At 41.7% G+C, this 144179-nt stretch overlaps 3 protein-coding genes and 2 pseudogenes across 6 annotated transcripts; 3 read left to right on the top strand and 2 right to left on the bottom strand.

Annotated features, from left to right (window-relative positions):
* Positions 1-11632: 11632 nt before the first annotated feature.
* On the bottom strand, positions 11633-12184 carry TMEM217B (transmembrane protein 217B). Its single transcript, XM_057493868.1, has one exon. It carries the CDS (start codon positions 12182-12184, stop codon positions 11633-11635), a length of 552 nt encoding a protein of 183 aa, XP_057349851.1.
* A 4677-nt stretch (positions 12185-16861) lies between these two features.
* TMEM217 (transmembrane protein 217) lies at positions 16862-17446 on the bottom strand. Its single transcript, XM_036916149.2, has one exon. It carries the CDS (start codon positions 17444-17446, stop codon positions 16862-16864), a length of 585 nt encoding a protein of 194 aa, XP_036772044.1.
* Positions 17447-44864: 27418 nt separating this feature from the next.
* On the top strand, positions 44865-46498 carry LOC118927627 (tectonic-2-like; annotated as a pseudogene).
* Positions 46499-52746: 6248 nt separating this feature from the next.
* Positions 52747-137260, top strand: TBC1D22B (TBC1 domain family member 22B). 4 transcript variants are annotated; one of them, XM_036916152.2, is made up of 13 exons: positions 52747-52947; positions 66083-66139; positions 75149-75456; positions 77756-77935; positions 78456-78526; positions 79799-79927; positions 81160-81225; positions 86337-86451; positions 109088-109194; positions 109670-109745; positions 111990-112168; positions 112405-112500; positions 137038-137260. In XM_036916152.2, the coding sequence occupies exons 1-13, from the start codon at positions 52892-52894 to the stop codon at positions 137233-137235; spliced, it is 1638 nt and encodes a 545-aa protein (XP_036772047.2). In that variant the 5' UTR covers positions 52747-52891; the 3' UTR covers positions 137236-137260. The 4 variants fall into 4 exon arrangements, with proteins under 4 accessions (XP_036772047.2, XP_036772048.2, XP_036772050.1 ...); XM_036916153.2 differs by having other exon boundaries at positions 112041-112168; positions 137038-137258; XM_036916155.2 differs by lacking the exon at positions 137038-137260 and adding an exon at positions 129547-131554 and having other exon boundaries at positions 112041-112168.
* On the top strand, positions 113476-121432 carry LOC118927799 (cytosolic iron-sulfur assembly component 2B-like; annotated as a pseudogene).
* Positions 137261-144179: the final 6919 nt, after the last annotated feature.

Below are 144179 nucleotides of genomic sequence, written 5' to 3'. Positions count from 1 at the left end.
AACAGACTGGGGACTCACAGACAACTTGAGCTGTTGTCTAGACCTCCCTCCTAGCTGGTCCAGGGATCTGCTCCATCACGTCCCTGTTTGCAGGCATTCTGCCTTAGCCAAGTCTGGCCCCCTTGCAAGACAGAAAATTTTTCCTTGTTTGAAGTTGAAGTGTGCCTTCTTCTTTCCCTTCCTAGGAGCTAGTTCCACTCTCTGATTCTACATGAATCCGATCACTCTCCCATGTGACAAGTCTTTGGGTATTCATTTTACTCTTTCTTCAACTTTTCTGTCTATTTGAAATTTTTCGTAATAAAAACTTGGAGGAAATTTTTGGGGAAAAAATCAAGCCTGCCACTTTGGTAAATATTTTCTCTCTGAACTTGGCAAGAACTGAACATAGTAAATTGTTGGCTTACTTGAGAAAAATGTGACCACAAAGTACCCAAGTAATCAGACACCTGTCAGGGTGAGAAAGGGGCAGAAAAACCAGCCAACTTCAACATTTAGATGGCCGGCAGAAGTCTAAGACAAAAACCTTTTTTCTAGGCTCTTGTAAGGAATATTTGAGACTATGTCAGAGTATAGAGAGAACCAGGCTCACAGAGAGTGCTACTAAAAACTGCTGATTCTCATTATTCCCAGTAGCTGAGTTCTGTAAAGTCCCTCTGAACACTGAATTAGTGAGCACTGAACCACTACTCCTAGGGGAAATACAGGGTTAGGTTCCTGAGAGCCTCTGGTCACAAACATTTTATGTTTCTGTTTACAGACACCTTATTTAACATATATTATTAACTCATTCACATTGAACTCACAGCCAAAAGCACAAGAACACCCGAGGAAACACCTGTATTTTCTCTGTAAGGCATGTCACAGCCTTCTTGCACTTAGGAATGCTAGATGGCACTTCAGCACTGTACTTGGGGCAGTTTTAAACAGCAAAGTCACTAACAAAAAGCACAAAAATGTGGAAACCATGGCACTCAGTATATTACAAAAAGAACACTTATTTCTAGCACGAGAGCTGAAACAAGAAGGAGGAACATCACCTCAGCTGGCAATATTGGGCATGTCACGTACATTGGGTGACTCAAAGCTTTGATGCTGTGTACATGTTGGCAATGGCCATGAAAGCACTGTGAATATTGATTTTGGGGTCACAGATACATTTCAGCTAGTAGGTAAATTCACATATACAAACAGAATCCATGAATAATGAATGTTAATTATATTATAATATGAATGTTGGAGCACTTGATGATTAAGAAACTCTTTTTTTTCTTTGCATTTAACCTTTCCTTTGTATACTTTATTTCTTTGGAGAAACATGAGATAGGCAAGTAAATGGTCTTATGTCCATTTTGTAGATGTACAGGGTGACAATACTGTTGAGGGACAGAGATAAAACTAGGACCGGGACCATAACCTTCTGTTTCAGGACTTGTCCACTACAAGTGGGTTTTAGTTCTGGTTACCACAAAGTGTATTTATTCCGGCCTTCCCAGCTGCTACTGAATTTTGAAATCTTCATATTTCCGGTCACCTAGATATTCAGTTAAGGAAGCCATTTGTTTATGCAATTATTTATTTATACCAGTATGGACTCATAGATATTTATTTTATTCTATGGATTATAAAATCCAATACTATTGTTACTTATTTTGTTGCTCAAACTGTTCCAGCATTGGCCATTGGGAGTGCTTCCAGGGTGGTTCTTGTGTCCTTTCCATGGGCTCCATCCTTTCCTGTTCCTTTACTCTTGTTCCTTTACTCTTCAGCCCTGGAATCAACCAGTTCTCCAAGGAACCTTGGTTCTTTTTACTGAAGAAAGGTATTTAAAAACCAAATCTGGGCTCTAGATGAACTCATCTGCTACTGGGGTATCATTGCTTCTATGCTTTCTCAGGATCTGAGCTAGGAAATATACACATATATATACTAATCCATGAATGAACATAGATCTATATTTACTTCTGTATCTATTTATGATACAAATTAAGGAACTTTTTGTGAAGGTCATTCCTAGGTCTTACAACCTAGCATAAGTTAGGTAGGTTTACAATAAATATTTGCTGATTTGAATTGAATTAATTCAAAAATTAGGGGAATAATGTGATGCAGACAAGTGCTTGAGGATTGAAAGAGACAGCAAGTTGAATGATATTTGCAACTGGTGACACTGAAGGGACCAGTCTTGGATTCAGAAATGAGGGTTCAAGCAGCTCTTGCCATTTAGTCGCAGGACACTGAATCAGTTACTTAACCTCTGTGGCCCTAAATTTCCCCATGTATAAGAAGAGGGAATAACTGAGCTAAGTGATCCTTAAGATTCCTTTTAGCTTGGGAACACAAGTCTTATCACATTGCTCACTTACTTAAAATATCTTTTAAGGGCAGGAAGTTTCTCTATGTTTTTTTTTAAACCACAATCCATAGTAATAAATATAATTTACGCCCGTATGGTCTGGGCTATGCATGTAAACACATATATTTATGAGCACATACACATGCATATACATAAATGTGTATATATTAGGGGTTAGTCTGAGATAATGTAACAGAAATGTAAGTGTGCTTTAAACAAGATAGAAGTTAAATTCTCTTTCACATAACTTTACTTCTCTTTTATAGTTTGGGGTTGCTTTTCAGGGCTCTAACAACCTCAATATATAGCTTCAACTCTGGGCCCAAAGTTACTGCTCCAGTTCCTACCATCACATCTGTATCCCAATCAGTGGGAAAGGAAATATACAAATAAATGTATGCCATTCCTTGTAGAAGCTTGACCCTGAAGTGACACATATCACCACTGCTCACACTACATTGGCCAGAACTCAGTCACATGGCCATACCTGACTACAAAAGAGGCTGGAAATGATAGTGTCTAGCTAGGCAGCCATGTGCCAACACTTGGGGATCTGATTATTAAGATGAAGAAGAGGAGAATGGATTGATGGAAAACTTGGCAGTATCTGCCACAAAATGGTACTTAACTCTTAACATAAAAGGTATTGTATTTCTCTATTCTACTCTATTCCATTCCATTTCCTTTTCATTTTTAAAAATACAGGTCTTGACTTACTACATTGACTTCATGGTACTCCAATGGGTTACAACCCTCATTTTGAAAACATTTCCTGAGAGCAGAGTGCAAACTCCTCAGCACAGCACAGTGGTCTCTTCCATACATGCCTGCTGCTCACTCTGCAGCCTCCTTTCTGGCTGCTGCCCACTAGCCCAGCAGCTGCCCAGCTGAGCCCCCACTTCCTCAGGCACACCAGCATGTTCCCCATTTTCTTGGCTGCTCCCTCCACCTGGGATCCCCCTGCCCTTTCCTCAGTCCTCACCTACCCAACCCCACCCAAACTATTGGCTGGCAAACCATCTTGGGGTTCAAAGCCCAGATTGTGTGTCTCCTCATCTAAAAGGCCTTTTCTTGCCTGCAAGTCACTCTCAGAGTTGATCCACCCTTTGGTGTTATCTCCAAGCCCGTTATCACCTGATGTAACAATGATGGTTCCTAGCTGTCACCTTCTCCTCCTAACTTGTGAGCCCTTCAAGGGCAGGTAGCCAGGTCTCATTCATCTTTGTATCATCCGTATCTTTCTCAAGGCCCAGTACAAAGTCCAGGTCCAGTGCAAATCTGTTGAATTGACCAGAAGATGAGAATTTCCTTCAGAGGAGGTGACGCCTGCCTGATTCGCTTAGGCTGAGTCACTTTTGCCTTTGTTCTGCCCTCTTTGCTCCTCACATGCTGCCTGGTTGTGATTAACTGCAGGAGTTCTGGGGCCAGGATGCCTATGTTCAAATCCCAGCAGTGCCATTCTACGGGTGATTCAAAAAAGTGACTTTATCTTCCTGGTCCTCAGTTTCCTCATCTGTAAAGTGAGGGAAAAAATACCATCTACTTCATAAATAGCATTGTTGTGAGAATTAAATTATTTCATTCATTTAGGACAGTATCTAGTAAACACTCAATCAGCATCAGTTATTGTGGTCTATCTATATATTTCTCTCTACTAAACTGTCAGCCCCTGGAGGGAAGTGTCACATCTCCCTTGGTGCTCTTTGTTAACTTTAATTGGTGAGTCACCTGGAAATCAAGACCAATATAATTTCTGAATCTCATTAGCCTACAAGAATTATAATAAAAGGCAGGTCAGGGAGTATCTAGCTAAGTGTAACCTACTCAGGGAAAGATAGCCAGAGGAAACCAAGCTGGCCACATCTACTCAAATTTTTTGAGCAATTCAAAAAGCATGGCAGACAAAGGGAAACTTGAGAACTGTTTATTCAGATTGCAAACAATTCTTTGATCAAGTTTTTATTACCCTGAGGTAGTGAGGGGAAATTTTTTTAATGAATGTGAAGTTGGCTTTGCCCTAAGAAATAGAAGTTAGGTGGGTACTTCTCTGTTGAACTGTGAAGTCTTCCAAGGGTGAGAGCTGGGTCTCCCAGACCCCTGTATCATTTCAGGACCAACCGCAGGAAACCTGAGACCACTCCATGTATTTGAAGCAGAAAGGTATTGAATATAAGGAATTGGTTCCTTAAAAATCTTTGGAAGGGTGCAAAGGCTTTTTGCTGGGCCTCTAGGATGTCTGCTGGAATAACACTGCTGAACTCGCCTGCCAGGAGACCTGCTGCTGGAAAGTGGGGATCAGGAAACCACCTTTGGAATGGTTGACTTCCAAAAAACACCATCACCCCAGCAACCCAGAAATCAGGAAGCTACCACTGCCCACAAACCTAATGAACAAACACTTGAAAGTTGCTGTAGGGAACAGGGTGACTCCATAACCTGATTTGCCAGCAGCAAAGTCAAAGCCAGCAGGAACATAACCTCAGCCTCACTTCTCAAGTTCATACTCCATGTCTGGCCTCCAGGCCCATAGCTGCAAGGGAGTCTGGAACACTTGGTTTTAACTTTCCTTGCTGAGATACAGGAGGGTACACTAGAGGGTTAGAAGGAATGCTGGGCCAGTTGAGCTTCCATATCCTCCAGATCCTCACTCACTGTGCTCCAGCCACTGGCTATCTGACTATTCTTGGAATGTACTGAACTACCTGCTTGGAACTTTGCGTTTGCTATTCCTCCACTTGGAATGCCCTGCCCACAGATCTTCCCAATCCTTTTAAGCATCACCTCCCCAGAGAGACATTCCTTATACAAAGGCTTCTTACATGTTCCTTCCCACTGGGTCTTGGGCCTTCCTGTTGCTGAAACAATCAATCATAAGAGGATGGAATTACTAGGACTGGAGAAGTCTTATTATCTGGAATAAAACTCTACTACATCACCATCTTTAATTTTCTTCCTAGCACCTATTGCTAGCTGAAGTTATTATAAAATTCACTATATATGTATATTTCACTAGCTTATCTCCTATTATTTATCTTCCCTCCTGAGAATATGTTTCATGAAAGCAGGAGTTTTATCTATTTTCTTCTCCCCTGTAGCTCCAAAATCTAGAACAGGGCCTGAGGTATAGCATGTGGTCAGCAAACATTGGTTGAATGAACCAGTGAGAAATAGAGATAATACAGCATTTTGGACTTAACAGATTTATCATACAACATTGTAACTACTCCTTCACATGCTTCCTTCTTGATTCAGAGCCAAGGCTGCATCTTCTTTTTTATTTTTGCTTCACTTCTTAGCATTGCCTGCCATAATGCCAAACCATGCATTTTGATGAATTCATAAATGAAAGAAAGAAAGAAGGCACTAAGGCACATGTTTAGGAAGCTTGGGTGTGTTCCAGGATGTCAGAAGGTGGGGAAGGAGGGTGATTATTGTACAAAGGTGACCAAATGCTAAGTAAAATAATCCAGTCAGGCCAAAAAATGCAACAGATCCTCAAATCAGATGGGTGAGGCCGGTGGGGCCAGTCTGGGGTCAGGGTAGCTGGCAGAAGGCACAGTGTGCACAGAGGAGGACGTAGGGAGCTAGGAGTCCTTGAAAAAGAGCTACTAAGTGCCTATGTGCAGAACTGAAAGGGTCTCTCATTGCTTGGATGTTTTTTGCAACTACTTCCTCCCAGTTCCTCTGAAAGGGATCCTGTTATCGTCCTAAAACTGAGAAGCAAGAAGGCTTCAAGTTCCAGGCACCACATTATTTATAGAATATACCTTGTCCGTGTCACAGTGTTGGGGAGCAAGACAAACCAAACATCCCCTTTTAAGTAAGATGCATTCTAGGGTTTCCCCTCATGGAATGTATTTCTGAAGGGAAAAGGCAGCCCTGATAGAAGGCAGAAGGAGATCTTAGAAAATACAAAGCCTGAAAAAAATTTTGACATTTTAATATTTTTAATATGTAAGTTATTTCTGACAATCACCAAATAATTGTTTAACTCAGCCTTTACATATACACAAACACACAGACTATACATATATTATAGATACATTTAAATAAATATACATAAATGTACACATACTCAGAAACACACATGCACATAAACAAACACAACATAAACACATCTACATCCACAAACACACAGATACACAAACACACACAATCACATGCACACACACACACAAACCCTTTGTTTAGGAGCAAAATTAGTATGGTCAGAAGGCATTTGTAAAACCTGTTCCCCAAGGAAGAAAATAATAATCAATATACAAGCAAATTTAAGATTTTAAACAGGTTCCTATTTTACTAACAACTGGTTGGGGGACAAAATGGAAGGGAAAGGAATCTGAGGAGGACTTCGCTGAGCAGCTGGCCCACGTGAAAAGCTGTCCCCAGAGCCAGGAGCTCAGCCTCGGTTGCCACGGCGGCCTCACCCAGGGCCAGCTCTCAGGGGCCTTCCTTAACCACTTGTTGGCTGGGCAGATTGACTGGGAAGAGAAAGCAGTGTCAGGCCATATGCAGAGACTGATAGTCAGAAGAGACTGAAGACAGGAAAAAAGAGGGCTTCAAAGGCCAAGAGCCATAGCAAAGACCATGTGGAGGTCTGGGGGAAAGGGAGCCGGGGAGATGGAGGCCCAGGGCCTTGAGAAAGAAAGAAGTAGAACAGGTGGAAGCATTTGCATGTCCTGAAACTGGACAGGAGAAGTCAACACAGAATGAAGTCTGTCCTCCGTGGGACGTGGCTGCTAGAAGAAACTTGGAGTGACAGGCGACAGCAGTTTGAGGAGGGAAAGGTGCTCAGAAACAGCGGTTGTATACCTAAGAGCAAGCACCTTCCTGGCGCAGCCAGTGGAGGCCGTGGGAAGAGGGGAGACCTTCTTCTCTCTGGGGAAGTTTGTGCCTGCTTGCTTCCTCCTGACACCATTGTCCCCTGCACAGGGGCCCTTCCTTCACCCTGCGGTGGAAATGACATGTAAGAGCTTACAGCTACTATCCCAGGGGTATCTGCACCTTCTCAGGCTCCCACCTTTCCATTTCTTCCCTTCCCTTCTCAAGACTAAATTATACTCTCTTCAAGGACTCAACTTAAAGGTCTCCTCCAGGAAGACTTCCCTGACTCTCCACCCTGCAAGACTTGGGACTTATCTTGTGCTTCCCTTAGCACCTATCATACTAGGTCCAAATGGCCCCGAGTGACTTAGCCCCCACTAAGCTGGGAGTCCCTTGGAATGTGGGCTGTGTCTTAACTTTCCAGGATATTCCCTTGTTTCTAGCTCAGGACCTGCTATGTAGGAGAGACTCAGAAAATGTAGTGAAGAAGGAGAGTGATGGAGGGCCAGAGATCTTCATAGGAGCGGGTGACAACGCTCAGAGATTTGTCCTTCCCAGGGACAACTGTACTGTTCAAAAGGCTTGTTTTAGGCTTGGTGAGATGAGAGCTGAGGAGGTATTTCTAGTGTTTTCCAGCTGGTGCGAGGGAAAAGGATTAGGGATGGAGGAAAGGGACAAAGAAGCCGAAATCAAATCCTTTGTGTGTATTTTCCCACCTGTAACTATCTAGTCTTCACTAGAGACACCTAAAGTGAGTAGGCAAAGAAAGGAGTAGGAAGAGGAGCTGAAAGAGCAATAGGAATTTGCCACTCTCCAGCCCATCTATTGGAAAACACCCTCATTTGGAAAACAAGGAATGACAGGCCATTCTATTCTGCTGGAGGTCTGTGTCCATTCATCCCACAAATATTTATTGAGCACCTGCTATGTGCTGGGTGTTGTCCTAGGGGCTGGAAATATAGCAATGAGGAAAATACTGTGCTCATATTTTTTGGGGTGGGGCAGGTAACTATATATAGTAAGTCAGGTGATAATGTATTATAAGAAAAACACAGCAGGGTAAGTAGATTAGAGAAGGGTGGGGTTGGGAGGGGCTGTTTCACATAGGTTGGTAGGGAAAGCCTTTCTGATGACTTTTGAGTAGACATCTGAAAGAAATAGGAGAGGAAGCCAGAGGATACCCAGAATAAGAACATTCCAGACTGAAGGAACAGCAAGTGCAAAGGCCCTGAGGCAAGAGTGTGCTGGTGTGCAAGAGGAACTGCAAGGAGGCCAGTGGGGCTAGGGAGGAGGGAGGGAAGGCAGGGAACTGGATCGCTAGCACCTAGCATGACATGGTAAGGACTTGGTGGCTGGGAGCCCTGGCAGGGTGTGAGCAGTGGAGTAGAGGAAAGACATAACCCAAATTAGGTCTCAGCAGGATCCCCTCTGGCTGCTGAGTGGAGAAGTGGCTGTAGATGGTTCAAGGGTGGTGTCGGGAGACCAGATGCTGCTACTGCAATAGCCTGGGCAAAATATGGTGACAGCTGGGGCCATGGCCTTAGCAGTAGAGATGAGAAGGGGTGGGGTCTGGACCTATATTGAAGATGGGGCTGCTGGGACATGTTGAGGGGTTGGATAAAGGCTGAGAGAAAGACCCCAACCTTGGCTCCTGGAATGAGGAACTGGAAGGGGGAGGTTGGAAAGACTGGAAGTCAGGGCAGCTTTCTGGAAAATAACGTGGGTGGGACACATTTTGAGATGGCTACTGGGCACCAATGTAGAGGTGTTATATGTGCTGGTTATCAATTGCTGTATGGCAAATTACCCCAAAATTTAGCAGCTTAGGAGAATGCACATTTATTATGCCATAAATGGTTTCTATGACATAGTCCGGACCTGAGTGCAGCTTGCATGGGCCCTCTGCCTCGGGGTCTGCCACCTGCAGGCAAGGTGTTTGGCTGTGGCCACCTCAAGACTTGACTGGGGAGCATATGCTTCCAAGCTCACTTATGTGGCTGTTGGTAGGATGCAGGTAGCTAGAGATGTCACTTCCTAGACACGCAGGGCCCTCCGTTAGGATGCTCCCAGCCCAGCAACTGGCTTCCCTTGGAAGGAATGAGTAACACTGAAGTCATCATCTTCTTGTAACCTAGTCTTGGAGGTGACAGTCCATTAATTTTTCTGTGTTTTATTTGGTAGAAGAGGGTCACCAGGTCCAGACCGCGTTCATGCGGAGGTGATGAGTGTGACTGTCAGTTGGCAGAGATTGTTGGGAACCACATCAGAGGTGCCTGCAGCAGCAGGGGAGCAACTGGGTAAATGAGTACAGATTTCAGGGGAGAAGTCCACACTGGAGATGTCTGTACTGAGGTCACCTGCAATGGGCCTGCGCGAGGAGAGCTAGGAGTGACCGAGACAGAGAAGAGAAGGGGACTGAGGACTGCGCCTGGAGCTCTCCAGTGTTCAGAGGTCTTGGGAGATGAGGAGGGCCAGAGAGGCAGGTGGTGAATGGACAGTGGCAGTCCTGGTGTCCCAAAGAAACAAACCCATTTGCAGGACGGGGGGGGATTAGCTGGTCAAAAGCCCTGGAGAGGTCTGGCAAGAGAAGCCTGAGTGAGGTTTGGATTGGGCAGTGTGGAGACCACCTTACCGGGAGCAGTGTCAAGGGAGGGGAGAGGGTCTGGAAAGTACGGAGGGCCAGGAAGTAGAGGCATGCAGAAATAACGCTTTTGAGGAGTCTTGGCGTAGAGGGACACACAGCCCTGTATCCGAGTGTCTTAAGCTTTCCCACATCAGGGGTGACTCTCAGTCCAGCTGATTCCTGGAACTCTCCTCCCGCTTCCATCTCTTCTGCACGTGACTCTCCAGTCTCCCATCCTCCCCACAGCCCCTCCACGCCCAGCTGGGATGGGGGATTGGAACCCTGATGTCTGCCCATGTTTTATTTTTTGTTTCTGGTACCAGTGAGTCACAACCAGTCAAGGCCAGGGCGGGGCCACACTCCTAGTCCTCAGTCATCAGCGGGAGGCTCCCTAAATCCTAAATTAGGCGGCCAACAGCGCTAAGCAAACACTTATTGCTGACTGCCATCTGGTGGTCATTTTGGGAACTGTCCTGGATCCAAATCTCCCAGATAATTTTTCCCCTCCTAGGCAAGAATTGAGTGAATGTAAGTGACCCTTTTAAGTGTTCAGTAAAAGTGGGCTACCGTCATTATGCTCATGTTTGGAGGAGTATGGTCGAAACAAACAGTGCCCCTTGACTTCACCGCCAACATGTTTTGAAGGATAAGGAAATATCCTAAAAGGAGGTTTCTCTTTTTTATCTTGGTAAAAGTAAGGGTGCTTCAGGGAGCCACGCAGGACATTAGTGTGTAAAGTCAGATGGGCTAGACTGAAATCCTGCTTTTGCTGCAAGGTGACCTTGATCACATCGCTTAAGTGCCATGAGTCTCAGTTTTATCAAAACCTTAAAACGGGAACACTACTATTAAAACTACACAGGTGATGAATGTAAAGAGCTCTCAGTAAAAGATGCTCTCTATTAGTAATAGTTGTGGCATACCGACTCTCAGGGCTGGGGGGTGGGTATTGATTTAAAGTGCAATCTACCCCCAGGGAACATTTGGCAGTGCCTGGAGATATTTTTGGTTGTCGACAGGCTGGAGGGGTGGGGGGGTGCTACTCGCATCTAGTGGGTACAGGCCGTGGATGCTGCTGTACAACCTATGGTGCACAGAACAGCCCTCTACAAGGTAGAACTGTCTAGTCCATAGTTCAATAGTGATTAAATTGAGAAATTCTATAGTTTTAAATGAGGATTCTTCTTGCCATGCTATGAACCAATATGAGAACCTGCTTTCTGAAAACATGAGGGAAGCAGTGTGATGCATAAATCTGGAGAGGTGTTCTTTCTATGATTATATGCAGGAGTAAAATAAGCTTCAGATTACTCTGCTCACCAGTATGGTAGCCACAAACCAGCTGCATGCAGCGATTGAAATTGAAATTAGTTACAATGGGAAAAAATTTTAATATGATGCCTGGATTGTAATAGCCTTGTTCTAAGTGCTCATAGTCGCATGTACATAGTGGACAGCACAGAAAGTTCTATTGGACAGCACTGTTCCAAAGGGACTCAGCAGAACCAGGCATCAGTGGGGGATCCAAAAGAGTAAAATTAGAAACTATGTATTTTCAGAGAGGAGGGGACCATGAAAGACAACAGCATACACAAATGAGATGGTTAAGTAAGCACAAAAGCAGTATATAATTAAAACACTAAGTCACAAACAAGCCCATGTACAATAATTGATCTATGCATCCCTTCCTCCCCCAAGAATAGCTCTTAAGTGCATAAAATTTGAGAGTCCCCAAAAGGCAAGCATTTCAACACAAGGCAGGCAGGGAAAGGAGGAGCCACTGCTGGGGAGCACTGTTATTCTCTCTCTTCTTTCTGGCACAGTTCAGTTTAACTTGGGCGGTACAAGGCTCTCGGCCCAACAGGTGGCCTTGAGTCACCTGTATTGACAGAGGAGCGTCTGCAATGGCCTTGCTTGCTTAAAATATTGGGACCCTTGTAAAGGGTGTATGTATGCTTGATGAGGAAGGGCAGACAGAAGAACTGCAGGAGCATGCGGGAGATTTGGAAGATCAAGTTCAGGTAGCGCAGCTCCTTGAACTGTTCTCTGATGACCCCATTAATGAGCAGGACCATGGAGAAGCTAATAAGCTCATAGGTAATGATCCACATGGCATAGCACAGCAGCCCCATGTAGTAGTTCATGCGGATGCAATAGAGGAGCAAGACACTGACCATGATGGTGATGATGGATAGGCAGATGTTGATGATCTTCTTGCGGGTCGTCACCCAAAAGACTATTTCAGAGTTTGTGTCCATGTAGATGCTGAAGTTTTCCTCGTAGTCAATGTATATAACTTGGTTCAAGTCAATGAGGAGGAACTGGATGGTGTTGAAGATGGAGAAGATGCCCACCACAGAGGAGAACATCTTGTTGTTCATTTTGTTTTGTTTCATCAGAGCATCTGAAGCAAAAAAAAATTGTGGAGATAACATGACAAGACGGCTTAGCAAACCCTAGACAAATTCCTTGAACCACTAGATATAAACGGGGGAGCGAAGAGAAAAACTTGGGATATGGACAGGCAATGGGCTGTACGTGAAGGGGCATGGGGTCTGATCTCTGCTCTGACATAACTAGCTGTAGATGACCTTGTCTCTGGGAAAGGAGGGCCTCACTGGCCCGGGATACTCCTTAGGTGGCTTCTAGCTCTGCTGCTGCCATGGCAGCTATGTTTTAAGGCAGCAAAATGGGTGTTCCTGTTGGTGGCAGGCTTGTGGGAATTAGGAAATTCTTATATCTGGAATAATAATGGAGTCAATTCTGGGCTCCTATTTAGGATATTTGTTTCTCTGAAGTCAGAAAATTTTAGCCTGTCTCCTCAAGGGTCTGGAATCATCTCTGCCCCTCCCTTGGACTCCCCTTCCTTTCCTTCCAAGCCCTTAGAAATGGAGCTTCTCTGCTTTGCTCCCAGACTTGTCCCATCACAGAGTTTAGCCAGCAGTGAATGGAATGGGGGAAGATATATGGATCCAAGGCTTACTGCCTTCTCTTCCCAGAGCGAAGATACCTTAATGATAATTCACTGTCACACAGGCAGTCCTGGCAGGCAGGCCTCCAGCTGCAACCTAGGGTAGACTTGAACTCTAGAGGCTGGCTCCAGCTAGGGTGGAGAAACCGAGAGCCAAAGCAGCCCCTGCTGAGGTTGCGTTGATTATCGGTGGCCCAAGACTAGGCAAACAGCCCTCCCAGCCCAAATTGCCTTCTGACCAGCTCCCAATTCAGAAAACTCCAGAACAAAGCTCCCTCCTCTTCATTCACCGCACTGGCACATCACCACTGTGAGGGGAGAGGGGAGAGGAACTGTCACACGTGAGGGGAACACGTGCAGTCCTCTGGCTGAAGTGTTTCCAGTGGGGGACAACCTGGCGTGGCCTCCTTCTGAGATGACTGGAACAGTGCTCCTGTTCAGTCCTGTCAAGTACATGCAGGCTGCCATCAGCCTCCCTCCGCCATCTCTTCACTCACTCCACCAACCCCAAATGTTCTTCTTTTTTCTTTTGTCAGTAGCCATTTATTTTTCTTGGTAAAATATTAGATAACATAAATGTTACCATTTTAACCCTTTTTGAGTGTACAATTTAATGGCACAGATGCAAAATTTCTAAACAAAATTAAACAAATCTACCCCAACAATATATAAAAAGGATTATACATCATGACCAAGTAGTTTATGCTGGGAATATCATGGTTGGTTTAATGTTTGAAAACCTATCAATGTAATTTACTGTATTAATAGTTAAAAAAATAAAGACTATATGACTATCTCAATCCATGGAGAAAAATATTTGACGATATACAACATTTATTCCTAATTTTAAAAACCTTCTGCTAACTAGGAATAGAAGGGAACTTCCTCAACTTTGATATAGGACATCTATGAAAAAGCCTATAGTTAACATACTTAATGAAGAAAGACTGCTTTCCCTCTAAGGGAAATCTAAGGGAACAAGACAAAAATATCCCTTTTCACTACTTCTGCTCAACATTGTACTGGAGATGCTAGCCACTGTAATAAGGCAAAAAGAGGAAGAAGTTGAACTGTATTTGTAGACAAATATGATTGAATATGCAGAAAATCTGATTGAATCTACAAAAACATTACTTGACTTAATATATGAGTTAGGCAGTATTGCAGGATACAAGATCAATATACAAAAAAATAATTGTATTTCTATATGCTAACAAAAAAATAACTGGAACTGAAATTTCAGAAATAATACAGTTTATAATAACATCAAACATTTAAAATACTTAGAGATAAACCTGACAAAATATGTGAAAGATTGTACACTGAAAACAAGAAAACATTGCTGAGAGAAATTTAAGAAGAATTAAGTAAATGGAGAGAGATAATGTTCTCATGGATTAGAAGACTCAATATTGTTAAGATGTTAGTTCTCCCCAAACTGATCCACAGAGTCAAAACAGTATCAATCAAAATCCCACCAGCTTTCTTCTTGAAGAGAAATGTTAAGCTGATTCTAAATTCATATGGAAATGCAAAGGATCTAGAATAGCCAAAACAATTTTGAAAAAGAACACAGATGGAGGAATATGACTTAAGGATTTATTATAAAGCTGCCATAATCAAAATAGGGTGGCACTGGCATAAAAATAGACAAATAGATCAATGGAATAAAATGAAGTCCAGGAACAGTTATGGGCGTGTGTGTGTGTGTGTGTGTGTGTGTGTGTATATATATATATAAAATAAACTCAGTAGAGAAAAGATAAACTTTTTAACAATTGATGTTGGAACAATGGGATTTCTGGGAGCACAAGGGGAGCTTTGATTTTTATCACTAGCTATATAAAAAAAATAACTCAAAAGGGATCATATAAGTATAAAACCTAAAACTATGACTTCTAGAAGAAAACAGAAAACTTTCATGATGTTGGGCTAGGCAATGATTTCCTAAATATAATAACCAAAAGTATAAGCCATAAAATAACAAATTGATAAATTGGATTTCACTGAAATGAAAAATCTCTGTTCTTCAAAAGTTGCTGTTAAGTGAATGAAAAGATAAGGTCCAAATTGCAAAAAAAATTTACAAATCATATATCTGATCAAGAAAATATAATTCCAATAATTCAATGTAAAAAAAGGCCCCTAATTTTTAAAAGCGGGCAAAAAGTTTGAACTGATACCTTGCCAAAAAAAATGTAAGGATACTAAGTAAGTACACGAAAAGATGCTCATTGTCATTTATCATTAGAGAAATGCAAGTTAAAACCGCAATGATATACCACTATATACCTATTATAATGGCTAAAAGGAAAAATTTATTGTCTGGAATAACTGTTGGCAAGGATATAAAGGAACTGGAATTCACATACACTGCCAGAGGGAATATAAAATGGATACAGCCACTCTGTAAAAAGGTTTGCCAGTTTCTTAAAAAGCTGAAATGGTATTTGTGCAAGATGAGTGAAATTGTAAGTCCACATACAGTCTTGTACACAAACGTTTATAGCGTTTTTGTTCCTAATTGCCCCAATATGTAAACCACAAGATATCCTTCAGTGGGCAAATGGATAATCAAACTGGTACATTCATGCCATGGCTACTACTCAACAACAAAGTATGAAATATCAATATACATAACAACATAGATGAATCTTTTTTTTTCAGTGAATGTTCTTTATTTTTATTTTATTTTATTTTATTTTACACAGATTTATTTTTAAAATTTTTATTAAGGTATGATTGATATACACTCTTATGAAGGTTTCACATGAAAAAACAATGTGGTTACTACATTTACCCATATTATCAAGTCCCCACCCATACCCCAAGGCAGTCATTGTCCATCAGTGCAGCAAGATGCCACAGATCCACTATGAGCCTTCTCTGTGCTACACTGTTCTCCCGTGATCCCCCACACCAACATGGATGAATCTTAAAGGCATTAGGCTGATGAAAGAAGCCAGACAAAACCCAAGTACATACTGAATGATTCTATTTATGTAAAATTCTAGAAAATGAAAAATAATATGTACTGACAGCAAATCAGTGCCTTGTGATGGTGTGGGGTGGTGCACGCAGCGGTAGGAGGCAGGGAGTAGGAGGAAACTTCTAAGGGGGATACATATGTTCATGAATTCACTGGTGGTGATGGCTCAGTGGGATATACCTATGTCAAAACCTACCAAATTATATACTTTAAACATGTGCAGTTTACTATATGTCAATTACATCTCAAGAAAGCTATTAAATAAAACACTATAATGTCTAATGTTTGAAGTAGAAGTTTGCTTAGTTTGTCTCCCCTGGTTTAAACTGCTTCTGACAGGCTTGGAAACTGAACTCGGAGGGAAGTTTGTTGATCTGTGATGTGTAATCTTGCAATGTCTTATATGGTCAGCTAATTGGCTCATAGACCATGATTTAGTTTCTCCCACTAAGCTGTAAAATCCTCAAGGTGAGTGAGATCTCACAGCTCCTACTTGTTTATATCCTCCTACATTAGCAGCATGTGACAGATGCAGAAAAGTTTAACGGGTACCTTCTGATTAACCAAGTGCCTCTTGTGCTCTTTGACAAATCTGGGGCAGGAAGGACTCAAGACAGAAAATGAAGAATGATTTTTCTTTATTTTTATTCTTTGACTTATCTGGAATATAGCATAAAAGACACGGGGGAAACGCACAGCATAAAGCTACCCCTGAGACACCAACAGTATCCTTTGTGCTGCAGCAATCTGAGGTATAAATACAGACTTGCCTGCCTCAGGGTTAGAGAGCCGCGGGTTGGGAGTTGATTGCATTTCCTTACCCTCTTCATTTTGACCAATAAGGTCAAACTAGGTACCAACTAGGACAGGAAGGAGAAACTCAGGGTGCTTGACAAATAACACTATCCTTTAACTAAGCACTCTCGATGAGCAGGGTGTTCCCATTGTGATTATAATCATATTTTTCTTCGCATTCCCCTGAAAGGGTGGCAACAGGGTCTCTACTTGTTGAACAGATCAGCAAAGACCAAAGAGATGGAAACGGAACTTCCACAAGAACCTGGGAGATACGGCTCTCGGGAGAGGAAAGAGCCAACATTATTCATGATAGTGGCGGGTAAACCTGGTTATCTTTTGTTTCCGCAGTAGGAACTCTTCCTTGCCTGTAGAAATACGTCTATTGTAGGAAATTCTTTTGCCCTGGCTTTGGCTTTTGTAGATTATGTAGGCATAGGTGGTGACAAAGAATATCCAGAAACAGTGCATGAGTATGCGGGACACTAAGCCAAACCAGCGCGTGATTCTGACCTCTCTGATATTAGAATTACCGTTGGTAAGGATCTGTAGCACAATGTTCATAGCTTCATAGAAAAGGATCCAGAAGACGTAGATCACCAAGCCCTGGTACACCTGGGCATATACTGAGTATAGGAGGAAGCAGCTGATGATGATGGTGATGGTGATGGACGATAGGAAGAGGACGATATTCCAACTCCAGCAGATGAATAACTGATTGATCGGGGCACTTCCACCCTGGTCCGTAGCGTTAATCACAGAGCAATTGCCACTCCTTATGTACTTCTGTTCGAAGATGAGGTACATGTCAGTGGCCATAATGGTAAAGACCCCTGATAACACGGTGCCCGTTCTGGGGGTCATCCCGCACCAGTGCTGCTGCTTCATGTGGAGACCTCCTGTGAAGGCAAACAACATGAGAGAGAATCCTGGGTCCCGCCAGTGTAGGGTGTCTGCCTCATTCCCGAGTCACCCTGGAGAAATGCTAGAGAGAGATCTGGAAACCAGGGAGTAAAAGCTTTGGGAAGACGGAAGCCTGTTTAAAATGGATGGGGAGTGTGAGTAGGGAGGAGGGATGAAGCAGTCCGGGGCTGGGGGCCGTGAGCAGACGACACAGAGAGGTGGGCCTCAGCCCTGGCTTCACATTAGAATCACTGGAAGTACCCATGCCCATGCCCCGCTCCACACCAATTAGAACATTTTCTGGGTGGGCCCCAGACCTCAGTCTTTTTCGAAATTTCCCAATGATTTTCATTTGTAGCCAGTATTGGAAAACACTGACTAGAAAAGGATAGTTTAAATTATGCTCTTGAGAGGGGCGGAAGATGGCGGCATGAGTAGAGCAGCGGAAATCTCCTCCCAAAACCACATATATCTATGAAAATATAACAAAGACAACCCTTCCTAGAATAAAGACCAGAGGACACAGGACAATATCCAGACCACATCCGCACCTGAGAGAACCCAGCGCCTCGCGAAGGAGGTAAGATACAATCCCTGGCCCGGCGGGAGCCTAGCGCCCATCCCCCCAGATCCCGGCGGGAGAGGAGCAGGCAGAGCGGGAGGGAGACGGAGCCCAGGACTGCCGAGCACCCAGCCCCAGCCATCCGGGCCAGAGTGCAGGGCGCTCGATACTAGGAAAACAGGGCAGCAAGAACAGTGAGCAGGCACCGGAGGCTGGGCGACTGAGGGCATAAGAAAAGCGCGCGACCATTTTTTTTTTTTTGCTTTTTTGCTGTTTTGTTTTGGCGAGCGCTTTTTGGAAGTCTTAAAGGGATAGGGACTCCAATACCAGGGAAACAGGGCAGAAAGACCGGTGAGCAGAGGCCTGAGGCTGGCACCGGAGAATAAAGAAAAACGAGCGACCACCTTTTTTTTTTTTATTAAAAACTTTTTTTTTTTTTAATTAAAAATTTTTTTTTTTTTTTTTTTTTGGTGGTCGTTGTTTTGTTTTGGCGGGTGCTTTTTGGAAGTCTTAAAGGGGCAGGGCGGGTCACTTAATCCAGAGGTAGGGAATCCGGGGATCTCTGGGCACCCTAACCCCTGGGCTGCAGGGAGCAGGGAGGCCCCTTACGGAGATAAATTGCCTCCCAGCCGCTCCTGCTCCAACGCGACTCCACCACTTTGGAGCAGCTGCCCGAGCCAGGCCACGCCCACAGCAACAGCGGAGATTAACTCCATAGCAGCCAGGCAGGAAGCAGAAACCCTGTCTGCGCGCAGTTGCGCAGCAGAAGCCACTAGAGGTCGCTGTTCTCCCAGGAGAGGAGGGCCACAAACCAACAAGAAAGGAAGTCCTTCCAGCCGTCACTCGTCCCAGCTCTGCAGACTATTCCTATCACCATGAAAAGGCAAAGCTACAGGCAGACAAAGATCACAGAGACAACACCAGAGAAGGAGACAGACCTAACCAGTCTTCCTGAAAAAGAATTCAAAATAAGAATCATAAACATGCTGACAGAGATGCAGAGAAATACGCAAGAGAAATGGGATGAAGTCCGGAAGGAGATCACAGATGCCAGAAAGGAGATCGCAGAAATGAAACAAACTCTGGAAGGGTTTATAAGCAGAATGGATAGAATGCAAGAGGCCATTGATGGAATTGAAATCAGAGAACAGGAACGCATAGAAGCTGACATAGAGAGAGACAAAAGGATCTCCAGGAATGAAACAATATTAAGAGAACTGTGTGACCAATCCAAAAGGAACAATATCCGTATTATAGGGGTCCCAGAAGAAGAAGAGAGAGGAAAAGAGATGGAAAGTATCTTAGAAGAAATAATTGCTGAAAACTTCCCCACACTGGGGGAGGAAATAATCGAACAGACCACGGAAATACACAGAACCCCCAACAGAAAGGATCCAAGAAGGGCAACACCAAGACACATAATAATTAAAATGGCCAAGATCAAGGACAAGGAAAGAGTGTTAAAGGCAGCTAGAGAGAAAAAGGTCACCTATAAAGGGAAACCCATCAGGCTAACGTCAGATTTCTCAACAGAAACCCTACAGGCCAGAAGAGAATGGCATGATATATTTAATACAATGAAACAGAAGGGCCTTGAACCAAGGATACTGTATCCAGCACGACTATCATTCAAATATGACGGTGGGATTAAACAATTCCCAGACAAACAAAAGCTGAGGGAATTTGCTTCCCACAAACCACCTCTACAGAACTTCTTACAGGGACTGCTCTAGATGGGAGCACTCCTAGAAAGAGCACAGCACAAAACACCCAACATATGAAGAATCGAGGAGGAGGAACAAGAAGGGAGAGAAGAAAAGAATCTCCAGACAGTGTATATAACAGCTCAATAAGCGAGCTAAGTTAGGCAGTAAGATACTAAAGAGGCTAACCTTGAACCTTTGGTAACCACGAATTTAAAGCCTGCAATGGCAATAAGTACATATCTTTCAATAGTCACCCTAAATGTTAATGGGTTGAATGCACCAATCAAAAGACACAGAGTAACAGAATGGATAAAAAAGCAAGACCCATCTATATGCTGCTTACAAGAAACTCACCTCAAACCCAAAGACATGTACAGACTAAAAGTCAAGGGATGGAAAAACATATTTCAAGCAAACAACAGCGAGAAGAAAGCAGGGTTTGCAGTACTAATATCAGACAAAATAGACTTCAAAACAAAGAAAGTAACAAGAGATAAAGAAGGACACTACATAATGATAAAGGGCTCAGTCAAACAAGAGGATATAACCATTCTAAATATATATGCACCCAACACAGGAGCACCAGCATATGTGAAACAAATACTAACAGAACTAAAGGGGGATATAGACTGCAGTGCATTCATTCTAGGAGACTTAAACACACCACTCACCCCAAAGCATAGATCCACTGGGCAGAAAATAAGTAAGGACACGGAAGCACTGAACAACACAGTAGAGCAGATGAACCTAATAGACATCTATAGAACTCTACATCCAAAAGCAGCAGGATATACATACTTCTCAAGTGCACATGGAACATTCTCCAGAATAGACCACATACTAGGCCACAAAAAGAGCCTCAGAAAATTCCAAAAGATTGAAATCCTACCAACCAACTTTTCAGACCACAAAGGCATAAAACTAGAAATAAACTGTACAAAGAAAGCAAAGAGGCTCACAAACACATCGAGGCTTAACAACACGCTCCTAAATAATCAATGGATCAATGACCAAATCAAAATGGAGATCCAGCAATATATGGAAACAAATGACAACAACAACACTAAGCCCCAACTTCTGTGGGACACAGCAAAAGCAGTCTTAAGAGGAAAGTATATAGCAATCCAAGCATATTTAAAAAAGGGAGAACAATCCCAAATGAATGGTCTAATGTCACAATTATCGAAATTGGAAAAAGAAGAACAGATGAGGCCTAAGGTCAGCAGAAGGAGGGACATAATAAAGATCAGAGAAGAAATAAATAAAAATTGAGAAGAATAAAACAATAGCAAAAATCAATGAAACCAAGAGCTGGTTCTTCGAGAAAATAAACAAAATAGATAAGCCTCTAGCCAGACTTATTAAGAAGAAAAGAGAGTCAACACAAATCAACAGTATCAGAAACGAGAAAGGAAAAATCACGACGGACCCCATGGAAATGCAAAGAATTATGGAGAATACTATGAAAACCTATATGCTAACAAGCTGGGAAACCTAGGAGAAATGGACAACTTCCTAGAAAAATACAACCTTCCAAGATTGACTCACGAAGAAACAGAAAATCTAAACAGACCAATTACCAGCAACGAAATTGAAGCGGCAATCAAAAAACTACCAAAGAACAAAACCCCCGGGCCAGATGGATTTACCTCGGAATTTTATCAGACATACAGGGAAGACATAATACCCATTCTCCTTAAATTTTTCAAAAAATAGAGGAGGAGGGGATACTCCCAAACTCATTCTATGAAGCTAACATCACCCTAATACCAAAACCAGGCAAAGACCCCACCAAAAAAGAAAACTACAGACCAATATCCCTGATGAACGTAGATGCAAAAATACTCAAAAAAAATATTAGCAAACCGAATTCAAAAATACATCAAAAGGATCATACACCATGACCAAGTGGGATTCATCCCAGGGATGCAAGGATGGTACAACATTCGAAAGTCCATCAACATCATCCACCACATCAACAAAAAGAAAGACAAAAACCACATGATCATCTCCATAGATGCTAAAAAAGCATTTGACAAAGTTCAACATCCATTCATGTTAAAAACTCTCAGCAAAATGGGAATAGAGGGCAAGTACCTCAACATAATAAAGGCCATCTATGATAAACTGACAGCCAACATTATATTGAACAGCGAGAAGCTGAAAGCATTTCCTCTGAGATCGGGAACTAGACAGGGATGCCCACTCTCCCCACTGTTATTTAACATAGTACTGGAGGTCCTAGCCACGGCAATCAGACAAAATAAAGAAATACAAGGAATCCAGATTGGTAAAGAAGAAGTTAAACTGTCACTATTTGCAGATGACATGATACTGTACATAAAAAACCCTAAAGACTCCACCCCAAAACTACTAGAACTGATATCAGAATACAGCAAAGTTGCAGGATACAAAATCAACACACAGAAATCTGTGGCTTTCCTATATACTAACAATGAACCAACAGAAAGAGAAATCAGGAAAACAACTCCATTCACAATTGCATCAAAAAAAAAATACCTAGGAATAAACCTAACCAAAGAAGTGAAAGACTTATACTCTGAAAACTACAAGTCACTCTTAAGAGAAATTAAAGGGGACACTAACAGATGGAAACTCATCCCATGCTCGTGGCTAGGAAGAATTAATATCGTCAAAATGGCCATCCTGCCCAAAGCAATATACAGATTTGATGCAATCCCTATGAAACTACCAGCAACATTCTTCAATGAACTGGAACAAATAATTCAAAAATTCATATGGAAACACCAAAGACCCCGAATAGCCAAAGCAATCCTGAGAAAGAAGAATAAAGTAGGGGGGATCTCACTCCCCAACTTCAAGCTCTACTATAAAGCCATAGTAATCAAGACAATTTGGTACTGGCACAAGAGCAGAGCCACAGACCAATGGAACAGACTAGAGAATCCAGACATTAACTCAGACATATATGGTCAATTAATATTTGATAAAGGAGCCATGGACATACAATGGCGAAATGACAGTCTCTTCAACAGATGGTGCTGGCAAAACTGGACAGCTACATGTAGGAGAATGAAACTGGACCATCGTCTAACCCCATATACAAAAGTAAACTCAAAATGGATCAAAGACCTGAATGTAAGCCATGAAACCATTAAACTCTTGGAAGAAAACATAGGCAAAAACCTCTTAGACATAAACATGAGTGACCTCTTCTTGAACATATCTCCCCGGGCAAGGAAAACAACAGCAAAAATGAACAAGTGGGACTATATTAAGCTGAAAAGCTTCTGTACAGCAAAGGACACCATCAATAGAACAAAAAGGAACCCTACAGTATGGGAGAATATCTTTGAAAATGACACATCCGATAAAGGCTTGACATCCAGAATATATAAAGAGCTCACACGCCTCAACAAACAAAAAACAAATAACCCAATTAAAAAATGGGCAAAGGAACTGAACAGACGGTTCTCCAAAAAAGAAATACAGATGGCCAACAGACACATGAAAAGATGCTCCACATCGCTAATTATCAGAGAAATGCAAATTAAAACTACAATGAGGTATCACCTCACACCAGTAAGGATGGCTGCCATCCAAAAGACAAACAACAACAAATGTTGGCGAGGCTGTGGAGAAAGGGGAACCCTCCTACACTGCTGGTGGGAATGTAAACTTGTTCAACCATTGTGGAAAGCAGTATGGAGGTACATCAAAATGCTCAAAACAGACTTACCATTTGACCCAGGAATTGCACTCCTAGGAATTTACCCTAAGAATGCAGCAATCAAGTATGAGAAAGATCAGTGCACCCCTATGTTTATCGCAGCACTATTTACAATAGCCAAGAATTGGAAGCAACCTAAATGTCCATCGATAGATGAATGGATAAAGAAGATGTAGTACATATACACAATGGAATACTACTCAGCCATAAGAAAAGGGCAAATCCAACCATTTGCAGCAACATGGATGGAGCTGGAGGGTATTTTGCTCAGTGAAACAAGCCAAGCAGAGAAAGAGAAATACCAAATGATTTCACTCATCTGTGGAATATAAGAACAAAGGAAAAACTGAAGGAACAAAACAGCAGCAGAATCACAGAACTCAAGAATGGACTAACAGGTACCAAAGGGAAAGGGACTGGGGAGGATGGGTGGGTAGGGAGGGATAAGGGGGGGAGAAGTAGGGGGGTATTAAGATTAGCATCCATAGCGGGGTGGGAGAAAGGGGAGGGCTGTACAACACAGAGAAGGCAAGTAGTGATTCTACAACAGGTTGCTACGCTGATGGACAGTGACTGTAAAGGAGTATATAGGGGGGACCTGGTATAGGGGAGAGCCTAGTAAACAAAGTATTCGTCATGTAAGTGTAGATTAATGATTAAAAAAAAAATGCAGTTCCTATGTGGTGACCTCTAATGAGTTCTACACAATGATATAAAGGACATATAAAAGTGTAGGCAAAGGGTCTGTTTGTGTTTATACAGAGGATCAAAGCCTAATTTGGCTACCCCGAAAATGAACTAAGAAACGATATGAAAGAGAACTTCCAACATCACCACTCTCGGGAAGACTCATGCCAGAAGATGATCATCAAAAAACCCCAACAAAGATCCACGCACTACTACAGCTGTAGATGCACTCATCCCACCAGCTCCTGGACTTGCCATGGGAATGAGGAAGGAGATATCTAAGCTGGCCTGTGCATACAGTAAAACAACAAATTTGACTGGATCTATACTGTTGGAACTCAACCAAGAATTAGGAGAAGTGCAAATTGTAGCGCTCCAAAATCTTACAACTACAGACTATTTACTGTTAAAAGAACATATGGGATGTGAACAGTGCCCAGGAATGGGTTGTTTTAATTTGTCTGATTTTTCTCAAACTACTCAAATTCAGTTAGATAATAACCATCATATCATTGATAAGTTTTCACAAATGCCTAGGGTGCCTAACTGGTTTTCTTGGTTTCACTGGAGATGGCTGGTAATTACAGGTATGCTTTGGTTATGTAACTATACTCCTATTATGTTAATGTGTATGCGCAATTTAAGTAGTAGCTTAAAATCTATACATGCTGAAGTTACTCTACAAGAAGATATGTCAAAGAAATAATCAATCTTCCCATGTTTTCTCCCGCCTGCTACTTCTATAGCTTTTCTTCTTTCTTCCTAATTACAACGAATTCTTAAATAGAATTCGTGCCTCATATCAAATTTACCGAGTATCATAACTCCTCCAAGTGATAAAGATACCTCAAGACAAATGCTGGGCATAGAAGCCACAGGGCATAAATATGCAAAGAAATAAAAAGCTAACCATTTCAAACAATAAGGCTTCTCTCTCACTTACCAACTTAACATTTCCCTGTATGGCCCCGGAAGATGACTGGTTAGCCAGAGACGGGTAAGATTCCTCAAGGGAGGAACAACCTAAGACAGGCACAGTCGCAGGGGGGTCATCAAGTGAGAAATCGGGGATCAACAGAGGTGAGGCTTAGAACCTCACCCCCCCTGTTCTGAGAGAAATCTTCTGCATATGTGGATGTTTTATTGCCCTTGTCTAGCTTGGATTAACACATAGTCTACAGGCACACACCTGATCATCTACATTTGCTCTCTTACAACACTAAACTATGTTTTCTACCTTTATGTTGTATCTACCTACCACTTCAGCATCTTATTAAAAATAATAAAGAGAGAAATGTGGTATCCACATATAAATCAAGTATAAAAATCAAATGTGTATTCATATTTGAACTGACTGTTTATAGTTCATAATGCATGAGCAAAACCAAAAGTTTCTGTGATGACTGCCCTTGTACTGTTCACCAAGTAACTTATTCACTATGTAAGAATTTGTTCTCCATGTAAGAACTTGTTCGTTATGCTTCAGAAGATTGGAGACTGACGAAAATTAGGCTTGGGGTGGATTAATGATTGTGCATTGAGCATTGACTCCCCTATACAGAATTTTATTGTGGTTAACAACCATTTGATCAATAAATATGAGAGATGCCCTAACAACAACAACCAAGAAAAAGTACACACTTCCAATTGTAAAATAAATAAGCAACCGGGATGTAATGTATAGCATAAGGAATATAGTCAAAATATTGTAACAACTTGGTATGGTGATAGCTGGTACTTAGAATTATCATGTATATAAATGTTGAATCACTGTGTTGTACACCTGAAACTAATGTAATGTAATACTGTGTGTCAACTACCCTTCAATAAAAAATAATTATCTAAAAAAAAAAAAAAAAAAAAAGAAAGTCCATCAACATCATCCACCACATCAACAAAAAGAAAGACAAAAACCACATGATCATCTCCATAGATGCTAAAAAAGCATTTGACAAAGTTCAACATCCATTCATGTTAAAAACTCTCAGCCAAATGGGAATAGAGGGCAAGTACCTCAACATAATAAAGGCCATCTATGATAAACTGACAGCCAACATTATATTGAACAGCGAGAAGCTGAAAGCATTTCCTCTGAGATCGGGAACTAGACAGGGATGCCCACTCTCCCCACTGTTATTTAACATAGTACTGGAGGTCCTAGCCACGGCAATCAGACAAAATAAAGAAATACAAGGAATCCAGATTGGTAAAGAAGAAGTTAAACTGTCACTATTTGCAGATGACATGATACTGTACATAAAAAACCCTAAAGACTCCACCCCAAAACTACTAGAACTGATATCAGAATACAGCAAAGTTGCAGGATACAAAATCAACACACAGAAATCTGTGGCTTTCCTATATACTAACAATGAACCAACAGAAAGAGAAATCAGGAAAACAACTCCATTCACAATTGCATCAAAAAAAAAAAATACCTAGGAATAAACCTAACCAAAGAAGTGAAAGACTTATACTCTGAAAACTACAAGTCACTCTTAAGAGAAATTAAAGGGGACACTAACAGATGGAAACTCATCCCATGCTCGTGGCTAGGAAGAATTAATATCGTCAAAATGGCCATCCTGCCCAAAGCAATATACAGATTTGATGCAATCCCTATGAAACTACCAGCAACATTCTTCAATGAACTGGAACAAATAATTCAAAAATTCATATGGAAACACCAAAGACCCCGAATAGCCAAAGCAATCCTGAGAAAGAAGAATAAAGTAGGGGGGATCTCACTCCCCAACTTCAAGCTCTACTATAAAGCCATAGTAATCAAGACAATTTGGTACTGGCACAAGAGCAGAGCCACAGACCAATGGAACAGACTAGAGAATCCAGACATTAACCCAGACATATATGGTCAATTAATATTTGATAAAGGAGCCATGGACATACAATGGCGAAATGACAGTCTCTTCAACAGATGGTGCTGGCAAAACTGGACAGCTACATGTAGGAGAATGAAACTGGACCATTGTCTAACCCCATATACAAAAGTAAACTCAAAATGGATCAAAGACCTGAATGTAAGCCATGAAACCATTAAACTCTTGGAAGAAAACATAGGCAAAAACCTCTTAGACATAAACATGAGTGACCTCTTCTTGAACATATCTCCCCGGGCAAGGAAAACAACAACAAAAATTAGTAAGTGGGACTATATTAAGCTGAAAAGCTTCTGTACAGCAAAAGACACCATCAATAGAACAAAAAGGAACCCTACAGTATGGGAGAATATATTTGAAAATGACACATCCGATAAAGGCTTGACATCCAGAATATATAAAGAGCTCACACGCCTCAACAAACAAAAAACAAATAACCCAATTAAAAAATGGGCAGAGGAACTGAACAGACAGTTCTCCAAAAAAAAAGAAATAAATTATGCTCTTACCTCTCCTAGTATTGCCTTGGTCAACCATTGCTGCATCCTGATGAGGACGATTGGCTGCACTTTTCCAGACCTTGAGTGCAGGAGTCTCAGGAGAAAAACCAGGGCAGCACAATAGCCCTGCTGGAGTGAGGAGTTGATGAAAACAAGTGGGCACCCACTGGCTTTGAGCAATCAGTACTCCACTACATTTCACAACAATACTCTGAAAGGTATACGTCAAGGGATATTTAGAGCCTTAGGATAGAATAATCTGATAATAGCAAAGAAAAAAGCAATAGTGAGCTAAGTGTTCAACTCAAGAAGTTAGTGGGGAAAACCAACAATATGAACAACAAAAAGGAAGAAGAAAACAGCAGAAATCAATGAAAAGGAAATGAAGGTAAAGTAGAGGGACTTCTGGTTGGTTAGGCTATTGGGGACAATTTGCTGCTAAAAACAACTAAAAATGCAGGATAAAATCATTAAAAAATATTCTTAGAGGCATAGAGATGCTGACAAGGTAGGAGGTTAGAGGTAAATTATATGGGAGATGAGGACTGGGATAGGTAAGCAACCATGGAAGTCAGTTTTGCTCTGAGGGTATTTGCCAATCTGGGCAAATTTGAAGTTCATCATGACAGCTCTGTAGGGCAAGGAGGAAAAAAAACAAAGCTCAGGGTCCACCAAGGTGAGGACTCTTATTAGAAGGTCTTCCCTCCACTAGTTGTCGCCCCACAAAAGGCTATGATTAAAGGTAAATCAAAGAATCCCACATCTTTCTCCTAAGAGATGACAAGGAAAGTTAACTTCTGAACATATGGGGAGAAAACTCTCCTTGAGATACTGTAACCATTATTGACTTTTTTTGTGGATTCGTAGCCCAAAATACATGAGGAATTAAAAAAAAAACTTTTAAGTGTAAGTTCTAAGACAGTCCTGAACTCGAAGTGTCTCTAAGTGCCTGGCAGAAGCAAACTCAAATCCTCTCTGGAGGAATCCATCTTTGTGCTGGTCCTCAAATAATCTCTATCAGTCATTTTTCAGGGACAATGACTACTAAACAGTTAAAAAGAAAAAGCACACAAGAAACAGGGCACTGTGAGTGAGAACCAGCAAAAATGACAGACAGAAGAAACAGAACTGCAAAAATACCAAAATATGAAACGATTATGATTACTATATATTTTGCACTATTTAAAAGCTTTATTTTTGATTGCAGTAAAATGCACATAAAATTTACCATCTGAATAATTTTTTTCAGGTATCAGTGATATACAACCTTATGCTTAGATTTCACTTGAACAACATTGCGGTTACTGCATTCCCCCTATTATCAAGTCCCCACTACATACCCCATTACAGTCACTGTCCATCAGCATAGTTGCTGTACTTCCTTCCCCATGCCCCTCCCACATTGTGTGTGCTAATCATAATGCCCCTTAATCCTCTTATCACTCCCTTCCCACCCAAGGTTGCTTCCATTTCTTGGCTATTATAAATAGTGCTGCAATAAACATAGGGGTGCATACGTCTTTTTTTAGAATTTTTAAATTTTGGTATCATTAATGTACAACTACATGAGCAACATTATGGTTACTAGACTCCCCCCATTATCAAGTCCCCACCACATAACCCATTACAGTCACTGTCCATCAGTGTAGTAAGATGCTATTCAATCACTACTTGTCTTCTCTGTGTTATACAGCCCTCCCTGTACTCCCCCCCTTACATTTATGTGTGTTAATGTAATGGCCCTTTTTCTCCCTTATCCCTCCCTTCCCACCCACCCTCCCCAGTCCCTTTCCCTTTGGTAACTGTTAGTCCATTCTTGGGTTCTGTGAATTTTCTGTGGTCTTGTTCCTTCAGTTTTTGCTTTGTTCTTATACTCCACAGATGAGTGAAATCATTTGGTACTTGTCTTTCTCCATCTGGCTTATTTCACTGAGCATAATACCCTCTAGCTTCATCCAGGTTGTTACAAATGGTAGGATTTGTTTTCTTCTTATGGCTGAATAATATTCCATTGTGTACATGTAACCACATCTTCTTTATCCATTCATCTACTGATGGACACTTACGTTGCTTCCATCTCTTGGCTATTGTAAATAGTGCTGCGATAAACATAGGGGTGCATATGTCTTTTTCAAACTGGGCTCTGCATTCTTAGGGTAAATTCCTAGGAGTGGAATTCCTGGATCAAATGGTATTCCTATTTTTAGTTTTTTGAGGAACCTCCATACTGCTTTCCACAATGGTTGAACTAATTTACATTCCCACCAGCAGTGTAGGAGGGTTCCCCTTTCTCCACATCCTTGCCAACATTTGTTGTTGTTTGCCTTTGGATGTTGGCCATCCTAATTGGTGTGAGGTGATATCTCATTGTGGTTTTAATTTGCATTTCTCTGATGATTAGCGATGTGGAGCATCTTTTCATGTGCTTGTTGGCCATCTGAATTTCTTCTTTGGAGAAGTGTCTGTTCAGATACTCTGTCCATTTTTTAATTGGGTTATTTGCTTTTTGTTTGTTGAGGTGCATGAGCTCTTTATATAATTTGGATGTCAACCCCTTATCAGGTATGTCATTTATGAATATATTCTCCCATATTGTAGGATGTTTTTCTGTTCTACTGATGGTATCCTTTGCAGTACAGAGCTTTTTAGTTTGATATAGTCCCACTTGTTCATTTTTGCTTTTGTTTCCCTTGTCTGGGGAGATATGTTCATGAAGAAGTTGCTCATGTTTATGGAGCTCATGTCCAAGAGATTTTTGCCTATATTTTTTTCTAAGAGTTTTATGGTTTCATAACTTACATTCAGGTCTTTGATCCATTTTGAGTTTACTTTTGTGTATGGAGGTAGACAATAATCCAGTTTCATTCTCTTACATGTAGCTGTCCAGTTTTGCCAACACCAACTGTTGAAGAGGCTGTCATTTCCCCCTTGTGTATCCATGGCTCCTTTATCATATATCAATTGATCATATATGCTTGGGTTAATATCTGGGCTCTCTATTCTGTTCCACTGGTCTATGGGTCTGTTCTTGTGCCAGTACCAAATTGTCTTGATTACTGTGGCTTTGTAGTAGAGCTTGAAGTCAGGGAGTGTAATTATCCCTGCTTTATTCTTCCTTCTCAGGATTGCTTTGGCTATTCAGGGTCTTTTGTCATTCCATATGAATTTTAGAACTATTTGCTCTAGTTCATTGAAGAATGCTGTAGGTATTTTGATAGGGATTGCATTGAATCTGTGGATTGCTTTAGGCAGGATGGCCATTTTGACAACATTAATTCTTCTTAGCCAAGAGCATGGGATGAATTTCCATTTATTAGTGTCCTCTTTAATTCTTGTAAGAGTATCTTGTAGTTTTCAGGGTATAGGTCTTTCACTTCCTTGATTAGGTTTATTCCTAGGTATTTTATTCTTTTTGATGCAATTGTGAATGGAATTGTTTTCCTGATTTCTCTCTCTGCTAGTTCATCGTTAGTGTATAGGAATGCAACAGATTCCTGTGTATTAAGTTTGTATCCTGCAACTTTGCTGAATTCAGATATTAGATCTAGTAATTTTAGAGTAGATTCTTTAGGTTTTTTTATGTACAATATCATGTCATCTGCAAACAGGTACAGTTTGATTTCTTCCTTGCCAATCTGGATGCCTTTTATTTCTTTGTGTTGTCTGATTGCTGTGGCTAGGACCTTCAGTACTATGTTGAATAAAAGTGGGGAGAGTGGGCATCCTTGTCTTGTTACTGATCTTAAAGGAAAAGCTTTCAGCTTCTCACTGTTAAGTATAATGTTGGCTGTGGATTTGTCATATATGGCCTTTATTATGTTGAGGTACTTGCCCTCTATACCCATTTTGTCGAGAGTTTTTATCATGAATGGATGTTGAATTTTGTCGAATGCTTTTTCAGCATCTATGGAGATGATCACGTGGTTTTTGTCTTTCTTTTTGTTGATGTGGTGGATGATGTTGATGGATTTTTGAATGTTGTACCATCCTTGCATCCCTGAGATGAATCCCACTTGATCATGATGGATGATCTTTTTGATGTATTTTTGAATTCGGTTTGCTAATATTTTGTTGAGTATTTTTGTTCATCAGGGATATTGGTCTGTAATTTTCTTTTTTTGTGGTGTCTTTGCCTGGTTTTGGTATTAGAGTGTGATCAGGACTTTGAAGCCAAGTTCTGATTTATCTCCCAAGTAATCTTCAATTTTATAGAAACTTTGACTCATTTTATGATTTGGCTCATTCTAAATTAATGGCACCTGTAGATTTAATTTCTAGCAGTTTCCCTTAAGTTGTGACTAATTGGTGTTTCCTATTGCTACTGTAACAAATTACCACAAACTTAATGACTTAAAACAACACAAATTGGTATCACAGTTCTGTAGTTAAGTGCTGGTTGCTTGAAGACTCAATTGGTTTCTCTGCTTCAGGTTTCACACAGAAGAAATCAAGGTGTCATTGGCTGGTTGGATTCTTATTGGAAGGCTCTGGGGAAGAATGTAATTCCAAATTCTTTTAGACTGTGGCCATATTCAGCTCCTTGCAGTTGTAGGACTGAGGTCCCCATTTCCTTGTGGGATATCAGCTGAGGGCCACCCTCTTCTCCTAGAGGTCTCCCTCTGGGTTACTCTGATTAATGTTACTTGTGATGCTGTAGTCTTGATGCAGCCATGGATGATGATACAGCCACATCGGGAGTTTGGGAAGAAAGGCAGTGGGTAAATGTGTAGGGGATAAGAAGCCCTCATCTAGCAGGATGGGAAATCAATAGATAATGTCTGAAAATGATTAATCAAGAAATATCAGTAAAAAAATATATAATTTAGAGATAAAAAGGTAAGCAGGAGGGGAAATAGAAGAATTGAAGTGGTTGTCTGTTGAAGTATGACTAGGGGTGATGGTGTGGAGGATTGCTATTTTTATTACTTACTGTCTATAAGTATTATTACTACACATACACAATTTTAATAAAAATAAATTTATGAATATATAATTATTTCATGAGTTCCTGATAAGTGCAGATAATTAAATAAATCCCATTAGTTCCCTTTATGCTGGTGTAGCTTTCTTTAATATGGTATCTTCCTAGCCCCAGAAAGGGTTAAGCTGGCATCATGAAAGCAGCTGGATAACTCTATTGTAGTCTAACCCAAGAGCTAAAAATGTTACTGTGAAAAGTAGTTAGTGACAGTTCCAAGTCTTTTCTTTTTACTTGTCAAATTTTCTGAAAAGGACACATTATTTCAACTACTACACAACTAGAGGTGATTCTGATCCCATCTTTGATGATTTATAGATTTTTAAATGGTTTTCAATTAAAGGTATCTCTACATGGATTTTAAAATATACTAGAAAAACAAAAAAATTATATATAAAAAATAGCAAAATATTGTAAAAGAGTTGGTTTTTATCCTTCCACTTCACGTTAACGTCAAATTTTTTGAACTCGATAGAAGTGTGTAATGTTTATTTCAAAATATTCTTTGTGTTTTAGGCCCTGAACTAAGCTTTCATCATAGTTGGGCAGGTCTTATCTAGATGAGTCTAGTCCTTTCTGAGTTGGGCACTGGCAGGTATTTTTTGAAAGCACTGCCCTCCCAGATTAAGTCCCAGGATTGGGGGAATGAGTTGAATAGTCATGTCCTGAGCCATCAAGGGTATCCTGAAAATGTGAAGGAAGAAGTAGATGGTAGACAATTGTAAGGGAGGCATCAGGGTTCAGGACAGCAAATTTTCAAGTCAGATGGCCAGGGTTCAAATCTTGGTTTCTCTATTTTCTGTGTACTATTCTTTCCAGGCCTCAGCTTCCACATCATTGAATTGGGTGGGCCAGTTCCTTTTTTTTTTTCTTTTTACTAATTTTACTAGCTTGCATTACAAATTACCCTAAAATTTAGTAGCATAAGACAACCTTTTATTTTGAACATGGCTTCTTTGGGTGAGGACTTTGGACACAACACAGGGGGTAGCTTTAACACTGTGCAGGAATTTGGATGAGGCATATCCAGGATGATTTGTCACCACTCAAGAACTTGGGGCCTCTCCCTGAAGACTTGTTCACTCACATGTCTGGCAGTTGTGGCTGGCTGTTAGTTGGGGGGTGTCAGTTCCTCTCTGTAGGGGGCTTGCCATGTGGTCTGTCTGCGTGGGCTCATTTGGGCCTGCTGACTAGCTTCCCCAGAGTGAGCATCCCAGAGCCAGTGAGCCAGTGGCTGCTGTTACTGCTCTTTCTTAATTTAGCCACATAAGTCTCATGGCATCGCATATAATGCACTCCATTCTTTAGGAGTGGTCATATTCAAGGGGAGAGGAATTAGAGTCAACCTTTTCTAGAAGGAGTGTTAAAGAATTTGCCAAAGCACAGGGGATTCTGGTTATCCCAGTGGTCATGACACAAGTTCCTGCATTTGCCAGGTTGCCCAGGAAAGACAACAAGAATATTAGCACCAATGAACTGACATTCCTCACCCCTTCCCAAACCTTGAACATTTCCTCTTGGCTGAAACTAAGGGCTCTCTGTGTGCACTAAGCCCATCAAATCAGTCTGTATGGGTCAGCTTCTCTCTGTTAGCTCAGTGTAAATAGCTGACAACACAAGACAAATCAATTGCCAAGCATGATTGCCAGTCTTGCAGAAGAGGCAGCCCTTAAAAATAATATAGAAAAACTGTTCAAATTACTTAATGCTATTAGCAAACTTGGATGTGACAGAGTTAGACCAGTTAATAGCCAGAAAAAAAATATCAGTAAGAATGTAATAAGTGCTTCAATAAAGAATGGCTTGAGTGATATGAATACACTGCTACATATTAATGGGATGTTAAACGCTGGTCAGAATGGACTGTTGCAACACGCAATATGAATTAATCCCAACAATGAAATAGTAAGTGAAAAAGGACCAATGAAGACACAGTTTAAGACAACTGCAGATAGAAACCAATACATCATATGTCAAATACACTTCAATTAAAAAAAAAACATTAAAAATTCCACCTTCCAAAAAGAAAAAAAAACCAACTACAGATATATATTATACAAACACACAGATACACACACACTTTTTAGGACTATATAGATACAATGACACTGTAAAACTATATAAGGAAACTATAAGAAAAGGAAGGAAGAACTGAGGATTCTAGATGATGATCATCTCAGGCCAGGGGTGGAAGTGAAATGGGTTGGACAGATGTACAGTCAGATCCAAATTACTGACAAGATCCTAACATTACTTAAGGTGGAGGACTTGAGGGTACCTATTACATTATTAAAAATAACTAATATTTAAAAAGTAAATACAAGAGGCATGCATGGACAATGAGGAATATGTTATGTACCTTGGCAAATGATTATAAGTCCAATGAGGTATAATAAAAACACCAAATAAAACAAGAATAACTACATTTACGTCTTAAAGTTTCAGTGAAGATTAAATGAGATAATATATTTAAAACAATCAGAACAGTGCCTGGAATATAGTAAGCACTGTACTATAGTAAGTATTTTTTAGTACATATTTTTGCTATTTGTAAGTCTGGGGAGAGGAAATCCCGGGGCAAAATACCTCGAAAACTGAAATCAGTCAGAGGGAGAAATAAAGATTAAAATTCATTTATTGCTTACAAACTGCAGTCTGGGGCAGCCATTTCTCTCTCCTGCTCCAGCAGAAGCAAAACCAGCACCCCCCTCACCTTTCAGGTACAGATAAGCCCTTCATTGCCCAGGTAATTACCCATTGATGGAGATTAACTTTTCTCCACCTCTGAGGAACGCCTATTGATATACTACTGCACTAAAGCCATACTTCTATCCACCCCTGAGGACTAAAGCCAGGCGAGATATTCTGGAAATATTACAATTTTACCCACACTATTATTGTTTTTTCTTTATGCCAAGGGATGATGCTATGTATTATGCAAGTGTGGGTAAAATTGTAACATTTCCAGAATATTTTGCCTGGCTTTAGTACATCTGCATATCAGTAGGCGTTCAGAGGTGGAAAGAAGTATGGCTTTAGTGCATTTGCATCATTCCTCAGGGGTGGAGAGAAGTTCATCTCCATATCAATTGGTAATTACCTGGCCAACGGAGGGCTTATCTATACTGGAGAGGGGAGAGGAGGGCCGATTTTGCTTCTGCTGGAGCAGGAAAGAGAGAAGGGCCCCGATTGCAGTTTGTGGGCAATAAATGGATTTTAAACTTTTTTTCTCCCTTTGATTGATTTTGGTTTTTAGAGGTATTTTGCCCCAGGATTTCCTCTTTCTGGACTTACAGCAAGTAAAACTACTATTTATTAAGCTGTGTTGCAGTGGTCACCGTTAGCTTCCTTCCTGATACTCATTATTTCCTTCTTTGCTAATAGCAGTCTGCTTTTGTTCAGATGGCAATTAACCTATACAGAAGAAAAATATTTGCTTTTCTAGATATTTGCCTGTTTCAACGGTGTTCATGGGACACAGTTCTAGCAAATGAGACACAAGCAGAAATCTTCTGGGGGCTCTAGGGAGACTTTTACTTTTCCTGGTAAAAAAGGATGATGTGTCTGGTACCATCCCTACATCTTTCTTCTTACCTTGAATATGGTGTAATGCCTAGAGCCTCAGCAGCTATTTTGTTACTATCAGGCAATAAGAATGAAGACAGGCAACAATTCTATGGATGTCAACACTGAAAGAGAGGAAATGTCTTTTTGCATTTTATTGATTACTCCTGACACTGAGTATCCTTACAAGTATTGACATGCAACTTAAAAATCTGTCTAAATAAGTCTAAAACAACATTTTGATAAGTAGAAAATAATGCAAACTGATGAGAAAGCACTGAGGCATAATTTAATCGTATTTTTCTTTTGGTTGTATCTGAAATATCAGTGCATTGTGCAGTTGATGGCACCTTAGATTCACTTAACTTAAGTAGGAACTTAGTATTTTCAGTTCCTCTCACAATTCGACTTATGGTCCCAGCAGAAGATGTTGCTGCTAGTTCCTTTTAGCTGGATCTCTTGCATTATTGGGTCACGGGGAGGAAAATAACAATGACAATGACAATGAGTGCATTTGGCTTCAGGCAACAGAAACTCAAATAGTAGCTTAAACAAATAGAGATTTATTATTTTTTTTATAAGGAAACATCCAGCAGTGGCAGTTCAGCCTTTGGGCATCAGTCCCTGGGTGGCTAATTAGTGGTGGGATAGGAAACTTTTTAAAAAATTAATTAATTAATTAGTTATGTTGTCATTAATCTACAATACATAAAGAATATTATGTTTACTAGGGTACCCCCTTCACCAAATCCCCCCCACAAATCCCATTACAGTACTGTCCATCAGCGTAGTAAGATGCTGTAGAATCACTACTTGTCTTCTCTGTGTTGCACATCCCTCCCCATGTCCCTCCCCACATTATACATGCTAACAGTAATGTCCCCTTTCTTTTTCCCCACCCTATCCCCCCTTCCCTCCCTTTCTCCCCAGTCCCTTTCCCTTTGGTAACTGTTAGTTCATTCTTAGGTTCTATGATTCTGCTGCTGTTTTGTTCCTTCAGTATTTCTTTGTTCCTATAGTCTTTGGGTTTGAGGTGAGTCTCTTGTAAGCAGCATAGAGATGGGTCTTGCTTTTTTATCCATTCTATTATTCTGTGTCTTTTGATTGGTGCATTCAGTCCATTTACATTTAGGATGATTATTGAAAGATATGTACTTATTGCCATTGCAGGCTTTAGATTCATGGTTGCCAAAGGTTCAAGGTTAGCTTCTTTAGTATCTTACTGTCTAACTTAACTCACTTATTGAGCTATTTTAAACACTGTCTGGTGATTCTTTATTTTTCTCCCTTCTTATTCCTCCTCCTCCATTCTTTATATGTTTGTTGTTTTATTCTGTGCTCTTTTGTGCTTCCTTTAACTGCTTTTATGGGTAGTAGATTGTATTTTTTGCCTTTACTTAGTATTTGGTTGGTTTGCTTGGTTTGCTGTGATTTTATTTTCTCTGGTGACATCTATTTAGTCTTAGAAGTGCTCCCATCTAGAGCAGTCCCTCTAAAATACCCTGTAGAGGTGGTTTGTGGGAGGGAAATTCCCTCAACTTTTGCTTGTCTGGGAATTGTTTAATCCCTCCTTCATATTTAAATGATAGTCGTGCTGGATACAGTATTCTTGGTTCAAGGCCCTTCTGTTTCATTGCATTAAGTATATCATGCCATTCTCTTCTGGCCTGTAAGGTTTCTGTTGAGAAGTCTGATGATAGCCTGATGGGTTTTCCTTTGTAGGTGACCTTTTTCCTCTCTCTAGCTGCCTTTAAAACTCTGTCCTTGTCCTTGATCTTTGCCATTTTAATTATTATGTGTCTTGGTGTTGTCCTCCTTGGGTCCTTTCTGTTGGAGTTCTGTACACTTCCATGGTCTGATCGATTATTTCCTCCTCCAGTTTTCAGCAATTATTTCTTCAAATACTCTTTCTATCCCTTTTTCTCTCTCTTCTTCTTCTGGTACCCCTATAATGCAGATATTGTTCCTTTTGGATTGGTCACACAGTTCTCTTAATATTGTTTCATTCCTGGAGATCTTTTTATCTCTCTCTGCGTTCCTGTTCTCTGGTTTCTATTCCATTAATGGCCTCTTGCATCTTATCCATTCTGTTTACAAATCCTTCCAGAGATTGTTTTATTTCCGTAATCTCCCTCCGGATGTCTGTAATCTCCCTCCGGACTTCATCCCTTAGCTCTTGCATATTTCTCTGCAGATCCATCAGCATGGTTATGAGCTTTATTTTTAATTCTTTTTCAGGAAGACTGGTTAGGTCTATCTCCTTCTCAGGGTTTGCCTCTGTGATCTTGGTCTGTATCAATTTCTTCTGCCTTTTCATGGCGATAGATATATTTGTGGGGAGCTGGCGTGTGTGTTGGGTAAGAGAAAGTCCTTTCTTGCCAGTTTATGGCCTTCCTCTCCTAGGAGAACAGCGACCTCTAGCGGCTTGTGCTGGGCAGCTGCATGCAGATGGGGCTTCTGATCTCGCCCGGCCTCTATGGAGTTTATTTAGCTCTGCAGTTACTGTGGGCGTGGCCTGCCTCAGGCTGCTACTCCAATATGGCGTAGTCGCATTGGAGGGGGAACAGGCGGGAAGCTGTTTATTGCAGTGAGGGGTCTCCGAGCTGCGCTGCAGGGGTTCAGGTGCCCAGAGTTCCCTGGGGATTCACAGCTGCTGGGCCAAGTGTCCCAGGGTGCTCCTGTCCAGCTGTGGAGTCCCTGTCCCTTTAAGACTTTCAAAAAGCACTCACTTTTCTTTGTCCCAGGGGCGCCGGTTGCGGGGACCCACTCACAGGTCTTAACTATCCTGTTTCCCTAGTTTCCAGAACCCCACGCACACCCTGTGTCTGCGCTCCGGTGCGGATGGCTAGGGCTGGGTGATTAGCAGTCCTGGGCTCCCTCTCCCTCCCCGCTCCAACTCCTCTCCTCCCGCTGGGAGCTGGGGTGAGGGGCGCTCGGGTCCCGCTGGGGCGTGGCTTGTATCTTACCCCCTTTGCGAGGCGCTGGGTTCTCGCTGGTGTGGATGTGGTCTGGCTGTTGTCCTGTGTCTTCTGGTCTCTCTTTTAGGATTAGTTGTATTTGTTGTATTTTCAAAAATATATATGGTTTTGGGAGGAGATTTCTGCTGCTCTACTCATGCCGCCATCTTGGTTCTCTCTAGAAGACTTTTTTTTAAACCTTTTTAAGTATATATTATTAGTGTCCCCCCACAGCTAGTATATTAGCTATCTACTGCCTTCGTAATTCCTGTGAGTTGGGAATCTGGGAGTGGCTCAGCTGGATGGCTCTGGCTCAGGGTGTCTCATGTGGTTGCAGGCCAGTTATTGGCTGGGGCTGTGGTCATTTGAAGGCACTACTCAGGGGAGAAGACCCTTGTCCAAGCTCAACCACATAGCTGTGGCAGGGAGCCTTCGTTTCTTGCTGGCTGTTGGCCCAAGACCTCAGGTCCTCACCCTGTGGGCCTTTCTAAGGCTTCTTGAGTGCCCTTATAACATGGCAGCGGGCTTCCAACAGAACAAGTGATGAGAGACCAAAATGGAAGCTGCAGTACCACCTCTAACCTAATCTTGGGAGTGACATTTATTATTTTAGCTGCATTCAAATTGTTATATGCACCAACTCTGGGGGGATCCCAGGGAGGGGGCTACACAAGATGTAAATACCAGGAGGCAAGGTTTATGGAGGCCAACTTGGAGTGTTTACCACAAATATGTGTGTGCATGTGTATTTGAAAAGCAGAAAGTTAATTTAAAACAATAAAATAAAAAATTTCAAAAATATTCAATACGAACAAAACACCAAGTGGGTATTACTAATTCATTCTTCTATCAAAAATACATGTGCATACCTATTTTATGACATATTTGCCATCATTTGGTATTATTTTAAAATTCTGTTTTGATTTATTCTTTCCATTTAACCTATGTAGTAGGTGAAAAATATTACAATTTCTGAATCTTATTGATTCCTCCTAAGGGTGAATATACGAAAAGTATTTGTTAACCAGTTTTATTGCTCTTGTTACAAGTTACTTATGTTCTTTACCTAGTACATTTATGTATTAGGATGTTGGGGAATTTTTCCATTTTTATGAATTTCTTATATAATAAAGGTATTACTTTGTCAAAAAAGAAAAAATAGAGGTGGCTGTCTAGGAGGTGGGGAGTGTTGAGACCCTGAAATCCTCACTGGCAGAGCCACAGGGAGGGAGCAGGACCTCCAAAGGGATGTCTGTGCTTTGTACCTAAGGAGAGACTAGACCCCAAGTAGTAGGAACTCTTTCTTATCCAAACTCGACCGAGTCAGGCTCCTGAGTCTTTTTTTTTTGACTAGGCCCTGACCTTGGGCTCTGTCTTTGGCCTGCTTGGTCCAATATTAGCAAGAATCTTGCCAAGTGAGTTGACTGAAAATCCCCTACCCTTGGTATCTGATCACCCTGGTCTGCCTCCAGCAGGAATCCCCCTGAGACAGGGACCATGGGTGTAGTCAGAGTAGTGAGGGCCTCCGGGAAAAGCAGAGCGGAATATTTAGTCAGAGCAATGTAACAATGGGCAAAGAAGTCCCCATTGAAACTCTGTTAGGCATTATGCAAAGTCAAGGTCACACCCACTCTCTAGGGTAGATATAGACATCTTCAGTGAGATCAGTTAAAGGTCAAAAGGCCAGGAGCAACTTGGCCTGGAATGTTTGAGTGTTCTGCAAGGGTATCAGCATAACCCGTGACTCTGTGGTCAGTCCTAGCAATCAGACTTTGACCCAGCCTACCTTGAGGACAGAGCAGGTGATGCAAGTCCGCACCCCTAAGTTTTTTCATGTTCTTGAAAAATCCTCAACTGCCTATAAAACCCCCTTGACAACGCACCACTATGGGCTCTCTTGTCCCCTCCTGGTGTGAGCCAGGAGCTCTATTCTCTCACTTTATTTCTAAATAAAAGCCTGTACCTTGTTCTCCTACCTTGAGTGTTTGTGAAGCTCATTCCTCGACTTCATGAACAAGAACCCTGGCATCAACCCTATCCTAGATGTTTCCTCTTGGTAAGTTTTCATCCATTACCCCCCAACCTGCTACAAGCTGTGATCTCCAGTTCTGCTTGTATCTGAAATTGGGCCCGAACTCTCTCCCCTAGTATGGAACCCCCACTGCACTATAAATTTGTCTTTCTTGAATAAATTTGTCCTTTCACAAGTGTCATGAATAATTTTTTCTTTAACACCTCAGTAAAGATGCCTACGTCTCTTTGGGGCTAGAAGCAGCAACTGGGGGGCTCTGGGTTCTACTCTGTGGGCTTGATGAGGTGGCTGTCAGCACCCCACAAGATGGACACAGGTGAGGGGCTGGCCCCGTTTGTGGCACCAAAATCATTTGGCTTCTGAGGCCCTCCTGAGAGCCAGAGGAGCCCCAGTGATAACAGAGATTGGATTTCCTTCTAGACTGGTGGTATCAGTCCCATTTAATTAGATTGTTAAAAAAGAAAATTGGGTACTTTGTGTTTATATGAGCTTGAGTTCTTAGAGACACATCTATATTCGCTTGTAAAAAAAAAATCCATCAACTTAAAAAAACGCTACGGAGATCATTTCTGACCTCTACTCATTTCCTTTCCCTTGGCCTTGTTTACCACAGAATGAATTTGCACCACAATTGAACACCAGTGCTAGAAGTAGCTTTATTATTTTTTTTTTCATTTTTTTAAAAATTTTGGTATCATTAATCTACAATTACATGAGGAACATTATGTTTACTAGGTTCCCCCCTTCACCAAGTCCCCCCCACAACCCCCATTAAAGTCACTGTCCCATCAGCGTTAGTAGCTTTATTACTTTATCTTTACTTAAAACAAATTTTTTTTAATGTGACTCAGACCTCTTCCTCAAGGAGTTTGGGAGAAACTCTATCTCAATCCGTTTTGTTTTTTTACTTCCCCTTCCCGGTCATTATTGGTCATTTAGAACTCCCAAATTCACCCAGTCCAGGAATCTCAGGGGCGGGCTCTGGACTTCAGGCCACTGTGGTGTCTGTGAGAGGCTTGATGTCCAAGCCTCATTGGTCCCACTCCTCCTCTGCCCCAAAGGCTGTGGTTTAGAGCTCGGTCACCAGCCCGGTGTCCATGCAACCAACCCCTCAGACATCTTGTAAATCCATAGTCTTGGAGGGAGTCAAACACAGGGCAGAACCAGGCACCACTCCACTCCCCCGAGGTTAGGGAAAACCGGCTTGCTGTAGGTGTCAGGGATCATTCTCTTCCCTCCCAGCTTTACAAATCAACACCTCCTACCCACCCACATCATCTAGATCTCTGCCTTGAAAAGCCTAGATTTTCCAAAATAGAAGTCTTAATTCTCCAGTGGGGGATGAAATGTGCAGTCTTCTTAGACCGACAAAGGGAAAATGCCTGTCATGCTTTGGTGGTAAACCAGATGACAAGCAAGGAAACCCACCCCGACTCTGAATGAGGTAATTCTGAAAATAAATCACAGAGCTGCACACAAAATCCTTACTACCTGATTTTGATCCAACTTTCCAGGGATGTCTCTAAGCATTCCTTCTCATATATGTAATGCTCTCACTTCCCCAAATATCTTTTCTCCCCTTCTCCACCTGGCTCACCCCTACTCATTCCTCAAGGTCATTGGAATCCTCCAGGCTCTAGGTTGGCATCTGCAATTCTCTTGGCCTTTCTTTTGTGGTCATAAGCTGACTGCCACAGCACCTCATACCTGTATCCAAGCAGAAGCATGCCAGTAGCTCTCTTCCATGTTTGTCTCTTCACAGGAAGGAAACCATTTCCCAGAACCCCTCCAGCAGTCTTCCCCTCCTGGCTTGGCTCCCTGCTCAGAACTGGGTCATATGGCCATGCATGCTGCATCCTCCCCAGAGGAGGCTGGGAAGCCAGTTCCTGGCAAAGTTGAGTGGGACTGCCATAATTGGCTTAGGCGTATCATGATTTATACCCAGACTGGGAACACAGTTGCCCTACCCCTCCAAAAAATAAGTCCCCTTAATAAAAAGATGGGAAGAAATGGCTAATAAAGTCTACCATAGAGATCTTGCTCCATTAATTATCCCTTCTTCTCCATTGACATGGCAGGAACTACTACTATCTGTTTTCCCCTTCTTCCATAGAAGCAGACATTTTAGACATACACATTTTAGATATACACATAGTTGACCAAAATAAGGTTTGCCTTTCCCAGCATCCCTTGCAGCTGGGTATAGCCATGTGACCACTTTCTGAGAATGGACTGAAAGAGGAATACATGAATATAAATACCTGGTATTAAGGAGAAAGTCATGTCCTCTCTTTCCCACTTCCCAGTGGCTGTACTGTGGACATGGTGAGCAGTCATCTTGGACCCACTGGATGAGGACATGATGGAGCATAGAAAGAAGGAGCCCAGGTATTTTTTTTACAGATTTTATAGAGCAGAGCTGCCACACTAACTTAGGCTTTTATATGAGAGAAAAACTGTAAACATCTATTATGTTAAAAGCAGTTATTTTGCAGTCACACTTATATCTTAATAAATACAGTTGCCTCCTATCGTTTGCCTATATACACGCTAAAATCTCTCCTACCTCAATCTGTCCCTTGGCCCTGAGTCACCTCAAACAATCTGTCCCTTGGCTCCATGTTTCTAATTGGCATCCAGTCTTTCTATGTGTTAGAGCAAGCAGATACTGACTCTTGACTGATGTAAGCAGAAAAGGCAGTTTGAAGACTGGTGGGGAGGGCTAGAGAACTGTCAGTTACCTATTGCCACAATAATGCCACGTTAACAAGCACAAGACCTCAGTGGCATATAACAGTGAACAGTACTTAGGTCATGGTCTGTGGGCTTCAGTTTATCTGGGCTGGTCTGGTCTCAGCTGGACCCACTTGGGGGACTGAACTCAACTGTTAGTTGACCAGCACTTCTGTTGATTTGAGCTGGACTCATTCATACGTCAGAGGCACAACTGGCTACTGGCTAATCTAGAATGGCCTCAACTGGAGTTACTCAGGGAGACTTGGCCTAGTGCCACATGTCTCTCCGCATTCATCAGGTTAGCCTAAGCATACTCTAATGGCAATGACAGAGAGCAACAGTGAGAGTGTTATAGACTGAATGTTTATGTTCTCCCCAAATTCGTATGTTGAAAACCTAATCAAGTCTATTAGAAGGTAGGACCTTTGGAATGTGATTAAGTCATGAGGGTGGAGCCCTCGTGAATGAAACTAGTGCCCTTATAAAAGAGGTCCCAGAGAGATCCCTTGCTCCTTCCATCATATGAGGACATAGGAAGAAGTTGGCAGTCTGCAGTCCAGAAGAGGGCCTTTCCAGCCCTGATTTTGGGCTTCCAGCCTCCAGAACCACGAGAAATAAATTTCTGTTGTTTATAAGCCCCCCAGTCTGTGATATTTTGTTGGAGCAACACAAATAGACTAAGACAGAGAGCAAGCACAATCACACAAGTGTGTTTCAAGCCTTTGCTTGTGTAAGGTTCGCTAACATTCATTGACCAAAGCAAGTCGTAAGGGTGAGTCCGGAGTCAGAATGGGAAGGTCCAACAAGATGGCCTGGATGTGGGCCATTGCTGTATTCAGTCTCCCACACCACATTCAGAGATTCTGCTTTTAGGGAAGAAGCCGACATCCCACCACAGAGCTTGGCCACTGAAAACACTGCTACTGAGTGGTCTGAGTGGGGTCCAGGTGGCAGGACTGGGGCATCCTGCCTAACCCAGGGCCCCATGGTGAGGCCCTGTGGCCAGGCCTCAAAAGGATCCCAAGGCCCGGGCTGCCCCAGCTGACTGTTTGGGCACCCACAGCACTGAGCCATGGCCGCCCAGGCAGCCATGGGGGCTCTGCTCTGGAGCAACACCATGTGCCTGGCTCAGCTCTTCCTGCAGGCCGGCCTGGCCTACCAGGGCCACAGCACGCTAGGTGAGAAGTGCCTGGTGCAATTCTGAGACTGATGACCTGAGGTGGTAAAATGCCTGCATGATGGGATGAAGTGAGGGGAGTGATGCAGGCGCTGGGAGGGTGTTAGGCCACTACTGACCTGGCAGTGTCAGAAGGAGGGCTATCTGCTTTCTGACTGTGGTTGCCTGCAGCTCAACCAGAATGTAAGGTCTTTCCAAATAAAATTTGCTGGTGAGGGGAAGAGGCGTGAAGTACTCGAGCAGATAATGGGTGAGGGTGAAAGCATGTGTACACCCTGGAGCTGCCAGTTGAGGACCATGACATTTTTTACTGTGAGAGCCACTTGCACTGGACATGGGTCCCCATGGGAAAGATCATGGGTAGAAATCCTGATGTGAACCCGGAAGCCCTGGAAGAATGTAAGAAATTCCTGTGGCACAAGGAACTGCCACAGGAGAACATCTTCATGTCCGTCCAGACAGAAATCATGGCTCTTATTCCTGACCAGGTATAACAGCCCCTTGGTCCCTAACCTTGCAATGTAATAGCTGGGGTCTGTGATGTTGGCTGCTGCTATGACCAGGAATGAGCATCAGGTTTAAGAGAGCTGTTGGGAGTGTACTGTTTCATTTGTGTTGTTGGAGAAGACATGATTCCTCCTTTCGATCAACTCTGCTATGCTTGGAGGGTACATGGAGTCCTGGGCTGGTCCCTGCTCCTGTGTGTGCAGTCCTCATTTGCCAGCTCACCCTTCCTGGGTCCCTTCCACCATGACTCTGTTTCCTCTAGACAACTTGCTTCCTGTGAAGTATATTTGCCTACTGATCCTCAGACTTTGGTACAAACAAGGAGATCCAAGTATGACTATAGATAACTTATATTTTACTATGCCGCAGGTGTCCCTGGCTGGACAGTGCATGGAGGAAGCCCCAGTTGCCTTCCTTCTAAATTTGGATTTTCAGTGTTTTACTGACTTGGAAGTACATCAGGAACAAGGTGGGATTATCAATTTGAAGATAAAGAATTTTGCCATGTGAGAAACACTTTAAAGTAATGGATCAGCCTCCAGAAACATGCATGCAGAAGAACATTACATTTGCAGATGGAACAATAATACAATCAGTGAAATAAGCATCAAAAGTTTTAGGGTAGAAATTAATTCCCACCAGAAAGGAATCATAACACGGAGATTTACAATAAAATGTTTAAGCTCTAACAGTGGTAATGAAAAGGAATCATCTGGAAATCCAGGTTACCGTCTTGGCAGGCCTGTTCGAGCACTAAATATCAAAAGCATGAATAATGCTATGACTTTATGCCTTTGGCATTTGACTGGAAGGGGTTTCTATCAGCCACTCTCAAACCCATTTTATTTGGAGAAAATGTACTATCAGGGGGTCTTTTAGAAGTTGGGATGAATGAAAATTGTACTCAGCTCAGGTTCCCCTCCAGGAGCTGGCAGCTCCCATGTGGGCTCAATTGTGAGGATGAGGCTGACCTCTTTCACGTCAGTGTGGCAGTCCAGTTCACTGAGATACTGCACACTTAACCTTGGCCACAGACGAGATTCCAGATCAATTTTTCCAACTGTGTGTGTAACAGAAATAAGGTGTGTTGGCCACAACTTCTATATCCATTGACATGGTTTTCTCAAGGAGAGCCTTACTGTCATCAGCATGTTGTTAAGTGCTTCCTATTGGCATCCTTCTTGACATTAGCTTTATTCCTCAGAAACATCTGGACCAGGGTATGGAAATCTTGAATACAGTGACCATCTGACTTCTTACAGACCACAGACTTTTACTTCCCCAATTCTTTTACTATTCCTGTGTGCCCCTCTGTAAAATTTTAATGAAGTGTTTAATTTTTGTGGAACTTTAAAAAAGAAAAGACAAGAAAACATTGCTATCATTACTGATGAGCATTTGACGCCAGAGTTACACTGAGAGACTTTCTAGCACCGGGGCATCGCTGCAGCCATGGCTATTCCCATAAACTGGGTTTTGCTGTCACAGCTGGCACTGCCCACCAATAGCATGGATTCTTCTTTTGCTACTGTTCCTTTGCATCATAAGCTCCTCCTAGTTCAAAGTCTAGGTTGGGCAGATTTATTAACAGAGCCTATGGCACATGCACATGACTTAGTTCACAAGGAAGGATGGGAAAGTGAGTAGCTGGCACTTTGAGTGATGATACTGGAAGGTGGGCTGTGTTCCCCACAAGGTTTCAGGGTGTAAAATTCTCTATACAATGGAAAGGGGCTTATATCATGGGCAGCTACAGTACCAAAACAGAACAACAGGGAAGAGGAAAAAGACAACATCAGCCTCTCATTCTCTTCACACCTAAGCTTCTTGAAGGAGTTCTCCTGGCTCACTTTTCCCTTCTACTTCTCTTCCATTTTATTTCTACAGTAATCAGCTATTGCCACACTAATGACATAAAATCAGTGGTTTACAACCACCAGCATCGATTTTTCTTATTCATGCTTCAGGCTACACGTCGTCTGGGTTTGCTCCTTGACTTTGGTGTGGGTTTTTGCCTGCTCCACTGTCTCTTATCCTTCCTGGACCAGCAGCTCCCAGGATATGTTCTCATGGTGAATGGCAGGAGTGTGAGAGGGTGAGTGGAAACATCTGATGTCTCTTAAGACACACTGTCACTTTTGCTCACATTCCACTGGCCAGAAGAAGCAGGGAAATACCCTCTTTTATCTCTCGTGTACTGCAAGGCCACATGGCAAGAGGGAATCAAGAACTGAGAACAATAACCTAGTTAACCATAATTCTACATCCGGCTTCTGACCTTGCTGAACCACTTGGGTCAATAATAACTCCACAGCTGCCAAATCAAATAGTTTCCAGAGGATGAGGAGATAGGCAGGTGCCAGGCCACACAGTATATTTTAGAGCATGGTTAGTTTGGATTTCATTCTAAGTGTGATGGAAGCCATTTAATGGTTGGATATGAGACTGTGTGGTCTTTCTATGATAGAAATCTGGTCATGTCATGACCCTACTTAAACTTTCAATGAATATTTCATTACCTAAAGAAAAGGTAACATAATCTTTATATGGCATTAGAAGTCCTCTGTGATAGGCTCTTGCTTCAATATCTACTATTACTGCACCCCTTTCTTTGCATTCTTATTCTTGCCATGTAGTGCTACTTATGTTTTATTTTAGTTCGGATTCTTCTAGGAGCTGATCCTGAGTGCGAGTAGATTATTTGGGAAGTGATGGGAACACCAGAGGAAGTGGTAGGAAATAATATAGGAATATGACAAACCCACAGCTAACATCATATTCCATAGTGAAAAGCTGAAAATTTTTCCCCTAAGAACAGGAACAAGACAAAGATGTCCACTCTCACCACTTTTATTCAACACAGTACTGGAGGTCTTAGCCATGGCAATCAGACAAGATAAAGAGATAATTCAAATTGGTTAAGGAAGAAGTTAAACTATCACAATTTTCTAGGTAATGAGAGATTCATTGAAAGTTTAAGTAGGGTCAATGACATGACCAGATTTCTATCATAGATACCACCAATCCTAAAGATACCACCAAAAAAGCTATTAGAACTAATAATTGGATACAGCAAAGTTTCAGAATACAAAATTAATACACAGAAATCTATTGTATTCCTATATATTAACAATGAACTAGCAGAAGAGAGAAATCAGGAAAATGATTTTATTTACAATTACATCAAAAAGAATACCTAACCAAGGAGGTGAAAGAACTATACTGTGAAAACTACAAGACACTCATGAGAGAAATTAAAGAAGGCACAAATAAATGAAAATCTATTCTGTGCTCAAGGATAGGAAGAATTGATATTGTCAAAACAGCTATCCTGCCCAAAGCAGTTTACAGATTCAATGCAATCTCCATCAAAATTATAACAGCATTTTTCAATGAACTAGAACAAATAATCCTACAATACGTATAGAACCACAAAAGACCCTGAAGAGATGAAGCAATCCAGAGAAAGAAGAACAAAGCTGGGGGGATTATGCTGCCTGACTTCAAGCTATACTACAAAGCCACAATAATCAAAACAGTATGGTACTGGCATAAGAACAGACCCATACATTGATGGAACAGAATAGAGAGCCCAGATATAAAGCCATATATATAAAGCTTATATATAAATATATGGTCAATTAATATACAATAAAGAAGCCATGAGTATACAATGAAGAAACAACAGTCTCTTCAATAACGTGTTGGCAAAACTGGACAGCTACATGTTAAGAGAATGAAACTGGATTACTGTCTAACTCCATACACAAAAGTAAACTCAAAATGGATCAAGGACCAGAATGTAAGGCATGAAGCCATAAAAATTTTAGAAGAAAACATAGGCAAACATCTTTTGAACATAAGCATGAGCAGTTTTATCTTGGACACATTTCCTCAGGTAAGGGAAACAAAATAAAAAATGAACAAGTGGGATTATATCTAACTAAAAAGCTTCTGTACAGCAAAGGACATCATCAGCAGAACAAAAAGACAAGCTTCAGTATGGGAGAATATATTTGTAAATGATTTATCTGATAAGGGTTAACATTCAAAACATATAAGGAACTCATACTCCTCAACACCCAAAAAACAAATAAAAAATGGGTGGAGGACCTGAATAGATATTTCTTCAAAGAAAAAATTTAGACAGCCAACAGGCACATTTAAAGATGCTCCACATTGCTAATCATCAGAGAAATGCAAATCAAAACTGCAATGAGATATCGTCTCACACTAGTCAGAAAAGCCACTTTCCAAAAGACAGGAAATAACAAGTGTTGGCAAGGATGTGGAGAAATGGGAACCCTCCTACAATGTTGGTGGGAATGTCAATTGGTGCAGCTGCTGTGGAAAGCAGTATGGAGCTTCCTCAAAACTAAAATAGAAATACCATTTGACTCAGTAATCCCACATACAGGAATTTACCTGAAGAAAACAAAATCCCTGATTTGAAAAGACATATGCAGTCCTATTTTTATCACTGTATTCTTTACAATAGCCAAGATAGGAAGCAACCCAAGTGGCTATCAGTAGGTGAATGGATAAAGAAGAGGTGGTACATAGACACAAAGGAATATTATTCAGCCATAAAAAAAGAAATGCTGCCATTTGCAACAACATGGATAGATCTAGCGAGTATTATGCTAAGTGAAAAAGGCCAGGCAGGGAAAGACAAATACCACATGATTTCACTTATTTGTATAATATAAATACAAAGCAAAACAGAATGAACAAAACAGCAGTAGACTCATCAACACTGAGAAGGAACTGGTGGTTACCATGGGGGAAGGTGTGGGATGGGTGGTTAAGGGAGATTAAGGGGCATAAAAATTCTTGATCATAATGTAGGTTGGTCAGGGTATATTAGCACAGCATGGAGAATACAGCTAATGATTCTGTAACATCTTCCTGTGTTGACAGAGAGTAGCTGTGCTAATGGGGGTGAGGATTTAATAATATGGGTAACTGTTGAACCACTGTGTTGAATACTTGAAAGTAATATAAGATTGTATATCAATAAAAAAGTCTAATTCAAATACAAAAAATTGGAAAAAAAGAAATTGTAAGTAGAGGACTCTCAATGTTGTCTGCCTGCAAAATTTTAACTTTTCTCTCCATTTTCATTCAAAGGAGAATGACACAGTTTAGACTGGGACAAAGTAGAGCTAAGGGAATGAACTATGTATGGCTTGAATGTGGACTCAAAAGGGGTGGGTGTATCCCTGTCCTTAGAGAAAGTTCTATGGAAGAGATAAGCCCTGAGTACAGACATGTAAGAAAAAAGAGAGAGGCATGAAAACCAGTAGGAAAGTCATTTCAGAGCAGAAGCTCCATGGGGGAGATACAAATCAAAGAAAAAAGCCTTTGGACCTAATTACAAAGATTTACTGGCAGACTTTAACCTCAGGAAAGGGGGTAGGAAACTGGCTTAGACGTAGAAAACAAAGAGTAAGAATAATAGGGTTTCTCTGGGTTGAATAATGTTAACAGCATTCCCTGGGAATCACTATTATTTTAACATTTCATAAATGATTAGGAAAAAGGAATACTTTGAGACATTTCTAGGTACACAAATTATACTCTGCTTTCCCTACAGTGAAATGCCAATTCAATAGGGAGCATTTTCTGGAACATTTCTAAAGCCATGTGAATAGGCTGGAAAGTGGCAGGTGACTTGCCATGTGGACAAGTGTAAGGCAGCTCACTTAAGGGGAGATAATTCAGATGACACCTTTAAGATAATAAACTCTAAACTGCCAGTTGCCACAAAGGAAAGGGATCTAGAAGTCACTGCAGATTATGCCTTCAAGATATCAGGTCTTGTAAAGTAAAAAATATCAGCAAAAGTTCTGGCTATCCAAAATAAAGACAAAACATCAGCTGCAACATAAACCCCTCCTGGAGCTCAGTGTAGTGCTGGTCACTGCATCCTAAGAAAAAGAAGAGCCAAAGAAAGGCAGCTAAAATGATTAAAAAGATAGTGGGGCTTTTGTTTGATGGATTAAATGCCCACAAAGGTGACTGTCTGAGACAAGGTAAGATGAAAGTCTATAAAAGCATGAAAAATTCAGAGAAAGTAAAAATAGCCCTTTTAATACAATCTCATGATCATGAAATTAGAGGACAAAAGCAGCTTGAAAATAGAGTAATGTCTATGTAGAAAGAAGGCATTGGAGGACATAGGTCCTTTAGAAAGGGGTTCCTTAAGTGTTTTCCAGTATGTGGACAGACTATGATAGCAGTAAACAGGAGTAGGGGTGAGGGACAACCAGCCCACTTTAACAGTCATTTTTTGGGACAAAAACTCTCTGGAATAGGGTGTGTTCCCTGCCTCCCCACCAGCTGTCACTGTGGTATACAGCTACAAAAACTCAAAAAGAGCAAAAAACACTGACAAGACATTCAATGGACCCACAATGCTACTACTAAATCTTATTTTGAGCTAAAACTAGATTGAAAATAAATTCAAGGGTAATAGACTTCTAACAGATGAGTAAGGGACATTAAGTTTGAGGGTACACCCTTAGTTTAGTGGATTCATGCCTTGGAAATATGCTATGTCCTCGCAAGAAAAGCTACTTGGTTGTCTGAATGGGATGGACAAAATAAGAGTATTTCCTAACACTGTCAGCATCTGGGTTCTCATAGTCAGAAACTGCCAGTTAATTGATTGAAAATGGGATTAGATCATCTGAATTTCACCCACAGCACAAACGCTTTAATAGTGATCAGCTATCTGAGGAGAGGGAGACTCTTAGGAACCAACCGTTATTCACGCGTTAGCAGTTAGCAGCCCTCGGCTCTCGAATCCGTGATGATCTCCCTTCACAGACTAAAAAAAAGGTGGGGTCCAAACGGAATGAGGCAGTGGGGCGTGGGTACTAACCAGAGTGTCACTGAGTTGGGAGATGGTAAAAACGGGCTATAACCAACACATGGGCCCTCATTTTTAGGTCAAAGTACATCAATACATATGCTCTCTCAACAAAAATATCAGGAACCTCGTTCCCCCCAAAGGATACAGTAGTACCCTTCTCTCCTTCCCGTAGGTCCCTTTCTTTACCTGCTTTTTCCACTCCCGGGATGAGGAACTTTCGGCTCCGCCTCCCTGCTGCTCCTCGGCTCCGCCTCCCGGGTCCACCTGTATGCCCGACCCCTGACGTTACTGTTCGGCTTCAGCGGACTGCAGGATTCCGGCTCTCGATTGGTCCGTTTGACCACGGCCTGAGCAGCTCACCAATGGCAGCGGCGCTGAGTTGGGGGGCGCCCACATCCAAGATGGCGCCCCCAGGAGCTGGGAGCGGGTGACCGGCGGCGGGGAAGCGGCCTGGGTTGGCCCTCTGATTGCGGGGTCTTGGGGGCATCTGGCCGATACCCCCCTGGCCCGCCTACAAGGCCTTCCCCGGGCCAGAGCAATGGCCGCCGAGAACAGCAAGCAGTTTTGGAAGAGAAGCGCTAAGCTGCCGGGAAGGTGAGCCCAGGACGCTTGAGAGGAAGAGGGGACTGGATCAAACCCTTCTAGGTCCTAAACCCTAAAACCCGCGGACCTGGGGCCCCAGTGACCCCGGAAGGCTGGTTTGGGGGACCTGGACTGGGGGATCTGGAGTTGTCTGGAGGCAAAACGGTAGCTGTCAGGCAAAGGAGCGGGCAGCAAGCTTTGGGGATGGCTGGATGTGGAAGCGACTAGGGGTCTGGGAGCGCAGGGCTCTAGAGGGGCTGTGTTCAGTCTGGAGGTGGTGGAGTCCGGGCGTAAGGGGCAGGGGAGTTGGGAGAGTGGCCACTGTTGGTCTTGGGTTCGGAGGGCATCTCTAGAGATGCTTCTCACTTTATACGGAACTCCTTCTTGGGGGTCTCCAGCACGCACAGGTGGTTGCTTACACAAGGATGGCCCCTGCCCTTGCTCCCCCAGCGCGGCCCGTACGAATCTTCCTCCTGGACTCCCCGAAGATTGTGGTGGCAGCTTAGGACTGTCTGCGGGGGTGAGGGAAAGTGAGGAAAATTCCCAACCTCGACCTCTTTATCCTGAGTTTACCCTTCCCATTAGGAATTATTCCAGGGTGACCCAAGAATCGAGGTTATTTCTTTAACATTTTCTAAGAATTTGTTCAACACCATGTGACCTCTTACCCCCTGCATTTAATGTTCTTGTGCGAATGCACTAGATTCTTTCATTCTTAAGTCCTTTAGTTGGAGAACATACCTTCTAAACTACTCCGCCACCCTCTGCGCGTTTTGGTGTGTGTTGGGTTGCTTGGCAAGTGTACATCCATCAATTTGATGTTGGTTTATAGTTTCAGTTTGTTTTGGGCGAAGTCCTGAGAAGTACAAGGTGTGTATGATTCAGTAGTGAATTTAAGTTAATTTCTTGAGCCACAGTCTACTTGGTGACGAAATCCATGTTTGGTTGTGCTCCACACGCTACCTGTCCTAATTGATTCAGGTCTTTTCCTTCTGGCATAATCCTTTGAATTTGTGGCTTTATTTTTAAGATAGCAAGAGAGAAATGAGGGTCAGTGGTGGCTATATAGCAGTCTTATTTTATTTAGGATCCTATTAGACATGTGGAGAACAGAGTGGGATTCAGCTTTTAGTAATATAGTATTAAAATAATGCAAAGGAATGCAGAGATAGCTTCAGATTAAGTGCTCTGGAATCACGGTATAAGCATTAATGCTAAAGACTTCTATGTTTTTAGATAGGCACCACTTCCTGTCAACTGATTCCTTTTCCTTCCTGGTCTAGTGAGCTTTCCAGTCTGGCTAACTGCTGTTGTCTGGGGTTTTCCATGGTGAGATCACTACATTTTGACATCCTAAGATTATAATCAGATTCAATGGGAAAACTGTTAAATCAGGAAGAAGCATTTGAGATGTGGGACATGGCATGGTCCTTTGTGCCTCTTGATTGCTGGTTGTTATTAACAATTTTTGTTTTCTGTTTTTCCTCTTTCGGACTAAAGGAACAGTCAACTTTTTTCAAAACACTACTTTTGTGAGATAGGAAGAGGAGTCTAATTTTTTCAAGTTTCTGGCTTTTTCATTTTGGAAGAATATAGTGAGATAGAGGAGAGAACATTAGAGTTCAGAAAAACTTGGGTTATTATTTGGACTTTCTTACCTGTGTAATCAAGGACAAATGATTTACTCGATTTCTCTCTAGGGCTCAGTTTCCTTACCTATGAAACAATACTTTCCTCAGGGTTACTGTGAGGACTAAATTAAACATCCTGTTTGTAAAGAACCAAGGACAGTGCTTATTTAGCACATTAGAGTTGCTCAGTAAATACTAGTTATTAGTATTACTAGTTGTATTACTAGTTATAGTTCTTATTAGAGCAAGTAAATGTTTGAAAGAATGTCTCTCATATCCTTACCCCAGTACTAGATATTTATGTTCATTGTTTATCTTAAGGCATTAAAATGTTGCCATAATTCACAATAATTTTTAGTACCTTGATTGTTGAAAAGAAATACTGTTCAGCTGTTGCTTTTAGCAGGGAAGCCCCAGGAGTCCTTCTGGTGATGGAAGAAAACTAAAGTCCTTTTAGACAGAGAGTGCTTTGATGTAAGAAAAACATTAGGGCATTTTCTCAAGAATAGACCTTTTTCATGTGTATTCTTTCAGTCTTACTGAAGAACTTTCTCCTGAGTTGAGGAAATGGTATACATGATGGTGTCTTGGTCCATTGTAACCTACAAGTGAAACTAGCTTGCTTTTCTTTGCAAATTGAGGGTAAAAATTCAAAGTGGTGGCAGGTTACTTTCAGTTTCTTTGATCATGATCCAGCAACCTTAATGACAACAAATAGGAATTTTATTTAGTAAAATAGCCCAAGTTCAAAAGGAATTAAACATCCTTTTGAAAATTAACAGCTTTATTGAGATAGACTTCACATACCATAAGAATTCACCTTTTAAAGTGTACAATTCAGTGCTATTTAGTATATTCATCTAGAGGATAGATGGTTTTGTGAAACCATCACCACTAAATTCAGAATATTTTCATCACCCCAAAAAGAAACCTTGTATCCATTAATAGTCACTCCCATCCTCACCCTCCCTCCAGCCCCTGGCAACTGATTTTTACATTTCTATGAATTTACCTATTTTGGACATTTCATGTAAGTGGAATAATATGATATGAGGCCATTGGTGCCTGGCATCTTTTATTAAGCATAATGTTTTCAAGGCTCACCCATGTTGTAGCATGTACCACTATTTCATTCCTTTTAATGGCTAAATAATATTCCACTGCATGGATATTCCTCATTTTGTTGTTTCATTCATCATTTGATGGACATTTGGGTTGTTTCTACCTTTTGGCTGTTATGAATAATACTATGAAATTCATGTGCAGGTTTTTGTGTGGATGTTTGTTTTCCATTCTCTTGAGTATACATAGGAGTGGAATTGCTGGGTCATATGGTAACTTGTTAGAACTAAACATCTTTTCAATTATTCTCAGTTATTCATAAGAGCCCGATGTACTTAATACATCAAATAGTCCTTGTATAGCACCTAGGAAGATAGGAGGCAGTATGAACCATGTGGTTAGGACGTAGGCTCTGGAAACTTACAACCAGTAGATAAATAAGTTCTGGAGATGTAATGCACAGCATAGTGATTATAGTCAACAACGCTATATTATAAACTTCAGAGTTGCTAAGAGACTAGATCTTAATTGTTCTCACCACAAAAAAGATATAATTACGTGACTTGATAGAGGTGTTAGCTAATGCGAAGATATAATCATATTGCAGTATATCAATGTATTAAACCAACACATTGTATGCTTTGTTTTCACATTGTTCACTTGAAACTCACACAATATTATACGTCAATTATATCTTAAAAAAAAGAAAAAGAAAGAAAAAGAATGCAGGCACTGGAAACTGATCTCCTAAAAAATCCAAACTCTGTCACTTTGTAGCTGTGTGACCTTTTGTGGGCAAATTGCTTAACCTCTCTGTGCCTCAGTATCCTCACCTGTAAAACAGGGACAGGGTATCTACCCCAGGGTATCCAGTTATGAGGATTAAATAGGATAATGCATAGAAAGTGCATAGGAGGCACACAATAGTACTAGCTATTACAAAAAGTCTTTGAGATTACAGTAGCACTTGTTTTATTTGTTTCTCCCCCTTGCTTTAGTTTCTGAAACTGGATTGGAAAACTTTGCTCAGTGGAGTGTCTGGAGACCCTAGTGAGCCCTGGGCAAAAACAAAAACCCACACCATCTGTTGTTAAATAGGCAGAGGGTTTATGGAGGTACAAAGCAGTCTAATACAGGGTGGCTGTGGCTATCAGGCTATCTATCTATCTATTTATTTATTTATTTTTTGAGAGGGCATCTCTCATATTTATTGATCAAATGGTTGTTAACAACAATAAAATTTTGTATAGGGGACTCAAAGCACAATCATTAATCAACCCCAAGCCTAATTCTCAACAGTCTCCAATCTTCTGAAGCATAACAAACAAGTTCTTACATGGTGAACAAGTTCTTACATAGTGAATAAGTTCTTACATGGTGAACAGTGCAAGGGCAGTCATATCACAAACTTTCAGTTTTGATCATGCATCATGAACTATAAACAATCAAGTCAGATGCGATTATTCGTTTGATTTTTATGCTTGACTTATATGTGAATCCCACATTTCTCCCTTATTATTATTATTATTATTATTATTTTTAATAAAATGTTGAAGTGGTAGGTAGATGCAAGATAAAGGTAGAAAACATAATTTAGTGCTGTAAGAGGGCAAATGTAGATGATCAGGTCTGTGCCTATAGGCTAAGTATTAATCCAAGCTAGATGAGGGCAACAAAACATCCACGGATGCAGAAGATTTCTCTCAAAACAGGGGGCATGAGGTTCTAAGCCTCACCTATCAGGTTTTTATTAGTGATGAGGAGTGTGATTTTGAGTAGTGGTTCTCAAAGTTTAGGGAGTTGCGTGGAGGGCTTGTTAATATAGAGATTGCCAGGCATCACTTCCAGAGTTTCTGATTCAGTAGTAGGTTTGAGGTGGGACCCGAGAAGTTGACCTTTTAAGAAGTTGCCAAGTGATGACTGCGGCTGCTAATCCAGGGTCTGCATTTGAGAACCACTGAATTTAGATTGAAAGAAACCTTGGTTCTTATGCTGGGAGCTTTTGCCATATGGATCTTGAACAATTACTGCATTTCCACTTGGCTATCTAATAGGTATCTCACACTTAACAAGTCCAAGCAGACCTCCTGATTTCCGCATCTGCCCACTCCTGCAAAGCTGTTCTTTCCCTCTCACTGAATGCTCTCACGGTTCACCACATTCTTCCAACCAGATATCCTAATGTCTTTGATTTTTCCCTTTCCCTTCCTGCCACATCCGATTAATCAGCAAGTTCTGTTGGCTTGTCAAAATATATCCCGAATCTAAGCTGTTCTCTCCACTTCTACCCCTCCTAGCATGGATCAAACCGAGTCCTTTCTTGCCTGGATTACTGCTGTAGCTCTCTAATTAGTCTTCCTGCTTCTCTTCTTGCTCCTTATAGACCTCATTTGAAGTTAGAATAAAATCCAAAATCTCCAAGCCCTCTGGGCCCTTCGTTGGAAAGATAGGCCAAGTTAAGGTCTTTGATCTTTATCCCAATAGTGATGGGAAGGTTGGTGGGAGCTGTGACATGATCAGATTTGCATTTATAAAAATATTATACTGGCTGCCCTGAGGAAAATTGCTTGGATCAGTGTTTTCAAGTGTTAGGGGTGGGGATGCACAGTTGGTGTTTAGGGTGGGTTAATTTTGGGTCATACTGGATTTAACATCCCTGGCCCTTGCCCACTAAATGCCTGGAAGGCCCACCAGTTACTGGGACAATCACCCTTCCCATATACACTTGCATATTTCCAAACACTACAGCCACCCCTGCTGGGGATCAGAGTGAGTATAGTTGGGAGGCTACTGAAGTTCGTAGTGGGAGAGATGATAATGGTTTGGACTAGGGCGATGGGGTGTGGAGGTCAAGTTTGGGAATGTGTACAGGACTTGGTAAATCTTTGGATTTGGGGGAGTAAGGGAGAAGGAGGTGCTGAGGAGATGTCACTCCCAGGTTTCAGGCTTAGGTGGTCAGGGAAGATGTAGTGCCATATACTCAGAGAAGAAACCAAGTTTTAGGGCAAAGTACTTAAATACTCCATGCTTGATTTCCCTTTCTTTGAAATGAGAGGTTTGGATAAAGTGACCTCTAAGGCTTTTACTTTTACCAGTTCTAAAGTTAAGTGTTATGTTTCAACTTACCAACTCCAACTCCAGTCAATGGATATTTCTCTTTTGCTCTATCACTTCTACCAGGCATGATTGATAGGTAAAGAGCACATGGTGGGAGGGTGCTGAAGGTGAGCGTTTCTCTCTTGAGGTTTTGAAAGTAGCGAATTGCTGGCTCCAGTGAACATCTGAGTGTTAGGAAATTGTAGAATGTGAGGACTGAACTCCAAGACTACTGCAGATGAGGAAATGGAAGCCAGGGAGGGGAGGTGTCCTGCCCAAATCACACTGCACATCTGCAGATTTCTTGACTCCTAGACTTTCTGCTTGCCCCCTCCCTCATTCTCTGCTAAGGCTAAGACACTGTCTGTCGAAGCACCTCATCCAGTCCAAGGGTGTGGACTCTAACAGTGAAAAGGTACAGGTGAGACCTGGAATAGGAAAGGTAAATGTGAGCCAAAGCCTGGCTCATTTCCCGCATTCTGATTTCCAATCTTTCTGGGAAGGGCTTTTCCCTCTTTTTAAGTAAAAGTGTTTATTAAAGTCAAGGAACTCTTTTTAGCATTAAATGAAGCTGAGAAAAGTGTCTAATTACTTGAAATACTTAGGAGCCTGTAGATGTTTTACTAAAACTTACTCTGTCATTTGATCATTTTTCATAACAGTAATCTGACAGCAGACTCAGTGTAATGTTTCCAGCCTGTCTGGACAGGTACATTACAACTTATTCTTAGGTTGGAAATGTTTTACTAATAAAGTAAGTGACTGGAAGATACTAATTATCACTGTTACAGCATAGATCTCCAGTTCTGGCAGACTTCCATCAGTGAGTGTATGAACCTGAACCAGTTGCCAATATGTCTGGCTTTAAATTGGATAGCTTTATTCCCATATTTGCTTCTCTCCTTTGTCAATGCTAAGCAAAAACCTGTTGATTTTTCCTACCAAGGTTTTCCAACTACGTAAACCAGCTAAACCAATATGTCCTGTGGTGATGGTTTTATTAAAGATAATCCTGTGGCATTCTTTTCTCTGCATATGCTGTGTGATTTCTCTGAGATGCCATGTGTTTGCTTCTAGTTTTTAGGTCTAGCTAAACAAGAGTCAGCTTAAGCAGAGGCCTGGAGTTTGTAGCATTCCAGTCTTTGCTCACTGAGTATTGTTACATGCCTGCTGGTGTGTGCCCTGCTCTGCCAGGTGGTGAGGGAACTACAGAAAAAGACAGTGCTGCCACCGCTTTCTAGAAGCTGAAAGTCTGCTTGGCAGGGTGGCTTCCCCTGGAGAGCGTGCTGTATATTATTGACTCTCAGGTTTTTCCACTAAGCATATGTTATTTTGTAATCAGAAAAACTGAAAAGTGCAGCTGGGTGAAAACACATTGTTGAGTGAGAAAAGCAAGATGTAGAACAATATGTACAGTATGCTTTCTTTTAGGTACAGTTTTAAAGCAAAAATAATTGTATGTTGTTTGTGGATACATGAGTTTGTGTAAAAGTATAAAAACAGATGGGAAGGATTTCATACCCAATTCAAGATGTGGTTATCTTTTTGGGAGAAAGGGGAGTGGGGCTAAGGGCTGCATTTGAGACTTCAGTATTTCTAATGTTTTATTTTCTTAAAAAAGATGGGACAAATGTTAACATTTGTTAAATCAGAGTGATGGGTTTATGGATGTTTTTCCTGTGTACTTTTTTTTGTGTTTGAAAATGTGAATTAAGTGATTTTTACACCTGTGTAGAGCATACATTTTAAAAATTTTGTGTTGGAGAGATCAGCTAGCCATAAAACTAAAGAATATTTAAAGCAGAATTAAAGATTTAGAGTCAAAATAAGTCTTATATACAGTGTGATGCCATTTATATAAAAGTTTTAGAAACATGGAAGACAATACTATCTACTGTTTAGGGACACATAAATGGGAAATGAAAACGTAAAAACAAAAATGAAGGTAAAAAATGTCAGATTCAATAAAATGGCTTCCTAGGAAGCAGGGGAGGGGTGTGCTGGGGTTTTAACTCCATAATGTTTTATTACTTATGTAGGCGCTAAGCGCCTGGCTGGTTGTATATTATATTATGTTCTAAATCTAGTGGGGTTTTTTTTTTCGGTAGTTTTTTTTAAAGCCATGTAAGCCTGGATTTATGTATTTTCGGAAATCAGATAAGGTGTGGGTTAGTGGATGCTAGGGGAGGGCCGGAGAAAGTCTCGTGGTGGGGTGGTGTAGAATTTGAAGGGAGTGTTTCAGGATCAATGTGATTTTGAAAAAGGATTAGGGAGAAGAGTCTGATTTAGTAATAAGGTGTGTTTGGAAGGCATAGTGGAGACTTGTCTGCTCTAGAACTGAGTTTGGGTTTGGGAGAAGGGGAAGCGGTACTGGCTGGTGGGTGACATGTAAGTGCCGGGAAGTCGAGCATAATCACCAGACTCTTCAGTCTGTCTTCACTTGGTCACTGTGACCATCTTGATTTCTCTTCCTTTTCTAACTTCTTGCCTCTCCCTTTTGAGATTCAATAAACTGATTAATTACACAAAGTTTCAAGTACACATTCATCACGGTTTATTCAAGAATATGTTAACAAATTCAGTTTGGACACTGATACCTTTGCTGATGAAACCCATTGCTTATCTGACCTCTCTGGCTGTGCCAGTACTTTGGGCAGACAACTTTAAAAATAGTCTATCGTGATTTTAAGGTCCCTTTCCTGAATAGTAATTGATGGCCATTGGCCCTTCAGCCCGTTCAATTAGGATTGCTTTATTTATTTATTATTTTATTTATTTATTTTTGTGTTACACTTGTGGTTTCAGATGACAGAAAAAAAGTGAACTTTATGATCAATATTTACATACAGAAATTTAGTTTGTTAGATTTATAAAGTTTTAATTTATAAGTTATTTTTAGTAACTGAGTATCTGGAGGTTTTTTTGCTTTTCTTGATTAGCCTTTTTTTTAAATTGAAGTATCATTGATGTACAATCTTATATTGGTTTAAAGTATATAACACAGTGGTTCAGCAGTTCCCCATATTATTAAATCCTTACTCCCCACTAGGGCAGTTACTATTATCAACATAGGAAGATGTTACAGAACCATTAGGATTGCTTTTTTTTCTGCATGGATTACTGGCAGTTGGTAATACTCTAAAGGACCAAGTCTAAGGATCCTCTTCTATTTTTCGGCCATCACCTAACCTAACCAGCCCGTTGAGATCTTCCTGCAGAGTTTATCCTTTGATCTTTATATTTTTCTATAAAGAGGCTTGTGGATTTGGAAAGTTCAAGTGTACTCATCTTAGAGCATTTGCAAATGTTAAAACACAAATTGATGGCCCTTTTGGTTTTTGTTTGTGTTATAATTTTTGTTTTGTCTAAGCCTTCTCACTGTAAGCCAAACTTTCCCATTATTCTTTTATCTCTCTTATTTTCTCTTTCTCGTTTTCCTCTGCCTAGGAAACTCTGTAAGCACCATCACCTGGTATTGTAATGGTTAGTAGCATATGTAATGGTCTATTTACAGATTACTTAATAACCTTCCAGAGAAGTTTAGGGAATAGAGATTCTTACAGCTAAAAAGTTTGGGCCTGTATCCATACACATAGTAAGTACATAAGAACATTCCCTCTAGAATCTTAGTAGAAAGAAGTCAATGTGAAAATGATTGAACTGGCTACATTTTTATTTAAAAGCAACAACTTTAGGATCACTCATGTATGTCAAACAAGGTACTTTGTAAACTTTTCTATTTTCTCAGTGTTGGATAAGGAATAAATTACAAAAAATGGGAGGAAGGAAGGAAATCAACATTTCTTGGGCACAGAGTATGTGCATAGTTGCAATCTAAGGTTTGCAAATCCACCTTACTACCTGCTAGTATTACTGCCTGTCAGGAACTGTGCGAAAGGGCTTTTTACATGCTATCGCATTTAAACTTCCCAACCCTCTTAAGATTTTTAATTGATTTTTTAAAAAGGTAAAAGAGGAAAACTCAGTCTCTTTTTAGCCAGGTCCTGCAGTCATCCAGCCCCTTCCAAACCACTGCTGCTGGTGCCTGGTGTATTCTTTCTGAGGCCCTCCATAAATACATAGACCTAATCATGTGTAAATATGTGACTGTGTTTTTATTTTAAAGATTTTTACAAAATGGTGGCATACAAATATGTATACACTTCTACATCATTTTTTAGTTAATGTTTTAGAGTTTGTTTCATGTCAGTGGCTATAGAACTGCTTCATTCTTTTTAACAGATATACTGTAATTTATTTAACCATTCCCCTGTTGATAATAATCGTTTTTCTTTTGATAGATAAGTTCAAGCCCTTTTTTTATTTGTTGGAATGATTGATATGTGTGGTCTTGGTTCTGATTTTGATATTTTCTTTTTAAAAATCTTTCTCTATAAGGACTATACTTGCTTTGGGAAGTGATTGTGCACATGTATATTCTGATCATTGGGAAGATTTATCTTTTTACTCTAGTGATTGTGTTTATAAATGTAACATCATATCACATTTCTTCAGACAATATCTGTTAACTCCCTACCATGAACAATCGTGAAATTAGTTGTTCTTTTTCTGTTGCCTTTTTCCACCTGTAGTTGATTATATTATTTTTCTTAGTTTTATTTTAAAACATATTTAAGCCCCTATTAGTTGAGCTATCAGCCTTAAATATCTTTTGAGCCTAGTCAAAAGATGAGGAGCTCAGTGTACTTATTTGTCCTCTCTTTCCTCTGCCCCATTTTAGTATTTGCCAGTTACATTATTTTTACATTCTTTTCTACAACCATAGGCCTCAGATTTAATACTGAGTCATGGTTAAGTCAGTTAAATGCACTTTACCCATCCATTTGCTACAGTTTCTCCATTTATCTCATTGTTAATTGAAGTTTTTCCTTTAATAGTTTCTTTAGGAAGAAGTCAGGGAAACTATGTTCCCTGAGTTCTTTCATGTTGAAACATGTTTTTCTGTCACCTTTGTACTTGAACAATAGTTTGGCTTAATATATTCTCAGGTCCCTCTCTTTATTTTTTTAAATTGTCAACTGTTACAGAAAAATACACGGAACAATTCTGTGGTATGATTACTTGATGAATTATCACGAAGTGACCACCCCAGAAGCCCCCTTGTATCTGTTCTTTACCACACCTCCCTCCTTCCTCCCCCAGATAACTACATCCTTTTATGTTAATCACTCCCTGCTTTCTTTACAACATTACTACTATGGATGCATCCATAAGTAAGAGAAATCATTTTTGCCAGTGTTTGAAGTGTACATTAAGAGAATCATACAGTATTCATTTCATCCTTTGCTTGTTTTGTTCAACATGACATTTCTAAGATGCAATCACATTATTACTTGCAGCCCTACTTCACATATTTATGTTGCTGTAAAGTATTCTGTTATACAAACATATTATAGTTTATTTCTCTGTTGATGGATACTTGAATATTTCTAGTCTGGGACCAAAGGGAACCATAATGCTATAAATAGTTTTATATGTCTCCTGATACACATAGGTATATATTTCTCTTAAGATATATATTTGGAAAAAAACATAGGCAAAAATCTCTTGGACATAAACATGAGTGATTTCTTCACAAACATATCTCCTTGGGCAAGGGAAACAAAAGCAAAAATGAGCAAGTGGGACTATATCAAGCTGAAAAGCTTCTGTACAGCAAAGGACAACATCAATAGAACAAAAAGGCATCCTACAGTATGGGAGAATATATTCATAAATGACAGATCCAATAAAGGGTTGACATCCAAAATATATAAAGAGCTCACGCACCTCAACAAACAAGAAGCAAATAATCCAATTAAAAAATGGGCAGAGGAGCTGAACAGACAGTTCTCCAAAGAAGAAATCCAGATGGCCAACAGACACATGAAAAGATGCTCCACATCGCTAGTCATCAGAGAAATGCAAATTAAAACCACAATGAGATATCACCTCACACCAGTAAGGATCTCCACCATCCAAAAGACAAACAACAACAAATGTTGGCGAGGTTGTAGAGAAAGAGGAACCCTCCTACACTGCTGGTGGGATGTAAACTAATTCAACCATTGTGGAAAGCAGTACGGAGGTTCCTCAAAAAGTTCCAAATAGAAATACCATTTGACCCAGGAATTCCACTTCTAGGAATTTACCCTAAGAATGCAGCAGCCCAGTTTGAAAAAGACAGATGCACCCCTATGTTTATCGCAGCACTATTTACAATAGCCAAGAAATGGAAGCAACCTAAGTGTCCATCAGTAGATGAATGGATAAAGAAGATGTGGTCCATATACACAATGGAATATTATTCAGCCATAAGAAGAAAACAAATCCTACCATTCGCAACAACATGGATGGAGCTGGAGGGTATTATGCTCAGTGAAATAAGCCAGGCAGAGAAAGACAGGTACCAAATGATTTCACTCATATGTGGAATATAAGCACAAAGCAAAAACTGAAGGAACAAAACAGCAGCAGAACCACAGAACCCAAGAATGGACTAACAGTTACCAAAGGGAAAGGGACTGGGGAGGATGGGTGGGAAGGGAGTGATGGGAGGAGGAAGAAAGGGGCCATTATGATTAGCATGTATAATGTGTGGGGGAGGAACGGGGAGGGCTGTGCAACACAAAGAAGCCAAGTAGTGATTCTATAGCATCTTACTACACTGATGGACAGTGACTGTAATGGGGTTTGTTGGGGGGACTTGGTGAAGGGGGGAGTCTAGTAAACATAATGTTCCTCATGTAATTGTAGATTAATGATACCAAAAAAAAGATATTTATTTGGGAGTGAAAATGCTGGGTCTTAGGGTATGCATATTTCGTTCTCCTGAATAAGGCCAAATTGTTTCTTTGAAGTGGGTTATATTACTTCATACCCCGACGGCTCTCAGTTTGTGAGAGTTCCTTGAGTTCCTCTCCCCTTGATATGTTGGTGTCACTTCACTGTCTTTTAGCCCAAGTGATCCTTTGAGGTAGGTGGTATTCCTGTTTTACAGATGAGAAAACAGGGGTGAAGTGGTCAAGTAATTTAGTGCAAATTTGTAGAGGTGGTAGATGCCAGAACTGGCATTGGAACTCTGCTCTGTCCACCTCTCCGCACATTGTCTTTCCAGGCTGATTTTTTCACAGGTAAGACTTCCCGATAATCAGGTATGTAAGGCACAGACTGAAACCTCACCTGGGAAATGAGCATTTGCAAAGACTTTTTTTTTTTAAAAGAATAGCCTGCTACCCTTTGGCTTGGATATGTGTGTTCCTAGAGGTAACCTGTTTCTCAAAAGTCCTTTCCAATTTCACCCAACCAACATATTTAGTTTCCTGACACCTTGATTCTTCCTTTTTTCTCACTTTTAGCATCCAACCTGTGTATGGAGCACAGCACCCTCCTCTGGACCCTCGGCTCACCAAAAAGTAAGTCAAGATATTTTTCCTTTCATGCATGTACTTCTTCTAAAACCCTTAACCCTACTTTGTTGAAATGACAGCTTCCACTTTTGACCTTTTCTAGCTTTTCTCCTGCTCTATTTTGGATGAGAAGATGAGCAGTCTTCTTACCTCTAACCAGTCCATACTTAGTGGGAAATTAATTCACATCAAAGTCTTTTTTCCTATACTGGAAGCTGGTGATACGTAAGGCTTGGTACTGGGTTCTCTGTTCTGATGTAAAGGTCTTTACTGATGAAGTATAGTCCTGAAATTGGATGATTTATGACCTTTTTCTAGCAGGAGATCTGGTTTCCTGGGCTCATTGCTTCTGAGAATGTGTAGGTCTGCCACTTTTCCCTCATTTATACTATGAGAACTAAGGCAAAGAGAATGTAACTGTAGGGCTGGCATCCCTCAGGTCCTCTTGCTCTTTGACACGTGCAAGGACACCAAGCCATAAAACCTCCCTAGAGGCTATTCCTCTAGTAAAATTCTAATTATCTTCAAACACAACAGAATCCCTAGTTAAATCCAAGATGTGTGCATGTGTAAACATACCCCCAATTATCGCCTTGTCACACCTTTCTCTCATGGGCCTCGCTCAGCCACAGTGAACTTAAATGAGGAGATGGGTCATCTTCCCAGATATTCTAAGAACTTTGGCCTCTGTCTTTTGGCATGCTTAATCTTAGAGACTTACTTATCGGAGAGCTGTAGCTGGGAGCAAAAGCTGAATGATTTGAGCAGTATAAGAGATACAGGTTCTCCTGCGAGGACCTGTGTGATAATACCCACCTTTTCTTCCTCCATAGTCAGTGGGGAAGTGAAGATAATATACTTTAAAGTATTTTGAATAACTAGAAAAGTGCTATTATTATCTATATTTTAATTTTTTAAATGACTTAGCTGAATATGTGGTGAACTTTCAGTAATTCTACCAAGTCTTTCTTTTAAGATCTGGCCAGTATGTAGAAGGTACACGATCTTCTGAATTACTATGGAAGCATGAGTGCTGTTGTTTGTAATGTACAATTTTCATATCAGAAACCACTGGAGTGTAAGCTCTTTGAGGGCAGGGACTATGTTTGGTTTGCCACTGTACCTTTAGTACCTAGAACAGCATGTGAGTAAACATTTATGGGATGAAGTGAAATCATGGCATTTAAACATGGGCTTTTCTTTAATGTTTCTTAATTTGTTCTTTGTATTAGCTCATAAGGAGAGCATCTTTTCTGTGACATTTGTGGGATGTAAGTAGAATGAATACTACTGTTCCCTGGTTTTACCAGTAATTGGCTATCTGGTCTGTTGGCTGGTATAGTAGATGCTGTTGGTCACCTGCCTAACAGTCCTCCCTGCCCCTGCTTCTTCCTTGCTCAAGAACCATAATTGTATTCAGCTATTGAGCAGGTGATAAAGTCTTTAGCAGGTATCTGTATCAGTTTAAGCCAGTAATTCCTTGGTAATCCCAGTAACTGGTCTACGATGGGCTCATCTCATTGGTTCTGGCCAATAAGATAAGAAAGAGGTGGTTCTTGGAAAGATTTTCTTTTTTTGATCAGAGAGCAGTCATTTTGTGAAGAAAGCCTCTTTTTGCCTCCACTCACATTTCCTGCTTTTAAACGTGGTAGTGTGAAAAGAAGGTGCTGAAAGCTATGGCAGCTAACTCGTAACTTGAGGGAAAGGCCAACAGAATTGCAGAGATGCCAGCCCAGTGCCCTGACGTCATGGGCTTTACAGTTTAAGCATCATAGTTGGACATTCTGTTCCTTGTAGCCATTTCTGTTCACAGCCAAGATTTGCTGATTGGTAATAGGTGCATTCCAGCATTTTTTAAAATGGCCTTTGATGAACATGTGGTTAACATGAATCTGTCCGTCCACCCATCCATAAGGTCCTGGGTGTATTGTCCTATTTTATGTTTAGGTCAGAGTCACCATACCTCGTCTTCACCTGTCATCAACTGAATTTTCCCTGATTCTCTATTTAGGACAGGTCTTGAGGAATATCACCATGTTCCAAACTGCCAAGAAAAACTCTATATACTCTTGTTTTCCCAATTATTAATTATATAAAATCATGAGTGTTTTCACTGCTAACTCAGCAGAGTTGCAATCATATTTTAAATAGAAGTAATCACTTGGCTCTGTAATTTGGGAGGAATATAATTGTCCCTGAATAAATTGCTTCCCCTTTTCATGCACATGGTGTTTGTTATTAGTACTTTGTAACATGGGACATCTAGGTCGGCAGTGGACCATTTTACTATTCCAGATTGTTACAATAAAGCATTGATTGCCCTTACTTTAGTATCTTTGTTGGGACATTTTTATTACTTTCTCTGCTACATAATTGTTCCACTTCAGACCGCCATTAATTACGGGGTGGTTTAATCCCCATCACAGCAGAGACCTTTACATTGGGTTTTCAATCATCTAAACTGCACGAGCACAGTAAGTTGTTCCCTATCCGTATATATTGACTTCAATTTGGCAAATTATTACCATTAGTGATAATATTGCCTGCAATAATTTTTATAGCTCGGTTTTAATTTTAAAACTAGTCTTACTGCAGAGTGGCCCAGTTGGCTACTTGATGGTATGACAAGCTTCTAAATTAATTTTTTTCTGAATTGTTGCTGAAGTGTGATAGGCCCTAGTTCCCAGTTATAAAGCTAGTTCACATAACTAGTTATTGAGGTGACTGGATTTATTTGAATGTTACTAAGTTCCCCCACTTGCTTCATGTCTTTTACCAGTGTTAGACATTGTTTTTCTAAATAAATTTGTGTCGCATTTCTGTTAAGTGAACTGCCGCATCAGTAAAACTGTAGTAGTAATAAAATTATAGAATGATTGAGCTTTTGTTTCCTAATCAGTATAACCTGTAGCCACTCTTTTCAAAATATCCTTAGGCGTTTGCGTTACCATTTAACAAGTTAGCATTCATCAAACGTCTAAATTTCTCTCAAATATGCCATTTATTATGCTTTTATGCATTTCTAGTGTCACCTGCACTTCTTGAACCCCTCTTTACCACTTAGCTCCATGATCTTGGGCAAATTACTTAACCTCTCTGAGCTGTGGTTTCCTTAGCTATGACGTAGAAATAACAAGACTGACTTCACAGAGTTGTAAGGGTTAAATGAGGTGTCCGTGAAGTGCTTTTTAAGTGTAATTTGGCATACAGTTGTAAGGAGGTATGGTGAAGGTACTATCAGAGGCCAGTGTGGTTGTAACTTTGATGTAGTCTTTTTAAATAATCTTGGCTAAACATCAAGCCACACGGTGGCATGATACCTTTTTGGTTATACATTAGTTGCGAACATGTTAAAATGAGATGGCTTATAAACCAGAGGTTTATGAACTAACTAGAATCACCTGGATTGATTTATTACTGTGACCACTGGGGTCAAAAGGGAAGAGAGACATTGGTCCTCCAAGGACCACATCCCTAGATGTGTCTTCTTCCCGTTCTGGCTACTTACATACACAGCCTATTCCATGTAGCTAGGAAATTATTCCTACACGGTGAAGGAGTTAGGACTATCAGCTGTGCACACTTGGAGAAATTATAGCTTGGTTTATGAGCCGTTCGCTTGGCAACTCCTCTTCCCAGGCTGCAGATCCTCCTAGTCCTCAACCCTCTTCTTTTTAGCCAGTTTTTGTAGCTAAGTAGACCTGGATTTGAGCCCAGACTTTGCTGCCTGCTCATGACCTCAGTGAGCCTCAGTTTTTCCATCCATCAATTGGAATAATAATAGTAGTACCTCATAGGTTTATTTTTGAGCATTAATTTAAAGAAAGAGTGTATATAAATATTAGCATAAAGCCTGGCACCTAATGAACAACCAATAAATAAATGTGTTAACTATTATGTATATATGAATTTATATTGCCTCCTCTGGAGAAAACAAAATTAATAAACATGGAAAAGCTTCAAAGCCTTAAATCTTCCATCACTGTTACTGGTCTATAGATTTTTCTGCCTTCTCTCTATGGTAACTCAGGTGCCTTTTTACTCTCCCACTCTTCTGTGCGTGGCTGTTACCAACCTTCTTTTTCCCTGAGCCTCCCGCCCCTCTAAGTGATTCTATCCCCTTTCTCCATGAAGGCCTCATTCCTCAGGACAGAGCATACTGTTTAACTGGCTGGTTGAGTTTTGGATATTGTAGGGTAGGTGTCCCTAAAATAATTTCCCACAGCCTGAAACAGTTTACTTTTTTGAGTCTTATGTCTTTCTGTCACAGGGAATGGCAGCCTTTCCTCCCTTCTCTCCTCTTCATTGTGTTAGAATACGTCCTTCCCCTTCCTATTTGCAAAAGTCTCCGTTTGGGTAAATTCCAATTCTCAATCTAGCTCACTTATATTGCAGCTTTATCTCCTTAAAAAATGATGAAATTACTTTAAATACATTAAAAGGTATAAAGAAAAATATAAGGGACACTCATGTACCCACAACTCCACTGATTTACCTTCATTAGTATAAGAAGCTCAGCATCTGTTAGAACCTGACACTCAGCAAGGCCCATCTCTTAGTGTGGTATTTTAATCCAATCCAGGGGATGCATATGCTTCACCCAATGTTAGACTAACAGTATGCAGTCAGTTCTCTGACCTGAGTTAAAATTCAGCTTCTTGATTGGATGGTTTATTTAAATAATTATCAAAATATCAAGAGGATGTTTAGGAAGCATCAACCAGGAAAAAAATAGTTGTTAACCTTGAGATCCAAAGTATTCCCTGTCACTCTGTCAGATTCATGTTGTGCAATCTTTTAGTACATATAACTTCCAAGAAGAAAACCAGTAATGAAAACCATGTACTCCTATGCAGTATTTTATTGATAACAGACCTTTTTTTCACATCTGCCTCTTTGTTCTTCACAGTGGACCCTCTGAGGTGTGTAGTTCAGGTAGTGGATCCTGGATCCGCTTTCACAGAGGAGAAGCAGTCACAGTGATGAGTCTAGAACATGCAGCCTCAGCAGGTCTGCAGAGGAGTAATTTGCCTCTTCTGGCTCATGGATGGATTTTTTTTTAATTTAAGTGTATTTGATATACTATATTGTATCAATTTCAGGTAGACAACATAGTGATTTGACAGTTACCTACATTATTAAATTGTCACTCCAGTAAGTGTAGTTATTGTCTGTCAACATACAAAGATACTACAATATTATTGACTATATTCCCTATGATGTACTTTCAGCCCCATGACTAGTTTTATAATTGGGATTTTGTGCCTCTTTACCCCCTTCACCTGTTTCACAGCCCTTCCCCTCCCCACCTTGGCAACCACCAGTCTTCTTTGTGCATGACTGGATTTTTTTTTTTTTCACAACTTGAAAAAACATTTATTTTTCTCTAGCTTTATTATAAGAATACAGTATATAATATAAATATAAAATATGTGTTTATCAACCATTGATGTTATCAGTAAGGCTTCTTTCTGTTCAATAGGCTATTACTAAAGTTTTGGGGGAGTCAAAAGTTATATGGGGATTTTTGACTGTATGGGGGGGAGTCAGCACCCCTAACCCCCACATTGTCCAAGGGTCAACTGTATACATAAAACTGTCCTTTTTGCTAGAACACATATAAACAAAAAGATTTACCCTAAACATGTCAGAATGATTTAAGGTGGGCAGGAGAGGGAAAGGGGAGTGAAAGGTTAAAAAACTTATTAAATGATCTAATCTTTTAAAATCTGATGTAATTGGGGGATTAGGCCTGATGTTTTGGGGGATTCATTCTTTGAAAGGTTTCTTCTATGGAAAGGGTTTTTTTTTGAGATTGGAGGGTGGCACCCAAGGCCCTATGGCCAATCTGGCCCACTTCCTATTTTCATAAGTTAACTTTTACTGGAATACAGCCTTGCCTGTTCATTGTATGTTGTCTGTGGTTGCTTTTAAGCTACAATGGCAGAGTTAAGTAGTAGCAACTACTCAAACGGTCCTTAAAGCTCTAAGTAATTGACTAGTCAGTCACAGAAAATGTTTGCCGACCCCTGGTTTAGATTTCCCATTTCTTCTGGAGTCAGTTTTGATTTTAACTTAATTTCTTCTTTTAAAAAATTAATCCCTTTTTCCTGTGATAACTTTTCTCTTTCCTTGTCTCATGGTCAGTAATTTGTAGAATGTGTTTGTTTGCTGTTTTCTTGTGCATGAATGGATTTTTGATAGCAGATATTTGCACTGTGTTGCCTGTTTTATTTTCTATGACTTGGGCTCTTGTTCATTTCTGAGTGTTCATTCAGTACATTTGGAAGGTTTATACTTAGTTTGGAGATTGATGAAAGCCAACAAAACAACCTTTTCCACTGATAAATAAAAATAATCTGCTCATTGTAGGAAATATGAATAATTCAGAGAAGTATAAAAATGAAATGTCACCTATAATTCCACCGCCTAGAGATAAGCACTGTTAATATAATGATGTGTTTTCCTCTTGGTCTTTTCTGTGCATATATATATATTTTTAAAGGTATCATTGATATACACTCTTATGAAGGTTTCACAAGAAAAACAATGTGATTGTTACATTCACCCTTATTATTGAGTCCTCCCCCACCCCATTGCAGTCACTGTCCATCAGTGTAGTAAGATGTATACTTTTTAAATACAGAGATCATAAAAACATATAAAATCTTCATTCTGATTTTCACTTTGTTAAGATCCTTTTCTAGTTGTTATTAAATAGCCTTCAAGTATAATTTACCATCTGGTGGCTGAACCATAATTTATTTCGTCATTTCCAATTTCTAGATGTTTATGGTATTTTCAGTTTTTAACCAAAATAAGTAACATCATTATAAACTGTTTTATGTCATCTTTGTTTGGCTCCCTGATTATTTTCTTAGGGTCAGAGATTATGAACTTAATTTTAAGACCCATGTTGATTATGTTGCCAGATTGTTTTCCAGACATTGTACAACCTGTACCCTCCACCTGCTGTATTAGAGAGCTGGTCTCATTAAACGTTGGGCAACACCTCCATGTCAACACTTGACGAGAATACACATCTGTAAATCTTTGCTAATTTAGTGGGTGGCAAGTGGTATCTTATTTCCATCACATTTGAATTGCTGCACCTTGTAATACTGTCTTCTCTCTCATAGTTTGTGTGATGTATTTTCCTTTACTGTGAGGTGAGTGAAAAAAATTCCTCAGTGATAATCTTACTCCTTTTTGGTGCTAATAATAGGGACATTGCTATGAGCGGTATGAGTTATCAGACTGTATTTATCAATGTTGTATCAGAATAACTATTGGGCTTCTCTAGGGAGATAGGTTGGGTTATTGGACCACCTGCATCTATCCAAAAGGAAGAAACATTGCTTAGAAATGGGGCAAGTGCAGCATTTCTGGCAGAGCCTTTAAAATTTTTTTTCACTCTGAAGTTGCCCTGCCTGGCTGGAGGAAACAATGAGGCATTTTAGTAATGTTTTTACCTCATTGCATTCCTGACCCCAGGTGTAATCTTACACAAGGCTATATCCTCTCTTTCACTGTTTGGGGTGTGAGGGATGCTAGTTTCAACTGCATTAGAAATGTCCCAGCCACATAGTCCCCTGGAACCAGACTAAGGGCCCCCAGACCTTAAGGAGGTGACATAAAGAGGAAAAGTTCAAGAAAGTGGGAATGGTCTGTGTGACTCTTGGGACTAGGCTCTCTTTTCTCATGAGTTAAGCTAGTGTTTCCCAAACTTCAGCCACATGCCAGCCTCACAATTTTTTGCCATATTCTGTACTATTATTTACTAAGTACACTTAAAAAAAATAAGCTCATTTTATTTATTCAGTTAGATCTATTTTTAAAAATAAACTTTATCACTTCTATAAATGGAAAGCCAACATCGTTTGCCAAAAATAGAAAGTATCCTTAAAAATAAACACAGTGAGTGCAAAGCAGAGAGGTGGAGGGGGGAGAATTTTAAACTACAGGACGTGAACCATATCCTAAAGTAACTTATATCCTGGTTGTGAAAGGCTAGAATTTAATATATAAAAAGATAATCCTACAAAGCAATATATGACAAGTGCAAAATAAATGGTACAAATGAGAAATGTTATCTTTATATATATGAGATTGGTTGCAAAACATATTGAAAAAAATGAATGAAAGGAGGAAATATGGAGTTTTAAATCCTGAAGAAAATAATAAACACAGTGAAAAACAAAACAACCTTACTAATTAACTTCCAAACCAGATCCTGTTGCTTGCAAATATGTCAATCTTGAGGCTGCCCTCATTTTGTTAAAAGATAGTTTTAAAGGCAGATTAGCACCAAACTGAGACTGTCTCCACAAGGCTAGCAGAAGGCCTTCAACAGAGTAGAAAAGGAACAACATGTTCATTTTGGAACTCAGTGGTGAGTGCTGCATATGGACTGCCTAAAATTATCTCTTGTTCTCCCAGTCGATTATGTCCTAAGGAATAGTTTAGGTGATGTCGCCGTAACAGATGAACTCTGAAATTTCAGTGGATTGTTGACACAACAAAGGTTTATTTCTTGCTCATGCTTCATGTCTGGAGTCGGGTGGGAGTGGAGGGCAGGCTGTGCTCCATCTATTCACTCTGTTATCCAGGCTGAGGGAGGTGCCAAGACCTGGAGCCTCACATTGCCACAAGAGAAGAAAGCTTATCAAGAACTCACACCTGTTCTTCTATACTTTGGCTTAGAAGGCGTTACCTAACTTCTCTCCTCAGACCATTAGTCCAGACTAGTCATATGATCTCATCTAAGTGCAGAGGGGCTGAGAAATGTAATGGAGCACATGGAATATTTGGTGACGTTGCTGTTTTTGTTACATCTGTCTCTGCACCATAGGGCTGGTCTAATTGCATCTAGATGAGGAATGGATACGGCTGTGTTTCATTTGAAGATGCTAGTGATTGTGGCCGAGCTAGTTTGTAATAGTATTAGTACTAAGCAAGTGAAGGTGGTCAGCTGTGTCAGACCATTCCTTAGTAATGGTGTCTCCTTTCTTAAAGCTTCATTAAAGAACGATCAAAAGTCAACGCAGTTCCTCTAAAGAATAAGAAGGCCTCCAGTTTTCATGAGTTTGCCCGGAACACCAGTGATGCTTGGGACATTGGTGATGATGAAGAAGAGGACTTTTCCTCCCCTTCTTTCCAAACTCTGAACTCAAAAGTTGCTTTGGCAACTGCAGCCCAAGTCCTGGAAAACCACAGCAAGCTGAGGGTGAAACCAGAACGGTCCCAGTCAGCAACATCCGACGTCCCTGCCAGCTACAAGGTCATAAAGTCCAGCAGTGACGCCCAGTTGTCCAGAAATTCCAGTGAGTTCCTCCTGTTCTCCTCCATAGCCTCAGTCTTTTCAGCAGAGTGCATTTCAAATAAGAACACTTCCTTTGGATGATAAATAAGCAAGCCCAAGCCTGTGCTAGGACATCAGTGAGCCTAGGCTGTGCTTGCTCCTCCCACCTTGTGGCTGCCTGGCCCTGGGCCTGGGGCTTCACTTGCTGACACGCATTATCCCCTGCCATTCTCTTCTTCCCTTCTCTGTGGTGGGGTCCAAAACTTCTGTGGTTCGGTTGCTTCACATAGCTTACGTCTGGTCAGGTTAAAGGATATGAACCCAGTGTATTAAAAGTTGGTACGGCTGAATTTCACAAACACTTGGTACTGTTGGTTGGCCTCCTCCACCCTGGGGAACAGCCTCTAGTGTAAGGCCATCTTTTTCCTGTTTCTGAGGGACGAGCAACATGTGCCTGAGGGCCTGTGGCACAGCTCCCTGCCCATCAGGTTCAGTCGGAGGGAGGAGACACCCCTTCTGTTTCTTTTCAGGAAACTGGCTTCAGTAACTCGTTGAAGTGATGGTGGTTTTAACAGATGTTTGAAGACTCTCCATGTACTCTTTAACTATCCATTGCTGTATTTTATGTTGCCCTAAAGGGTTTTATGGGAGCCAGTTATTCTGCGCTGGAGAGGGAAGTGCCATCATTCTAGGGAAAGTTAAAGCAGCTGACTGGTCGAGGGTAAAAAGGAAGCGGGAGAATGTCAGAGCCCTGGAGTGTATCCTGGCTCATGTTCTAAGAGAGCTTCTTTTACAGTTTCAGGCTAAGCATGTGGTCATGAAAGTAGGCTACAAGGCCTTTAAAATCATTTCACAGTCACTTTCCACTGCTGATTCAGACCTCAGCTTGAACTCTCAGTGCTATGCCCTGAGAGGCATTTAGTGTTGATTGACCGAGGGCCCCTGGCTACAGACTATGGAAAGTGTCCACCCACTGTGGTTGAGGATCTCAGTGTGAGGGTCCCAGTGTGAGGAAGATCCCCACCATGATCCCTAATCAGCTGCTCTTGTGCAGCCAGGACCACCCAGAACATTCCCTCTTTGAGGTTCCCTCCTGCGAGCATCTGTCTGTTAACCACTGATACCAGAGGTACATAGTGGTCTCAGCTCTGCAGGTTGCAGTCTGCGTTTTCTAGGCCCCATGTTACACTAGGCATTCCGCTGAGCACCGTGTGGCAGTCATTCCCATAAACCTTTGGTTGATTAGCATTCGCCACTTAATCCTTGCTGCGATTACTGTTTTTAAGGCCAGGGTAGGTAAACAATATGAAACAGCACAAAAGGACAGTCAGAATTAAAACCGAGTTTGCAGTAGTAAAGGGTTTTGGGGTTAGACCTAAGGTGGTGTCTCAGCTCTTCTTACTGATTACTTAACCTCTCAGAGCTGCAGTTTCCTCATCTGTAAAATAGTAATAAATTCCTACTGTATGTTGTAAAGATCAAATGAGAGATCATATGTAAATTTGAACCAGCACAATGCCTATATGTAGTAAGTGCTCAATAAATATAAGTGCTATACTGCTCATTTCTGCTACTTAACCATCTAGTTTAGAAATGTTTAGAACCAGACATAGAGGTCAGCTTGAGTCTTTGTTCCTGTTACTTCAATCATATCCTGGCAGAATTAAAGCTTGTTCATTTTGGCAGGAAGTGTAGAGCACAGAGGATCTGCAAAAAGTCCCAAAGCAGGGTTGCCTTCGTCCAGAGCTTCATGCCTGGTTCACAGGGCACATTGGTGGCTGAAGGCCAGGTTAGAATTGTGCCAAGGATATTGATTCCCTTAGGCCTTGGGGCAGCTGGGTGGGCCTGGGGCATCAAGAAAGCACTACCTTCTTCTATTGCAGTGTGTTTTACTATGCCATTGTTTCTTAAAGCCCTGGGATGTGGAAATGGAAGGCAAACACTGCCTTAGACTATGTTGCCCCCAAACTCACTATTAGGCACCAAGAAAAGTTCAGGTCGGGTTAGAAAGAAAACATTATATTTCCCTCTCGAGTTGCCAAAAGAATTCTCAAAAGTTACTACAGCATCTGGAGTCTCTGTGAGCACATAAGGTGCCTTGGTATGTATGATAAAAGCACAGCCCTTCCTCTGGGCAGATGAGTGGAGCACAGCTGGGGTTCCATCCCCTGGCTGCCCTAAGCGAGGCACCTTCAGGCGGTGCCCGAGCTGCACAGCCAGGTCTCTGGCAGACAGACCAGCACTGAGCAGTCAGGCTGAGAGTCCGGCTGCATCATCTCTCTACACACAGCCTGCTGTCCTTCTCTTCCAAATTATCTCAGGTGATACATGCCTGAGGAACCCACTCCACAAACAGCAGTCACTCCCTCTCCGACCCATCATCCCCCTGGTTGCCCGGATCTCAGACCAGAATGCCTCTGGGGCACCCCCGATGACTGTCCGGGAGAAAACCCGCCTAGAAAAATTCCGTCAGCTTCTCTCCAGCCACAACACTGACTTAGGTAAGTTCCCATGAGCCCCAGGCAAGGTAAGACCACTTGGTGACTGGGATTCTCAGAGACCTGGAAGCTATTGCTCTTTATTCTTCCTTCTTTTACTTTTCCAGCATCTCCTGATCTGGTGCCCATTGCAGTGACATGCAGGAATTAAGTCAGAAGTATGTTACCAGAAATTAGGGACCAAATTCGGTGGGACTGAATTCTGTGGCCTGTAGACCATAGTGCTACTACTATTCTGGCTTTGTTCTCTCCTACCTCAAGGCGATTCTTACTGAAAGCCACACCACTGAGCTTTCCTTCCCTCTGACTCTAATCTCTGAGCTGACTGGGTCACGGCTGCAAAGCCATGTCTTTGGTACTTTGCTGCTCAGGGCTGTTGTTTGGGGCTTTTTCCCCTGCTTGTCGGTAGCTGGTGGTGGTGGCGGCCTTACTTGAATGGTGGGAAGCATCAGGCAGTGCTGGCTGCTTGTTTTAGGGTATTTCTGGGAAGAGCTAATCCCCCAAAGCTGTTATCTGTTTGCAGATGAACTGAGGAAGTGCAGCTGGCCCGGGGTTCCCAGGGAGGTTCGACCTGTAACCTGGAGACTTCTGTCGGTGAGTTCTCCCCACTCTGTAGAAAAGCGTGAGCCTCACACTGCACTTCTTCCCTGAGGAGGTTAATCTGGGCACGTCAGTCATACTCCATAGACTTCTCCAGTCCTACTGGGTATGACAGCTCTGTGGGACAGTAGTCTTACTTCTGTGCATAAATAAACACATTCTTGAGAGTTATCTGCACACATAGAAGAGCACAAACATGTTCCTGTAGTCACAGCTTCACTTTTTCAACAGCAAGGAGAAAGAATGTAGTATGATTCCAGCTTTTGTGTGGGAAAGCTCCCATATTCCCTGTGCCTCACTCCTTTTTCAGTAGGAATAACTAAAGTGGTTGAAACCCACTTTGCAACTGTGAGGAGTTGATAAACGGGCCTCCCTTAGAAGCCGGCTCCAGTCCTTTCATCAAGTGCGGGAGCACCGTGCCAGCCACTACAATAGGAGTACTTGGGTTTCCTGAGCCTGTAAAATGCATTCATTCTTCTAGTAAGGAACTGTTGAAGGTCTGCTGTTTGCCAGACATAGTGCCAGGTGCTGAACACATAAGGTGCCTTGGTATGTATGATAAAAGCACAGCTCTCCCTCTGGGCAGATGAGTGGAGCACAGCTGGGGTTCCACCCCCTGGCTGCCCTCAGCAGGGAAAAGGAGATACAAGAATTGAGAGAGATGTAGACCAGGGATAAGAATGGAAATTGGCCTGGAGCTTTGGCTAAGAGAGGGCTGCTGGCAGTAGTTCTGTGTCTGGGGTTGTAGCTGCTATGACACAGATTCCATTCAGCTTTCTAAGCTAGTAATTCTGAATATTACAGTAGAAAAGAATGTGTAGCTGGTGCAAACTTACATGGCACACGGCTGAGATGTACTGTGGAGGCGACTGTATCCCTGTGATTTTCAGAAGGGTTGCCTTGCACACATGCAGCTCTTGGGGGCCCTGACTTGGATCCAGTTCCCTCCCACCGACCTACATTCACTCTTGTACTGTGCCAGCTCTGGAGCACTCACCAGCAGCGTGAGCTCCAAGCGCATCCCAGGCCACGGGAGTACCAACCTGGGAATGCTGGCCTTGCTTCATCTGCCCACACGTGGATCTTACTGACTGCGGAGAGGGCACACATGGGGTGACCAGAACCCAAAAGCGATTACCCTTGTCCTATTGGCAGTTTTCCTTCTGTCCATTTGAAAGTTTCCAAACCTCCCCTCAAGCTAAAATAAAAATTAAGGATTCATCCAGCCAGCGTCTGTCTCCATCTGACTAGTCATCCTGTCTGTAGGGCTATCTCCCAGCAAACACTGAGAGGAGGAAGTTAACCCTGCAGAGGAAGCGGGAGGAATATTTTGGCTTCATTGAGCAGTATTATGACTCTCGAAATGAAGAACATCACCAGGATACGTACAGACAGGTACGGTCACCACCTGCTGCCTTTTTGCTTACTAGTCATTGTTTTCATGTGTGTCTCCTGGTAGTGCCATTGTGGCATAGGTTTTCCAAGTGTTTAGGCTGTGGTGTGCTGGTTAAGAATTAAATTTACTCCCAACACTGTTTTCCCTCCTAATTAGGAGTTCTGATTCCAGCCATTTTAAATACAGACATTTTGGGGGGCACTGATCAGTGGCAGTGTTCTCAAACTTTAATATGCATACAGATCATCTAAGTTCTTGATAAAATCCCACCTAGGGATTATGAAAAAATACAGGTTCTGATTCAGTGGGTCTGGAGTGAGACCTTTACTTCTAATGAGATGTCAAGTGATGCCAGTGTTGCTGGTCCCCAGACAACATTGTGAGTAGTAAAGGTTATGGGACAGAAGGTGAAAGACAAATTCACTCCGGGGTGGTCCAGTCCCTGGGACATCGGTGTGTTCTGGCAGCTGCAGTGCCTGTTCAGCACCCGTGTCTGTCTGTCTGCAGGACCTGAAGTCTTCAGCACCCTGGTAGGGAGGGTTGCATCATCACTCACAAGGGTCCCCCGTGCCTGCAGAATGGCGGAGGGGGAGAAGAGGAGTCTGGTAGTTGCAGAAGCGGGTAAAAGACTGGGTCTGGGCAGCTGTCTACAACAAGCCTGAAGCAGACTGTGCTGCCGCTAACACAATCCTTGGGATAGTCAGACTGGGCACAGGAAAATCCTGAGGCTGAAACCAATCGGTGACCTCTTTGATAACAGAAGGAAGAGTTTTCAGTGCCAGTTACTGAAGGCCAGCCCCCTCTGGTTCTCTGACCTGGCAGTGTGTACAGCTGTTGGGGCTCTTTTAGTCTTGGGAACTATTGATGAGTAAGATTCTGAAAGAGGGGTACATGTTTTAATCATGCCTGTTAAGTAAGTACAAGCCCAGAGTGAAACAGACTCCAGAGCAATAGGAAGAAGCAGTGGATGCTTTTCAGCTTTGAAGACTGTTTCTGTTTGATGCAAATGGTTTTTTGGGGTAATTTCCTCACTGTTGAGAAAGCTATGGCTACCATGGAAACATATTCCAGATGGACAGGTAGGTTTAACCAGACTTCATTTGTATGTCAGTCTGTTCTTCCTAGAAATGAATTGTGCTCTCTTACTCCCTTGATGCTCAGTTCTTAAGAAAATAACTTCTCAAAGAACAACCTGGCATTTGTGTTTTTGGACATGGCTTTTCTTTTTCAGATTCACATTGACATTCCAAGGACGAATCCTCTCATTCCATTGTTCCAGCAACCACTCGTACAGGAGGTGAGGGAAGTACTTAATGTTCTCGGTCCTTTCCCCCCATACCTCTGCAGCACCATCACATGGATGAGCACAGTAGCCCTCGCTCCAACCAGGGGCAGGTTTACAGCTAGTTGGGATAGCGCATTATGTTCAGACGGGGCTCTGGTCCTCTCAGACCACTTTCTTATGCATTTTCACTTGATCTTCACAAAAGCCTCTGGGCCAAGTCGCTCTTTGAGAGACTGAGAGGCTTGCCCAGAATCTGAGGCCACGTGGTGACAGAGTGAAGACTAGAACCCACATCTTAGAATTCATAGTCCTGTGTCTGCCCTACTTTATCAAGCTGAGATAGTGATTTTTTAATTGTGGTAAATATATACAACATGAAATTTACTATTTTTAAGTGTACAGTTCACTGGCATTAAGTGCATTCACATTAAGTACATTGTTGCATAAGTATCACCACCATCCATCGTTAGAACATTTTTTTCATCTTCCCAAACCGAAATTCTGTACCCATTAAATAATAGCTCTTCATTCCCCTCAACCACCATTCCACTTTCTGCCTATGAATTTGGCTACTCCAGGTACCTCACATAAGTGGGATCATACAATATTTGTCCTTTTGTTGCTGGCTTATTTCACTCAGCATAATGTCTTCAGGGTTCATCCATGTTGTAACATGTGTCAGTGGTTTCTTCCTTTTGATGCCTGAACAATATTCCATTATATGTATATAACGTGTGTTATTGATCCATTCATCTGTCGGTGGACAGTTGGGTTGCTTCCATCTTTTAGGTATTATGAATGATACTACAATGAACATGGGTATGCAAATATTTATCTGAGTCCTTGTTTTAAATCCTTTTGGTTATATACTCAGAAGTAGAATTAATAGTAATATCTTGAGACCTAACAAGTTAGTGAAGCATATAGGAGGTCTCAGTTGGACTATTATCTTTTTTCTTTTAATTCTCTTTTTATACAGGCAGTAATGATAACCTCCTTGAGCTGAGGGATTTCCTTTGCAGCTTCCCAGTGGCTAGGACACTGGGTGTAAGTGCTCTTTGAATTGTGCTTTCTGTTATCACCATAACAGAGAGGGATGGTGATAGAAATGCTCAAAATAATTTCTATTTAACTTTAGATTATATTCATAATTCTGTTTAAATATAGATTTCTTTACTGGTGGGATCTCTTATGATTTACCAATAGCATAAGGGAGATTTTGAAAGTGACACCACTATTTTATCTATAAGATTCAGCTCAGAGGAAGCTAAAACCCTTTCTGGATCCCTTTGTGTCTCCCACTGTTTACCACAGCTCAGCCTTCCTTATTCCTCTTGGAATAACTTGGAGGTGTCCATATACTTACGTTCTTTAACCTATGCATGCTTACTTTAAACTTGGAGACAGGGAGAGTATTTTGTTTCAGAGGCTACTCTTAGTAGTGGACCCTAAATACAAAGATTCAAACTATATTCTTTCCAATTTTTCTTGAATCATCTTTCCTTCTAGAAGGCTATAATCATCTTTACAAAAAATTTTAAATACATTTTATTTGATCCATTACATGCAAAATATTATCAGCTCAACATGTAATTTGTATAAAAAATTGAGATATCTTACCTTTTTTCAGTTAGAGATTTTTTAAAAACCTTTTATTAAAGTATAGTTGATATATAATATATTAGTTTCAGGTGTACAACATAGTGATTTGACATTTGTATACATTATGAAATGTTCATCACAATAAATGTAGTTACCATCTGTCACCATACAAAGTTATTACAATATTATTGTCTGTATTCCCTATGCTGTACTTTTCATCCTCATGACATTTATTTTTATAACTGGAATTTTGTATCTTTTGATCCCCTTCACCTAATTTGCACCCCTCCTCTCCACCCTGGCAGTTACCAATTCTCCATATTATGAGTATGTTTCTAGGTTTTTTGTTTGTTTGTTCATTTGTTTCCAGTTTCCACATATAAGCGAAATCATATGGTATTTGTCTTTCTCTGACTTATTTCACTTAGCATAATACCCTCTAGGTCTATCCATGTTGTCACAAATGTCAAGATTTCATTCCTTTTAATGACTAATTTTCCATTGTATATATGTACCAATCTTTGCCCATTCTTCTATTGATGGATACTTAAGTTGCTTCCATATCCTGACTGCTGCAATAAACATAAAGGTGCATATGTCTTTTCAAATTAGTGTGTTCATTTTCCTCAGAAGTGAAATTGCTGGGTCACATAGTATTTCTATTTTTTTATTTTTTTGAGGAACCTCCATACTATATTCCACAGTGATTGCACTTGTTTACATTCCTAGCAACAGTGAACAAGGATTCCCATTTTTCCACATCCTCTACAACACTTATTTTTATTATTATTTTTTTTTAAATTAAAGTATCATTGATATAAAATTTTATGAAGTTTTCACATGAACAACACTGTGGTACACACTTATTTTATGTCTCCTTGGTACTAGCCATTCTGACTGGTGTGAGATGGTATCTCATTGCTGTTTTGATTTGCATTTCCCTGATGATTAGTAATATTGAGCGTTTTTTCATGTATCTGTTGGCCATCTGTATGTTTTCTTTGGAAAAGTATCTATTCAGGTCCACTGCCTAATCTTTAATTGGATTATTTGCTTTTTTTGTCATTGAGTTATATGAGTTATTTATATATTTTGGATATTGACCCCTTAACAGATACACCATTTGCAAATCTTCTCCCATTCAGAAGGTTAACTTTTCATTTTGTTGATGGTTTCCTTTGCTGTGCAGAAGATTTTTAGTCTCTTGGGCCCCACTTGTTTATTTTTGCTTTTGTTTCCTTTGCCTGGGGAGATGTAACCAGAAAAAAGTTGCTAAGGCCAGTGTCCAAGAGTTTACTGCCTATGTTTTCTTTTAGGAGTTTTATGGTTTCAGGTCTTAAATTTAGGTCTTTAATCCATTTCGAGTTTATTTTTGTGTTTGGTATAAGAAAGTCGTCCAGTTTCATTATTTTGCATGTAGCTGTCCAGTTTTTCCAGCACCATTTATTGAAAAGACTGTCTTTTCCCCCATTGTATATTCTTGCCTCCTTTGTTACAGATTAATTGACCATATAAGTGTGAGTATAATCATCTTGAACAGAATAAAATGCTAACCAAGAGGCAGTGAACAAAATATGCCACTGAATACTGAAAAACTTTATTTGCAAACCTGAAACAGAATTGAGTATTGACTACAGTAAGTCAGAATTACGCACACAAGAAGAAGAGGTATAGGAAAAACCTGCAGGGATTAACCTATCCACTCCTCTGTACAAAACAAGGTTATTGAAGACTTTTTCTGTACTGACTACTCCATGGTCTCCCCTGGCAACCAGGCTTGGTGCTCTTCAATTTCCATCTCTTTTCAGTGTGCCTGCCTCTGCCTTGTCCCATCATTACTAGAGGGGATTATCCCAGGTCTCCTGACTCTGAACGGCTAGCTGCCATGCACTAAGCCATTATTAAAACCAGTCACCAAGGATCTGTGTGTTCACAAGGGGCCAACAGCATGGAGTCGAAGCTCTGGCAAGTCCTTCAGCAGGACTGACCTGGAAGAGCTTTTAATAGAGATGTCCAGACAGGCAGAGGCCGTAGGAGGTGTGAGGAGGCTGAGAGGCAGGGATTCTCTGAGATCTTCCTGAACATGGTGGATCTAGCTTGAGCTATAGTTTCAAGGGAAGGAGGGGGTCATTTAGCAACAGAGAGGAAGGAATGTACAAGGGCACCCTTTAGTGTTGGGCCTCACACAGATGGGGACGCCATATCCTTCCCTCAGCCCCAGAAAGCAACTGGACAAGTCTAGTGGAATCAGAGATAGCTGCTCGATTCCAGGCAAAGCTTTGTTATCACTGCCTGTAAGGGCGGGAGTGCTGACAGTGGGGCTATTTCTCAGCTCTCTGCCAGCTGATAGGCAGACTCAACAGAGGGGCTGGTAAACATCCTTTATTGTGTCTCTAGAGTTTTTACTTCTATACTAGCTAACCCACTCCAAACCATGCAAGCATTTCCTTGTTACTGTTCTCCCTTGCACCTGACCTCCTAGAGGGCCTCTTCAAACCTCCCCCAGAGCCAATTGTTTGGGGCTCTGCAGAGCCCATGTGCTGTGGAGGCCCTCTCATCTCCCATCCCACTGTGTGTAATCACCGTCACCTCTGCCGTCCCTCTGGTATGGTTCACAGAGACATGAGGCAGCCCAGTCAAAGGCAGTGTAAACAGTGTGTCAGCCCCAGAGGTTGTGGTCACCAGGGTGAAGCCAGGGAATGAGTATTATCAGAGAAGATGGAAAAATCTCAGGGGACCTCAGGAAAGCAGAAAGGAGCTGATGGGACAGGGCCAGACTCGGAAAAGGGGCCAAAGATATTTTCTTTGTCCCCAGTCTAGGCCTCTGGCCTCTTGTGGCTAATATACTTAACCCCAGCGGCTTTCCCATGGTTAATTTATCTATTCTCAAACTCCCAGCAGTAGAAGTCCATAATTTGGCTTATTTGACTTCCTGTTCCCTGCACATGTTTGGGTCACATCTTGACATATGAAGTGACTTCCTGCATTTATAGTCTGTCACTGGTTCCTAATCAAGCTAGGTAGGTTAGAACTAAATCTAGATCTAGTTCTCTTTCTGTCTGAGCAGGAAGAAAGGGGAGAGTGGTAGGGAAGGCATTTCTAAGTCCTGAATGACCAAAAAGGATTTAGAAAAAGTGTCAGAACTTAAGATATTCTGCTGTCTTGTTCTTGGAAATAGAGAGGCAGTATCTGCAAGTGAGAATATGGTGGCCTGAATTAATGGCATCTATAGCAAACCCCTTCCTAAGCCATTTGTGTTGTTCTCCTTTCCTTTTCCTGATTTTATATCATAGTGCCTGGGTACTGAAAAGATAAATAGAGGGCGAGAAATATCTACCCCTGCTTAAAAACAACTAGCATCTTAGAAACCTTTTGCATTTATATGCTTCTTTTGTCCCACAGTATCCAAAAAGTCTTCTAGAAACTCTGCAGCTACTCTGAGGTTAACTGTGAGGTAGGTAAGTAGAGAGAGTATCTCCATGCTCTAATAGTCATGTCTTCTTTCCTTCTCATTTTCCTAGGTCTTCGAAAGAATCCTATTTATTTGGGCCATCCGACACCCTGCCAGTGGGTATGTCCAGGGAATTAATGACCTGGTCACTCCGTTCTTTGTCGTCTTCCTCTCAGAATATGTGGGTAAGAAGCCTGAGTACCAAGTTGAACAAGCTATTGCTCTTTCTTATCTGCAGTCTGCTCTTTCCAAGAGTGCAGCCAGTAGGCATGTCTTGCTAAAAAAGAGATATGGCTTTAGAATGTACAGCAAAACCTATTTTAACAGCAGTAGCAGCCTGGAATTTATTTCTTGAGATGGCCACAGATCTCACCTAAAAAGACCTGCTTGGGCACAAGAGTGACCAAATTGATATATTTATGTTGTTCTGCCATAAACATTGTTTGATGGTTTATTTGAGGTCATTTTAGGATTATTTTGAACTTGTCTCAAACACAGGCCTTCATCCGTGAAAGCTGGAATTTTAGATTGTGCATCAGCTCCACCCTTCAGCTCATATGCTGTATCTTAGGAGTGGGATGCAGACGTGTAGAGGAGGAAGGGTTGTGGCACCAGAAGCCAGCTCACGTTGAAGGTGATGGAAGAGGCCAACGAGAGCTCCAGGACCTTGACCTCTCCCCTTCTCCTTCACTTCTTCCCCCACTGGGTTCCTGTCCCTTTGGAGGGAGTGATTAGATGTCACATGGCGGTTAGGTTTTCTTACAGCCCAGCTTCCTCCTCCAGCCAGGCCTAAGTTAGGCAGAATCTTAAAAGGAGTTGAGGCTTCTCCCCTTCTCTTTTTGGTTTCCTTAATCACTTGTGCCCAGAGATTCACAGGAAAACCCATCTGTTGTGGCCTGATGATTTATTTATTCTCTAAGTTAAAGAGAAGCTCATATGCGAATCAGAACATTGAAAGGGGTCTGAGAACATTACCCATCTGATTCCCTCATTTCAGATGGGTTGTGAGATTCCCTGACTCCTTATTGGTGGCAGAGCTAGGACTAAAACCCTTTTCTTTGAACTCTGGAGGTGGTGAATTATTGTGGTTTTTGGCAGAAGCCATTGCAGGAGGTGAGGAGGGTAATGAGAAGTGGACCAGAGTGGAGGCTCTTGGAGGGGAGCATGTAAGAAATGTCTCACTTGGTTCATCCCATTCAGGCTTTCCGATGGGGCTCAGTGGGTGGTGGTCTGGTCTTTCACTGTCAATCTCAAAAAGGCCAGCAATGGAATGGTGCCAACTTCTCTTTCCCGTAGGTGGCAGCAAGCAGGGCAGAACTGGGAGTAAGGGTGAAGGCTGTTCTTACCCACTCTATTGGGTGATCCTAAGCAACAGCAAGACTAGTCAACATTCAGCATGTAAAGAAAGCTTTTGCTAGAGGATTTTTTCCTCTCACCTCAGCAGGTCACCTTTTGGAAGCAGCTTGATTTTTGTGTGTTTAACTTTATTAAGAACAGTGTGGCTATCTATAGGGATTTTGGGGGTTGCTTGTTGCAAAAGTACTTTTTAAAAATAGTGTTATAGGATGAGCCTAGGACGTATTAATCCATTCATTAATCTACATTATAAGTATAAATGCTGGTATGAAATCTTGGTAATGGTATTATGCCCTTGTTAAAAATAATCCTCAGCAGCTGCAGTTAATGGGATATTTATCTTGTTAGCTGCCATTTGTATTTTGTACCAAATTTTCCTTTACTTTCTATAGGCACTCATCCCATCACTACCTCAGCCACGTCAGTCCCACCGAACCCTGTGCCTTCTTTGATAGATATGACTGTATTCTGGTCTTGGTACTTGGCTTGTCAACCTGCTGACCAGTGAAACCATTGCTGACTCAGTGTTTATGCGGTGAAGCATGTGCTTCTCCGCCCTTCCTTGGGGCCAGGCTTGGCAAGATTGAACTCAGTTTTACCTTCATATGGGTCTTGGCGCCTCCTCCGAGACCTAGAAAGGTGGAGCCCATTCATTTTTTTATAGAAATTTTAATACCATACGTCCCCATATACCTGTCATGCAACGTTAACAACCAGTCTTATTTCATCTATACCCCTGTCCATTCTCTACCCTTTCATTTTTGTGAATTATTTGGAAGCAAGTCTCCATATCAAACATCATATTTCATACATAAATACTTCTATATGTATCTCTATATATAGATACGATTAAAGGAAGATAATGATTAAAGGAACCCACAGCCATAATGTATCTAAAAAGCTATAGTAGCTCCTTAACATAACATAATTTATAATAATTTTCCTGATTTTCATAAATATGTGTAACAGTTTGTTGAGTCAAGGTCCAGATCAGGTCCACACATTCTCACTGGGTGATAATGTCTCTTTTAAGTCTCTCATCCATCAGTTTCCATCCCTCTTTCCCTTAGGAGGTTATAGTATTAGCCCTTGTTTTTCTGACTTTCAAACTAGGGATTTGCCATCCTAGCCAGTAACATCACCCTGATTCTTAAAGCACTGTGCCATTAGCACAGAATTTCCACACACCTGATTTCGTATAGCAGGCCCCAATATCTCTTTAAGGTAGATGTATCGATTTATTTTACAGGTAAGAAATCCAAGGCTCAGAGATTTAATGAGTTTTCCAGACTCAAACCCAGGTCTTTTGACCTTAATACCTGTGCTCTTTATATGACTTGGTGTTATTTCAACTTAGATCCCTGTCCTTGGTCTTCTAATGACTCCCTTGATTCCAGTCTCTGCTCCAGAGCAGGCAGTGCATTTCTCATTGCTCCTTGCTTTCAAAAGAAGAATCATAGTTGAATACATGCTCATTTAAAAAATCAAAATAACATGGAAGTGTTAGTGCTCTTCCCATGTGCAGGCCCCTCAACCCCCAGGGATAACTACTGCCAACCTTCTGGGACATGTTCTTCCAGACCTTTTCCTCTGTGTGAATAGACCTGCATATATTATTTTTCTTTATTATGTTCAGAAACATGAGATCAAACTATCCATACTTTTCTATATCTTTTTTTTATTAAAAAATATCATGTCCAGCTTTCTAAGTCTGGACCTACAGATCTACCTCATTATTTTCAGTGACGACAATTTATTTCCACAATTAAGACTTTACTACAATTTACTTAACAGTTCCTCTGTAGAAGGACATTTAAGTTGTCTATAATTTTTAGCTGTTATAAATAACATTTCAGTGAATATCCTTGTAAGTATTTTCTTGTGTGTTTGTGTTAAAATACATACTTCCCTGAAAGAGAGTCCTAGAAGTAAAATTACTAGTCCTAGGAGCAGGCCAAATAGGTACTACTAAACTACACTCCAAAAAGGTATATACCAATTTATACTTCAGCCACTTCGATCTAACAGAAGGAGAATCAGAGCTTGTCTCCAGCTTTAATGTAGAATACGCAGCAGGTCCATTCGCACTTTTCATATAAATGGAATCAGCCACTAATGTGTGGGTGAACTTTTTCTTCACATCTTGAGCAAAACCAAATACATTAGTCTAATTGTGTTTCACCAATCTGGCAAATAAAGCATGGTTTCTGTTTTTTTTTAGGAGAGCAAGGTACAGGCTTTTATTTAGAAATAAAGTGAGAGGAAAGAGCTCCTGGCTCATACCAGGAGGGGACAAGAGAGCCCCAAGCATGGTTTCTGTTTGAATTTCTATTTCTAATTGCTTTCCAGTGGGGTTATCTTTTCTTTTGTGTACATATTAGCATTTGTTTCTTTTGTGATCTGCTTATTCAAATTGTTTACCCTTTTTTTCTATTGGATTCTTGGTCTTGTTAGGAGCTTTTTGTGGACTAGACATATTCTTCCTTTACCTGGTATGTGTTAAAAATATTAGGTCTTCCCACATATGTTAAACCATTTTTGACCCCCAAAATGGGAATTTTGTATGGTCCAATCTAATATTTTTTTCTCTTGGGCCATCATTTGTCTTTTAATTTTAAAGCATATCCTTATATAGAACCTCCTTAATTTTTATGTTGTCAAATCTGCCCATTTGATGGGTATTTTTATTGAGCTCCTACTCTGTGCCAGGGAACAGAGGGACTAAGGTGACAGATGTGGAGCTTCCCATCTGGTGGAGGGGTTTGCAAACAAGTAAACCAGGTTTTGCAAACCATGATAAGGACACAAACGAAACAGCTCCTCCTCTGTAGTTTTGGGTTTTGTATCTTGCTAAGGAGGTGTTTCCTTCCCCACCCCAATATTATAAAAATACTCTCCCATGTTTTCTTCTAATATTCTTGTAGTTTTGTCTTTTCACTTATTTTTTAAAATTTCATTACTAATTTATTTTCCTGTGTGGTGGTGGTTGAGATTTAAAGTTACTATTCCAACTGGGTAGTTAATTGTTTCACCACCATTTATAAATAGTATATCCCTTTCTTCAGTGATGTGAAATCACTGATGCTTCATGATAAAATATAAATTCCTTTGTTTATATGGTCTACTTCTTTATTCCATTCCGTTTATTTCCATTTTTTTTGCAAGTACCACACAACTTGAATTTTTGAGCTTTATAGTGTGTTTTATTATTATTCCAAGGCTAGTGTCTTTCATCATCCTTTTGAAAAAATTGTGTTGTTTTTTTCTTCCAGATGAACTTTAGAATCAACTTGCCAAATCCAGAAAGTAGGAATCTGTTATACTGGAGTTGTAGTAAATTTATAAATTAAATTTTGTGGGGTTTTATTTTTGTGTGTGTGAAGCTGCTTTATTGAGATATAATTCATATACCATATAATTCACCCATTTAAAATGTAAAATTCAGTAGTTTTTAGTATATTTAGAGTTGTATAATCATCACCACAGTCAATTTCAGAACAATTTTTATCACCCCAAAAAGAAACCTGGTATCCCTCAGCGGTCATCCCCTAGATCCCCATCCCTCTACCCTTGGGTAACCAATAATCTACTTTCTGTTTCTATCAGTTTTCTTTTTCTGAACATTTCATATAAATGGAATCAGACAATATGTGAACTGTGGCTGGCTTCTTTCACTTAGCATGTTTTTGAGATACATCCATGTGGAAGCATGTCAGCACTGCATTCCTTTTTACGGTCAAATACTCCACTGTATGGATATACCACATTTATTTATGTATTCATCAGTTGATGAATATACATAAATATTTCTTTAAATTTTAAAGAAATAAGACATACAGATTCTCCCCCTTCAAGGCCTTTCCTGAACACAGATACAACAGTTTGTGGGCTTCAAATCTGTTTGTATGGGTATAATGCTTCCTTTCTGTCCTTCTCTAATGGTGCCATATATTAATAAGGCAGCTGCTGGAAAAGGCTTTTTGCTATGACACTCACTCCTGCAGGAAGCATCAGGTATCCTTCACCCATGGAATAGGCCAGGCTATTGGCTTTGTCATCCTGGATGGGTCTCACCAGACAGCTGTGCCCCACTGCCCCACCTCACTGCCCTGCAGCACAGGGGATCTACCCCATGAGAGCTGTGGGATCCACCTGCTATCAGGGCATTGTTTGGTCTCTCTTATCTCTCCCCCTGTCTGTTCTCTACCATCTCTGTCACTTTTGTAAATTAGTGTCTGTGCTTGCTTTATGTTTTGTGTCATGTTTGTTGTAAAATAGTTGAGAACAGGGAGATCCAGTGACTCCCTCTGAGTTGATAAAGAAGTTATCTTACAGCTAGTGCAGCCTCCAGGCAGCTTCTTTATCTGCTGGTATTAAAGTGAGTTGTCTGTGAGGGGATTAAGGGGTATTATGATTAGCACACATAATTTTGGGGGGGTGGCACGGGGAAGGCAGTATATCACAGAGAAGACAAGTAGTGACTGTACCATCTTACTACGCTGATGGACAGTGACTGTAATGGGGTATGTGGTGGGGACTTGATAATGGAGGAATATAGTAACCACAATGTTGCTTCATGTGAAACCTTCATAAAATTGTGTATCAATGATACCTTAATAAAAAAAAAAAAAGTGAATTGTCTGTGGATACGCCAGCTGTGTCTGAGTCCAGGGGTGATCATGTGAAAGGGTCACCTCTGGGGAAATAATTTCTGGATTATGATCCCTGAGACTGTGGAAAATGTAGACTCTCATCTACAAGACCTTTTGGGCTTAGACAATATTATTGGTCTACTCTGAACATGTTAAGGTCCAATATAACTGAGAGTGTGGTCATCATCAAGATAGGTTGCTTAATAGCAACTGTTTAAGTGATAGCTGTGAAGAAATCAGGTAGATGAGCAGAGCTTATGACACATCTATTTTCATAAGAAGAGTGGTACCTGGTGATTTCTTCTTATATAAAATGAAACAGTATCAAATAACTTTTTATCTTCCTCTTCATGAAGCAGCACAATGAGATTTTCATTTCAGGTTTTATTTAGAAGTATGAGGGTAGGAGTCAAGCTTAAGAAGGTGGCATGAGTAGGGTGGCAGAAATCTCCCAAACCCATATATATTTTGAAAATACAGCGAATACAGCTATTCCTAAAAGAATGACTGGAAGATACAGTACATGAGCCAGGCTACATCTGCAAGAGCCCAACATCTCACGGGAAAGGGGAAGATACAAATCCGTGACCCGATGGGACCCGATCACTCCACCCACCCCAGCTCACTGGTGGGAGAAAAGAATCAGAGTGAGAAGGGAGTGGAAGCACAGGACTGCTAAATAACCAGCCCTAGTCATCTGTCCCAGGAGCACAGACACACACTGCATGGTACTCTGGATATTGGAGGAGCAGAAAAGCAAAATCCGAGACTAAGACTGCAAATAGGTTCCACAGTCGGCTGCCCTGGGACAAAAGAAAAATGGGCGCTTTAAAAGTCTGAAAGGGACAAGGGTTTAACAGGTGGACAAAATCGTGCTGGCACACTCAGCCCAGCAGGCTAGGAACTTTAAGGAACTCAGGCACCCTAAACCCCTGGGTGTCAGTGCAGCTCTGAAGCCCCTTATAGGGATAAGCAGCCTGCCGTTCCTTCCACCCCACCAGCACTGCAAGCAAACTAGCTGACCCACCATTGCTGCAGAACAACTGGGGAGCAGCCCCACCTACAGCAACCACAGAGCTTAGCACATAGGCTTTTCCCTGCACAAAGCTAACCGGCCCAGTACCAGAGGCTGCTCCCTGCACACGGCTGATCAGCACAGACAGCGGAGATGGGCACAGAGTCCAAGAAGCACGAAGAGGCTCCGTTCTCATGGCAGAACACATGCTGCTTGCCTGTGACCCCTGCCGGTGCTGTAGGCCATCCCAAGGGCTGCCCCACCCACAGCAGGTCAGGGGATTAATCCAGAGGCTGCTCCCTGCGTGTGCTTGACCAGCATAGACAGTGGAAATGGGTACAGAGTCTGGGAAGCATGAAGGGGCTCTGTTCTCATGGCAGAACACACGCCACTGGCCTGCGACCCCTGCCAGTGCCCTAGGCCATCCCGAGGGCCGCCCCACCCATGGCAGCTCAGGGGATTAAACCAGAGGCTGCTCCCTGTGCACAGTGGACCGGCACAGACAGCGGAGACAGAGGCACAAAGAGGCTTTGCTCTTGAAGCAGAACACGCGCTGCTTGCCTGTGACCCCCGCCATTGCCCTAGGCCATTTTGAAGGTTGCCCAGCCCACAGCAGCTTAGGAGATTAACCTGGAGGCTGCTCCCTGTGTACAGTTAACTGGTACAGAGAGTGGAGACAGGCAAGGTGACCAGCAAGCAGGAAGGGACTTTGTTCTCCCAGCTGACAAACACTCCACTTGCCGGTGACCACTCCCATCACCATGAAAAGGCAGAAGAACCTTGTTCAGTACAAAATCCCTCAAACACCAGAGAGAGGGCTTGGTGAGATTGAAATCACCAATCTTCCTGAAAAAGAATTCAAAATAAAAGCCATAAGCATGCTGATGGAGCTACAGAGAAATATTCAAGAGCTAAGGGATGAATTCAGGAGGGAGATAACAGGAATGAAACAAACAATGGAAGGATTTAAGAACAGACAGGATGAGGTGGAAGAGACAATGGAATAGAAATCAGAGAACAGGAATGCAGAGAAGCTGAGGCAGAGAGAGATAAAAGGGTCTCTAGGAATGCAACAATATTAAGAGAACTGTGTGGCCAATCCAAATGGAACAATATTAGCATTATAGGGGTACCAGAAGAAGAGAGAGCAAAAGGGATAGAAAGTGAAGAAATAATTGCTGATAACTTCCCCAAGCTGGGGAAGGAAATCGTCTCTCAGACCATGGAAATCCACAGATCTCCCAACACAAGGGACCCAAGGAGGACAACAGCAAGACATATAATAATTAAAATGGCAAAGATCAAGGACAAGGACAGAGTATTAAAAACAGCCAGAGAGAGAAAAAAGATCACCTACAAAGGAAAACCCATCAGGCTATCATGAGACTTCTTAGCAGAAACCTTACAGTCCAGAAGGGAATGGCATGATACACTCAATGCAATGAAACAGAAGGGCCTTGAACCAAGAATACTGTATTCAGCAAGATTATGATTTAAATATGAAAGAGGGATTAGACAATTCCCAGATAAGCAAAAGTTGAGGGAATTTACCTCCCACAAACCATCTCTACAGTGTATTTTTTTTTTTTGTAGATAATTATTTTTTATTGAAGGGTAGTTGACACACAGTATTACATTATATTAGTTTCAGGTGTACAACACAGTGATTCAACATTTATATACATGATAATTCTAGGTACCAGCTATCACCATACCAAGTTGTTACCATATTTTGACTATATTCCTTATGCTATACATTACATCCCGGTTACTTATTTATTTTACAATTGGAAGTGTGTACTTTTTTTTTTTTTTTTTTTTTGTGAGGACATCTCTCATATTTATTGATCAAATGGTTGTTAACAACAATAAAATTCTATATAGGGAATCAATGCTCAATGCACAATCATTAATCCACCCCAAGTCTAATTTTCGTCAGTCTCTAATCTTCTGAGGCATAACGAACAAGTTCTTACATGGAGAACAAATTCTTACATATTGAATAAGTTACATGGTGAACAGTACAAGGGCAGTCATCACAGAAACTTTTGGTTTTGCTCATGCATTATGAACTATAAACAGTCAGTTCAAATATGAATACTCATTTGATTTTTATACTTGATTTATATGTGGATACCACATTTCTCTCTTTATTATTATTATTTTTAATAAAATGCTGAAGTGGTAGGTAGATACAAGATAAAGGTAGAAAACATAGTTTAGTGTTGTAAGAGAGCAAATGTAGATGATCAGGTGTGTGCCTGTAGACTATGTGTTAATCCAAGCTAGACCAGGGCAATAAAACATCCACGTATGCAGAAGATTTCTCTCAGAACAGGGGGGGTGAGATTCTAAGCCTCACCTCTGTTGATCCCCAATTTCTCACCTGATGGCCCCCCTGCGACTGTGCCTGTCTTAGGTTGTTCCTCCCTTGAGGAATCTTACCCGTCTCTGGCTAACCAGTCATCTTCCGGGGCCATACAGGGAAATGTGAAGTTGGTAAGTGAGAGAGAAGCCTTATTGTTTGAAAAGGTTAGCTTTTTACTTCTCTGCAGATTTATGCCCTGTGGCTTCTATGCCCAGCATTTGTCTTGAGGTATCTTTACCACTTGGAAGAATTATGATACTTGGTAAATTTGATATGAGGCACGAATTCTATTTAAGGGTTTCTACAGTGTATTTTAAAGGGACTGCCCTAGATGGACATATGCCTAAGGCTAAATAGCTGTCACCAGAGAAAATAAAACCACAGCAAAGAAAGTAGATCAACCAAATACTAAATAAACTATCCACAAAATCAGTCAAGGGAAACACAAAGAGTACAGAATATGACACCTAACATATAAAGAGTGGAGGAGGAAGAAAAAGAAGGGAGAGAAATAAAGAATCATCACACTGTTTATAATAGCATAATAAGTGAGTTAAGTTAGACAGTTAGATAGTAAAGAAGCTGCCCTTGAACCTTCGGTAACCATGAATCCAAAGCCTGCAATGGCAATAAGTACATATCTTTCAATAATCACCCTAAATGTAAATGGACTGAATGCACCAATCAAAAGACACAGAGTAATAGAATGGATAAAAAAGCAAGATCTATCTATATGCTGCTTACAAGAGACTCACCTCAAACCAAAAGATATACACAGACTAAAAGTCAAGGGATGGAAAAAGATATTTCATGCAAACAATACAGAGAAAAAAGCAGGTGTTGCAGTACTTGTATCAGACAAAATAGACTTCAAAATAAAGAAAGTAACAAGAGATAAAGAAGGACATTACATAATAATAAAGGGGTCAGTCCAACAAGAGGATATAACTATTATAAATACATATGAACCCAATACAGGAGCACCAACATATGTGAAACAAATATTAAGATAATTAAAAGGGGAAATAGAGTACAATCCATTCATTCTAGGAGACTTCAACACTCCACTCACTCCAAAGGACAGATCAACCAGACAGAAAATAAGTAAGGACACAGAGGCACTGAACAACACACTAGAAAAAATGCACCTAACAGACATCTACAGAACTCTACACCCAAAAGCAGCAGGATACACATTCTTCTCAAGTGCACGTGGAACATTTTCCACAATAGACTATGTACTAGGCCACAAAAAGAACCTCAGTAAATTCAGAAAGATTGAAGTTCTACAACCAACTTCTCAGATCACAAAGGTATAAAACTAGAAATAAACTGTACAAAGAAAACAAAAAGGCTCACAAACACATGGAGGCTTAACAACATGCTCCTAAATAATCAATGGATCAATGACCAAATTAAAACAGAGATCAAGCAATATATGGAGACAAATGAAAATAATGGCACAACACCCCAACTTCTGTGGGATGCAGCGAAGGCAGTTCTAAGAGGAAAGTATGTAGCAATCCAGGCCTATTTAAAGAAGGAAGAACAATTCCAAATGAATAGTCTAAAGTCACAAATATTGAAACTGGAAAAGAAGAACAAATGAGGTCCAAAATCAGTAGAAGGAGGGACATAATAAAGATTAGACAATAAATAAATAAAATTGAGAAGAATAAAACAATAGAAAAAAATCAATGAAACCAAGAGCTGGTTCTTTGAGAAAATAAACAAAATAGATAACCCCCTAGCCAGACTTAGTAAGAGAAAAAGAGAATCTACACACATAAACAAAATCAGAAATGAGAAAGGAAAAATCACTATAGATACCACAGAAATACAAAGAATTATTGGGGAATACTATGAAAATCCATATACTAACAAACTGAACAACCTAGAATAAATGGACAACTTTCTAGAAAAATACAACCTTCCAAGACTGACCCAGGAAGAAACAGAAAATCTAAACAGACCAATTACCGGCAATCAAATTGAATCGGTAATCAAAAAACTACCCAAGAACATTCTGGACCAGATGGCTTCACTGCTGAATTTTACCAGACATTTAGAGAAGACATAATACCCATTCTTCTTAAAGTTTTACAAAAAAGTAGAAGATGAGGGAGTACTTCCAAACTCATTCTATGAAGCCAGCATCACTCTAATACCAAAACCAGGCAAAGACACCACAAAAAAGAAAACTACAGACCAATATCCCTGATGAACATAGATGCAAAAACACTCAACAAAATATTAGCAAACCGAATTCAAAAATACATCAAGAGGATCATACACCATGATCAAGTAGGATTCATCCCAGGGATGCAAGGATGGTACAACATTCGAAAATCCATCAACATCAACCACCACATCAACAAAAAGAGGGACAAAAACCACATGATCATTTCCACAGATGCTGAAAAAGCATTCGACAAAATTCAACATGCATTCATGATAAAAACTCAACAAAATGGGTATAGAGGCCATATATGACAAACCCACAGCCAACATCATACTTAACAGTGAAAAGCTGAAAGCTTTTCCTCTAAGATTGGGAACAAGACAAGGATGCTCACTCTCCCCGCTTTTATTCAACATAGTACTGGAGGTCCTAGCCATGGCAATCAGACAACACAAAGAAATAAAAGGCATCCAGATTGGTAAGGAAGAAATCAAACTGACGCTATTTGTAGATGACATGATATTGTAGATAAAAAACCCTAAAGAATCCACTCCAAAACTACTAGAACTAATATCTGTATTCAGCAAAGTTGCAGGATACAAAATTAATACACAGAAATCTGTTGCACTCCTATACATTAAGAATGAACTAGCAGAAAGAAATCAGGAAAACAATTCCATTCACAATTGCATCAAAAAGAATAAAATACCTAGGAATAAACCTAACCAAGAAAGTGAAAGACCTATACCCTGAAAACTACAAGACACTCCTAAAAGAAATTAAAGAGGACACTAATAAATGGAAATTCATCCTATGCTCTTGGGTAGGAAGAATTAATATTGTCAAAATGACCATCTTGCCTAAAGCAATCTACAAATTCAATGCAATCCCTATCAAAACACCGACAGCATTCTTCAATGAACTGGAACAAATAGTTCTAAAATTCCTATGGAACCACAAAAGACCCCGAAAAGCCACAGGAAGAATAAGGCAGGGGGGACCTTGCTTCCTAACTTGAAGCTCTACTACAAAGCCACAGTAATCAAGACAATTTGGTACTGGCACAAGAACAGACCCATAAACCAGTGGAACAGAATAGAGTCCAGATATTAACCCAGGCATGTATGGTCAATTAATATATGATAAAAGAGCCATGGATATACAGTGGGGAAATGATAGCCTCTTCAACAGATGGTGTTGGCAAAACTGGACAGCTACATGTAAGAGAATGCAACTGAATTACTGTCCAACTCCATACACAAAGTAAACTTGAAATGGATCAAAGTACTGAATGTAAGTCATGAAACCATAAAACTCTTAGAAGAAAGCATAGGCAAAACCCTCTAGAATATAAACATGAACAACTTCTTCATGAACATATCTCAATGGGCAAGGGAAATAAAAGCAAAAATGAACAAGTGGGACTATATCAAACTAGAAAGCTTCTGTACAGCAAAGAACACCATCAATAGAACAAAAGGGCATCCTACAGTGTGGGAGAATATATTCATAAATGACATATCTGATAAGGGGTTGACATCCAAAATATACAGAGCTCATGCACCTCAACAAACAAAAAGCAAATAATCCAATTAATAAATGGGCAGAGGATCTGAACAGACACTTCTCCAAAGAAGAAATTCAGATAGCCAACAGGCACATGAAAAGATGCTCCACATTGCTAATCATCAGAGAAATGCAAATTAAAACCACAATGAGGTATCACCTCACACCAGTTAGGATGGCCACCATCCAAAAGCCAAACAACAACAAATAATTGGCGAGGATGTGGAGAAAGGGGAACCCTCCTACACTGCTGGTGGGAATGTAAATTACTTCAACCATTGTGGAAAGCAGTATGGAGGTTCCTCAAAAAACTAAAAATAGAAATATGATTTGACCCAGGAATTCCACTTCTAGGAATTTACCCTAAGAATGCAGCAGTCCAGTTTGAAAAAGACATATGCACCCCTATGTTTATCGCAGCACTATTTACAATAGCCAAGAAATAGAAGCAACCTAAGTTCCATCAGTAGATTAATGGATAAAGAAGATGTGGTTACATGTACACAATGGAGTATTATTCAGCCATAAGAAGAAAACAGATCCTACCATTTGTAACAACGTGGATCGAGCTAGAGGGTATTATGCTCAGTGAAATAAGCCAGGCAGAGAAAGACAAATACCATATGATTTCACTTATCTGTGGAGTATAAGAACAAAGCAAAAACTGAAGGAACAGAACAGCAGCAGACTCACAGAATCCAAGAATGGAGTAACAGTCAAAGGGAAAGGAACTGGGGAGGATGGGTGGGAAGGGAGGGATAAGGGGAAAAGGGGGCATTACGATTAGCACACATAATTTAGGGGGTGGGCACAGGGAAGGCAGTGTAGCACAGAGAAGGCAAGTAGTGATTCTGTAGCATCTTACTACACTGATGGACAGTGACTGTAATGGGGTATGTGGTGGGGACTTGATAATGGGGGGAGTCTAGTAACCACAATGTTGCTCATGTAATTGTATATTAATGATACCAAAAAAAAAGATATATGTACCCCCTATGTTCATTGCATTATTATTTAAAAGAGCAAAAACCCATGTGTCCATCTATAAATGAATAGATAGAGAAGATCTGGCATATATATATACATAATATACTCAGCCAGATAAAAAAAAAAGGGAGTATGAGGGCAGTGGAACTCCAGAAGGGAGGTCTTTCCCAGACCTCTGATTTTTGAGTCCATTTCCCTGAGTGACATTTCCCCTTGGATGTCATAGATCAGTTAGGATAAGCTTGGCTGCTTGTGACAGGGAACCCCACATAATAGTACATTTAGCAAGATAGAAAAGCTTATTTCTCTGACATTCAAAGTCGGGAAGTAAGTAGTCCAGGGCTTATGTGCTGCTCTAAGATATCAAGGATCAGACTCCTCTCATTGTCTCATTCTCAGCATGTGATTTCCTTCTTGTGATCCAAGATAACAGTTTGTGCTCCTACCATCACATCTATATTCCAGCAAGTATGGAAGAGAGGAAAGAAAAAAAAGCATACTCCTTCCATTTAAGGACACTTCCCAAAGCTGTATATCATGCTTGGGTTTAAATCTCTTATGTCTAGACTTAGTATTAAGGCCATATGTAGCTATAAGTGAGGCTGGAAACCATCTATATCCCAGGTGGCCAGTACCTTAAAGGCCCCTTCACCAAGAAGGAAGGGGGAGCAGTTATTTGTGGACAACCCACAACCTTTGCTACCCCCAGGTCCTCAGTGTTTTACTAACTCCTTCCACCCAGCCACCCTTTTATCTCAGTTAGCAACATTTTCTGTCTCTTAAGTCAGAAATGCCAAGAATTGTGTATGATTTTTTTTCTCACTCCTTTATATTTAGTCAGTTACAAAACTGATGATTTTGTATCCTAAATCTTCCTTGAATCTGCTTCCCTCTCCATTCTTATGACTGTCCTCAGCCAGGCCTGGATTGCTGAAGTGGCCAATTGTGTTTCCCACCTCTGGTCTGATCCCCTTTAAACCCGTCTTCTGCAACATTCAAACACAGACTTGCCCATGCAGGTCCTCTGCCTGAAACCCTTCAGTAGATCCCATCACCTACAGGCTAAATGTCCAGGTTGTCTAGCTTGTTGTGCAAGGCCCTGTGTGACCTGCTCCCGGCCTCATCCCTGGACTCAACAATCCCAAATTGACAGTTTGAACCTAAAGCCTCATCCTGCTCCATCTCTTTATCCCCTGGGCTGATTCTTGCACATCCTTTACAAAAGGAAGCCTGTCCTGGCAGCCTCCTACTCCCACCCCTACCACCTCAATAATACTCTTTCCATGACCCTGTAGATTTCTTTTGTAGCACTTTATCACACCAGTTATTGTCTGTGTTGCCTTCCAGCCCTCTGCCACCAGACTTTATGATTCCTTGAGATCAGAGGCTACCATATTCATCTTTATATTCCCAGTATCTTCATTTTCATTCCAGAATAGGCATTCCATACATGTCTAAATGAATGGGAGAATGAAAATGTCTTGATAACTTTCCAAAATATTCAGGAACTAGTATAGCTTTGCTGGGCTTGGCCACTGGAGGGCAGTGAACTACAGTATTTTGGAACTGTGCCGAGTCAGCAAAAAGTTCATTCTGTTCTAAGGGATGGAGATGGAGTACTACCACCACTCAGTCAGCAAGTATTTATTGAGCACCTATAGTGCTCCAGGCACTGCTCTAGGCACTGGGGATCTGACCGTACACAGGGTAAACATAAATCCCTGCCTTTTACTTCTAGGTATTTATGCAAGGAAAATGAAAGCTTACCATCCCCAAAAGATTCTATAAAAATATTTATAGCAAATTTATTCATATAGACAAAAACTGGAAATGACCCAACTATCCATTGACAGGAAAATGAATATTCATACGATGGGATATGAATAAAAAGAAAAAGGATATTTTTATTTGAGCAATAAAAAGGAACAAATTATTGGTAAACACAACAACGTGGAAGAAACCATCTCAAAAACTGTTTTGTTGAACAAAAGAAGCCAGATACTAAAAAAAGCATACCTTGTATGATTCCATTTAAATGGAGTTTAAAAATAATCCAGTGGTGCTAGAAATCAGAATAATCATTGATTCTGGTGGAAAATTAGGAAGAGGCATGAGGAGCTCTTCTGGGGTGATGGAAATGTTGTCTGTTTGGCCTGGGGCATTTTTTTACACAGATGTATACATGTTTCAAAACAGAACTGTGTGCTTGTGTGTAGTCTAATGCATACAAATTATATGTAAAAAGAGATCCCTTCATAGAGCTTAAATTCTGATGAGCAGAAAGAGACAAATAGAAAAATAGGTAATGTGTTTGTTGGCTTGTGATAAGTGCTATGGAGAAAAATGAAGCAGGAAAGAAGGACAGAGATGTGCTCTGTTGGTGAGAGTGGGAACAGGAGCAGGTTTCAAACAGGGTAGTGAGCCAGGGTCACCCTTAAAAGAGGACCTTGGAGCCAAGTCCTGAGGTGAGGGGGCTAGGCATGCAGTTCATTTTTGATAGTTAACACTCAAGTTTTCATAGAAAAGGAGTTGTTAGTAACTCCCCACATGCCCAGGTATCATGACCCTGTCGCCATGTCTTGTTTCTGGGCTGCTGCGGATTATCCTCTGGCTCCACGCTTTCAGTTCCTGGGAGGCTTCATTCTCCATCTCATATCCAACTCTGCACGGGATAGCTGCCCTGTGGGTCCTGTCATTCTGTATCTGGCGAGGTGTGGAGGCCAAAGATGAAACTGGACAAACCTCCATAGTAATGGTGGGTTTTCATTTTCTTAAGAGGGCATTCCATTTTGCTCCTTAAAATATAAACTTTACATTGAAGTATAATGGACATTTTTTTAAACTAAGGTATCATTGACATACAATCTTATGAAGATTTCACATGAACAGCATTGTGGTTTCAACATTCGCCCATGTTATCAAGTTCCCCCCACCCCCACCCATTGCAATCACTGTCTATCAGTGTAGCAAGATGCTATACAGTCACTGAAGTATAACACATTTTTAGAAGCACATATATCATACATGCACAGCTCGATAAATTTCTCCTGCGTACTCAGCACCCATATGAAGACATGGAACATTTCCAGCACTGCAGAAGTCCCCTATGTTCCCTTCTAGTCCTTCCATTCCCTACGCCCATCAGGGTAACTGCTGACTTCTAACCATTATTAGTTTTGCCTGTTTTTAAACTTTATATAAATTGAATTGTATAGTACAGATATTCCATTTTCCATTTTAATGCTATTGGTTTGGAGGAAATCGATTAGCACTCACCCTGTTTGGGACTCTAACCCTTTCCTCAAGATGCCTCCTGCACCCATCTTCATAGATGAAGCAGCCTCATAGGCGATAGGCAGTTGAGTAATATTGTAATATTTGCGGCTCTTCCCAGCAATAGACATACATGTGGAGACAGCCCAGCCAGAGTGCTGAGCTCAGCCGCTTTCATCTGACCCTTGACAGCACTGTGTACATGTGGCAGGATGTCCAGTGCTGGATTCCCTATTGTGTAGGAGGCAAGTTGTGGCTGGTCCCCTCCGGGGCTCTAAGTCCTAGCCTGCTTCCTCCCTGGCAGTGAGTAGCAGGTGTGCTCACCTGCTCACTGTCTCTCATCTGACCCAAGAATAAGTGAGAAATTGTAGCAGAGGAGAACTTGAGACAGCCAGCATAGTCAAGATGTTTGAGCCTGGATGCAGAGTTTCTGGGCAGCTGACAGTGGCCCTGGGAGCTCTGGATTCCCTAGAACCTGTTCACATCTGCAGTGCCTTGGTGATGTGCTACCTGCCTCTGGGTGGTCTTTGGGCAGGCCCTTGAAGGTTATGTGTGCTAGACCTGGCCTTTCCCTCGCCCCCATAACCTGAATACTCATGTAGTTTGGGCCTATGTAATCTGGGGTCCTGCAGCCAGTATCAAGCAGCCAGGTTAACCAGCAGTGAGCCACTCATGTTTGCCAAATAAACGTTAAAGTAGTACAGGAACCTGAGGAAAATAGAAAAAAATGTGATGGTTTGTTTGTTTTTAAAATCAATTTCAACAAGGGTATCCTGTCATGTGTACATCTAGGCTACCTCACACTGAGTAGTGTACAGTCAGAAGTCATGTATCACTCTGAGTTAATATCTGCCTTTTGGTCACTACCTTGATTGACAGGTGGAGTGTCAGGAAGGTCATGGTCAGCAGCTTCTGTGCATCTTTAAAACAGCATGTCTCCTCTCTCACGGTCTGGAACATGGTCCTCATGAAACCGAACTGCCTCCCCGTGGGTCTCTGCTCTGTAGGAACCTCAGAAGAAGTCTTCCCTCTGATCTTCTCCCTGGAAGAGGCCAGCTCTCCTTACTCTCTCTCTGTCAGTGGCTGACATTCCCAGGATTAGCCCCGTGCCCTCCCCACACTAAGGCCTGCAGTGGTGTCCTTGTCCTGGCTGCTCCATCAGACACTGGCCTGAAAATGCCAGATGAATAACACCCCATAATGCATTTATAGAGCCCTTGAACCGCTGTAGCATTATTACCTGCAGTGATCAGATGAACCCCTTGACACTTAAAACTATGTTTTCTGAATAAAATATTTAAGTTCCTATTTTATGAGGTTCTTTAGATTGTGGCCAAAAAATTTATTTTGCCCTTTTCTCAGTCAATTTACTTTTGTGATCAGAAAATACTAATATAAGCTATTCTTATGAGTCCAGTTTTTAAAAATAAGACAGGAATCAGAGGCTTTGTTTCCTGAGTTTTAGAAAATAGAAAGGCTGTCTACAGCCTGATGCCTTTGAATCCTTTCTTGCCTGTCCATAGGGCTGAATCATTCCAACCCAATAGATCACAAAATCTAGAAATTGCCCTGTGATCACAGGTGGTCCTGGGAGATGCCTAGAGCAGTGAATAGACAAGTTATTCTTGTCAGTTTAAGCAAAACCAGTGCTTCCCAAAGCTGTTGGGGAGTTTCCGAGGCATACGTGAGGCTGATTTTAGGCCCAGGATTTGGAGTTCTCTGAAAAATAAACACTTAACTGGAGCCTCCACTCAAGTACATTTCATCAACTAATAAATGGGCATGTTCTTATCAAGGCCAGAGTGGGCAATTTGATTTTTATAAAGAGCTTTGGGTTCCCTCCTTTTGGATGTTTGCCTCTTAAAATAGCTGTAAAATATCCTTAACATCTCATTCACTCCAGTCTGAGTCCTGGCTGCTGGTGCTGTGTAATGACAACCAGAGATGTTGCCCTCATTCAAGACTGTGTTGTTGGCATGGTTTCCCATTCCAGCTTCAATGGTATGCTGAATTTTCTCAAGTGGGTGTTTAATGATCCTTCTGAACAGACTGTTTATGCTGAATGAAGCCCTTGAGAGAGCATTTGGGCCTCCCTTTCTCTGCTGCTTTTTGCTGGTGTACTTAGCTCATAGTTTTTGACTGAATATGTGAATTTTTTCCTCCCAGCAGGCAGAACGGTCGAACTAAACTCTCCCCTTGCTCTCTGCATTGCTGGTAAACTATCCCACCGTCTGTGAAAGCCAAGGATGAATGAGCAGGCCAGGCGTAAGGGCAGATCATGGGGAAACAACGGCCCCTGACTCAGGGCTCCCAGAGGTGGTTCAGCATCTTGTCTGTTGACCCTGTGCACCCTTGGCAGCTGAAGGCTTGAGTGACATCTTACCAACTTGAGACCTCATGTGTTAGATTTTCCTCTTTAAGACCGAAAGGTGGAACTGGAAAGCTTTAAAAATTGATTTATTTTTAAGCTGTGTTTGGGGGTAGGTTAGGTTTGGCAGCAAATACAGCGATCCAAAATAACAGGGCTTAAACAAGATACTTTATTTGTTCCTCATTTAGTGACAGTAATACTAGCTGACATTTACTTAATGCTTATTTTGTGCCAGGCACTGTTGTTAGCACTCGTCACATATGAACTTATTTAATCCTTACGATATTCTGTGACACTGGTAGGATGTTACCACCTTAACAGATGAGGAATTGAGGCACAGTAGGTAAAGTCATTGGCCTACAGCCGCATAGCAAGTGAGTGACAGAGCCAGGACTTGTACTCTTTAACTGCATGCGTTCTGTCTGACAAAAAAGCCACAGGCCACCAGGGCTGATATGGCAGCTGTGTTCCCCATTGTCCTTGGGCACCCAGGCTCTTTCTCCCCGGTTACTCCACTGCGCGTAGTTTCCATTCCCAGTTACATTTCCACCGCAGTGTTCTGGAATTGTAGAATGGCCACCTTGGAAATGGATGTCCGTTTGGGAAACTCACTGAGGAATGGGAGTGGCCTTTGTCTTGAGCCTCCCTTGTGGGTTTCACATTTTTCTTATAATCCTGTTCTCATAAATAGGGAGCAAATGCCTGGGAGCAACAATTAGATCAGTAGCCACGCTCCCTAGAAGGGACAGTGCTCTCCTTGTTACTGCTATGCCTGGGCCTACAGAGTGGTCTGGCAGAACCGGTGGCTTTATATGGGGTCAAAGGGAACAGTTCCTTGAGGCAGTTTGTGGTAGTGGGGGCTGGAGGCACCTGGGTATCTGTCTCTGGGGAAATGGACATGTGAGGTAGTGGAGATACATGTGTAGCAGTAAACTAGAGTGTGTACAGCAACACGGAAGGGTCTTGGAAACATAATATGAAGCAAAAAGTAAAAGAAGACTATGTCCCAGCATACCATTGAAGCTGGAATGGGGAACCATGCCAGCAACACAGTCTCGACCTAAAGCCCAGTATCATTTAACTAAATTAATAGTATATATATGGCCACCCTAAAAAAACCCTACATCATAAGTGTTTTAAGTTAGGGAAAAAAGAAAGGTGGTATTTCTTGGAAGGGTTTTTTTTTTTAATGTGATTTCTCAAATGGACCTTTACATATTATGTAAAGTCTTATTTTCTGAAAGTTTAGTGTTATTTTACAACATCTTCTTTATTCTTTTTTAGTGATAAAAGGCAGTAGTCAATTGTAGTCCTTTTTTTCCTAAAATAATGTACATTTTCCCCCTGACTATAGAAATTATGCTTATTCTAGAAATTCTGAAAAGTCTAGTAAAGCTTAAAGAAAATAAAAATCTTTATCCCTACCACTTAGGGAATAAATGCTGTAAATCTTGTGATATATGTTGTCTTTCCTCTGTGCTTATATAACACACATAAATATTATATGTACAGTAGTTGGGAGTACACCATAAATAATTGTGTACCTTTTTTCCTGTGATACTGTGACAGGCTTTCTCGTGTCACTACAAATTCTGAATAAACTTCATCTAAAATAAACTGTATTGTGCCCACTGTGTGCCAGGTGCCATTGTTAGCACTCTACATGTGTTAACTGGCCATATGGCTGAACTTTCAAGTTGCTGCCAGGGTCATAGCTTTTCTGATAAAGTACCCCACTTTCCCCAAAAGCATTCTCACAGCCCTTGATGTCCATTAAAAAACACTGTTTATATAGGATGAGAATCTGCGAGTTGCTACATGTTGTCCCAGGGAGGTTTAGTTGTAGGTCTTAGTAATAATTCTCATAAATGAAAAGGCTGGATTCTGAATACATTTGGTCGGGTATCTGTGTCTCTCTGCAGCACCAGGAATCTCAGTGAACATGTTGTTTTCAAAATAGGGTTTGTGGACCTAAGGAGAAAGGCTGCCTCTGGCACAGAACTGCAGGGCCTGAGCATTTCATGTGCGGCCTCTGACAGGCATGCAGGGGTCTGCGGGTTGAGGTGGCCTGTCTTATAGGGCAAGGAAGGCCTTTGTGGTTCTTCCACCTCTCTGTGGCAGGAGGGAAATACCGCGTGGCCTTTTCCTCCGGGTTTGTAGATGACTCCTTATGTCCTGCCCCCTTGGCTGTCAAACCAGCTAAACAGCTTCTCCTGTTACTTAGTGTGGGGTTTCCATCTGAAGCTAGTAGGTAGTCTTCTTTGAAGAGGGCTAAAGAAGCTTGGGAAATGCTGGCTAAGCGAGGTTAACCAGATTTACTTAATGCAAAGTTTCTTATAACTCCGCCTGTCCTTTGTATGCTATGATCTATGTGGCTCTTCAAGGTGAGTTTATAATGCAGCATTTCTCAACCATATTGTCTCTGGAACCCATTTTTTCTTGAGTATCCTATAGGATTGATGTTTTACAGAACCCATCTTAGGAACGGCTACCTTGTTGAAATTAAATCCTAGAAGTTCCCAGAAGTTTGGGCTCTCCTCCTTCATATGCTAATCTTCAATTCTGAATGGTGAGGCCATTGGTCTGCCTCGTTGGAATATGGGAATTCTATCTTTAAAATGAACTATAGGAGCTGTCCATCCCAGCTGTTCTCACTACATGTTAATGCGAGCATACTCAACAGCTCACTGTATTTCTTGAAATCAAGGAATTTTTCCAGACAATCTCTAGGGGCCTGAGTATAGCTCATTGAACATGAGTTCTGAAGTATCTTTTTCTAAAACTATTGAACAAATGCAATGGAAGAGAAAAATGTGTTGGACCCAGCAGAATTGGCGAGAGAAATGGCCTGCTCAGTGTTGTGATGAGAACTTTCCTGGGACATGCTCACGTACCCGACAGTGGGAGGAAGAGGGCCGGGCTTGATCCTGGCATCAGTGTAGCCTGGCTCTTCCCTGGCTTTAAGGACCCCGTTGAAGATACTAGACTTTTTCTTTCTCTTTCCATTTTTTAGAGAAGACCTCTGGACTTTCTTCACCTTTTGTTTTACAGAAGAGGATGTGGAGAACTTTGACGTGACCAATTTATCTCAGGACATGCTGCGAAGCATTGAAGCTGACAGCTTTTGGTGCATGAGCAAGCTGCTGGATGGCATCCAGGTGAGCCACTCCTGCCCTTGTGGAATGCCTGCATGTGGGGGCATCCTGCAGGCCTTTGAGCTCCTTATTTGCATTAGACAGGACCACCCCCCACCCCACCAGCCAACCCAGCATGGTTCCTCCTCTGTTTGGTTCATCCAACTTTACCTCTTCGGTTAGCTTTACATCTTTCAAAAGGCAATGGTCTAGTGTCCCCTGGAGACAAAGGAAGTCTCCATGCTGCCCTGGCTTTGTCTTCAGAGTATGCCCTTCCTTCCTGCTACAGACGTGGAGCCGTGTGGTGTGCTTCCACAGTGCAGAGCTCTCCTAGGCTTTCCTCACACTCTGCTGTTCTGTAGATTCCTTTGTTCCCCAAAACACTGGCCCTGGCTTTGGAAAAGCAGCTTGTGCTTTTAAATGTGTTGCAGTGACCTTGAGGGATGGCAGCATGAGTGTTTGGCATCCTTGGCCATCCTGGGTTCTATGTCATTTACAGGATAACTACACCTTTGCACAACCAGGGATCCAGAAGAAGGTCAAAGCACTGGAAGAGCTTGTCAGCCGGATTGATGGTAGGTTCAGAGGAAAAGGAATTCTCTAGCATAGCACCAGTGGTTCTGACCCAAGCCAGTCATGCTCGTGGGTCCTCTCCTCCACTGCCTTGCCAGCCATGACCCTTTCCAACCCTTACCAGTGCGCAACAGCAAGGAGAGGTGAGAACTCTACTGTTACCTCAAGTACTTTTTTCTCCTTAGTTTCTGTCACCAACTTCTATCAATTCTCCTTCAGCATCTCTCCTTGAATTCACCTTTTCTTCTCCATTCCCCTAGCCACAGCTCTGGTCCAGCCATGCCTAGATTTCTGTAACCTTCCCCTCGAAGGGCTTGCCTCCTCCATACTCCTTCCTCTTTCAAACCTTCTATCACACAAGTGCATCTTTCTAAAGCACTATTCTGGTCACATCCCTCATCTGCTCTGAAACCTCCTGCAGCTCTCTGTTGCTTTTAGCATCAAGTCTGCAGTCTGACCTTGTCCTTCATGTGGTGATGTAACTCAGGACTCCTAGCCTGCTGCAGGCTGATTCCCTAGCAGGACTCTCCATAGCTCCCTGGGACCTGGCTGGGCCAGGGAAATGAGACGTGGCTCTTCCTGAAACAGAAGGTATTTGAGAAACAGGAGCCTTACAGTAATTCTTTGGCTGTAGCTTGGAATCATGGAATGTTAGAATTAAAAGGCAGCTCAGGAAGCCCTGCTGTTGACTGAAGGAGAAACCGAGGCCCAGGGTGAGATGTCAGAATTAAGTTTCATGAAGATCACATAGAACCTAATCGCAAGGTGTTCTGTTAAGCGGGATCTCTAGAACCAGTAAAGTTGTAAAGCTTCTTTTGGCCTCCAGCACTTACTACACAACTAATAAACCTCATTCCCTGGTTTTTCTATCATGGATTTTATGCTTCACCAAAACATTGCCTTTCTCTCCCATACAAAAATTGCATATCTTTCTCTCTCCTTTCCCAGGTGTTCTCATCACAGAAACATTCCCTGATTTGTTCCACTTGCTCCAGCTTCCGTTTATGACTTTGGATTTCAATCCTCCCAGCTTGTTTACTTATTTACAGTTGTTTCCTATTCACATTGTATGTGGGATGTTTTTTCCTTTTTGTCTTACCGCCCTGACCCCGCTGTTAGCCCCACGGTGGGCCCCCATCCGGCTCTCTTGTGTCGCCTGGGCGCTGGTACAGGGTGTGTGCTGCCACCGGCAGAGGCACCAAGCTGTTGGCACGCCTGTCGTCAGTCAGGTTCCAGGGGGCAGAGGCCATGGTTTCTGTCCCTGTCAGCCCCATCCTTGTTTCTGCCCTCACAAATACCTGATAAATAAAGGCATGGTACTTTAAGATAGTGGATTTTTAAAATAGGTCTTTATTGTTTCTTTGAGTTATAGAATTAATTTTCATTATAAAAATTGAAGCAATTCAGAAAAGACACAAAAAGTTAAAATCTTCCCCTTCCTTAAATTCTTCTCCCCAGAAATAACCATCGTTAATAGTTACTCTTTCAAAGGTTGTACTAAGTATTTACCACATGCCAGGTGCTTTGAAAGCATTTTTATTTTCTCATTGTATCCTCCCCTAAACCTTCTGTGGTATGAGTGATTATATCCAAGTTTTATAGATTAGGAAACTGAGGAGGACAGCAATAAAAAAAACGTCCTATTAAGCATTATATGAAGGATGGTCATGTGGAACAGGGATCAGGTTTGTTGTGGATTTCTCCAGAATGCCACACAAACTCCTAGGAGTGGGAGTTAGGAGGGACGTAGTTTGTGTTGAATACGGCGAAGCACTTTCTGGTGGATCACTTAATGTATCAGTGGGAGAGGTTGCCCTTGCGTGCAGTCGGTGAACGGTTTTCACCGGCCATGTTTAAGTCCCTGCTGGCCACCATCTGTCAGGGATGCTGATGAGAAAGTCCTCTCCGGTGGGAGGATGGCCAAGGGGACCCCCATGGTTCTTTTCCATTCTGGCTCCTTCTCTGATGAGTAATAAGGTCAGGCAGCCAAGTGAACATTACGTCTCCTGCTTTATGGCTAGAGAGGCCCCATGAAGGAAGAAAGCTTCCTAGAACATCACTTGGGATGTTAACCTGCTCTGTGTGCGGGACTGAGTTAACCATAGCGTTGCTGTGAGATGCTGGAATCAGACCTCAAGGTCACTCAGAGGCTGGTTTGGCCTCTCTGTGTTGGGCTTCTCCGGGCGGGTATGGGGGTGTGTAAACAGAAATGGAAACTGCCCTTTTGGCTCCTGGGACTCTTTCAGAGTCCAGTCCCCTAGGTTTGTCCTTGGGGCCAATGGCACTTCCTGTTTCAGAGCAGGTGCATAATCACTTCAGGAGGTACGAGGTCGAATACCTACAGTTCGCCTTCCGTTGGATGAACAACCTGCTTATGCGGGAACTTCCCCTTCGCTGCACCATCCGCCTCTGGGACACATACCAGGTACAGAGACCCTCTGCCCCCTCCACGCCAGGCTGTGCCCAAGGCACCCAGCTCCCTGCCCTGAGTGTAGCTGCTCGGGAGGTCCCCCCACCTCCTTTCGACTCCTGTGTCGCCCTTAGCCTCATGGGCAGAGCCTCTGCTTGCCCAGCTGGGAAGGGCTGCTGTGCCGCTTTCCCACCTTGTGGAAGGATTGGAACTGAGCGGACTGGAGACCTAACTGTTGTTTCTCTTCCCAGTCGGAACCAGAAGGGTTCTCCCACTTCCATCTCTATGTGTGCGCAGCCTTCTTGATCAAGTGGAGGAAAGAGATCTTGGATGAGGAGGACTTCCAGGTGAGTGGCCAGGAGCTCAGCCTGGGTTGGGGGTGAGTGAGCATCAGGACGGGAGTTACCCCATTAGTGGGCTGCACAGATAGAAATGCCACAGCAGGTAGCCGGCTGGGAAGAGGAAAGGAGACGGTGCTCAGAAGTGGTTGCCCTTCCAGTTGGGAAGTCAGTGGGGTCCAGAGTGCTTCAGTATGAAGAGGGTCTTAGCTCTAGAAAGACTGTAGCATGGCTGGACAGGCCTAAGAGACCTTTCTTTCATCGTCAAGCATTGGTAGAATCTTGCCCATGCTAGATGCCCCTGAAGGCATAGGATATGTTGGAAAGTAAAACAGACAGAGATCTCTGTTCTCACAGAGCTTACACTCTAGTTGGGGAGAGACTTGCAATAAACAAAAGCATAGTAAATTAAAAAGGATATTAGAAGATAAGTTTTTTTTCTAAGTAGAGCAGGATAAAGGGACTCTTAGGTAGTAGGGAAGGAACAGGTTGCAATTTCAAATGAACTAGTCAACTCAGAGGCCCACTGAGAAGGTGACATTTGAGCAAAGGCTTGGGGAAGGTGAAGGAGAGAGGCATGTGGACATCTGGGGGAGGAGCATCCAGGCAGAGGGAACAGCCAGTGCAAAGGTATCAAGACGGTGACCAGTGTGGCTTGGAGCAGGGTAGCCTAGGGGAAGAGTAGGATGAGGAGAGGCTGCATTAGTCACAGGGACCTAGATCGTGGAGGACTTTGTAGCTACTGCAAGGACTTTGACTTTTACTCTGAGGGGAATGGGAGCCTTAAGCAGAGGAGGGACATGGTCTGACTTACATTTTCAAAGGATCACTCTAGCTCTAGGTAGACTGTAGGTCTGGACAGGGGTACGGTGAACGGGGATGGTGGCAGTGGAGGTGTGACAAGTGGCCAGATCTTAGATATGTTTTGTAGGTAGAGCCAGCAGGATTTCTTGATGAATTGGGTGTAGAGTATGACAGAGAGGTATGAGTCAGGACGACTGTGAGAGAAGACCACAGGAGGAGCAGATTTACAGAGGAGGATCAGGAGTTCACTCTTGGACCTCAGACCTCCGAATGGAGATGGAGGGGAGGGAAATCAATCTTATGTGTCTGCAGTTCAAAGAGAGGTCTGGCCTGGGCATATATGTTAGGAGCCTTCGGACAGTGGAGGAGATCCCTAGTGAAGTGAGAGGAGAGGACCAGGCCCTCTCCCCGGCACACTCCTACGTGGAGAGGCCAGGGAGGCGGTGTCAGAGCAAAGGAGGCAGAGGGGACGGCCAGTGAGAGCAGCGTCCTGGGAGCCCTAGGTGGGGACTGAGGAAGGACATAGGTTAGGAGGAAATGGGGATCAAGGAGACTGCCCACTGTGCAATGTTCGTGGTTGTTATCTTGAAGGGCAGAGTGGACCTTTGTTTCTCTGCTTTGTACATTTCTAAACTGAGGGGTTTTCTTGGTTTCATTGTTTTGTTTTAAATGGGCCTGTATTTCTTTTAAAAGCAGGGAGAAAAGCCAGAGAAAGCTGTGTGTTTTTCTCAGGTCTAGCTAATTACATAGGTGTTCTCCAGAGTGGCAGCATCTCTGTGTGATCCCTGAGCAGTACCCTCTGTGATTAGTGTTGGGTGGTTAAGGAACAGAAGCCTGTTCAGCAGAGAGATGGAAAGATAGGACCTGCCCTGCCCAAGTATGACTCTTGGAAGAAAAGGGTAAGGGCAGGCGTCTGTGAGGAGGAGATGGTGCCCAGGCTGCGGGGAGCTGGTGAGGAGCCGCAGCTTCTGCTGACAAGCAGCATATGTGACGTCCTAGGATAAATGCGTACAAGGGGCTGGAGTGGCCTGTGCTGGGGCAAGCTATCAATTTTGATAATACGGTGGAGGTGGAACAGAATTTCAAGAGCTTGAAGTCTAATTTAGTTATCATGAGCCAGGCTCAGAGGGCCCTGTCATATGTGATAAAAGTGCTTCCCAGATTAGTTTAGGGAGGTGGAGATGATTCCTGGAATGGCTTTTAGCAATTTACAATATCGACAGAGCACAGGGCAATAGTCTATGACTTTAAAACTATGTTAGACATAGAAACGTTCTTCTTTATTGGGCAGCATATTTGATTATCTGATGGATTTGAAGTCTTTCCATAGTAACCCACAGAATAACAATGAGGTTTTTTGTCTGCTGCTGTGTTACCACCTCCGTTAGTCCTCTTCCTGGAGACAAAATAGAAGGGGTAGTTAAACTGGATAATCTGCAAAGTTCCTCCCAGCCCTACAGTTCTATAATTCTGTGAATAACAAATGGAAAAATGTGCCTGGCTGTGTTAGGATAGGCAGTGCACGTTAGGAGACAGAGGCACGGCCCAGGCGTGTGGAGCAAGAGCCCGAGAGCACTGAAACGCTGTGACACCGGCCCCCGGCCTCGGTGGGAAAGCCGGGAAAGAAGGCACGTAGGTCCTAAGTGCGGCAGGGCCACCTGTAATTAAATGGCTGTGAAGGAAGCCCCATAAAGGAATGCAGGTATCCCAGAAAACCAAACTGGCCCAGCCTGGGAGAGAAGTTTTAGAGCTAAAAGCGGCAGAGAAACTGAAGTAGCTGCAGAAATAAAAGTTAGAATCGTGGCAGTTTCAGCAGGCCAGCCATTTGTCACCCTTAAAGAGCAGGGAAGAAGAGCCAGCTGTAAGGGGAGACAGCGGAGGGCTATGGGGGAAGCAGCGCCCCTCCTACAGTTGGGGACTATGCAGAATAATGCAGTGGTGCAGCCACAGTTTGTGAAGCTGGACTGCCTGGGGTCAAACCCTAACTCTGTCACTTCCCTAAGTGTGCGACCTTAAGCAGGTAACTTGGTTCTCTCCTGCCTTCTTACCTGTAAAACGGGGATAAGAATACCTACCTCCTAGAGCTAGTGTAAGGATTAAATACACGTGAAACAGTGAGAACGGTGTACTTGGCATATAGCCTCAACACAGCGAGCTTGCTGTCAGTGATGTTATTACTCCCTGCTGTGTGCTTCTGTGCCTGGGAAGCAGTGACATGACACAGAGCTTTGGGAGCCCAAGTCTCTAAGTGGTTTTAACTTAACCTGAGGAGACCATGGTAGGCTGACACTGGGTGAATGACGGCCCGGGCTGGCGAGGAGGCATCGGAGGGTTCAGAGGGCATGGGGCCAAAGGGCAGTGCCCCAGCTATAGCAAAATCCCCCAAAAGGAAGGGCCCCCACCTCTCCTGGCTGAGCAGGTATCTGGGGTCACTACCTGGAAGGGGGCAGGCACCAAGAACTCGTGACAACAGGGTCACATTAACGTGTCCTTTCTGAGACCCTTAAGCAAGGGAATCCGAGGCACATCTGTGCACGGGTGCTGTCAGAGCAGAGTGGCCCCGTCCCCTGGGCCATGGGCTGCTGGAGTGAGAGTGCCTCTCCCAGGGCTGGGCCAAGGCTTTTTTGTGAAAGAGGGGCCCTGGGCAATTCCGGCCCTCAGCCTGAGCTGTTATAATAGGATAATGATGATAATGTTAGGTTGAATTTTATGAAATTGTTTGTGTAGGTCAGAATGGTCAGATAATGGCAATTTCATAAGGTTAAACCTAATAATAACTAATTCTTAGCACTTTTAACATACCAGGCACTATTATAAATGCTTATTTGTGTTAATTCATTTAATCCTCGCAGCAGTCCCATAAGGTAGGTCATAACTGCTACCCCCACTTGACAAATGGGAAGCTTGGTCACGGTGAAATTAAGAACCTAGGCCAAGGTAACCCAGGGAGTAAGTGATGGAGACCCGGAGTCCCCGCTCTGGGCTTGGCTGGTGCTCCCCCTCCGGGCCTGGCCAGCCGCTTCCCAGCCTTTGGGGCTGAATTCACACCATAGCTGCTCAGGTCAGGGATCCGCTTCCTCTGCTCCTCTCCGCATTTCCCCTGCCCTCTGCCCTCCACCACTCTGCCCTCCTTATGAGGTCTGCTGGCAGGCTTTCTTATCACAAAATAAATGGTCAGAAAAACATGGGTTGTTGTACAACTGAACGTCCTCCAAGGTCCTCCCTTTGGTCTCTGGCTTTTCTTGCTCCTGGGTGTGTTTCCTTCCACTGCCAGAAGGACCTGTGACCTCTTGACTGCCTTTGATGCTTTCCCTCCCAGGGAGCTCGAAACCACCCCCAGTCTCCAGGAGAGGAAGGGGCTGAAGAGCAGTGCGCCTGGCTGCAGAGGGAGCTTGGGGCAGAAGTGCAGGCCTGGGCCCCAGGCACCAGGAGCCACCGGCTTCAGGGCCACTTTGCATTAAGAGCTGAGTGGGCCTGGAGGAGGGGTTCACTCAAGCCAGGTTTTCAAAAAAACACTGTCCCACTCACTGTCCCGCTCTCTCTCATTTCTTACTTTAAAATAATTTTACTCCTACAAAAATGCAAAAATAGTAGGGCTCCCATATACCCTACCCATATCCACTTGCTATTTACATCTTACACACCATGTTATTATGAACCAGCCAGGAAATTTGAGTTGATAAAATACTATTAATCTGTAGGCTTTATTTGAATTGTACAAGTTTTTCCATAATGTTCTTTTTTCTGGGCTAGGATCCAATTCAGGGTCCTAATCTAGGACAGTTCCTTATTCTGGCTTTGTCTTCCATGACAAAGAAAAATTTCACAACTTTTAAAGAGTACTGATTAGTTATTTTATAGAATGTCCCTTAGTTTGGGATTGCTTGATGCTTTTACATGATGACATTGAGGGTGATGCCTTTTTGGGAAGAAGCTGCAGAGATGACATGCCCCCCCTGGGGCATCTTATCAGAAGGGTGTGGTGCTGGCGTGTCTCTTTACTCAAATACCTTAGGGGACTCTGCCAGGTTTCTCCAGTGCACAGTTACTGTCTTCCCCTTGGTAATTAATACGTATTTTCTGGGGAGACACTTTGAGATTATGTAATTATGCTGTTTCTCTGCATTCTTTCACCCACTAATTTTAACAGCCATTAATGGGTCTTGACTGTAACACTCTTTACTGTGATGTTTGGCTTATGGTGATTTTCTCTTTTCATCATTCCTCCTCTTTTTATTAATTGGCATTCTACTCTAAGGGAGAGCTGTCCTTTCTCTCCCATTTATTTATTCCAGTAATTTACTTGTATCAATATAGATTCATGGGTAGTTATTTTATGGGTTATCTGATACTGTCATCATGAAATTTGTTATTTAAATTGTTCCAGCTCTGGCTCTCGGGTGCTCTGCAAAGCTGGCTTCTGTGTCCTTTGGCACCATCATTGTTTAAGCACTTCCTTACTTTCTTGTACCACAAGATGATCCCGTCTTATCTTGTATTTTCTTTGTCCCAGCCTTAGAATCAACCATCTCTCCAAGGTGCCCTGGGTAGGCCAGTTTTTTGCCACTAAAAAACATATAACGGTATCATGATAACTTTGGAAGTAAGATTATAGGAAAGCATTAACGTGAAGTTCAAGAACAGGCAAAACTCCCTGATGGTTTAGGTGAGGTCGGTGGTTGCAGTGGGGGTTGACTGGGGAGGTACATGAATCTCCTGGGGCACAGGAAGTGGTCTGGGTTGTGGTCACATATGTAAAAAGACATCAGCTGTGCACTTAAGATTTGTGTTGTTCCTGTATACAAGTCAGGCCTCATTTAAAAAGTTAAAAACTGACAGGAGAGAACATAGTAGAAGAAGGGCACAAGATTCAGTCTGCATGAGGCTATCTTTGAAAAGCTAGGAGGAAGAAAGTAAATGGTGAAGGAAAATGCAACGACACAAAAATCTACCTACTACCCAAATCAAAATGGATAAATGCTTCCTTTTTCATGTGGGAATCTTGGTCTTAAGTAAGGATCTAATGTCATTCGCATCCTGGGTCCTGGAAGGGAAAAGGGTGACCACTAAGAATTCAGGGTTGCCAACTCATAGACCATTCAGTGGTGGTGGCTATGCAAGAGACGGCGTGGCATTGAGTGTGTTGAGGGCATGAGCAGTGATGGTAGAAGCCCCCTTGGCTGAAGGGACTCTTCAGTGGTGGTCAGATAGAGGGATGTCTGCTTGGACATGAGCACCCTAATTCATAACCAGCAGGTCCTCCATGTCTTTCCCCCAGCTGTGAGCCTGCAGAGGGCTGTAGCTGCCCAAGGAGGCCTGGCAATGTCTTTTGTTTCCACTACAGGTCTTAGAAGGAGAAGGAAAGCCAAGGGGACTATTCCGGAAACTAGGCTGAGCATGTGAGAGCTGAGAGGCCTGCTTTCCCCACTCGGATGTGAGGCTGCACCAAGAGCAAGCCCTTTGTGGCATCTGCCCTTGGCCCACACTTTGCTAGGTGGTGTCTCCCTGATGGCAAGGTAGAGGACAGGACAGTGCAGCCATGCAGAGATCTGCAGCTGATCAGCCAGAGGCCCTCCAGGGGTGAGAGGTTGAGGTGTTGGGGGAGGGAAGAGGCAGAGAGAAGGCAGTGTGGTTACAGCATCACAGGATTAGCCAGGAATATTACACAGACTGACTTTGGAGAGGTCCATGGGAAGGAGATTGGCCGTAATTCTAAGTCAGAGGGAAATTTGATCCCCTTTCCTTGTCGTAGCAACAGTCCCAGCCCTGAAGCCTGTCCCAGTTGTATCTAGGCCTTGACTTGCACTGCTGGCTCTTTGAGGATGGACTGAGGAGGGATGGCTTGGTCCCACCCCAGAAAGCCAGCAGAGTCAACGAGGGAGTGGCAGGGTTGTATACTTCATTGTGAAATAACAAAATCACAGCAATGAGAGGGGACTTTTCTGTCCTCTGGCCAAGGCTAAACCTGAAGTGTTAAATGAGAGTGGGAGAGCCACAGAATTAGGTCACTGGAAAACATGTTTTTATTCCTGACACCCAGTGCCAGGAATATTGAGGCAGACTGTGGGTGTCAGACTTTGGGGGAGACCTTCTTAAGCAGGTTAATGTCAAATCCAGAAGCACAGGGAATCACTGAGTGGGTTCTGTGAGTGAGGGAATGTGTAGCAGGCATTCTGTGGGTCAGCGCACCACCACACAATCACAATCAAAATCAGAGGGGTTGCTGGGAGGAGGAAGAGAAACACCTCCAAAGATCAAATTCAGTGCATTTACAAGAGCATGAGCTATGCCAAATTGTGGGCACTCAGAAAAACAACGTACAGAAAATTTGTACAAGCTCCCTAGTGATGGCAGCAGCAGTTGGGGGGCAGCCTCCTGCCAAGTGCTGACCCCTTCATCTGTGAGCACTCTCAGGAGCAGCTGGTGACCAGAGGCAAAGAGGACAAGTAGGTTCCAGTAGTGTTGGCATGTGCAAGACCATCTGATTTGCTCCATTGGTGACCTGGAGCATCGACCTAGGCCAGAAGAATTGAATGTAGTAGCAAAAGTCTGGATTCAGGTGAGCAACTCGAGTCCACAGTGGCCATAGCCTTCACACCCACCATTCCACACTGTAGCATGACGACCCTTATTCACCTGTCCATCAAGGTCAAACTTCTGTGATCCCTTCCGTGTTGCAGGATGGTTGTACACATTTCACCAGGGACCCACACCTTGGAACGTACAGTGTACCAGTGTCATGCAGATGAGCAGGTGGCGGCTGCCCTGGAGAACACCCGTCTCCTGGAGGCTGTAAACTAGTGCCTGTTGGTCCTCTCCTGAGCCTGGCTTTTAGTCCCCAGCCCCACCCAGGCAGAACACACAGCCATGTATTCTTAAATCACTGACAATGAGAAACTAATGTTTTGCATTAAACCTTTAATTTATATTAAAAAAAAATTGCATAGAATACAGTAGTCCATAGGAAGCCTGTAAACTGTTCAACTATAAATAATGTATCTAGGGAAAGTATGCATGCCTGAGTCAGAGAGAAGACACCTAAGTAAATGCCTGCTCACTTCCCCCCCGGCCTAAAAAGTCATCTCCAGAAAAGCAGCATCTGTGAGAGCCCAGAAGGGCAAGGGACCCCACAAAAATCCGGGCTGCTGCCAGTAAGGCCTCAGATAGCCCAGAACTGATTTCAGGAAGCACCATGCAGGGGACTGCAAGCACTAATAATCAAAGTTCCTTTAAATCAATAAAAAGGGAACTGGCAGGGGAGTCAGTGGAGCTAGCTGATGACTCTAAACCAGTGTGAGCTGGCCTCAAAATCCTCTGCTTTCATTGTGTGGAAGAAAACCTTGGAGAGATTCCCACTCTGAAAGCGTCTATTGTAGGAGATAGGTCAGAGTTATTAAATGAAATAGTGCTAAGCCCGTGGGATATTCCAGGCCTAAATAACAAATGAATTGCAATAAATCCCTTGAACCAGATGGCATCTGCCCACCATTTCTGTAGGAACTTACGGGTGGGACTGTGGGGCACTGCACAAACGTGGGCCCTGCCTTTATAGACATCAGGTAAGCTGCCAGTTTGAATCCTGCCCAGGAGAAGGGTTCAGAGGGAACCCTGGGAACTGAAGATCTTCCACCCAAAGCAAGCTGGTGTGAGAAAGGGCAGGATTCCTAAACAGGAAAGAGAAAACCAGCCAGTGAGGGCAACTTAACACTGCCGTCTCTGAGGGAAACTTGTCAAGTGGCCGAGGTACTTCAACAGGGGGGAACAGATGAGTAAGTTTGACTCTCAGAAAGTTTATATACAAGGACATCAGTTTGGAAATGTATTGAGACCAGGGGAATTGTTTTGCTACCTCACTGATTCTCAAAACAGGAGGGATTTGTTTTAAAGTATTTATTTGACTAAGAAAGTATTTTTACATGCCTGAATACACTTTACATTTGCAAAGAATGTTCCTATAATGCTAAGTGAGTCTGGACATGGTGTCTTATTTAATAGTTTATAGTTTATGTGGCCTTTAAGTTCTTTTGCTGTTAATTATTACAAATCCTATCATTGGTTGTGCTTGGCTATTATCACTGAGTAATAGTAATCAGCTCTTCTAGATTTCCTTCAAACAGCCTCTTTTTGTTTTGCTTTGTTTTGTTTTTTTAGTAAGGTATCACTGATACACAATCTTATGAAGGTTTCACATGAGCAACATTGTGGTGACTACATTCACCCATATTATCAAGCCCCCCCCATTGAAGTCACTGTCCATCAGCATAATAAGATGCTATAGAGTCACTACTTGTCTTCTCTGTGCTACAGTGCCTTCCCTGTGATCCCCCTACATATTGTGTGTGAATTATTATGCCCCCTAATCCCCTTCTCCCTCCCTCCCCACCTGCCCTCCTCACCCCTTCCCTTTGGTAACCACTAGATCCTTCTTGGAGTCTGTGAGTCTTCTGCTGTTTTGTTCCTTCAGTTTGCTTTGTTCTTATGCTCCACAGATGAGTGAAATCATTTGGTACTTGTCTTTCTCCGCCTGGCTTTTTTCACTGAGCATAATACCCTCTAGCTCCATCCATGTTGTTGCAAATGGTAGGGTTTGTTATCTTCTTATGGCTGAATAGTATTCCATTGTGTATATGTACCACATCTTCTTTATCCATTCATCTACTGATGGACACTTAAGTTGCTTCCACTAGTTGACTATTGTAAATAGTGCCAAACAGCCTTTTTTATAGCTTCTTTTCTTTTTGTTCTGTTATGCCCCACTTCTCTTCTCACTCCAGTGCAGGCAGTATGTAGTACAGTGGTTATGCACACAAGCTCTGGAGCCACATTGCCAGGGTTCAAATCCCAGTTCAGCACTGATCTGTGACCCTGGGCCAGTTCCTTAATTTCTGTGCCTCAGTTTCCTCATGTATAAAGTGGAGGTACTAGTGTGGATCTCACAGAATTGATGGGAAGATTAAGTGAGTTAATACAGAGTATGGGTAAAGCATTTAGAGCCCCATCTGGTACTGAGTACTCAAAAAATAACCACTATTATAATGATTATTATCCTTGATCTCCCTCTTACTCTTCCATCTATTGGACATTTTGTAATGGGTTTCCTGGCGCCTTCTCCTTATCAAGTTCTCTTCGGTGACTATCTGCTATCTCTTCTTCTCCCGTGCCCCCTTATCTACTTATTGTCTCTCCCTCTTCCCCACTCCCTTACCCCCAACCCCAACCCCATAACTCAGGTTCCTTTTCTGCCATATGCCATTTCCTTTGGGGTCTGTGGGTTTTCAGCAAGTTCCTGGGCTAGGCCTGTTTTTGCTGTTTCAGCTGTTTCAGCTCTTCCCAGCTTTTCTTTTGTGAAAGCTATTGCCCCCTTTCCATTTATTTGGAACCGCTCTCTGCTGCATGCCTCCCAAGCTGTGTTCCCCTCACAGCTGTAGTGTTTCATCTGACTGCATGTCATGCTTAGTACTCCCATGAGCTGGTTTTGTAACAAATCTTCAGTTGTTTCCTCCCCAGAAGAGTCTCTAATGTACCCCTAGATAAAAGGGCCTGATTTGTGATTAACACCTTCTTCCCCCAGCCATAATTATTTGGCTTCTACTTTATTTTTATCCCAAATTTCTAAGTGTTTTGGGCAGGGCTTCCCATTGTTTACAGGACTGTGATGGGAGGGGTGCAGTTCCCAAGCATAGCCACCAGGTAGCAGGACGGTTCCTCACAGCTGGCCCTCACTATCCTGGGGGGAAAATGGGGAGGTTAACTGGGCCAGGGGTGGAGTTATTTCAAGGCTTTAGGGAGGTTTCTAGCAAGGTCTGAAGAATTGGAAGTTACAGGTAGATTCTATACCAGAAAAGAATATTCTCTTTTAGAGAGATCAGTTCTTTGTTGTATATGCGATTATGCAAGTGTCTGTAACCTATATAGAAAAATTAGGAATACCAGTAAGAAAAAAGAAAAAAAAAATCAGGTACCTGAAATCTTACCACACAAAGGTGATATATCTCCTTCCAGATATATCACCATACAAATCTACACAAATAAACATATAATGTATGTAATAGCCATTAATAGAGCCATTTGGTATACTTTGTTTTGAATCCCTTTATCACTTTACAAGATATAGTGGACTTTCTATAATGTCAAAAACTATAGCTCTGTATCATTTCTCCCAGTTTTGTATTTTTTACACATTATGTGAGTACCTGCTTATATAAAAATTGTGAAAAGATTAATGAATTGACAGCAGAGTATTCCATTTTACAGTTTTAGATACATTTATTTAATAAAAGATCACTGTGGCATCTGGAGTTTCCTTCCTCGGAATCTCACTATTAGGCTTGCATCCCAACTATGCTTTTACTCCCTTAAGAGCTTTTTAATCCCTCTAGCATAACCCCATACCTGATTGCCCATTGGAAATATGGAGAGGTTTGTGAAGGGTGTAATTGCTGGGTCCCTTCCCAGGTCTTTAGAACCCAAAATCTCAGGGACGAGGCTTGGGTCTGTGTACTTCTAAGATTTTCTTCAGTCAGTTCAGCTTTTGGAGCCTGGTTGGAAGAACTGGCTGTGATGACAGGTGGGACAATCATCTGAAGTCCTAAGAGTTTCACTGAAGCTCAAGGGCCCCAGAATCTTATGTTCTAGATGAAGATAAGCAAGTATCATTCCTTCAGCTCCCCTTCCATGGAAGGCCAGTGCTGGTTCTGAGGCAACGAAGTGTCCTTAAGAAATAGGATAGTGATTTGACCTCACCCAGCAAGCTGATTGAAAATGAGAATGAAATTCTATGTTGGCAAAAGCAATTTTTACAAAAAAAATATATTGCAATGAATAAATTAAGTTTAAAAATTTAATATTAGTGTTAAGATGGGTAGGTAGGTGTTAAACTGGCCTCTGACGGAAAGTAGAGTAATTGTTGGCTGTGGATCAAGAGAAAGGCAAGCTACAAGAGTAAAGGACGTTTACTTATCTAGGGTGCATATACAGAAGCAGGCGTGAATGGAAAAGTAACTATAGTTTATTTTTTTATTTTATTTTATTTTTTTTTTAGATAATTATTTTTTATTGAAGGGTAGTTGACACACAGTATTACATTACATTAGTTTCAGGTGTACAACACAGTGATTCAACATTTATATACATGATAATTCTAAGTACCAGCTATCACCATACCAAGTTGTTACAATATTTTGACTATATTCCTTATGCTATACATTACATCCCGGTTGCTTATTTATTTTACAATTGGAAGTGTGTACTTTTTCTTGGTTGTTGTTGTTAGGGCATCTCTCATATTTATTGATCAAATGGTTGTTAACAACAATAAAATTCTGTATAGGGGAGTCAATGCTCAATGCACAATCATTAATCCACCCCAAGCCTAATTTTCGTCAGTCTCCAATCTTCTGAAGCATAACGAACAAGTTCTTACATGGAGAACAAATTCTTACATAGTGAATAAGTTACATGGTGAACAGTACAAGGGCAGTCATCACAGAAACTTTTGGTTTTGCTCATGCATTATGAACTATAAACAGTCAGTTCAAATATGAATACACATTTGATTTTTATACTTGATTTATATGTGGATACCACATTTCTCTCTTTATTATTTTTAATAAGATGCTGAAGTGGTAGGTAGATACAACATAAAGGTAGAAAACATAGTTTAGTGTTGTAAGAGAGCAAATGTAGATGATCAGGTGTGTGCCTGTAGACTATGTGTTAATCCAAGCTAGACAAGGGCAATAAAACATCCACATATGCAGAAGATTTCTCTCAGAACAGGGGGGGTGAGGTTCTAAGCCTCACCTCTGTTGATCCCCAATTTCTCACCTGATGGCCCCCCTGCGACTGTGCCTGTCTTAGGTTGTTCCTCCCTTGAGGAATCTTACCCGTCTCTGGCTAACCAGTCATCTTCCGGGGCCATACAGGGAAATGTTAGGTTGGTAAGTGAGAGAGAAGCCTTATTGTTTGAAATGGTTAGCTTTTTACTTCTTTCCATATTTATGCCCTGTGGCTTCTATGCCCAGCATTTGTCTTGAGGTATCTTTACCACTTGGAGGAGTTATGATACTCGGTAAATTTGATATGAGGCACGAATTCTATTTAAGAATTCGTTGTAATTAGGAAGGAAGAAGAAAAGTTATAGAAGTAGCAGGCGGGAGAAAACATGGGAAGATTGATTATTTCTTTGACATATCTTCTTGTAGAGTAACTTCAGCATGTATAGATTTTAAGCTACTACTTAAATTGCGCACACACATTAACATAATAGGAGTATAGTTACATAACCAAAGCATACCTGTAATTACCAGCCATCTCCAGTGAAACCAAGAAAACCAGTTAGGCACCCTAGGCATTTGTGAAAACTTATCAATGATATGATGGTTATTATCTAACTGAATTTGAATAGTTTGAGATATAGTTTATTTTTAATGACCCCTAATTCAAAGTTAGCATTTCCTACAATAATTAATATAGTCAACAAAGCACAGTAATATTAGCATTACCTTTCTTTGTCACTAATTGCAAGTATTTTCATATCTATTAAGTCATTGCAGATTTCTCAAAACATTGTTTATGTTCATTACTACTTTGAAATAGTGGTAGGTATTTAATCTGCCATTCGATCTTGTTATAGAATGTATTAATAAAGTACATATACTTATATTACAACATCACAGATTTGCTTTTAAAATATTTTGGTAACTATATTTCAGTTTAACTGGTGTCCTTTGTAATACTTTACGTATTTAAAACCATTATTCTGAGAAGGGATCCACCAGCTTCACCAGACAGCTGAAGAATCTGAGGTACAAAAAAGGTCAAGACCTCTATAGTAGAGTCTGCCAAAGTTAGAGTAAAAGTTGACTCCCTGGGGAGGATGCTGGCAAGATGAGGCACAATACCTCTTCCAGTCTGGGTGGGGTGGAGGCACTTGGGGAGAGGAATAGGAAATAGGGGAGAAGAGTCAAAGGGACCAGAGGTCAGGAAGTTCATGGAAAAGGGTATCATATTCCATGGGCAACATAAAAAAAATAAGTTAAGATAGAAATAGTGGTTCTTTTTTTTAAAGCATGAGGCAGACATAGAATCATGGCCAAGACAGAACCCAGGGAGAATTGTTACCATGAGAAATGAGCCCTCCAGAGATGTTCAGATCAACTGAAAGCAGGGCTTTTAAAAGCAACGTTAACATCTGGCTGGGTTGAGTGAATATGGGTAACTGGTTGAGTAACTGTCTTGGTTGAATGAATTTCATTAACAATGCTGTGATTCGAGCGGGTGTTTACTGGAGGGTGTGGGGAAGAAAGTGGGTGCCAGCCACCATGGACAGGGAGTAGGAACACACAGAGAAGCTTGCAGCCTGCTTCCTTTCTCATTGTGTCTTTTCGGCAGGTTCACCACCATTTTGACTTAAGGCTTTGGGTTCTATTCTCGGGTTTGAAGATCTCAGGGAAAGGGGTACAGTTACAAAGGTTTGTTAAAGGAGTGTTCAGTGCTGGTGATCTAGGGAAATGAGAATCTTTCTGGAATGCATTTTCTAGATGAGTGTTAAGTACTTCTAAAATGTTCATGCCCTATGACCCAGTAATTTCATTCTTAGGAATTCAGTCCAAGGAAATAATCTAAAATACAGCTTTATGTATTTTGAGGCTTCTCATTATACTTTTATTGTAGTGAAAACCAAAAATAAGTGCTTAAAACAGGAAGATGTAAAGTAAAATTACGTTACAGCTGCATCTTGGGAAGTTCTTTGGCCATTGAGAAATCTATAAGGAGTTTTTAATAACAGAGGGAACGCTTATGATAATTGCTAAATAGATTCAAAATACCAGCTGTGGAAAATGTGCAGAAAAGAGTCTAAAAGGAAATAAGTCAAATGTTTAAAAGTGGCTTCTTCTTGATTATGAAGTTACAGGTAGTTTATTTTCTACTTCTTTACTTTTTACTAAACAAAACTATCACAGAATGTTTAGTGATATTTCTCAAGAAAAGAAAAGTTCTATCACACAAGTAATATACAAAAACTTTATTGTAAAAGTTGAAAGCAAGGGGCTCAAAGATACAGAAGTGGGAAAAAAGTGAAAGTCTCCCATCCCTGGTAACCATTGTTAGTGGTTTACTACAAGCTTTCTAGAATTTGTATATACATATGTGCATATACAAGTATATTGTTGTGTTTTCTCATTTACCTAAGTGGGATCATACTATAAGTATTTTTCTGCAACTTGCTTTTTTTTTTCCTCCTAAGAATGTCTTAGATGTCTTTCCACCTTCATATGTGCAGCCCTACTTCATTTGTTATAGGTGCAGCCCTATATTCCATGATATGATAGCCACAGCTTTTCTAACCATCCCCTTACTGTTGGATGCTTCCCTAGTATCCTTTGTCCAACTATTTGAAGCAGTGTTGCAGGCAGTGAACACCTTTGTACAGCATGGGTATTTCCTTAGGAGAGGGACATAGAAGTAGAGTTGCTGAGTTAAAGACCATGCGCATTTCTGTGCTTGTTAAGATGATATAAGCTTATCTTATATCAAGAACCTAGCATAACAATGGCTTAAAACAAGGCAGTTGTTTATGTCTCTTCAGTGAGCAATCATGTGTAAGCGTCCAGGGCTGACCTTGGGGCTGCAGAGCAGCAGGAGCTTGGATTTCTTCTACCTTGTTGCTCTGCTACCTTCAACACGTGGCTTTAATAGTATAGTCTAAGATGACTGTTTCCACTTCTCTATTCATATCCATTTTTCTGGGAAGGCAAGAAGGAGAAGTTTAGGGCAGAGCCCAGAAGTACACTGTCCCAGAACTGGCCAGAGCTTAATCATATTGACCATAAAGAGCAGTGTTGTGCTGTAGGCAGCTTTGTGCCCAGCTGAACTTCTGTTACTAAAGGAAGAAACTGCATAAAAGATATGCAAGACCTTCACAAGGAAAACTACAAAACATTGCTGGAGTGTTAGATCAGTTAAAAGCAGGATTTTTGGAAGTAAGCACAGTGTGAGTGGGTGGGTTGTGGGCCATTGGCATTCTGTATGTTACCTATTCCCATCACTCATCCATTTTTCTATTTGGTGATTTTCCTTTTTTCGTACTGATTTGTAGGCATTCCTTTTTGATTATGGATGTTAACCTTTTGTCTTTTAGAGATGTTATATTTTCTTATGGTCTTTCTTATATTTTAACTTTCTTTTTTTGTGCCTCTTGACATACTGAGGTTTCAAAATTGTGTGTAGTCAAATCTGTCAGTCTCACTGGTCTTTGTCTTGCTACTACTACTTCTCCTATCAGAAAAATAAGACGACTATCCAGGTCAGAAAGAGAGAGAAGGAACATGAAGCAGCAGCAATAGCTTGGGTAACTAAATTACTGAGATCACCTAGACTCTCACACTCATTGTTTGTTCCAGTATCCACTTTAATGGGCTATCTCCATGGAGCTGTTTGAGGGAACTGGGCTTTGAAAACAGAATAGGATTAGACAGGAGGAGAAAAGAGGTGTCCAAATTGAAAGGAACTACATAAATTAAGCCATGGAGACACAAATCTGGCTGAAGGGGACCTGGAAAGATGAGATGTGTTCTTTGGGAACAGTAGGAAATAGCTAGACAGGAAGACAGTCTTTGGATAAGAGGGCAGAGGATAAATACAGTGGTTACAAATGAATTGGGATTAGGAGACTGATGTTAAATGCAAAAGGATATACAGCAGTCTTGCCAATGAAGTTTTTTTAAAAAGGAAGCAAATTAATTATCTAACAAAAGGGAAATGGTGGTGTAAATTAGGGTATAGCCACATGATGGAATACTAACATTGAGAATAATCACTTCTGAAGTTTGCATGGAAAAACAATGGAAATTATAGTAAAAAGAGATAATTAAAGCATGTAAAATCATAGTTATGACCACAACTAAAGAAATAGGCATGTAAAAAAGGCTGAAAAGGAGTACTTCAGAATTAGAGGGATATTTGGATGATGGGTGATTATTTTTCTCTTTTAAATATCCTTATTTATTGTCATCATTCCCTATTTATAATATTTTTAAAGAGGCAGGTGGTAGTGGAACAGAGAATCAGCAGAGGCTTTTCAAAAGTTCCAGAAGGTGAACCAGGGGTCAAGGGCTCTGTGGCCACTTGGGAGGAGGGAGGCCAGACCCTCTGGGATGTGTGACCCAGGAGGAAGGGGTCCCATTCCAGGGCCTGCTGGTCCCTTGAGCTGTAGTCCCAGGATGATAAAAGTCCTTTCTGGCATTCCAGGGTCTCCTTATGCTGCTACAAAACCTACCTACGATACACTGGGGCAATGAAGAGATCGGGCTGCTTCTCGCCGAGGCGTACAGACTCAAGTACATGTTTGCCGATGCCCCCAATCACTACCGTCGATAGGTGCTGTCTCCCCGTGGGGACCCAGACTGCCCCCCATCTCTGATGGCAATCTGATCACTGTGGCTACTGTGCGAGCCGTGGACTCCGGCCAGGAACCACTCCTGCTGTAAAAAGCTCACATCCGCCACCCAGGTCTTAACTTTATGGCACACCTATCTACACTCCACGTCTCTGGATGTGTCTCTTGGACCACATCAGTATTCCATGACGTAGATGGGCCCAGCTCTGGGAGAGGACAGAAAAGGAGGTACAGGGTTGTCTGCCCCTTTAAAAGGAACTGGACAAAAGAAGGGGAAGGCTCAGGGTCTCACCTCACACACCATCCCTACATGGACTGGCTGTCCCAGCCCCAACTGAGGCCGTTGCTCTTTGTGACATTGTTTATTTGATCACAGGTCAAAAACGCCTTATGTTTCAAAAAGCCCCTGACCCCTCTCCCCAGCTCCTAGCCCTTCCCCTTCTGCCCTAGTCTGAGCCAGTGAGGGGCAGCTCTTTCAGACCATGGTTCTCAGATGGAAGAGGCACTGATGCTTATAACGCTGGGAAGAGGCCTGCATCCAAGGGCTAGGAATTTTATTTTCCCTGTTCTCACAGACATTTGTACGTGTGCTGCATCTGTGCGTGTGGGTGTGCATACCCATCAGTGTTTAGTTACAGGTCTGAATTTGTGTGTCTAGACTAGCCCCTCATAACCAGCGGGGAAGGGCCCCAGTGACCAAGTACACAAGCATCCCTTGAGAAGGATCAGGACAGGGGAGGGAGAAGGGGCTTTTTACCTATCCAAACCCTTTTTCCATGATGACCCACTCCAAGATATTATGTGTAAATTGTGTTATTATGTATATGGGTACAGATGTACAAATATATGTCCTCTTTGTAGCAGATATGGTTTTATATTTATAATGTGCAACATGTGAAAGCAATCTAGGTCACTAGCACAGATGAAATTGCCAGGCAGGCAGCTGCAGAGCCTCCGGGTTGGTTTCTGGGGGCCCTGCTGTGAGGGGGCAGTGAGCGGCGGCTGCAGGAGCCAGCGCAGCTGCCCTGGGCAGGTGGAGCAGGCGGAGCGGCTTTGAAAAACGGCTGAGCTGCGCAAGCATCAGTGTCTCAGAGATCTCCTGTCCTCCCCTCCCGACTCCTCCCTCCCCTGGCCTTTGTGGAGCCTCTCCCTGCCCCTTCCCCCTGCTCAGCCAGCAGAGCTCCCCACCCTTCACTCCTAGCAACCCTCCAAAAGAGGACTACAGAGGCAGAACCCCTCTGCATGTTTTTAGCCCCTGTCTTTCTCCCGAGTCTGGGGAGGGCTTTTGTTTTTGCGTTTCTAAGTCAGCATTGTATTCAAGACAGAAGCTGTGACTGACTCATCAGTGCCAAGGAAAGGGGTTCCCTGTGTGTCCTGGGGTTTGGGGCTCTTCTCAGAGAGAGGCAGCCTGTGTCCCCGGCTGTCGCCATCACACCCCACACAGCTCATGAGATGTGTGACCCATGTTCAAATTTCGGTGTTTGGTAGTAGACAGGTGTGTGTGTGTTTGGGAGTGGGGGTGGCAAGCAGCCACCATCCTCTTAGAAAGCCTGGCAGTGTCCTCAGTGGGTGACAGCCTTGAGTCTCTGCCAGGGAAGCCCCACCAGCCTGGCCTGTTCCATTTCTCACCTGGAGCTGTTTCTCAGGCATCCTTCCTAACCCTCTTTCTCTTCCCCTTCAGTGTGCCTCAATAGTCTCCTTCACAGAGCAGGGGGGCTGTGACCTTCCCTCAACCGGACTAATTAAAGAAAGACACTTGTGTTCCCAAGTGGTGGTTTTATTTTTTTAGTTTTTATGTTTGTATGGGAAATTGTGGATAAAGTGAAAGAACTGTAAATAAATAGTGTACTTCCTCCTCCACTGCTGGTTTTTCTCCCATGGATTTGTATAACCTGGAACTTGAGTCTCTTTTTCTAGGGTTTTTCTTGCTGATATGAGTAAGTACAGGGGACAAGCTTTCTGTAGGGCAAGCAGGGAACCAACAGGTGAAAAGGCAGCCTCAGAAGATGTCAGAAAACCCTGAGCACTGTGAGGAGCACACTCACTGGTCCAGACTCAGTAAGTGGACACAGGGACATTGAGAACAGCGGAGCGAGGCTTTAATGAGGGTCTTGCAAGATTGGGTGTCTGGTGGGCAGGCACACCTGAGGCCATTGGCGCTAAGTAATTTATTCCCTAGTACGCGAGTCCCTCCCCTGGGTCCTCACTGGCTGAGTACTACAGGGTTCACATTCTTTCCCGGAAGTCGCCTAAGCCAATTATATCCACATTGGGCCTTCTCTTTCATTCATCTTAATTTCATTGGTAGGTTAAAAAAATTCCAACAGGTATAGCCAGGCCCTTACCAATTCCCCCACCCCCACCCCCACTTTCAGCCTGAGCAGCTTCCTGGCATATTTCCACCACATGGCCCTTTGTTAATACCTTACTGTTAAAATGTCTAAACTTCCTGGTGGGAGTAAATCACATTTAGGTTTTATGCTTTTTTCTAACAGCACCTACTCTGTGTGGAGAATACAAAAATGAGCAACACGGTTCCTAATAGCTGACATTCATAGAGCACCTTGCTATGTGCCACGCACTGCGATAACCACTTTAGGATCATTTCATTTATCCAAAAGGAGTGTATCATCTAATGGAGATCATAAAATGGACTACAGTTTCAATGTGCTGGACAAAAGCCTAGAGATATCTAGTTCAACACCCTCATTGTTCACAGAGGCAAAGCCAACCCAAGGCCGGGAAAGGGAGCATCAGAGTGAGAACCAGAGGCCAGGCCTGCTGGTTTGCTTGTACAGTGTTTTTTCCACCAAATCGTAGACAGCTAAAATGTCTTCAAAGACTGGTCCTCCATTTAGGGTCTTTACTGAGGGTTGGGCTTTGTTTTTCAGTTTTGGGTAGTTTTTTTCTCTTGAGAACTTCACTGTGAACTGTTTCAAGAAAGGCCATTGACTTCAGTTTTCATCTACAAAGAATGGATGGTTTGGGATGGTTTCTGCACCCAGAACTTCTTCCTGGACTCATTGAGAGAGTTCTTGGTTTCAAGTCACTAGGGACTATATTAGGATTAAATTCTGCTACATGTAACAAAACCCAAAAATAACAGTACACAATGTGGGAATTTACTTCTCCCGTGAAAGTCCAGAAGCAAGCAACCTAGGGCTAGTATGGTGAGTCTGTTTCACCAAGTCCTTAGGAACCTGGACTCCTTCCCTAGGCCTTCATAGGCAGGATGGCAGCCAGCACTCCAGCTGCTAGAGCCCCTTCCCAAGCGACAGGGTGGATTCAAGAAGGGACGGAGGAAAAAGTGAAGGAAATGGGCAGCAGTGTTTTAAAGAAGGTTCCAGAAAGCGGCCCCCTAATACCTCCTCTTACAACTCACAGACCAGAGCTTAGTCCTGTGGTAGGTCACACCTAGTTGCAAGGGAGGTTTTAGGATTAGACTATTCCAGGCAGCTCAAAATCAGGATTCTGTTACCATGGAGGAAGAGAACAGAATTAGGGCTCAAGTAGCAATCTCTACAACAAGAACTTAAAAAAATAAGTTGAAAGTAGAGACCAGGTTTTACCATAAGCATACAGAGAGGCATCTGCCTTCAATTCAAGTGACTGTTTACAGTTAACCTTGGAATTTGACCTTTATCATAAAACATGAGCAGCATTTCAACTTGATATTATTTGGACTGAGACCATTAATTGTTCCTGAAGCTAGTAGAAAAAATAACTAACCTAAACTGGTCTTCATGGAAAAATTCTGTTTTTCATTTATGTAGGAAGTCAAATCTTTTCTGAAATATGTTCGATCATGATTAGAAAATTAATGAAACTATCCAAACTAATCCTGGTATACTCTGACCTGCAATTTATCCAATATTTCTGCAATTTAAATCACAGTTCTACTTAAATGGGCCCTACCTATGTTTCCATTCATCTGAGGAAGGATAGTGGCACAGATTCCTCAGTGACCTCATTTGCTTCTAGAGCCTCTTGTTGATAGCGTTTGGCTTGTCTTGAGTTGGACTTGGCATGTCAAACAGCTTTGTAAAACTTCGAAGATTGGAGTGAGAAATGAACACCCCGTTACTGAGGCTTTCCTGCCTCCTCTTGGGACTTCCAACCTCACCTACTGGTTGGAGACAGTTTTGGAAGCAGTCATAGACACCAAAGAGAGGATTTAGACTTGTAATGAGAAGATGAGAGAGTCACACAGAATCAGAACATAAAGCACATTGTCACAAAACCAGAATTATCTGAGTCCGTGCTGACTTGTCCGGATAGCTGCAGCCCACCCACAGCTATAGCAAATCAAAGCATCCAGTTATTCTGGCAAAGGCTGTATTAGAATTCTTCAAAGCAGAGGACAGATCACCCCTGTCCCACTTGCTTCGTAGGTGGTTTGTAAGCTGTGGCCTCTAGGTGGGGAGTGAGAGTCCCTGCTCAGGATAGCTGCTGTGACGAGTCTGGGAGCCAGACCCAGAGGATTCCCTTTTTTTTTCTTAGGGACACCGAGCTTGTCTCAATGGTGGCCCCACCCAGGTGTCTGAGAGAGGAAAACCCAGACCTTTTCTTCAAACTGCTTTTCTTACATCCTTGTAATCTATGTCTTTACATTTATATGGGTTTCTTAAACACTGGATGTAGTTGGTCTCATTCTACAATCCAATCTGGCAATCTCTCTTTTTTAATTGGTGCATTTAGACCATTTACAATTAATACTATTAATAGGGTGGGATTTAGGTCTACCATGTTATTATTTTCTGTTCCTTTGGTTTTTGTTCTTCTCTTTCCCCTTTCCTGCCACCTTTTGGATTACAGCTGACCCTTGAACAATGCAGGGGTTAGGGGTACTCATCCCCTGTGCGTTGAAAATCTGTGTATAACTTTTGGCTCCCCCAAATTGTCTGTCTACTGTTGCCCAGAAGCCTTACCAAGAACAAAAACAGTCAATGAACACATATTTTGTATGTTATATGTGTTATATACCGTATTCTTACCATAAAGTAAGCTAGAGAAAATAAAATGTTTTTTAAAGTTGTCACAAATCTCCAAAAAGTTTTCCAATATATTTATTGTAAAAAATTCACATATAAGTGGACCCATACAGTTCAAACTCATGTTGTTCAAGGGCCAACTGTTTCTGAATATTTTTTAGTATATTAATGTATTTACTGACTTTTGGTGTACCTCCTTTATTTTTTTAAGAGGTTGTTCTGAGGATTACAATATACATGCCTAATTGTGTACCACCTGCTTACGATCACTATTTCATCACTTCAAGTAAATGTAGAAGCCTTACAACCATTTAGATCCTTTCACCCTCCTTGCTTTATGTTACAGTTGTTATATGAATTACATTGACCTACACTGAAAACCTCACCCGATACTGTTACCATTTTTGCTCTCAACAGTTCTATATATTTTAAAGAACTTAAGAGGAGACATTTACCATTTATGTTTCTCCATTCCTTAAGTCCAACTTTCCTTTTGATATTATTTCCCTTCAGCCTGAAAACTTCCTTGAGCAATTAATTCTCTTAGTGTTCCTTAGTGATCATTGTTTTTATTTTGCCTTCGTTCCTGAATATATTTTTTCTAGAAATAGTTATGTTCTTTTGGCGCTTCAAAGAGGCTGTTCCACTGTCTTGTTTCCAGTTTCTGATGAGAAAGCCACCATCATTGAAATCATTGTTCAGTGTTTAATTGATCATTTTTTGCAGACTGCTTTTTAAAAATTTGCCATCTTAATCATTTTTAAGCACACCTTTCAGTAATGTTAAGTACGTTCACTGTATTATGTGACCATCACCATCAGTCTCCAGAACTCTTCATCTTTCAGAACTGAAATTCTGTACCCATTAAACAACAGCTCTGTGTCCCCTCCCCACCCCCCAGCCCCTAGCAACCACCCTTCTACTTTGTATGAGTTTGACTACTCTAGGTACCTCCTGTAAGTGGGACAATAGCGTATTTGTCTTTTTGTGACTGACTGACTTAATATAATGTCCTCAGGGTTCTTCTATGCTGTAGCAAGTATCAGAATCTCTTTCCTTTTTATTTTTTATTTTATTTTTTTTTATTTTTAATTTTGGTATCATTAATCTACAATTACATGAAGAACATTATGTTTACTAGACTCCCCCTTCACCAAGTCCCCCCCACATACCCCTTCACAGTCACTGTCCATCAGCATAGTAAGATGCTGTAAAATCACTACCTCTCTTCTCTGTGTTGCACAGCCCTCCCTGTGCCCCCCACACACACTATACATGCTAATCTTTCCTTTTTTTTTTAAGGTTGAAAAATATTCCATGTTATGCTGGTACCATATTTTGTTTCTCCAGTCTTCTGTCAATGGCCAGTTGGCTTCCATTTTTTGTGTTTTGAGTAATGATGCTATAGACATGGTTGTACAAATATCTCCTTGAGACCCTGCTTTCCATTCTTTTGGAACTGCTGGATCATGTAGTAATTCTATTTTAAAATTCTGAGGAACTGACATATTGTTCTCAGACTGCTTTAAATTTTTTTTTCTTTTTCTTTGGGTTTCAGAAGTTTGATTATGCATGACTGAGAGTATTTTTGGGTTTTTTGTTTGTTTGCATTTATCCTGTTTGATGTTCACTAACTTTACTAAATCTATAAGTTTATGTCTTTCACCAAATTTTTTAAGCTGTCTGCTATTATTTCTTCAAAAAAGCTTTTTTTCTGCACCAGTCTCATACTCCATCCCTGGAGGACTCCAATGGACTCCAATGATACGAATAATGGACCCACAGTCCCTAAGACTATTCCTTATGTTTTCAGTATTTTTCTTTCAGTCTTCAGATTAGGTGCCTTCTCTTCTTCTATCTTCAAATTCCTTGACTCCTTTTCTGACATTTCCATTCTACTGTTAAGCTCATATAGTGAATTTTTATTTCAGATATTTCAGTTTATGGTTCTAACATTTCCATTTGGTTCTTTTTATAGTTTCTGTTTCTCTGCAGGGAACCTCTATCTTGCATTTCAAATGTGCTTACTTACACCTCACAGAGCATAGTTATAATATTGATTTTAAGTCTTTATCTGACAGTTCCAACATCAGAGTCATCTTGGGATTGGCATCTTTCGATCATCTTTTCTTATAAAAATTGATCACATTTTCCTAGGTCTTTGTATGTTGAACGATTTTGCATTGTATCCTGGACATTTACAATATTATGTGTGAGGAGCATCTTTTGTTCTAATGAAGTGACTTGAGCTCCTGCGCAGCTTTAGGATGGGGGCTGTTTCAGCCCCACCCCACCTCCAGCCTCTGGAGAGGCTTAGGGGCTGGGGATTGAGTCAACAATTATTGACTACAGGAGGAAGCCTCCATAGGAAAAACCTTACCACAGAGGCTCACAGAGCTTCCGGTCAGTGAGCACGTCCGTGTGCCATCTGTGTGCCAGGAGAGGGGCGCACCTCAACTCCACAGGGTCAAAAGCTCCCGCTCTCAGCGCCCTTCCAGACCTCACCTTTGTACCTCTTCCTCTGGCTGTTTCTTTATAATAAACCAGTAAACGTAAGTGTTTCCCTGAATCTCTGAGCAATTACAGCAAACTATTGGTCCTGAGAAAAAGGTATGGGAACCCCTAATTTGCAGTCGGTTGGTCAGAAGTACAGGTGACACCTCGGACTTGCAACTGGCATCCACAGTGTGGGCAGTCTTATGGGACAGCCGTGACCCTGTGGGGTCTGCACTAACTCCAGGTAGGTAGTATCAGAACTGCATTGTAAGACACCCAGTTGGTGTCCGGGGTGTTGGAGAATTGGTTGATATGAGGGAAAAAAACCCACACAATTGGAGTCAGAAGTGTTGTGTGTAGAGAAGAAAAAGCAAGGACTATTTTTTTTTAGGTTTCTTGGAGTTTTTGCTGCCTCTGCTATGGTGAAGCTCCCCAGCTGGGGCTACTCTCATAGGTCAAAGCTGTGAGAGAAAAGAGGAAATCTTTTTGAGAAACTCACTCCACACCAACAGAGTCTTCAATCTTTGATTCCCTCAAATTTGCCTTCTTGTTTACTTTTCAGAGTTCTCAGGGAATTGTCATTTGTCCAGAATTTCTAGTTGTGACCAGTGGCAGAAAGCGGCTGCTGTGCTCACTCCATCTTATTTAGCACCAGAAATCCTCCAAACATTTTTGACCACAGCCTACAGTGATGAACACATTTTACACTGAGCCTAGGACACACATGGACACACACAAATGTGAGCAAAATTTCACGAACAGTACTTAAACCCTTACTATGTGTGATGGCCTCTAGCCTATTCTATTGTATTCCTTTTTTTAAAAAACAAATGCTGGTCAAGATTCATTACTGAGTGTTAACCTGAGTTTGAAAAACACAGCTCTAAACGTTACTAGTGAAATGAGAGGTAAGCCTGCTATTAGCTAAAGTGAACTTAAGCACATTTCAAGACATCCTGACTAAGAAATACCAGAGCTGATAGTGCAGTAGATTTGTGAGTCAAGAAGAAGGTGATGAGAGCTGCATTGTAACCTTGGGTTAGAGAACTCCAGGTTCTCCTTGTGAGAAACATTCCCATTCTCAGTTCCTCTCCCCAGCCCTGGACAAAGGTGAACCAAGGTAGGGATCATTGTGTTTCTTATAGTCCAAAAATAGCTAACTCAGAGTGACATGATTCAGCTAAGTAACCTCAAGCCTAATTTTATATCATGCACTTGATACCATGTATTGCTTGCAAAATAAAAAGCCTAAAGCCGTATCTGCAGGGGGGAAACAAGGCAGTAATTACTGATGCCTAATTCCCACTGCCTTCTTTCCCTCCCTCTTGCCTTCCTCCTGCTTTCCTCCTACCCATCCCCATCCTTGCTATATCAGCTGGGTAATAAATATTTGAACTGGATACTGATCCTTGACAAGTTAAGGTTGTGGATGCTTAATGAAACTGCCAGGCCAAAAAGGAACACAGTGGTTTCCTGCATTACTAATTTCAAGTACCTCCAAAACATCTACTCTAATTACTGATTACCGATACCTCCAGAATGCAATAAACTTGATGACTCATTATAAGTACTTTCCAAATATAATAAACTTGATTAAAGGTATCAGAAATATTTTATGACTCTACTTGAAATCCTGTTTACATAAAATAACACTTAATATATAAGCTGTCCAAAGCAGATGGCCCTTTCCCCTCCTCACCTACTCCTGGTTTTCTAAAACATTTCCCTTTAAAAAATAAAAGACATTATTCCCTGATACCTTTACCATAGAGTCTTACATTTGGGGGTGGACGGAGAAGAGATGGTGGTAGAATAAACGAGTAAGAAAAGGTAGAATGAGAATGTGGAGCCATCAGCCTCACCTTCCCACCCTGTGCCCCCCGACCTGTACACCTCTGGGATTTTACCTCCCCCAGTCACCTGGAATTTCTCCAAATCTAGGAAACCCATCTGTGCACTCACTGCTCACCCCCACCCCGGGATGATTAAATGCAGCAGCCTACTGAAAAGTTGGCCTGTGATCTCAGGATTAGAGAGTACTTACGGAGAAACACAGGGCTTCGCTGGAGATGCTACATCAAGACCCCTTTCTTCTCTGCCCAGTCTTTTGAAAACATAATGAAAAAGTTTCACCTCCCCTTTATTGAACTTCACACAGGGAAACCATGTTTCAAATTAATTGGCAGAGCTGTGGCCCCCAGAGTGGATCAACCCTTGCTCACAAAGAGAATTATTTGGTTTAGATATTTTTAAAAACCCATCTTGCTTAGAGACAGGTAATAAAAAGTCTAAAATTGGTTGAAAGAATTTCTACTTTATAACTTCACCAGTTTAAAGAGAGGAAAGCATCTTGTTTCCATGTTTCTTAGGCAAGAGAACATAGAAAAGGCACAAGGAGATAGTTCATATTTGCAGAGGGTGTCTTCTGCAGAAGCTAACACTCCATTCTTCTATAACATTAGCTAATAATTATTGAGTATTTACTATGGACCAAGCATAACTATCTTACACGAATTAACCAAATTAATCCTCATAACAATCCTTTCAGTGCTATCCTTATTATCACCCTCATCTTACAAATGGGGAAACTGAGGCTTTGAGAGGTCAAGTGGCTCAAGGTTTCATATCTAGTAAGTAGCAGAGCTAGAATTTGAACTCTAGGAACCTGGCTCCGGACTCCACTCGTATTACCATGTTACAGCAGCCTCCAGTTTACCAGTGAATTGAGTAAGGGCTGGCCTCATGCAAAAGCCACAGAGTGAGCAAAATGTGATCACTTGTGGTCCATCCTTTTAATCACCTGTATTCCAGGGAGGGAGAGAAAGAGACAGCTTTGTCATGATCATCATTTTAATTCATAAACTTGAGTTCTAAAGCCTTCCAGAGACAGCTGACTGTCCACTGAAATTCATGTTCCTCTTTTCACCATACGAGGTTTGTGGGAACCGGCTGATAAACCACGGGCTACATTTCCCAACCTTCCTTGCACTAGGTGGCATTGTGTGACCGGTTCTCTCCAATAAAATGTGAGAAGGCTGCATGTCATTTTGGGGACTCTATTTTCTCTCTTTCTCTTTTTTTCCTTCTCTGTTTTCTCTCTCCCCTGTTTTGCTTTCTGGATGTAGAGGACTCCAAGCCCTGGGGAATAGAGAAATCACAGGATGAAAGTAGTCTGCATCCCTAAGTGACTTCATTGAAGGACACCCACTGACCAGGAACAATGCGCTGAACAATTATATGGGTAAGAAATAAACTGCTATTGTGTTTAACCACTGAAATTTGGCATGTGTGTGTGTTACAGCATTAGCATATGTTACACATGTTACACATGTTACAGCAGTTAGCATAACCCTAACTAATATGTAAATCAGACAACCAATGACTGTCCACGCTCCTCCCCACCCTTCCTGTTCCAGTGCCTGTTCCATTGCTGCATAACAATCCCCAAACTAAGTGGCTTAATACAACTGTGGCTGTACGCTCACACTCTGTGGGTCGGGAACTCACTTGGGGCACAGGGATGACAATTCAGGGGTCACTATTCTACCATGTCTGGGGCCTCAGCTGGAAAGACTCAGGGTTGGGGGCAACTCTTGTTGGAAGCTGGTATCATCTAGGGGCACCTTCTTTCCCAGGTCTGGTGGTGGATGTTGGGTGTCATTTGGGACCTCAATTGGAGCCAATGATCAGACATCTACATGTAGCCTCTTCGTGTTTTCTCTTTACTTTCTCATGGTGACTGGGTTCCACGAGCACCCCCAAAAGGCCAGGTGGAACCTGTGTGACCTTCTATAGCACAGCATCACTTCTGCTGGAGTCACATACCCACCTAGATTCAAGGGGAGGAAATGCAGCCACTGTCTCTCAATGTGAGGAATGTCAGTGTCATATCGTAAGAGCATGTGGAGACCTCATAATCACCTTGGAAAACAATCTGTTCATTTCCTTTCCTTATTTCTCTGTCTCCATTTCCTTTCTTCTTGCCCTGTGCTTCTTCCTCTTCTTTTTTTTAATTTTTTTATTTTGGCATCATTAATCTACAATTATATGAGGAACATTATGTTTACTATACTCCCCCCATCACCAAGTCCCCCCAACAAACCCTTTTACAGTCACTGTCCATCAGCCTAGTAAGATGCTGTAGAATCACTACTTGTCCTCTCTGTATTGCATAGCCCTCCCCGTGTCCCCCCACATTATACATGCTAATCGTAATGCCCCCTTTCTTCTTCCCCCCCTTATCCCTCCCTTCCCACCCATCCTCCCCAGTTCCTTTCCCTTTAGTAACTTTATTCCATTCTTGGATTCTGTGAGTCTGCTGCTGTTTTGTTTCTTCAGTTTTTTCTTTGTTCTCATACTCCATATATGAGTGAAATCATTTGGTACCTGTCTTTTTCTGCCTGGCTTATTTCACTGAGCATAATACCCTCCAGCTCCATCCATGTTGTTGCAAATGGTAGGATTTGTTTTCTTCTTATGGCTGAATAATATTCCATTGTGTATATGGACCACATCTTCTTTATCCATTCATCTACTGATGGACACTTAGGTTGCTTCCATTTCTTGCCTATTGTAAATAGTGCTGTGATAAACATAAGTGTGCATCTGTCTTTTTCAAACTGGCCTGCTGAATTCTTAGGGTAAATTCCTAGAAGAGGAATTCCTGCATCAAATGGTATTTCTCTTTTGAGCTTTTTGAGGAACCTCCATACTGCTTTCCACAATGGTTGAACTAATTTACATTCCCACCAGCAGTGTAGGAGGGTTCCCCTTTCTCCACAGCCTCGCCAACATTTGTTGTTGTTTGTCTTTTGGATGGTGGCAATCCTTACTGGTGTGAGGTGATATCTCATTGTGGTTTTAATTTGCATTTCCCTGATGATTAGTGATGTGGAGCATCTTTTCATGTGTCTGTTGGCCATCTGAATTTCTTCTTTGGAGAACTGTCTGTTCAGCTCCTCTGCCCATTTTTTAATTGGATTATTTGCTTTTTGTTTGTTGAGGTGTGTGAGTTCTTTATATATTTTGGATGTCAACCTTTTATCAGATCTGTCATTTATGAATATATTCTCCCATACTGTAGGGTACCTTTTTGTTCTATTGATGGTGTCCTTTGCTGTACAGAAGCTTTTCAGCTTGATGTAGTCCCACTTGCTCATTTTTGCTTTTGTTTCCCTTGCCTGGGGAGATATGTTCATACAGAAGTCGCTCATATTTATGTCCAAGAGATTTTTGCTTATGTTTTTTTCTAAGAGTTTTATGGTTTCATGACTTACATTCAGGTCTTTGATTCATTTCGAATTTCCTTTTGTGTATGGGGTTAGACAGTGATCCAGTTTCATTCTCTTGCATGTAGCTGTCCAGTTTTGCCAAAACCAGCTATTGAAGAGGCTGTCATTTCCGCATTGTATGTCCATGGCCCCTTTATCATATATTAATTGACCATATATGTTTGGGTTGATGTCTGGAGTCTCTAATCTGATCCACTGGTCTGTGGCTCTGTCCTTGTGCCAGTACCAAACTGTCTGCTTCTTCCTCTTCTTGTCATTTTCCTTTCCCACTCCATTCTCTCTCCAATTTCAACTCTTTGTAACATTCCTCAACTTTGTTAAATTAACCTTAATTGAGCACATGTAATGGGACAGATGTCAGATCCACAGATATAAATAACACCTCACTTCCTTTTCTGCATCCTCCTCCTCCTTCTCCTTCTTTATTCCATCTTGAGATGGATATAAGGCAAGGTTTTTCAACCTCACCACTATTGACATTCTTGGGTGTAGAGTTCTTGTGGTGGCTGTCTGCGGCATCCCTGGCTTCTACTCAATGGATTCCAGTAGCACCTCCAGTCCTGTCATGACAATAAGAAATGTCCTTAGACATCGCTAAATGTCCTTGGCAGGAGCAGAATCATCCCAACTGAGAACCTCTGTTATAAGGGAATATGTAGGGGAGGTGGAGTTAATAAAATCCCCAAACCTTAGAAGGCAGCGTGTCCGAACTGTTTTGATCCTACACTCTGAGCAGCAAAACAAAGTCTGAGTAGACAGCCCAATAGATGCATATTTGTTTATTCATATAAATTCTATACATATCCTCTATGCTGTTCTTTTATGGAAGAATAAAATATTCACAAAAGTAAACACTTTTTAAAGGATAGGATAAAAACCCTAATTAGACATCTTAGTATATTCTCTCCACAAGCAAACGGGCCATCCTGTATATTCCTGGGGCCGACCATGGCTACCCTGTAACAAATGCAGCCTTTGGGGCTAGAGAGGTCCAGGCTCACAGCTGTGGCTTCAGTTCCCTGCACTGCCATCTACCAGTGAGTTTCATTCACTCATTCAATAAAAATGTTGGTAATACAATGGAAAACAGGACATACTATCAAGAAGCTCATGCTAAGGAGACCTTGGGCAACCCAGTAGTCTGAGGTTCCTCAGAGGTAAATGGGGATATCTTGCAGAATGGTGGTGAGGATTAAGTAGATAATATAAGAAAAACATATAATAGATACTCAAATGTGGTCCCTTCTAATTCATTATAGGGCTATTTGTGATAATGAAAGAGCAGAAAGAACCAAGCATATCAATAGGGGACTGGTTGAATAAGCAATGGTACATTTGCACAAGGGAGTGAAGAGGAAAGAGGAATGTATGTAGCTACTGCTATCAAGTGATCTCCAAGATATACTGCTAAATAAAACAGCAAGATGCAGGGGTGGTGCAAGGTTAAATAGGGGAAGCATTGGGGATCTTTTTTTAGGATGAGATTATTCTCTATGGTACTATACATGACACTGTACATGTGCCAAAACTCATAGAATTTTACATTAAAGTGAGCCTTAAGGTATATTAATTTTTAAAAATAATTTAGGAGGTCAGAGGATTCAAGATTGAATGCGGATGGTGAGGAAAGAATATAACTATGAAATGACCTCTTTGAAAGGAGGTGGGGTGAAAAGGTGCTGACCTAAGTAACTTTGAACATGAGTG

This window comes from Manis pentadactyla, chromosome 16 (assembly GCF_030020395.1).
Source record: "Manis pentadactyla isolate mManPen7 chromosome 16, mManPen7.hap1, whole genome shotgun sequence".
NCBI classification, from domain to species: Eukaryota; Metazoa; Chordata; class Mammalia; order Pholidota; family Manidae; genus Manis; species Manis pentadactyla.
This window is presented reverse-complemented; position numbering and strand designations above follow the sequence as displayed.

Excerpts from the sequence above, each read along its gene's own strand:
- TMEM217B (XM_057493868.1), bottom strand. The coding sequence starts at position 12,184 with ATGAACAACAAGATGTTCTCCTCTGTGGTGGGCATCTTCTCCATCTTC.
- TMEM217 (XM_036916149.2), bottom strand. The coding sequence starts at position 17,446 with ATGAAGCAGCAGCACTGGTGCGGGATGACCCCCAGAACGGGCACCGTG.
- TBC1D22B (XM_036916152.2), top strand. The coding sequence starts at position 52,892 with ATGGCCGCCGAGAACAGCAAGCAGTTTTGGAAGAGAAGCGCTAAGCTG. Across the intron at positions 75,457-77,755 it reads CCAGTTGTCCAGAAATTCCA|GTGATACATGCCTGAGGAAC; the intron begins GTGAGTTCCTCC and ends AAATTATCTCAG. Across the intron at positions 109,746-111,989 it reads GCTTGTCAGCCGGATTGATG|AGTCCAGTCCCCTAGGTTTG; the intron begins GTAGGTTCAGAG and ends GGACTCTTTCAG.